General features: G+C 52.4%; 4 protein-coding genes and 1 non-coding gene across 11 annotated transcripts; 2 read left to right on the top strand and 3 right to left on the bottom strand.

Annotated features, from left to right (window-relative positions):
* Window positions 1-2,904: 2,904 nt before the first annotated feature.
* MAP1S (microtubule associated protein 1S) lies at window positions 2,905-18,852 on the bottom strand. Its single transcript, XM_032867625.1, has 7 exons — window positions 18,713-18,852; window positions 17,248-17,349; window positions 15,681-15,763; window positions 14,752-14,892; window positions 11,820-14,181; window positions 3,892-4,127; window positions 2,905-3,145 (listed from the first exon to the last, which is right to left on the bottom strand). Exons 1-7 carry the CDS (start codon window positions 18,831-18,833, stop codon window positions 2,990-2,992), a joined length of 3,201 nt encoding a protein of 1,066 aa, XP_032723516.1. The 5' UTR covers window positions 18,834-18,852; the 3' UTR covers window positions 2,905-2,989.
* Window positions 18,853-31,932: 13,080 nt separating this feature from the next.
* On the top strand, window positions 31,933-91,703 carry UNC13A (unc-13 homolog A). Of its 5 annotated transcripts, none has more exons than XM_032867621.1 (45): window positions 31,933-32,101; window positions 41,259-41,288; window positions 41,918-42,017; window positions 43,914-44,031; window positions 45,277-45,400; window positions 46,015-46,088; window positions 46,990-47,044; window positions 48,931-48,966; window positions 51,844-52,051; window positions 55,327-55,869; window positions 56,129-56,237; window positions 57,851-57,897; window positions 60,973-61,051; window positions 61,216-61,221; window positions 61,675-61,746; window positions 62,003-62,222; window positions 62,777-63,004; window positions 63,930-64,071; window positions 64,198-64,367; window positions 64,936-65,051; window positions 66,074-66,237; window positions 66,633-66,783; window positions 67,084-67,152; window positions 67,457-67,546; window positions 67,760-67,894; window positions 69,494-69,627; window positions 70,883-70,968; window positions 71,146-71,272; window positions 72,030-72,126; window positions 72,500-72,643; window positions 73,412-73,492; window positions 74,038-74,115; window positions 74,337-74,425; window positions 74,890-75,042; window positions 76,220-76,343; window positions 77,248-77,253; window positions 78,837-78,875; window positions 80,008-80,037; window positions 81,421-81,477; window positions 81,845-81,925; window positions 82,818-82,965; window positions 83,945-84,001; window positions 86,767-86,859; window positions 87,773-87,932; window positions 89,456-91,703. In XM_032867621.1, the coding sequence occupies exons 1-45, from the start codon at window positions 32,080-32,082 to the stop codon at window positions 89,754-89,756; spliced, it is 5,193 nt and encodes a 1,730-aa protein (XP_032723512.1). In that variant the 5' UTR covers window positions 31,933-32,079; the 3' UTR covers window positions 89,757-91,703. The 5 variants fall into 5 exon arrangements, with proteins under 5 accessions (XP_032723512.1, XP_032723513.1, XP_032723515.1 ...); XM_032867620.1 differs by having other exon boundaries at window positions 32,080-32,101; window positions 73,412-73,495; XM_032867622.1 differs by lacking the exon at window positions 48,931-48,966 and having other exon boundaries at window positions 73,412-73,495.
* Window positions 91,704-99,551: 7,848 nt separating this feature from the next.
* LOC116874127 lies at window positions 99,552-99,656 on the top strand. Its single transcript, XR_004383932.1, has one exon. It is a non-coding gene; the product is annotated as a U6 spliceosomal RNA (small nuclear RNA).
* A 2,915-nt stretch (window positions 99,657-102,571) lies between these two features.
* On the bottom strand, window positions 102,572-121,812 carry COLGALT1 (collagen beta(1-O)galactosyltransferase 1). Its single transcript, XM_032867619.1, has 12 exons — window positions 121,415-121,812; window positions 120,047-120,157; window positions 119,449-119,566; window positions 114,808-114,942; window positions 113,443-113,647; window positions 111,431-111,550; window positions 106,944-107,020; window positions 106,749-106,855; window positions 106,460-106,592; window positions 105,156-105,283; window positions 103,961-104,167; window positions 102,572-103,758 (listed from the first exon to the last, which is right to left on the bottom strand). The coding sequence occupies exons 1-12, from the start codon at window positions 121,675-121,677 to the stop codon at window positions 103,491-103,493; spliced, it is 1,872 nt and encodes a 623-aa protein (XP_032723510.1). The 5' UTR covers window positions 121,678-121,812; the 3' UTR covers window positions 102,572-103,490.
* A 2,076-nt stretch (window positions 121,813-123,888) lies between these two features.
* On the bottom strand, window positions 123,889-139,314 carry NIBAN3 (niban apoptosis regulator 3). Of its 3 annotated transcripts, XM_032867615.1 has the most exons (15): window positions 139,072-139,314; window positions 137,168-137,298; window positions 134,279-134,404; window positions 133,616-133,730; window positions 132,415-132,582; window positions 131,748-131,863; window positions 131,571-131,675; window positions 131,178-131,340; window positions 130,378-130,568; window positions 129,324-129,482; window positions 128,168-128,284; window positions 127,975-128,082; window positions 127,037-127,148; window positions 125,711-125,794; window positions 123,891-124,321 (listed from the first exon to the last, which is right to left on the bottom strand). In XM_032867615.1, exons 1-15 carry the CDS (start codon window positions 139,124-139,126, stop codon window positions 124,215-124,217), a joined length of 1,857 nt encoding a protein of 618 aa, XP_032723506.1. In that variant the 5' UTR covers window positions 139,127-139,314; the 3' UTR covers window positions 123,891-124,214. The 3 variants fall into 3 exon arrangements, with proteins under 3 accessions (XP_032723508.1, XP_032723506.1, XP_032723507.1); XM_032867617.1 differs by lacking the exon at window positions 137,168-137,298 and having other exon boundaries at window positions 123,889-124,321; window positions 139,072-139,146; XM_032867616.1 differs by lacking the exons at window positions 123,891-124,321; window positions 125,711-125,794 and adding an exon at window positions 126,259-126,637 and having other exon boundaries at window positions 139,072-139,313.
* Window positions 139,315-139,574: the final 260 nt, after the last annotated feature.

Here is a 139,574-nt window from a genome sequence, read left to right as displayed (position 1 = left end):
GGGCCCTGGGATCATGACCTGAGCCGAAGGCAGAGGCTTTAACCCACTGAGCCACCGAGGTGCCCCTTTTTAAAAGACCTTATTTGTCAGAGAGAGAGAGAGTGCACGCACAAGCAGGGGGAGCAGCAGGCAGGAGGAGAAACAGGCTCCCCACTGAGCAAGAAGCCCGATGCAGGGCTCCATCCCAGGACCTTGGAATCATGACCTGAGCTGCAGGCAGATGCTTAACCAATTAAGCCACCCAGTTGTTCCTAAAAAGTATGTTTAAAAAACAGAATTATGATATATAAATGAGAAGAAGATACACATGTAAGAAAACAGTCAAAGCAGCCAATTACAGATAAACACATTTTAGAAAACCTGGTAATAAAACAAACGAAATGAGAAGGGGAGGCAGCACCTGTCACTCAACATTTGGCCGCAGTGAAACCTCCGGCCACGTGGCCTCACATATGCACAGTGACCCACCCTATGACCCGGGGCTGAGAAGTGTCCCCCTTATCTAGCAACAGGAAAAAGCTGACAAGGGGCCACAGCCTGCGTGCCTGGCAGCAGAAGTAGCAGGTCTGACTGTCCCCACACCACACACCGGCTGGGCACGACACCCGTACCCCCTTCCCTGTGAGTGGGTGAGAGGCAGGTACAGCAACAACCAAGTGGATGCAGGGTCCCAGATCCAGGTCCCAGGTGCTGAGCAGCTCCTCCCAGACCGCTGCTCCCCCTTTCCCGGGTATGTAGCACTCTGAGCTGGGCCCTGACATCACCCACGGCACCCTGGTGAGTCCTGACCCCTCTCTGGGCTCTGGGGTGGGCTCTCCTGATGCCCTCTGCATTTCCCGACGGCCTGGCCCTGTCAAGCCCCAATATCCCACACGAGGACAGCCTGACATCAGTTCAGCGGCTCCCACAAGGACAGTCAGGTCCCCCACACCAACCCGCCTGCTGCCACGCTGCCCGCTCTGGAATGAACCGTGTGCCCTCTGGGGCGTCTGGAATAAACCTATTTGCCGGCCACACGGGTAGATAAAGAGCCAGGCAGGCCTCCCTGTACTGAGGCTCTCTTGTTTTTACAGATCTTGGTTTTCCTTTTTTTCTTTAAGATATTTATTTATTTATTTATCTATTATTTATCTATTTATTTATCTATCTATCTATCTATCTATCTATTTATTTATTTGACAGAAAGAAGCAGGCTCCCAGCTGAGCAAGCAGCCCAACACAGGGCTCGATCCCAGGACCCCGAGGTCATGACCTGAGCTGAAGCAGATGATTAACCCACTGAGCCACCCAGGCGTCCCTTGGTTTTAAGAACTGGCCTTTGGGACCACTTGTTTTTTTTCCCTTCTGGCGCTTTAAATTCCCACTCCCGTGGTTTATGGTTAGCACTAAGCAACGAGCCCTGGGAATCCCAGGCTCCCATCCTGGACCCCAACAGAAGCAGAGCCCAACCAGTGACCACATGGCCCCGTGTCTGTTCCCCGCCCCCTCACTGTGTGGCACGGGGGGTGCGGGGGGTGTTACCCTGCGGTCTCCAGGTCCTGTCAGTAAGAAACCTTTATTTTTTTCAGTTTTCTGATGGTTGTTGCTGAAGGGGGAGCAACCACAAGGGCCAGGCCAACCAGACACTGGACACTGGCCGGCTGAGATCTAACCAGTTCAAGCCCCCTCCCCCCAATTCCAATGTTTAAGCCCGACTCCCCATCCTGATGGTGTCTGCGAACACAGGGGTTCCGGGGGAACATCAGGTAGTGGAAGGGGGGGCTCGCAATGGGATTCGTGCTCTCCTAAGAAAGGGGTGTGAGAGAACGCGCCCCCACGCCCCCTCCCTCTCCATGTGAGCACAGGGCCAGGAGGCAGCCAGGAGTCCTAGCCAGGACGCCTCCTCACCAGAGCCCGACCGAGCCGGCACCCCGACTCCCGGCCTCCAGGGGTGTGAGAAACAAGCGAGTCCTCGGTGGAAGACCCACCACAGCCACAAGTGGTGACTCAGCCACCGCAGCCAGGGAAGGGAGCCCCGTGCTGACCGCCTCCTCCAGGGCCGCCATCACAAAGCACAACAGCAGTTCCTTCTCATGCACTTCTGGAGGCTGAACTCTGAAATCAATGTTCCTTTAGAAAATTCTAGTCGGGGGGACCACCCCTCATCACTCCCAGCTTCTGGAGGCTCCAGTGAGGGCCACAGGCTCTGCCTCCATCTCCATGCAGCCTTCCTCTCTCAGTGTCACCTCTTTTGTCTCTTACAAGGACAACTGTCATTGGATTTAGGGCCCATCCACATAATCCCAAAATCCTTCACTTAATACCATCTCTCTACTCAGTCCCACTCACAGACATCGGGTGACAGGAGAGATGCATGCTTTCTGGGTTGCTAAGCCAGTGCACGTGGCACCTTCTCTAACATTAAGTTCTAGGTCTCCCCACATGGGCAGGGGGTGGGCAAGGAAGGGGGATCTTTCAGGAATTGATGTCTTGTAACCTTTGGGTTTCCGATTCTTAAGACCGCTCTGTCACATGGGACTCTCTTGCCATGACATCGATCATCTCTAGAAACGGAGAGGAACCTGTTTTCCCAGCTTTGGAGCTTAGAGCCTTGGGTTCAAATCTCACCCGGTCACAGACCCACGCGTGTGATGGAGGTCCCCCAGCTACCCAGGGGAACCAGCTTCCCCACTGGGAAAATCAGCCCCTCACGGTCAGCAGCACACAGCAGCCGCTGGTGGTCCCTGCCCAAGAGGCCCACCCACCCTTGGGCCTGGGTCCTTCCATCCACAACATGGAGGCCGGAGCGTGCCTCACCTGGGAGCTCCTGCGGCTGCCCCTGAACTGGGAGGCCAGCAGAGTGGCGATGACACCCCCAGATGCCGCCAAGTCTCCGTCAGCAGAAGGAACGAAGGCTACAGACGAGTGGGGTACCTGGTTTATTTCTGATGCGGGGGACTCTCGGGCAGTGGTCGACTCCGGGCTGAGGGGCTGGGTGGCGGGCACGGGGCTAGAACTCCACCTTGCAGGCGGGGAAGGCCTCGTCCTGCATGGACACGGTGCTGTTGCTGCCCAGCACGGTGATGCCCAGAGCCTGGTGCCGTGCGTGCGTCTCCTCGTACCACTCGTGCATCGCCACCGAGTCAAAGGTGGGGATCAGGGTCACCTGCGGGTGGGACAGACGGCCTGGTGGTGAGGGGAAGCACCCTTGGCCCTCCTGGCCTGGGCCCCAGCTCCACTCCCGGCACTTCAGGCCCTCCTCCTCTGAGCACGTTTGCTCGGCTTCCCTTCTCCCCCACCCAGATGTCTGTAGCTGGGGGCCTCCTCTGCAGCACCCAGGGGAAGGGAGCCTCTCACAACACAAGACGCCAGGCCTCCCTCCAGCTCCTCCCCTGCACCAGCCAGGTTTGCTCCACCGCCCTGCCCTGCGCCTGGGACCCTCCTTCCAGGCTCCCTCCTCCCTGCGGGGCTCCCACGAGGCTGGGTGCCAGCCCGCTCACAGGCAGCATGAGGGCCAGGAAGCTTCTGCTTCCACCCAAACTTGTCTCCTGCTCCAAGACTCTGCCTCAAGGCTTCCTCTGAGGACAACCGCAGCCCAAAGGCTCCACATTCCAATTTGTCAGCCCCAGGGACACCCCGCCTATTCCTCCCCACCCAGCACCCGCCCCCAGGCTGCTGCTGACAGACCAGGTGGACGCAACAGGAACAGAGTCCTGGGAGCAAGTGGGACCTCTGCGCCTGCTTTCACTTCCGTGGCCCTGGTGGCACAGCTTAGTCTCTCTGAGCCCCACTCCCTCTGCAGATGGCTGAGGGTCGCACAGACCTCATAAGATGACGTTCAACGGGAAGGTTAAGGAGGCGTGGATCCTACCTTCTGCCAAGACTGCCTGAGGCCCTGGAGTAGTCACGCACCTGGAGGTCACGGTCCCACTGCTGCTTGCCGGCCAGGAGGGCGTCCAGGACAGCTCGCATGCCCTCTTCCTTACGCTGGTCCTGGCCACTGATGACGTAGCAGAGCGCACGCACCCGCCGGAAGAATTCCTCATCCAGCAGCCGGGCGCTGCTCCCGCTGGGCAGGTAGGCCAGGTCAAGGTAGACGGGGGAGCCAGGAGGGGCTGCTGATCCACCTGGTCGGCTGCCAGCTGACCCTGCAGGTGAGAAGGACGACGTCAGTCCTGAGCTCCTGGAACCAGGAAGGAGCCGAGCCCCAGCTCCCCCTACACCTCTCCAAGTGGTTCCCTCCTCAGAAGAAGGCCCGTTCTCACTATCTTAGAGTTGATAAGCTCTCCCTGGTGTGGACAGTTACTAAGTGAGCTCTGCAGATACTCCTGGTCATATCCTCAGGGGCTAGTCCCTGGGTGCAGATACCCAGGGCCAAAGGTAAGGAGGGTAGGACGGGGCAACCAGGGATGGCTTCCTGGAAGAGGAGGTATTAGAGCTTTGGCTCCCAAAGCAACGGGTACCTAGAACAATGTGTTGCTTCTGCAGCATCCACCTGTTCAACTACTCAAGTGGCCTTTATCGAGCCTTCCTGGCCAATACTCACTGGGGACACAGCAGTAAGCAAGAGAGACGAAAATCCCTGCCAAGAAGGGCATGGGAAGACAGAGTGGGTATGGGAGGGACAGAACTATAAGAGAAAGAGCCAGAACGTGGCATGGCTCTCAGAGCCTCATCCATGGCCTTGAATCCAGAGTCTCAGTGAAGGGGGATGAGGCCCCCAGTCCTCAGTGTGTCTCATAAGCAACTGACTGAGGACACACCTGGATGTGAGGCCCAGGAAAGCGGCCAGATGCTTGGCACCCTATGATCACACACACCGCCCAACTCAGCGTATGGGTCCAGAGGGCTGCCAAGGCATTTGCAGAATGAATGACTCCCCCAGCTCTGGGCACGCAGCACCCCTCACTCACTGCTGGGAACAGCAGTGGTGAGGATCTTAAGACTCAGGAAGAGAAGCCCCTATGGCAATGGGAGGCTCACGGGAGAGAGGAGCCATGGAGGCAGAAGAGCGAAGAGGAAGCCGCAGGGGAGAGGGACAGGGGCAGAGCGGGGCCCTCTGCACCGCCTGCTGTCACCTATGCAGTTCTACCAGACGCCCGTCCGGTTACGTCCTCGGCTGTTCTTCTGCCACGGCACAGAGTTCAGTTGTTGGGACAGAGGCCATCTGGCCTGCAGAGCTGAAAACGTTCATATTCTGGCTCCTTTGAGGCGCAGTTCACGGACACTAGCACAGAGGGTCCGTCTGTCCAAGGTGGTAGGAGAAGGAGACCCCAGGTGGCCAAATGGCCCGGCCGACCGGGCCCTGGAGGACTTCCAGCCTCCAGGTGCTAGCCCAGCCCCACAGGCCCAGGGAGCCACCTGCCACCGTGCTGGGGACCCTTGACCTTCCAAATCTCACAAGGGCTCCTCAGGTACCTCCCTTGGAACGTGCCCAACAAGGGTAAGAAGTGGCAGCTCAGGTGGGCACTGAGGCTAGGAGCCAACGAAAGGCCACGGGTCGAGAGAAGCCAGAGCCATGGTCAGGGACACCCAGGCACCTGGAATAGGTGAGCAAGCACTCAGGGACATGAGCTTGAGCTATCATCACTGCCAACCATCATCACTGCTCTCCCATGAGCCCCTGGGTCCTTCTAGGCCTCCACCGCCCTCTGCAATGTCACCAACCACTGCAACGTGGCAGGTATGCGCTGAGACGAGCAGGAGCTGCAAAACACATGTGAGCACCCAGGGCTTTTTTTTTTTAAAGACTTATTTATTTTGGAGAGAGAAAGAGAGAGAGCACAAGCATGAGTAGAGGGAGTGGCAGGCAGAGGTAGAGGGAGTGGCAGGCGAAGCAGGTTCCCCGCTGAGCAAGGAGCCCGATATGGGACTCGATCCCAGGACCCCAAGATCATGACCTGAGCGGAAGACAGACACTTAACTGAGCCACCCAGGTGCCCCCAGGCATCCAGGACCTGGTGTGGCAACGGGAAGCAGAACTAGCTAGTAATTTTTCATATCAATGACACGCTGGAATATTCTGATAGAGCGGTAGGTAGGACGGAGTGAACTCAGCAGGATTCGGGGATGACGGTGCAGCAGGAAACGGCGGGAATCTGCCTTTTGACCCAGAGGACAGGACAGTCGCGCCGGCAGCCCCTCCCCAACTTACGTTGCCCGACTTACATGAGACTGAGAGACTGGGAACATTTTCTCTCCTTTTCTCCCTCCCACCTCCCTTCCTTTTTCACTTTTTTCTTTCCCCCTTTTGGGAGCCAGACATGCAAGGACTAAGTCATTCAAAAGCCACTGCACTGAATCACTGTTATCATACACCTGAAACTGATGTAACACCGAATGTTAACTAGGTTGGCATTAAAATAAAAAACTTAATAAAAAAAAAAAGCCACTTTGTATACAGGGGATTTAGTGTAGTCCTCACACACACAGGAGAAAGGTACTGGCTCAGAGAGGACTTGAGAAGACTCTCCACTCCCCTGCAGACTGACCTCCAGCACGGAAGCAGCACCCAGCATTAACCAGAGAAGCCACATAAACCTCCCCCTGGGGAAGGGGGAGATCTGGATCTCTGGAGTTAACGCACTATTAAATCTGAATGTCCAGTTTCCAGCAACAGCAACAACCACAAGGCATAAAAAGAAACTTCTAGGAGAAGTACAGCCTATTCAAAGGGAAAAAAAAGGAAAAAAAAATCAACGGAAACCAGAAAGGCCCGATGGCGGGCTTACTGGACAAGAACTTGAAAGCAACGGTCTTAAAGATGCTCTCAGAAAGAAAGGAAGACATGCAAGACAACATTGCACAAACAAAACAAATGTCACCGAGGACACAGAAAACACAGAAATAAACCCAAAAGAAATTCTGTCGCTGAAAAGTACAATAACTGAAATGAAAATTCACCAGAGGAATTTAATTCATAATTCCAACAGTGATTTTTGATGATAGGATGAGAGCAATTATCAGGTCCGAGGAACGCAGAGAGATGACGGAAGAAAGTGAGCAGCAGCTTCAGGGACTTGCAGGACGCCATTAAAAGGGCCAACACGCACATGGAGTCCCAGGACAGAAAAGGGAAGAATGACTATTTGAAGAAATAATGGCCCCAAACTTTCCACAGTTGATCAAAGGTGTTAATATGAATGTCCAAAAAGCTCAACAAATTCCAAGTGGGATGACCTCAAAGAGATCCGCAGTGAGACCCACTATAATCTGACTGCTGAAAGACAAAGAGGGAATCCCTTTGAGAGAAAGCAGAGATAAACGAAAAGTTTATACCTAAAAATGTTTATATTAAAAAAGAAGATCTTTTGGGGCGCCTGGGTGGCTCAGTGGGTTGAGCCTCTGTCTTTAGCTCAGGTCATGACTCTCAGGGTCCTGGGATCAATCCCCGCACCGAGCTCTCCGCTCGGCGGGGAGCCTGCTTCCCCTACTCTCTGCCTGCCTCTCTGCCCACTTGTGATCTCTCTCTGTCAAATAAATAAAATCTTTAAAAAAAAAAAAAGATCTCAACGTGACAACCTTTCACCCCAAGGAACTAGAAAAAGAACAAAAGGAAAGCTAGCCAAAAAAAACAAAATGATAAAGAGAAGAGCAGAGATTTTAAAAATTGAGACTAGAAAAACACAAAAGATAATCAACAAAAGCAAAAGTTGGTTCTTGACAGCCCTTTAGCTAGACTAAGAAAAAAGAGCAAAGACTCAGAAGTAAAAATGGGCACACTACTACCGACTCTACAGACATAAAAAGCATTATGAGAGTATTGTGAACAGCTGTACAACCAACAAACTGGATGACCTAGAGAAAATTATACAGATTCCTAGAAACAAGAAACCTACCAAGACCAAATCACAAAGAAACAGAAAAGCTGAACAGATTCATTGTTAGTAAGGAGACCGAATCAGTAATTAAAACCCTTCTTGGCTTCACTAAGTTTCCACCAAACATTTAAAGGAGAACTAACATCGATCCTTCTCAAACTTTACCAAAACCACTAAAGAACAGGGAACACGTCTAATTCATCCACGAGGCCAGTGATACCAAGGTCAAAGACATTAGGAAGAAAACTACAGACCAATATCTCTTATTAATCTTGATGCAAAAATCTTCGACAAATATTAGCAAGCCAAATTCAGCAGCATATTAAAAGGATCAGACACTGTGATCACGCAGGATTTATCCCTGGGATGCATGGTTCAACACATCAAAAAGGAAAAAAAAAAAAAGAAGAAGAAGAAAGAAAAGAAAAGAAAAAGAAAAATCAATGCAGGCCCATGAAAATAAAATCCTTTTTTGTTTGTTTTTAAGAATTTATTTATTTTTTTGAGAGAGGGAGAGTGAAAAAGCACAGCAGGGGTGGGGGAGCAGCAGAGGAAGTGGGAAGCAGGCTCCTGCTGAGGACGGAGCCTGATGCAGGGCTCAATCCCAGGACCCTGGGATGATGACCTGAGTCAAAGACAGGTGCTTAACTGACTGAGCCACCCAGGTGCCCCTTAAAAACAAAATCTTAAAATAAGAAAAAAATCAACACAGTACATCAGATTAACAGAATGAACCATAAAAAAAAAATACACAATAATTTCAATTGTTACAGAAAAGGCATTAGACAAAACTCAACACCCTTTCATGATAAAAACCCTCAGCAAATTAGGAGTAGCAAGAAACTGTCTCAACGTAATACAAGCTATACATGAGAAACCCACAGCTCATGTCACACTTGGTGAAAGACTATAAGCTTTTTTCCTAAGAGCAACGACATGGCAAGAAATGTTGGCTTTTGCCACTTCTAGTCAACACAGTGCTGGATACCTTAAAGTTATCTCTGTTCACAGAGGATATGCTCTTATGTGTAGAAAACTCAACTGATGCGTGAGCGCACGCATGCGCACGCACACACACACACACACACACACCCTCTACTAGAATAAACAAATCCAGCAAAGTAGCTGGATAACAAAATCAACACACAAATCAGTTATGCTCCTATATGCTAATAGTGAACAACCTAAAAAGGAAATTAACAATTCCATTTATAATAGTATCAAGAAAGAATAAAATACTTAGAAATTAACTTAACCAAGAAAATAAAATATACGAAAACTACAAAACACTTCCGAAAGAAATGAAAAAAGTCATAGAAATTCACAGAAAGACATACTGTATTTGTAGACTGGGAGACTTACTATCCACTGAGCTGCTGGCACTACCTAAAATGACCTATGGATTCAATGCTGTCACAGGCCAAGTGCCAGTGATGGCCTTTTAGAGAAACAGAAAAATTTAGCCTAAAACTCCTATGGAATCTTAAGGGATTCCAGAAGGCAAGACAATACTGAAGAATGAAGTTTGGAGGACTCACACTTCCTGATTTGTAAATTCACGGAAAAGGGATACCAATCAAGACAGTGTGGTACTGACGAAAGACAGGTAAGTAACAGGCCAAGGGATCGGAGAGCCCAGAAATAGAGCCTCATATATATGCTGAAATGATGTTTGACGAGAATGCCAAGACTGGTGCTAGCAAAACTGGATGTCCAGATGGAAGAGAATGAAGTTGAACCCTTATTTAGCACTACAGGCAAAAAATTAACTCAAATTATCAAGGAGCAAAATATAAGAACGAAAAGCATAGAACTCTTAGAACAAAGCAAAAGCTTCACGAGACTGAATGTGGCAATGATTTTTTTGGATAGGACACCAAAAGCACAGAGGGGAAAAAAGAAAAGGCAAACCAGACTTCATGAAAATTATAAACTTCCGTGCAAAGAGCACTGTCAACAAAATAAAAAAGCAACACACAGAATGGAAGAAAATATCTGCAAATCATATATCTGATAAAGGATTACCGAACAGAACATATGCACAACTCCCATAACCCAACAACAACAAGACAACCAGATTCAAAAAGGGGCAAAAGACCTGAACAGGGGTGCCTGGGTGGCTCAGTGTGTTAAAGCCTATGCCTCCGGCTCGGGTCATGGTCTCAGGGTCCTGGGATTGAGCCCCACATCGGGCTCTGCTCGGCAGGGAGCCTGCTTCCTCTCTCTCTCTGCCTGTGTCTCTGCCTACTTGTGATCTCTGTCTGTCAAATAAATAAATAAAATCTTAAAAAAAAAAAAAAAAGACCTGAACAGAACAGACATTTCTCCAAAAAAGATATATAAGTGGCATAGCTGACAGTACAGGAAAAAAGTGCTCACTAATTAGGGAAATGCAAATCAAAACCACCGTGAGATACCACCTCATACCCATCACGCCGCCACGATCAGAAAAATACAGAAAGCAGTGTTGGCAAGGATGTGGAGAAACTGGAACTTTTCTGCACCGTTGGTGGGAGTCTAACATGGTGCAGCTGCTGTGGAAAACAGTATGGCAGTTCCTCGGAAAAAAAAAAAAATAAAATAAATAAATCAAAAATAAAACTGCCGTATGATCCAGCAATCCTTCTTCTGGGAATATACCCAAAAGAGTTGCAAGCAAGATCTCCAAAAGATATCCGTCCAACCGTGTTCACAGCAACGTGATTCCACAGTAGCCAAAAAGCGGAAACAACTCAGGTATCCATCAGCAGGTAAATGAATAAACAAAATATGGTACATCCACGTAGCAGAATAATATTCAACCTTAAAAAGAAAGGAAATTCTTAACCAAAAAAAAAAAAAAAAGAGGGAAGAAAGTTATAACCCAGGCTACAGCACAGATGAACCACGGAGACACTCTACTAAGTGAAGCAAGATAAATACTGTATGATTTTCCTTACGCGAGATCCCTAGTGTCGTTGGAGCCATAGAAACAGAAAGTAGAACGAATGAGTGGTGGGTGCCGGGGACTGGGAGAGGAGGAACGGGAGTTAGTATTTAATAGGGACAAAGTTTCAGTTTTGCAAGATAAAAGGAGGCCTGGACAGGGACCCTGGTGATGGTTGCACAACAACGTGAATGTGCTTGACCCTGAACTGTGCACTTTGGCACGGCTAAGGTGAGGTCACGTCGCGTGCATTTCACAACTAAGGAAAACTGGGAGAAAAGTTACCATGGCGTACACAAGACTGCCGGCCTCAGAGGTGACTTACAGGGTGGCCCCTGGCTGGAGTCTGGGGAAAATAGATCTCAGAAAGGTCCCCACTGCCTGTGCGACAAGAGTGGCCCGCTGAGCCCACGGGTCTTGCAGCACTGCAGCTCCTGAACCCCTGCTTCCCCCTCCCTGAGGAGCCCGGAATTTGGGTGTGTGTCAGGCAGAGGGGGCCAACGTGACCAGCCCCCGTCAGACACCCTGGGCACTCCGTCTCTAATGAGCCTCCCGGGGAGACGCCAACTCCCGAGGATCACCGAGGCTCGATGCTCTGGCATTAAGGTACCTGCTGTGACTACTATGCCAGGAGGCAGCTCTAGAAGCCTATGCCTGGTTTCGCCCCAGGGAACCCCACGCCCTTACCCTCGCTGATTCTGTTCCATACGCTTTTGCATTAATACAGTTCGGCCACAAGGAAGTCTGTATATTGAGTCCTCCCAGCCCAGCATTCAATCTGGTGGTTCGACGGATTTGGAAATCTCCGTACAAAGGGGTTAAATGTGCTCTTAAAATTAATTTCAGCTGTTTCTTCTTACTCACCGTCGCCCCAGCAAGTTCATGAGGACAGATCCGCTCACTTCTGTTTGCACCAACGGCACTGCTTAAATGCCTCGGAAGTAGACATGCCTCAACAGCGAGCCAGAACTTCCGTGTTATATGAGAATCAGAGGCCCAGAGAGGGGGTAGGTGTGGCTAAGGCCACACAGCAGGGAGGGAACAAAGACTTGGGCTACTAACCCGCTGTAGGACCCTGGGTCTTGGGTACTTACCAGATGGGCCCCGAGTGGCCGCCTTGGGGACTGAGGACTTTCTGGACAGGGGTGCCCGACCTCCCTTGTCACTGGGCTCGCTCCGGGCGCTGAGCGGCCGACTGGCTCGGTCTCCACCAGCCGGTCCCTTGGTCTTGGCAGTGGCAGCTGGAGTGGCTTTGGAGGCGGCCGTGCTGGGGTTAGTGCGAGCCAGGGACTTCCGGGTACGGCTGAGGCCCTCTGCCGGCCGGGCCTGTTCGGGGGGAAGCATCTCGGGGTCCACCATGCAGATGCTGGGTGGGGTGGGCAGTGGCGGGGGAAACTTGAGGGGCTCGGGCAGCGGGTCACGGCGAGGGACCCCAAAGCCTTCCATGTCCTCGTCTGAGTCTGCGGTCCCAGGGGCGGCAGGCAGGGGGTCCGAGTCGGACAGGGTGGGCAGGGACTCGCTGACGGATGTGGGGGGCGTCTCCTCTGCCCCTGGTGCTCCAGCCCGCTCCTGGGACCGAGCACTGCTATCAGAGCTGCCGGGGGAGGCAGGTGCCGGCGCCACGGGCACAGCCTTCCGGTGCTCAAACTCGCAGGGTGACACCAGGCACAGGTCCACGTCGTGCGGGGAGGCTGATCGCCGGACCCGGGGGCCTCGGAGTGGGAGGCTCAGCCCAGCCTCGCCTGCACTGGCAGGCGGCGGCGGAGGCAGCACCTGCTCGAAGGACACGGACAGGGACTCGTCTACCTCCGTGGAGTGTGGAGAGCCCACCTCGGCGGGCAGCGAGGGCGTGGTCACGGTGGGTGAGGCGTCCGGCCCCGCCTCCCCACCACGCAGCGGGCTCAGCGACAGCCGCCCGCTGCTCTCAGCTGGGCCCTGCTGCGCTGCAGTAGGTGAGGGTGTACGTGGCCGGGGGGTGCTGGCATCCAGCAGAAGCTCCAGCGTCTTCTCCTCCAAGGCGCTGCCGTCCTCCCCAGCCGGGCTCAACCCCAGCTCCAGCTCCAGGCTGCTCTCCTGGCTGGGTGTAGCCACCAGCTGGGGCCCTGGGGAACTGCAGGGCTCTGTTGGGGGGCTGGCCTCTCCACACCGGAAGCTGGGGGGGCTGCGGGGCCCATTCACCGCCGGTGGGACACCTGGGCGAGGGACATTGGGTGCTCGGCGGGGTCGGGGAGCTGCTGGGGCCCCTGCCTTCTTCACGCTGACTGAAGCAGAGGCCACCCGGCGGACCTCCCGGGGCTGGGTCCGAGGGGCACTTGGCTTGGGGTCCTTCTTCACCTCTCGGGGGACCCTGGCTTCTTTCTCTGCCCTGCGGGGGGCCTCAACCCGAGGCGGGTCCTTCCGGGCCACCCCAGGGCGCTCCTGGGCTGGCCTGCTGGGTGCTGTTGTCCGGCCTTCTCTTCTCGAGCTGTCCCGGGAGCCCACGCTTTCCTTGCTCTCGGCTCGTCGAGGTCCCAGCAAGTCCTGGGGGGTCACCACAGGTTCCCGCAGGAACCCCAAGTGCTGCAGGCGGACCAGGCCGTCCAGAAGGCGGGTGGGCGGGGTGCAGCCAGGGAAGAGCACACGCACCACCTTCTCCGTGGGGCCGGCAGGGTGCCACACTAGCAGGGCGCACACGGAGGCCAGCGTGCGCTCGGCACCAGCCGCGGGCGGGTGCAGCACATACATGTCCAGCCGTCCCACGCCCATCTTCTGAAAGAGCACAGTGGGCTCGGCCGGGAGCGGACCGCGGTTCAGAGTCAGGGGTGTGATGCCCAGCCGGGCCAAGAGGCTGAGGGCCAGCTCCGCCTCGTCCTCGCCACTCACCAGCCGCGAGGCGGCAACACGGGCATTGAGGAACACGACCCCTAGGTTGGGGGAGATGAGCCTGCGAAGCCGGTCGTCCCCCGAGCCCCCATCGGCCGCCGCCTCCTCGCGCTCCGCCAGCTTGCGCCGCAGCAGACTGTTGAGGCCTGGGAGGCTGTCAGCGCCCGCGTGGGTCACCAGCACCGCGTCCACCCGGTCCAGGTGCCTCACCAGCTTCCAAAAACTTGACTTGGGGTTGGAGCCCCCATTGACCAGCACGGTGAAGCCGTTGACGGCGAAGAAGGCGGCGTCACCGAGGCCGCCGGGGAAGATATAGCAGCAGGGCCGGGCGAGCCTGAGGAAGCCCACGGACGCGGGCGGCTCGAGTAGGTCAAAGGGAGACGGCGGCTCCAGGGACTCAGCCACATACTCCAGGAACTCGCGCAGGCCCTCAGATGCCGGCAGCTGCACAGGTGGGTTCCATCGCAGCTGGAGTGCGCTGTGGAGGCCGAGCACTTCAGGTGCCAGCTGGGCCCAGTCGCCAAAGGTCGGGCAGGTGATGGTGAGCTTGGGCAGGTCTGCAGGTGGGGGTGTAGATGCCAGGAGATCCCGGATCTGCGAAAGCGGGTAACAGTTAGAAGCAGCCCCTGGGAAAACTAAGCCAGGACACTCCCATCCTGCATCCTGGGCCTGGGAGAATCCCTTGCCCAACCCAGTCACCCTTGGGACAAAACCCAGCCCTTCCCATGGTCGAAAGAAATGTATGGTCTTGCCTTACCACCTGCTTCCCTCTCCCACCCTTTCTCTTACTCTCCCTACCCCAGGGCCTTTGTACTTGTTGTTCTTTTCCTACAGCACAGCTTCCTCCAGCAAGACCTTCTGTGCCCTCTACCTCCATATCTGCTTCTTATCTCAACCATTGTTACATCACTCTCATAATGTGAAAAGGTGGTTTACCAGATAGTTTTGCTCATTTGTCCCATCCAGACTTAAGGACTCTAGAAAGGACCCTACCCTCCTGGGACCTAGCACCTCCGGTGCCACTTGAAGTCTCTGGGAGGTCTGCTGATCTACAGGCCTAGCCTCAAATCACTCACAGTAGTGGGTGGTGGGAACAGATCACTAGAGCCACAGAGCCCAATGGGGACGAGGCAGGGGAAGCAGGATGAGGAGGAGGTGGCTTACCTCTTTGTCCCCTAGGACCTGGAGGAAGTGGCGGAGTGAAAATCCCCCCGTTTGGAGCAGCAGTTCCCCTGTCTCTTCCAAGCAGGGCCCAGCCAGCACCAGCAGTTTGTGCGGGGCAGGGTCAAGCAGAAGATTCCGGAGCTGAGGAAGGGGAGACGGTTAAAGCCCCTACTCTGTGCAGTGACAAAGCCTGCACACCCCCTCCCCCCCCCCCCCGGCAACCGAATGGCCTCCAACCCCAAATCTGCATCTAACCACCCCACCCCGTCCCTGCCCTGGTACTCAACGGGAAGCTGGAGCCCTGCACCCTACCCCAAACTCCTGTCGCTCACCCTAAAGCCAGGCTCCAGTGCCTCCTCTTCCAAGAAGCCCACCTTTCTGGACTCCCTCCAGCCCACTTCTCTCTCTGGCCCAGCCCCAGTGCCAAGGGAAGGAGGATTTCTGTGTCTGACTCTATGTCCTTCAGAACTCCTCGAGGGAACAAAATGGAGCGTTTTTGATCAGAAGAATGAACCTGTACAAGATCTCTAGAGGAGTGTCCTGGGGCTCTATCTTGTTCATCTTTCCCATGGATAACGGGGAGAAAGACACAGACGTCCATAAGCTGGAGGTATTGAGAAGTGAATTCAGACAACTCTGGGGGCCTAGCCAGGAGGGAGACACGAGACGCAAGCACCAGTCAAGTCCTACCTTCCTGCCCCCAGACGTTCCCTGCTCATTCCTTCCTCCCAAACTCCAGTCCTTCCTGACTTCACCCACTCCCACCAACACCCCTGAGGAAGGAATAAGCCACAGCCGAAGCCTTCCAGGGAGGCTTCCTAGAGGAGGGGGCTATGCTAGTGGGTGTCAAGAGGATTTCAAACAGCACAAAGCCAGGGCCGCAGGAAGGCAGGGCGCCAGTCCCAGCAGATTCCCAGACTGTTCCCTACCTCGTCACACAGAGACTTGTCTGATGGGTTCAGGAGGACCAGCGTCTCCAGGGTGTCTCCCCGGTGGTGCAGGCTCCGCTGGCCTGTGGGAGAATTGGGCGCAATGAGTTTGGGGCTGGGCAGTGTGTGCGGGGCCAGGCTGTCCTGGGGTCGAACCCTGCCTCCCTGTGTGACTCCAGGCAGCCACAAGCCCCTCCAGGACTCTGCTTCCCAGGAACCCTAGCCAGCGGGTCATCTGAGGATCAACAGGCACATGGTCGAGCTGAAGGTAAGGATGAGGTAAGAACAGGAAACCTGCCTTGGCAGGCCTCACACTGGAAACAACAGTGACAACAGGCCTCCACTGCTCGCCGGCCCCAATCACAGCAGTCAGCCCTATGGGGGATAGGGCTGTCACCCCCATTTTATAGGCAAGAAGCCTGAGCCAGCGAGGGCCAAGGAGGTACACCAGGAAGAGGGCAGACATGGGCAAGGGCTCTGAGGCAGGACTGTCTGAAGATCAGGAAGTGGCAGGTGAGGCCAGAGTGAGGGGAGCATAGGGGAGCATAGAGGACTGTGGGGGAGCATGGGGGCAGGGAGGCCTCCTGGGCCATGAAGAGGGGAGTGGAGGTGATTCTGGAATCTGAACCCTGGTCTGCCCCCCAGATCCCAGACGTTTCAAAAATGGAGCACCAGGCCTGAGGCTGGGGACCTTGTGGCACTGGTCAACCTTTATCAGTTTATCACAGGCTTATCGTCATGTACGGATATTGCTCCATTCCAGTGGGGAAACCAAGGCATAGAGAGAGGAAGTAGCTGCCGCAGTCACACAGAACAGATGGGATTTCCAGCCCCCGCCCCCCTCAGTCCTGCAAGGGGTCAGGAAGCCACCAGGAACGGCCAGGACAATGAGGCGAAGGACACTTCCTTCCCCTCCTGCAGCAGCCTGGGGCTGACTCAATGGGTTGGCTGAGGCAAGAGGGGCCGCGGGTGACACCTGGAACCCGGCCATCAGCTGCTCCGTGCGATGGGTCACCCGGGCTCTGTGGGGCTAGCCCGGGCATCTGACCCTTTCCTTGATCTTGCTCCTTTCACAGCTTCCCATCTATTGCGCACCTACTGTGCACTCAGCCCTGTATGGGGGACACGGCCGTGAGCCAGGCACAGTCCCTGCCACAGCGGGGCCCACACTCCACCTTCCAAGCCCATTTTGCAGGCCCTCGCTTCCCAAGTATCTTCTCACTTTGCCTGGGCCCTTCCCTCCCCTTGACACATCAGTCCCAGATGCCTCTGATCCAAAGAACCCACCCTTGGAGGTTGCCCTGTCCCCCACCCCTCAACTGCCTCATCTGCAAAATGGGAACAAAAATACAAGCTCCTGCCTGGTGTACAGCTGGAATAAGCTGGCTGGAGCTGGGTCAGGGCCTGCCCCGCTCTGCATGCTATGGATCGCAGCTGTATTATTACTGCTGTTTATAGCCGTACCTGACCACCCCCCTGCCTGGCACATAGCTGGCACTCAGAGAACACGTGACTAGCTCATGCGTGGAAGGGGAGCAACTCAGGCATGCAGGGTCTCCAGTCTCACCTTTCACAATGCTGGAGAAGGTGGCGGAGTGCCGGGACACAAAAACCTTGAGCTGCTCATCAAGGCTGCAAATGCCAGGGTCAATGTCCCAGGACCGGATGCCTGTTGCGGAGGAGGGCGGGTAGGAGAAGTGAGGTAGGACTCAGCTGGGCTCCCAGGCTCTGAGAACAGTTTAATAACCAGTATCTGGGAAGTGGGAGCAATCCCAGCACCCCCCTCCACTTGCCCCCCAATGCAAGAGCCTGGAGACTCAGAACCACTCAAAGTGCCCTTGGATTTTCTGCATCGTTTCAAGGAACCCAAAACATAACTCAGCATTTCAAAGAGAAGAATCAACATCAACAAGAATGCTCCCACCTCCTAAACAGTCACGGGTCCCCTCCATCATCGCCCTCACCCCCACCACTGGTCTCACAGCTTCTACAACCGTCCAGACACACTCCCCAGACACACTCCCACTGCTTGGCCTTTGCACCAGTTGCTCCCACTCTCAGGAGGCCTTTCCCTCTGCTTCTACCCTTCAGGTCCTCAGCCGTTTGCACCGTTCTGAACACTCCTGACAGCAGGTGAGCTTAAAACTTGTTCCATCTCCTCGCCCACATTGGGTCCATCCCGCTACCAGACTGTTGGCCCTGTGAGAGCAGAGCTGAACCTGCCTGTGGTCCCCACACTATCCCAGCACATGGGTCGGGGGGAGAGGGGGCAGGAGGACCCAGGCATAGACGACGACATTCCCAAGCATGAGAACCGAAGTGTGTGCTGCCCTCCCATTTTACAGGAGCCAGACCGCAAGCCCTGTCCATCTGATTGGGTGGGGGGGAATGAATGCCCTCCAAACACGGTGTGGGGTGCACCACGCCCGCCGGTTCCACCGTGCCAAGTGGCTACAGGTGAACTTTGCAGGTGCACCTATGACTCACCTCCCCAGATGCCAAATCCCCTGGGCAGGCCGCGCCCGCCCACACCCCAATTAGCAAGCTCCTTGTGGAGCAACGGAAAGTGGGCCCCGGGGCTCCTGGCCCAGCCTCCGCACCCCTGTTCCTCCTTCCAGAACGTCCAGGATACTAAGAACGGGGACTTCGAGGTGACCCCACCCTCCCTTCGGCCTGCCAGTCTGGCGGGAAGCAGAGCCGTCGTCCGTTGTTGCCCAATCACGCAAGTCCCAAAGCCCCGGCCCCGCGTCCAGTCCCTGGGCTGCACCCCGGTCAGGGCGGGGCAGCCCAGCCCAACCCAGGCCCGGGCACCGCCTTCTACGTGGGCACCGAAGGCCTTAACCCGCGCCATGCGCCTAACGGTGAGGAGGACCGAGCCTCCCGGCCCCAGGATCCCGCCGCCCCCCAATCCTATCCCCTCCCCGCCCCCAACCCGGCCGCCCCACCCCCCGGCCGCCCCACCCCCCGGCCCTCGGGCCGAGACGAGCGACCGCGCCCGCCTCCCGCACCCCGCGCCCCCAGGCCGGCCCGACCTCGTTCGAGCTCCTCCAGCACATAGGCAAGCAGCCCCGAGCACCCGCACTCGCCGCCCACCACGAGCAGCAGCGAGCTCGGCGCTTGAGCCGCCCCGGGACCCACCACCGCCGCCGCCATCTTCGCGCCGCACTGACGCTCCGAGCGCCCACCCCGCTGGCCCCGCCCCTTAAAGGGGCCAAACCGGAAGAACTGAAGACCCCGCCCGGAAGGCTCCTCGCCCCTCATCTGCTACGGTCGACCCCTTCAGGTTTCCGGAGCTGGGGACCGAGCCCTGAAGTGGTTGGCTGACTCTTGGATCGCCACCATGGCCACCCCTTCCCAAGTGATCATTCCTACGTCCATCTGTCCATCCATCCATCCATTCATTCAACAAGCTTTGACTGCATGCCTACCACGTGCTCTATGAGAACTTACCACATCACAGTGGGCCCAGTCAGAACCAGGTCCCATACATGCTTATAGGTCCCTGGGTCAGGGCTTGAACAGAGAAAAGAAAGTGATTTTATAGCTAGGGCTTTAAGGGATGTGTAGGAGTTTGCCAGGTATGAGTGGTGGGGCAAGAGCATATGAAGCAGAAATTAGAGCATGTGTAGAATTTTAGAGGTAGGAAAGTACGTTTGTGTTTGCAACACATTCCGAAGCCCACTGGGTCCTGAAGCAGGGTGACATGCTTGCACCTATGTGCCAGACATTTTACTCCATTAGCTCATCGAATAAATCTATGAGGTAGGTAATGTTATCATGGTCACTTCAGAGAGAAAACTGAGGCTTGGAGAAATGAGGTTATCAGCCCCTTAAGTGATAGAACAGAACTGAACCCAAGTGAGTCTGATTCTAGGTCCAGCCTGTGGCAGGCACTGACTGCCAGTCTCACATGGGTACCCCTCCTTCCCCAAACAATCTCATTCAACCCTTTTCTTTTTTAAACGATTTTATTTATTTATTTGAGAAAGAGAAAGAGTGTGTGCACAGGCAGGGGGAGGGGCAGAGGGAGAGGGAGAAGCAGACTCACCACTGAGCAGGGACCCCCCCCTCCCCCAAGCAGGGCTTGATCCCAGAACCTGGGATCATGACCTGAGCCGAAGGCACATGCTTAACTGACTGAGCCACCCAGGCATCATCCCTCATTCAACCCTTTAAACTATGGTGGCCGCTACTTTAAAAATTACATTGCATCAAACTTTTTGACAGTTGCCTGTGCCCAGGAAGGGCTGGGTTGTCTCTCTTGGGGGTGAGGTCTCTATCTCTGGAGGCATACAAGACAGAAATGAAAAGGCCTGGGAAACAGGATTGGCCTCCTGCTATCCTTCATTATCTAGGGTTGTTCAGCCCAACTTCCTCCCTGGTCAGTTGCTGGCCATGTGCTAACGTCCTAGTACTTCACTTCCTCTCTCCCTTTTTAGCCCTGGCATTCTTCCTCTATCCCGGTGCCTCCTTTTTAGCTCTCTCCCCTGTGTCCTGGCTGCATGTGATTTCTTGCATTATTGCTATGAGCAATAATAGGAATGGGAGTGTCAGTGTCAGGCTCTATCTCACCTATCAGGCTGGGAGCTCAGTTGGAGGCAGGGCCAGGCAGAGGCTTCTCTGGAGCCCTGACCTTTTGTAACACATGGCTGAGTATCCTGGAAATGCATGATAAAGGCTTGTGAAATGAGGGTGAAAAGCCCGTTTGTCCACCATTCATTTATTCATTGATTCTTTCATGTGTATTTATTGGTTGAGTTAGGACTTGAATCCAGGACCTTCTGACCAAAATCTGTGCTCTTCCTTCCTGCCCAAGGGTGTGAGTTATGATTGTGGCTATTAATTCTAGTTTGTCTTAAAGGGCCCTGAAGTGTGAGCATGTTCTCCACCAGGCTGTCTGATTTGGGAGGAAAGGTCATCCCCAAGGACTCTGGGGGCTGATGTTCTCAGCGTTCTGGAGTCCTGAGGTTTTTCTGTCCCAGAGTGTCACCCAGGTGGATGACCCCCAAATGGGAAATGTGAGGAGTGTCTCCCCAGCTATGAAGCATCTGGGGCATCATTTCTGAGATCCCAGGCACCAGACTTAGGTCACTGTCCTTCTGCCTTTGTCTACACCCAGCTCCATGCCTCTTTCAAGTTCATCCATCCCTAGAGGGATCAGATGACAGCATTTGTGGGGGGAAATGGAAACCTTAGCCCTCAAGACTGCTGGACACCCTTGTTTTCCTACCCTGGCAATTCTTTTCTTTTCTTTTCTTTTCTTTTCTTTTTTTAACGTTTTTCTTGAGGTTTAACATAAGGCATGGGCAAGTTCACAAATGTCTAACATGGAAATTGACAAGGACGATGACCCTTTGGTCAGGATCTAGGACATGCCCAGCTCCTGGCAGTCGCTTGGACTTCCCAGCTGACGCTCCCCTCCCTCAAGCCAACCACTGCCCCGACCTCTATCATTATAGGTGAGTTTTACCTGGTTCTGAACTTCGTATAAATGGGATCACAGAGGGTGTCCACCCTTGGATCCTGCCTCTCTTATGGCGAGGAGCAGGTGTTACTCCTTTTCATGGTGAGGTAGTAGTCTCTGGTTCCATTTTTTTAATGTTGCAGTAAAATACATATAACACATAGCTTATTTTAACCACTTTAAAGTACGTCATTCAGTGACACATAGTACCTCCAGTTCACAATGTCTCGGCACCTTCACTGACACTAGCTCTGGAACTCTTGCATTCCCATTAGCCATCACTCCCCGTTCCTCTCCCCCAAGCCCCTGGCAACCAGTATTCTACTTTCTGTCGCTATAAATCCATCCTGGACATTTCATACACTATCTGGCCATTTCTATCAGGCTTCCATCATTCAGCATATTGTTTTCAAGGTGCATGCATATTGTATCCACGTACGACTCCTTTATTCCTGACATTCCTGGTTTATCCATTCCACCATTGGTGGACTTTTGGGTGATTTGTACCTTTTTGCTATTGTGACTAGTGCTGCTGGGAACATTCGTGCACAAGTTTTTGCTGAATACCAGCTCTCCATTCCCTTGCGTGTATGCCTAGGAGTGGAATCTCTGAGTCACGTGGTAATTCTATGTTTAGTTTTTTGAAGAGCTGCCAGACCCGTTTTCCACGGCGGCTGCACCATTTCACATTCCCGTCAGCAATGTATGAGGATTCCAATGCCTTCACGTCCTTGAAAAGACCTGGATTTTATCATCATCGTCGTTACTATTCTTGTTATTAAAAGCTCTGGGTACCAGCTTTATACCGTTTGTCTCTTTCACCTGTCAGTGGACATTTGGGCTATAGTGGATGAAGCTGTTTTGAGCCTTTTTTGTACATGTCTTTTGGTGACTATACCTCATTCTCCCCCTCTCCCCATAAATGCCTAGGGGCGGGATGGCCAGGACATGGGGTAAGAGATGGCTGGACTGCTTTCCCAAGTGGTCTGTGAGGTCCATCCATCCTCAGCAACACTTTGATTTTAGCCTTTTCAATATTTGCTTTTTTTCCTGTCCATCCTCTACCCCTCTCACCAATGCAGTACATCTGTCAACATCCATTAAGCATGTGTGTTGAGAACACTAGTTCTCAGTGCTGGGGAGGGAAACAAAACTGTTGGTCCTGGGTGTGCATCACTCCCAATCTGGGAATGAAGGAGCCTGAGGTCCCCGAGGCCGTATGCTTTATATATTAGTTAATTTTACCCTTGCAATGATTTAGGACAAAATCTCTGAGTAAACACATTTAATAAGTGGGCAAGAGAGATTAGGAGAAGTCAAGGGGCAGATTCGGTGTTCAGCACCCTGGCCAGGATGTGAACCCAGGACATCTGACTCCAGGCCCTGCAATACTCATTCATCATTCGTCTGTTCATTCATCCCCTCCGGAAACACTTCCTGATAACTCTTCTGTGCCCCTAAGAGGTCTCAGTCCTGGTTCCCAAGGAGACCTCAGTATGCAGGAGGAAGAGCTGTCCATGGATGTCCCCTAGCCCTGGGGAGTCAGGGTTGAGCTGGAGGGTGGGTTCAGGAGCTGGAAGAATTGCGAGTAGAGGAGTAAGGGCTTTGACTGGGGAGAGAGAGAAGGTATCCTCAAAAAAGGGACATTGGAGCTAGGGTTTTGAAGAGTGCACAGGAGTTCATCAGACAGATGATGTATTCATTAATTCAACAAACACCTCCAGCCAAATCCTCTTCTGCCAAACTCACCCTAGCCTGTTCCCAAGGAGTCCCCAGGCTGGGGGAGTCAGAACCACACAGATTCCCCAAAAAGTCATGGATGAGGGGCAAGGAGAGGTGGAGCATAAGTATGCCCTGGAGGAGAGGAATATGGGGCCAGCAGCGGTCTCCTGGGAGGAGCCTGTGGCTCCAATTCCCTCCTCCAGAGCAGAAGCAACAGGTGCTGAATGGTTTTTGCTTTGGAATGTATTCCTTGGGTTAAATGAGGCCACGATGGCATGATTCTGCCTCAAAGAGATGCTTGGGCCTGGTCCAAGCCACTTCCCAGCAATGCAGTTTCCCCAGGTGATATATTTGGAAGGAAAAACAACTAACCCCTCCCTATGGGCCTGGTGGTGTAGTGGTGATGGAGGAGCATTGAATTGTTGCTTGTGGATGGAGGTCCATGCAATTGAGACATTTGAGACCTGTGAATGGAGCAGGGAGGTCCCAACCAGATCTGGAGAGATCTAGGAGGACTTCCTGGGGGAAGCAGCACTTGAGGCAGGACTTGAGGGAGGAGAAGGAGTTGAGTACAAGTATGGGACAGGGAAAGGAGCACCTGGAGGAGGAAGAGCACTTCCTGTGGGGGAGAACAGCATGCGCAAAGGCTCTGAGGCCAGAACAGACTGGGGGTGTTGGAAGAGTACAAGCCCACAGAATGGCTGGGTGGGGTGACTGGGAAATGCAAGAGGGTATAGCTGGGGAGGCTAGTGGGGGTTGGGCCACACAGGCCTCTGGGTCACAGGAAGATTTGTGGATTTTAGACTGAGGGCCATGGTGGGGACCCATGGAGAGTGTGGGAGCAGAGGGGACATGGAACACAAACTATAAAAAACGACCATGAGCTGGTTCCAAGCATTTTATAAGATTAACGCCAAGTCACTACCCCATTCCATTGTACAGGTAAGGAAACAGGAATTGACAGGGTAAGTGACATGCCCTGGATCACACAGCACGTGGCAGACATAAGATTTGAATCCAGATGCCCTCAGTTTTAGGGGCTGGGCTCGTGAGCACTTAGCCAAGAGCAGCCCGTTCCAGGTGGTGGCCAGCTTGCCATCAGTTCCGTCTGCAAAATCGTCAAGATGTGGCACGGGGAGGAGGGGAGTTGTGAGTGGGGGAGGCTGCATTTTGTTTGTTTATAATCCAGTCCTCTGCGAGGACTGCTGCTCCTCCAGCAACCCCACCCAATTAACGCAAAGACGCCAGAAATGGCGATTTCCTCCCCTCTACTCCCTCCTGCACTGGATCCGCCTAAACCCCACCTCCAAGACGGATTGGACGGGACAGCGTTACCGACACCCAATGGTAGCTCAGGATACAAGTTCCCGCCCCTTCCTCTCCCTCAGGCCACTCCCCAACTCCGCCTCAGGGCAGTCCGTAGAGTGACAGCGGGTGGAAGGGAGGTGGCTGATTGTACCGGTTTAGGTCCCTGGGTTTTGCAGAGGACCCTGAAGTGGTGCTTCGAGCCAATATTGAGTACCCCATCTTCTGAAATGACGCGCGTCCCTTCCTTCCTCCCACACATGTGTGTGGAGTGCATACTGTGTGCCAGACCCTGTCCCAGGCCAGCAGTGGTCCTGCCTTCAGGAGCTCCTAGCTCTGTGTTCTCAAGAGGGCCAAGGGCTCCCTAAGTTTTAATACCGGATTCATTCATTCATTATTCCGCTTGATATATGTACTTGAGCAAGAGGTGACCTGCTTGGATGGCTTGCAGTCTTGGAAGCTGGTTAGAGGGGACAAAGATGGGTCCTGAGCCAGCTTCCCAACCCCAGGCAGCGCCATCAAACAGTCACCATTGTACTCGCATCTCCTATCCCACTAATGACCGGGTCGGGAAATGCAAAGTCGAGGATGACACAAGAGTCAAGGGCGCGGAACCCAAGTCTGGTGGTGTTAAATCCCAACTACGTCCCTTCCGAGTTGTGTGACTGACCTGTGCCTCAGTTTCCCCAATGCTTGAACCCTTATCATAACAGCCTCCGCCCGGTAGGGTCTCTGTGATATTAAATGATTTACAGCATGAAGCAAAATCCAGCTCCGCCCGTGCTAAACTCGCACCTGGTTATCTATTCTTGTAATTTATCGTCTTACTTTGGAAATCGACTGGCCACAGGTAGCTCACTTGAGTAGACAGCTGGCAGTGACCCAGCTGGGGTCTTCCCATGGAGCCCACATCCAACCCCACAGACCTGTTTTCTGTTGCATTGATTTTAACCCCAGTAAAGCTGACATCCTGTTCCTGAACATAATTAAACATTGATTCATTTGGGCTTTGCTGTTCTCCTTTTGCATTCTAAATCAATGTGTGTATATCTGAGTCGCAACATTTTCATAGGACTCTGGAGTACTTGGGAGCTCTGAGCATGAGGGCTTGACACAGCCCTGCCTGACAGTGCCTCAGTGGTAGTCCTAGAAGCATGAGAGGCCGAAGCCCTGAGTTCAAGTCCAACTGTGCCATACACTGCCTGTATACCTTGGGCAAATACTGGGGCATCTCTGATCTGCAGTTTCCCCACTTGTCAAAGTGACAGTGTGACGGTCCCCTGTCAAATGTTCTTAGCCACCCATTACCACCACCCCACCCCGCCACGTCTGGGTTCAAGTCCACCAGTCTCCAGTCGATCTGTAGCGGGGAAGCAAGATTCAAAGGGGTGGTATGAATGAGGGTGCAGCCCTGGACTGGCGCACAGCGAGGGACTTGTTTGGGGGCAGTGGGGGCAGCAGGGAACTGGAAGCTAGAGAGGGCAGAGGCGTTAGGTTCCTACTGATCCCTCCCCTGAGCTGGACCCAGGGCAAACAGCGGATGAGCCTCATGTACTCTTGGCATTCTCACATTGGACATAGAACTACCTTGGGTCCCAGAGTCATTTCTTTGTGCTTCCGTTTTCCTCATCTGTAAAATGGACCTGATTGTACCTACCTGGGGGGATGGCATCTAAGGTACACAGGAAGAGCCCAATAATTGTTGAGAAGGAGTTCTTGTTTTGTATTAAACTATCATTGTAGGGGATTTGGGAGTACAGGGATTAAGGACCCCAGCGGGCTGCTGGGATTTGAATCCCAACTCTGCCATTCACCTGCTTGACCTTGGGCACGTGGCTCACATTTTGGCTCTGTTTCCCTCTCTGTAAAGTCGGTTAAGAGGATTAAATGAGTGAGCATTTGTAAAATTCTGCGCAGTGCCAGGCTCCGATGGAAAAGGTTTCTGCCTGCCTACAGGTGGCCCTCAGTCTAGGGATTGACCTTTGGCCCAGTGCTGCCACCTGCTGGTTACTCTGGAGACTTTGGACTGAGCTCCGCCTCCGAGCCTGGAGCCCCGCCCCTACTCCCTCTGGACCTATCTCATCTCTCCTTACTTCTTCCGGGTAGTCCCTCACTAGAGCCCCCAGGTCAGGGCTGGGAACGTGCAAAGGGTCAGCACTGCCCGCGTCCCATTAGCTCTCTAGGAAGTAATTATATTTTTAATCCCTATTTTATGAGCGATAAACCAAGATTGTCCTCATTGACTTCTCTTTGTGATCACTGGCTTGAGGGCCGCAAGTAGGTCTGGCAATAGGTACAGCCTCACAGCATTGGCGCTCACCTTGTCCTCTACCAGGAATGCCCTGGAAGAAGCTCTGCCCATTCCCCATTAAAAAGCTGAGTTCAGTAGGTGCTGTGGAGGGGGAGCTTTCTCATCAAGCCCCTGGCATAGGAGATGGGCAAGTTTGGGCCCCTGGGAATTGCCAGGAGCTCAATGGCTAGGACGTGTGTGTGTGTGTGTGTGTGTGTGTGTGCGCGCGTGCGCGCGGGTACGCGCGCACATGCTCATGTTTGGTGTGTGGGGGTCTCTACTCGTGAGTGTGCATGGCAGGGGAGGACTTGTACTTCTCACCAGTCTGTGTACTATCTCCCATTATTTGTCTTTCAATGACTTCTTTGTGGATTACATAGGATGGTAAAGAGAGTGAAACATCAAAAGCCAAGAAAAGAGAGATGGAAAGACAGAGGGTGAGGATGAGTTTGCAGAAGACTTGAGGGTAGATGCATAGGAAGAGGAGCCAGGGAAAGAGGGAGCTGAAGAGAAGAGAGTGTAAAAGAAAGATAGAAGCAGCATGGCATAATTAAATGGAGGGCTGGGGTAGCTCAAATAAATTAGCAGAATTAGCAGAGCTGTTGGTGGGAGCAAAATAGGACAGTGGGGCTTAAAAATTAATTGGATCTGAGTGATCAGTTTATCAGAGGCTTTGGCAGATAGAGGGAGATGACCTGTGGGTAAAGGGAACAAGAGAGACCAATGCACATCAAATATTGAGAGACTGTAATTCATATTAACAGATTAAACAAGAAAACTTATAAACTTATATAGACATTCCAATTGATTCATGGAACGTAATTACTAAAATTTATCATCCATATGTGACACAAGCAAAAAATTCTAGCAAACTGGAAATAGAAGTGGACCTCTTTGACTTGATTTTCTGTTAAAAATGTCCAGCAGGGGGCGCCTGGGTGGCTCAGTAGGTTAGGCGTCTGACTCTCGCTTTCGGCTCTGTTGCTATCTCCCAGTCGTGGAAATCAGAGCCCCCAGCAGAGGGGCTCTGTGCTTGGTGCTAAGTCGGCTTCAGATTCTCTCTCCTTCTCCCTCTCACCCACGCTCTCACGCGCTCTCAAATAAATACATAAATAAATAAAATCTTAAAAAAACACAACCAAAAATCTCCAGCATATATATTTAGTGGTGAATATTGCAATGTTCCCTTTAAGATGGGCAGACAAGGCCAGGATGTCAATTACCGTGGTGTCTGAGATGGTACTGAAGGTACTGGCCTGCACCATAAGGCAGGAAAAGTAAATGAAAGGTCTAAGAATTGTTAAGGAGGAAATAAAAGTGTCTTATTTTCTTTACTGTGAAGGGAAAGATAGATTAAGTTGAAGAATTTTAAATTAAATCCATAGACCCAGAAAGAAGATTGGTGGTTTCCAGGGGTTGGGAGAGAGGAGATGGAGAGTGACTGCCAAGGGGGACAGGTTTCCTTTTGGGGTGATGGAAGAGTTTTATTACTAGATAGAACTAGTGGTTGTGGGGCGCCTGGGTAGCTCAGTGTATTAAAGCCTCTGCCTTCAGCTCGGGTCATGATCTCAGGTTCGTGGGATCAAGCCCCGCATCGGGCTCTCTGGTTAGCAGGGAGCCTGCTTCCCTTCCTCTCTCTCTGCCTGCCTCTCTGCCCACTTGTGATCTCTGTCTGTCAAGTAAATAAATGAATAAATCTTGAAAAAAAAAAAAGAACTAGTGGTTGCCCAACATTGTGAATGTAAAAAATGCCACTGAATTTTATATTTTAAAATGGTGAAAATGGTAAATTTTGGTATGTGTATTTTGCAGCAATAAAAAAAGGATTTTAAAACTAAGAGTTTCCTAGATACTCCTGCTCCAGGAGGTGGAGCATAATTCCCTTGTCTTGAGGGTGGGCTGGGCTTAGTGATTTGTTTATAAAGAGCAGAGTAGGGAAGGAGAAAAAGAATAACTTGACAGTGGATAAACTTGGCAGACAGCATGTTACCCAGATGATCAAAGTTAAAATCTCCTGTGATGTCACGTGGGTATCAGGGACCTCTGATGAAAATAAGGAAACCCCATCTCTGTGATCTTCCCCCCAAAGCCCATAACCCCAGTCTAATAATGAGAAAACATCAGATAACCCAAATCAAGGGACTTTCTGCAAAATACGTTATGAATACTCTTTAAATGTGTCGAGGTCATGAATAATAAGGAAAGACTAAGAAACTCACGTTTATCAGTTTATCACAGTGTACTATCACATTGGTCTCACATTTAGGTGGAGATCAAGGAGATAAAATGACTAAATGCAGTGTAGGTCCTGGAGTGGATCATCGACTAGCAAGAGAACATTAGTGGAAAAACTAGTGGAATATAAAGTTTGCAATTTAGTTAATAATAAGTGCCAATGTAAATATTTTTCTTTTGAAATGTATATCCTGGAAGTAAGTACATGTTAGATGTTAAGATTATGGCAAGCTAGGTGAAGAGTATATAAAAACACTCTGTACCTTTTTACAGCTCAGTGCCTCTACAACTTTCTGTATATCTAAAATTTTTTCAAAATAAAAAGTTTAGGGGCATCTGGGTAGCTCAGTGGGTTAAAGCCTCTGCCTTCGGCTCAGGTCATGATCCCAGGGTCCTGGGATCAAGCCCCGCATAGGGCTCTCTCCTCAGCGGGGAGCTTGCTTCCTCCTCTCTCTCTCTGCCTACTTCTCTGCCTACTTGTGATCTCTGTCTGTCAAATAAATAAATTTAAAAAATCTTTTAAAAAAACAAAATAAAAAGTTTATTTAAAAAATTAAGAGGTTCTGTTCAGAAAATGATTCCTAAATAGAATGAAAACAAGCTACAAAATTGGAGATTTTTTAAAACAACACACATTAAACCAACAAAGGATTCATATTTAATATGGTTAAAGAGCCACACCAGTAGGAAATGACAGTCACATTTTATTTATTTATTTATTTTTAAAAGATTATCTATTTTAGAGAGAGAGAATTCATATAAGGGGGGAGGGGTAAAGGGAGAGGGAGAGAGAGAATCTCAATTAGACTCCCTGCTGAACGCAGAGCCCAGCAATGCAGGGCTTGATCTCACGACCCTGAGATCAGGACCTGAGCCAAAATCAAGAATCAGACTCTTAACCAACTGAGCCACCCACATGCCCTTTTTTATTCTTTTTTTTTAAGTTTTTTTTTTAATTTATGTGACAGACAGAGATCATAAGTAGGCAGAGAGACAGACAGAGAGAGAGAAAGGGAAATAGGCTCCCTGCTGAGCAGGGAGCCCAATGCAGGGTTTGATCCCAGGACCTTGGGATCATAACCTGAGCCGAAGGCAGAGGCTTTAACCCACTGAGCTACCCAGGCGCCCCACCTTTTTTATTCATTTTTTTAAAAAATGTAACTATTGGGGCATCTGGGTGGCTCAGTTGATTGGGTGTCCTACTTGTGATTTCAGCTCAGGTCATGATCTTAGGGTTGTGAGATCGAGCCCTACATCACTGGGCTCCCTGCTCACTGGGGAATCTACTTGAGATTCTCTTTCTCCCTCTGCCCTTCTCCTCCTCACATGTGTGTGCTCTCTCTCTAAAATAAATAAATAAAATCTTTTAAAAAGTGGATAAAAAACTTGAAGCATTTCATCCTAAGAAGAAACCAATAATCACATGAAATTTCCCCCTCATGAGCAGTAAGAAAGCAAATCAAACCAAAATGAGGCACCAGTTCTCCCCCTTCAGTTTGGCATGATTCAAAAACTGGGAGTTGTCCAAGTGTTGATCAGGGTGTGGAGCAACTGAATGCTTATATGGTGTGAGTGTGATAAAAATAGTTGGAGGCATGTCAAAAAACAATCTGATGTTATCTCGTGCAGCTGAGCATGTGGGTGTCCTACAATCCAGCCATCTTACCATGTGCACCAGCCTACATTTCTGAGAATGACTATAAAAGTTAGTGGGTTTTTTTTTTTTTTGGAATAAACTCAAAGTGGAAGCAATCTTAAGGTCCACCAACTGGAAAGTAGATAAATAATCAAAGGTATAGTAAACCAAGAGGATACTGTAGAGCTGTGAAAAATGCATCTATTTGAGCACACGCAGAAATGTAGGTGAATATCAGAATCATGTTGACCAAACAAGTTAGTAAAATATGTGATCACTTTATTCTAGTTATGTAAAGTCCCCAACCACACAAAACAAAACCGTGTATTGTTTGTTGATAAATATGTGGTAAAACTGGAAAGAAAAGTAGGAGGATGAAAAAGAAAATTTAGGTAGTTCTTCTTTCTGAGGGGAGGGACGATGAGGTAGGGGAAAGGCCCCTGGGGTCTTCCACTGTGGTGGTAATGGTCTTTACTCAAGCCTATCATTGCTGCCTTTTATTCCTTACCTAGGGCTGAACAGTATGTAATAAAAATTGGAAAAGCAATGAGAGTTACAATAATATACATTACTATTCCAAGTTCTTTCAGTTGTTAGCTTACATACCATCTGCAATTCTGTGAGGCAAGACCTGTTATTGTTCCCATTCTACAGATTGGTAAAATGAGGCATAGAGTGGTTACATGACTTGCCCAAGATCATGCTTGAGATCAGAGTCAGAGTTGGGTTTTAAGCACAGACCTCACTTGCAACTAACTCCATGTACATTCTTTGTTTATGAAATTCCTTCATGTGTGCTGGGGGCAGGGGATTCTGTGGAGCTCAGCTTCTAGTGTTGTTCTAGACACTGGACGTACAAAGTGAACAGGTTTGTAGGAACTTGACCCACAGGGAACTGCCCAGCTAGGTAAGTGGGGAGCCCTGGAGAGCAGAGATGTGTTGGAGTGAGGGCTGAGTCAGGGGAAGAGTTGGTGGCTGAGGAGGTTCAGAGGGTAGGGTCCTTGTGGGGAAGTCAGGGAAGTCTTCCTGGAAGAAGGGATGTTCAAACGGGGTATTGATGGATGAATAGGAGTTTGCCAGTTACACAAGGGAGTGAAGGATGGGATCCAGTCTGAACGTGTGCAAAAATCCACAGGCTGAGTGGCTTAAAGAGTGAAACAGATACTCAGAAGGAGACCTAGACAGGGAGTGGCAAAGACACAGACTGGACAGAGAGGGGCTCAGAGGGAGACACATGACCAAAAGACAAGGAGACAAAAAGAGGAACAGAGAGACACAGGGAAAGAAAGAGATAGAGAAACAGGCAATGAGAGACACATAGAGACAGAAGAATAGAGGGAAAGCAGAGAGACAGCAAAGAACTCAAGAGAGAGCCAGAGAACCCACAGAGCGATTCCAGGAGAGATAAAAACACGCAGAACCAGTAGGGAACCTGAGTGGGACTGCTCTCTGTCCCTCTGGTAGGGAAGCCCTGGGGGCGGGGAACCCTCACCCGGCTCCGGCCCTTTAAAGCTCCCCCAAGCCTGCAGCGCCCCCGCCCCATCAGGCGTCCCTGGGCTCCGCCCGCCAGCCCCACATCAGCACCACGTCAGGAGCTGTCCGCACCCCCGGTGCTGAACCAAGATGGCCGGCGGCACAGGCCGGGCCCCGGCGTGAGCTGAGCGCGGGCTGCAGCCCCGGCCATGCCCTAGCCCAGTGGCCGCTAAGCTCTACCTAACAGAGTCGGCCCTCCGGCGACCTCGGAGACATGTCTCTACTTTGCGTTGGAGGTAGGAGGCAAGACTGCGGGGCTGGGGACCCGTGTGGACCCGGACGGGGCTCGGGGTCCGTGTGGATGCGGCTGGATTTCTGAGGGGGTGACTCGAGTACACGCGGCTGGACTTTTGAGAGGGGAGCCAGCCCTTGTAGACACATCAGGGCGCCTGAGGGGGTGATCCGTGCAGATGTAGCTGCGTTCTCAGGAGGTCCTGGTGGCCACTGCTGGGGGTCGTACGGATGTGGCTGAACGCGGAGGCCCTTGTGGACGCCAGCAGGGACCTGGGGCTCTATCTGACTCCCTAATCTGGACTGGGAAGTCTGTGTAGACCAGGTCATTAGGTGTGGAAGGGGCTGGGCTGGGTAGTTCGAATGAATCGTGTAAGGTACTTGGAAGGAGTCCTGTGCAGTGAACTGGCTGTGCGTTCTCAGGAACGTGAACTAGCCTCGGAATTCGAAAAGGAGTGCAGAGGGAGGGGTCTCCAAGACCTGAGCATGTAAGATTTGGGTAAGGGAGTTTAACTATCAAGACAATGGTGAGCTCTAGGAATCTCCCAGCCTTGGGTGTAAAGAGTCCTGGGAAGGGGCTGGAGAAGACCCTTCCCTACATCCTAGGAGGGTTGTGACTAGGGTCTGGGGGCGCTTTTCGCGTTAACTCTTTGGACTCCCGAGTTGGGGCTGGGGGAATCGCCTGAGGGCCTCCCCACTCCCCACCCCCTCCAGCACTCCGAAACGCAAAACCTGTAACCGGCCTTCCCCATAGGGAGCCGACCCCTCGAGGGTGCAGTGCAGGTCTGCACCCCTCCCAGCATCCTCACCTCACCCACTTTGCGCCGAAGCGAGGTAGGGAGAGGTGGGGTGGAGCTATTTTGGGCCCCGAACGCCATCTGCACCGAGGCCCACGCCCAGGCCCACGCTCTGCGTTGGGGTTGGGGAGGGGGAGAAACACAGGAGGGACATGATCGTTGCCCCCGACTTCTGGGGTGGGGGCAGACCCAGCCCGACAGGACTCGTGTGTCCTGAGCATTCCTGCTAAGAACTCAGGCTCTGGGAGACCTTGGGCGGCAGTGGTTATGACGAATAGGGGCTCAAGTCTTATAGAGGTCTCAACCTTGGGTTTCAAGGACTGGGGTCCACCCCCCTCACTCACACCTACTCCCTCCAAGAAGGCTGAGGTCAGGGAAGTGTGTTGGTCAGGCCTGAGATGTCAGGCTTCGAGAGACCTTAGGCAGCAGGGATTGTGCGGTGTATGTGAGAGAGAAAGAGACAGACAGCTGAACACCAGCTTCCGCCTGGACCCCAGTGAACAGGCCCAGATCTGGGAACCGCCCCCGCCGCCCCTCCCCCCTCCTCCCCTCCCCCTCTGTCGCTCCATTCACAAACCCTGCCCCTCCCGCTCCCTGCCGCGCGGCGACTTCCAGAGTGCTGTCGCGCGGGGCTGGGCAGGCGTGGACGCGGGTGTTCTTAAAGGGGCAGGGACCTGCTTTCTCTGAGCTCTTCCCCAACTGTACCTGATGGTGACAGAAAGGCCCATAGATCAAGAGCCAACTACTCCCTGACCTAAGGAATTAAGGGAGTGGGAAGGTGCAGAGGATCCCCTGGAACCGCCAGGGGCTAGGCCTAAAGGAAGTTGAAGGTGAATGTCCAAACCCCCTACTGGCCTCTTCCCCTCCTCTAAGTAGTCTAAAATTGGGGGCCAGGAGGTGGGGGGCGGCATCTGGCACTGGAGGAGGGGGTCAATGTGAGTGTTCCTGGCTGATTCTCTTCTCTGCTCCTCCCACCCCCACCCTATCCTGCCTCACATCCTCCAAGTTGTGTTCCGCGAGAAGGTTTGCCTAGTTGTGTGTGTGTGGTGGTGGTGGGGGAAATCTCACCATTAACTCTGACGCAAACTGGAGGCTGGACTGCGGAGGTGGTGTGAAGGGGGGGGCAATAAGAAGGGTGAGGCTTCCAGAAACAGAGGCCTGGGGGAAGAATTATGTTGGATGATTCTGTGGAACTTACAGGAAGGGAATCACCAGCAGAGTGGAGGGGTGTTGGTGGGAGGGGCAGGGCTATGGGTGGGGTGGGAAGTAAAGCCCTGAGATGTATGGTGGGTGGAATAACACTGAGAGAGAAAGGGAGAGGCAGAGGGGGAGACCAGGATAAATGGAGACAGGGTAAAATACTGGGGGGAGTGATGCCCAGAGTGGGGAGGCCAGGGGGATGAGGGGTTGAATGGGAGGGGAGAGGGGGGAAGGGGCAGTGGAGCTAGGCTGGGAGGGCTTTCCGTGGGTCTGAGCTCATCCTTGGAGATGAGGAAATTCCTATACCTTCAACCAGAGGTCCACTCATGTTTGCCCACATCTGTACACACATGCACTGAAACACTCATACACAGACAGTCTGTTGTCAACAGTAATGCCCAGGATCCATCAAAGCTCCATGAAGACCACATGCCTGTGAATGTACATTTATGGACACATGTGCACATTCATATGTGTGTGTGTGAACACACACATGTGTATGGGACACAGCCACTCTGCCACGTAGACATGGCCCCTGAAATATAGGCAAGTGTGTCCACATGCATGTACACAGACATGTGTGTATCCAAACATGCTTGATGCACGGTCACAATATCCATGTCACATAAAGATCCACTCATGCCCTGACATACAGGCACATACCTAGGTATACCTGTTAGGACCCCAATCTCAAGAAACACACATGTGTACACATGAGCACATGCCAAGGCTACATGCATACACGCATGGAGACACTGCCTGGACATTCAAAGCAGCCCCTTCTAGCAGGTGAATGCTGGTGAGTACACACAAGTAAACAAATACACATTCCATATTTTATATTCCATATACAACTGTATAACACACACATCCATACACACACAACATATGTTTCTAATTGACATTATCACCTGTAAGTCTTCATATACTTAAACTCACACATACTAGCATGTCCCACATACAGTCACACTGTACTCCCTGACACATATGTACAGATCATCACCTGCATTCAGATGGAACAAGTAAGCACATGTCCTTCCATACATATATACACACCTGCCTGCCCTGGTAACACTAACAGATACACATGCAAATACACACACATGCCAACTCTTGCATACATACCTGAAAGCAGGACATAGGACACCACCTAATACAAGTCTTGCCTCTGCCCCCTCTCATTTTTTTATCTTTGTGGAGTCCCAATGCCCCTCTTCACCCCCACAATCCACTTGCTAGGGCTTGGTAGAGTCCTGAGGCTGCAAATGCCAAGTACTACCTGGTTCCTGCATGAATTCATTCATTTATTTAATCAGCAAGCATTAGCTGAGCACTTACTCTATTCCAGGCACTGTTCCTGGAGACCCAGCGCTATTCTGGCCTCATGCTGGTGGAGTCAGAGTGGGAGGAACAGGGAAGGGCTGAGGGAGCCACGGAAGGTGGTATCCCGGGCTCTCTTCCTTTGGGAAGCCTGTCTTTACCCTCAGCCTCCCCCCCACCCCACATCCATTTGCCTGTCTCCGGGTCTCCGAAGATGAGGGGGAGCCAAGCAGAAGGGAAATGGTGCTCTAGGTGGAGGGAACAGCACATTCAAAATCATGGTCGTGAGTATTCAGGTCTAGAGCTTCTTATGTACCTTACAACATTTTGCCAGGCCACTCAATGTTTTTAAAGGCTCCATAAATATTTCATGAATGAATATTGCATACAAATTAGCAAATTCATAAACTAATAATATCAACAACAAGCCCCATTTATCCGGCATTCTACAAGTATGGTGTTGAGGACTTTTTGCCCACTGCTTTCTGTAATCCTCACAGAAACCCACTTTACAGATGAAGCAAACTAAGCTTCAGGAAGGTTCAACAACTTGCTTAGTGCCACAGAGCCAGAAATGTAGCTGTCTGACTCCACAGCCTACTGGGATTTGGGGGCGAAAGTTGAGCCTCTTCTTGGAGGAAGGGAAGCCAAGTCCCTTTCATGGGATGAGAATCTTCCTGGGATCACCTTCTTCCTTCAACCACTCAATAAAGAGATGTGTCATTTCTTCCTGATTCATTGTGGCTTTTCCTCTGCTCCTCTCCCAGGAAGCCTCCATAAACCCCTCTGCTCCTGGCTACCTTGTTTCTGATACCATGTAGCCAGGGGAGTTTGTATCTGGGTCTTTGCTCTCACTGTACTCATAAGATGCTCTCCGGGGTTGGCTCTGATTCATCTTCAGGAGTGAAATCTTAGCCCCTTCCCTAACTTGTACCTCACTTTCTTCCCACATACAATGGGGTTCCTCTGTGAGGTGCCAACCAGGACATCCCTAGTCCACCAGGCCTGGGTTCGAATCCCTAAAACCATCACTTCCTGGCAAGCCCTTTATCCTTTTCATTCCTCAGTGTGCCCATCTGTAGAATGGACACATTAATAGTACCCACTGCCTAGGTTTGCTAGAACTCCAGTGATATGAGGCACACAGAGCCTTTGGCACAATGCCTCATCTGTGGAAAGGGTCTGTAAGTGTGAGCCGATGACAGGAAAAATCGATGATGGTGTTTTTATTAATGGGGACTAAAAGCTTTCCGTGGGTGTAGGACATTTCCTGAGAGCTCACTGCGTTCTCAGGCCTGAGGAGGTCTCAGTAGTATACAGGATGTAAAAAGACGTCCAAGTTCATTGGAGGTAATAGGGCAGAGACAGGGGTTCAGCACCGTGGACAGAGCAGGAATAGCACCCTTCACACCATGGACAGCGCCCGCCTGTGCCGAAGGAGCTGATCCTAGGACAGGGCTGCTGGAGGAGGAAATTCTGTCATTACTTCATTGAACACAATTTAATGAGCACCTACTATATGTCAGGCTTAGTTCTAAGTGGCAGCCCCTAGCAAAAATACAGACAGAAGTCCCTGTTAAGGTTCTTGGTGTGTTTATGTTTTACACCGAAGTCTGTTGGTGTTCTGTTGGGCTCTTCTGTTGGGCTCCGGCTTATTTCTGTCAATGGAGGGTGAAAGCCCTCTCTCCCAGTTGAAAGCCAGTGGGGCCAGTGTCCTTACCACAAGGCTCATGTAGGCCACCAACATCACATATAAAACCACCAAACATCTTAAAATCGATTTCTGAATTCTTTGTTTCCCTTCCCTCTTTCTCCATCTTGGAGTGTCTTCTGACACCCAGTAAGCATGTCCCGAAGAGGGGCTTTCAGGCACTTCCCTTGATGGTTGGCATCTACTCTTCACCTGCCCCCACTCCAGGCCTGGAAGGTCATGGAGGAGGTGCCCAAAGACTGCAATTTGTCTCAATTAGAATCCAGGTTCATCTAGACCCGCACACTTAGAACCCCTCCAAATAATACAAATAGTAATGATATTGGTAATGGTAATTATAAAAATATTGGTCATGACAGTATAATAACGCCAATTCTAATAATGGTGAAAAAGAAAGGGGAGCAGGAAGAGAAGGGAATATGGGAGGAAGAGGAAGGGGAGAAGGCCCTACTTCACTCCATTTTCCAGATGCAGAAACAGAGGTCCAGAGCCTGGCAGAGCCTATAGGAGTCCCCAGCCTGAGCCCCAGCTCCCACCACCACTGATTCTGCCCTGGCCAGCATCTGCCTATGTAACCACATTAATCAGTCAGGGCTGATGGGGCCCCCAAGGGCCATGCAGGCTGCTGACAGTTGTGAGGCAGTGTCTCCCGCTGGCCTGTCAGAGGGGAGGGCAGTGGGCACCTCCTCCACCCGCCACTCCCAGCTGTCGCATCGCCCACACCCTCTGTGCCCACTTTATAAATAGCCTTTGTGTGTGACCAGGAGCCGGCAGGAGAGGGGTGGTGCTTCCGCCCCGGTGACCCCGATACTGCAGCTTGGCTCCAGCTCTAGTTCCAGCAGCGCCAGCAAGCAGGGGGAAAGTGGCAGGGCAGAGATGTGATGACTGTGGTGGTGAAGGCGACAGTGACTCGGATCATTTACTGCCTGGAAAGACGGAAGGAGATGGACTTAGTCCCTTTTCAGAGCCCCACCAGCCCCTGCCTGAGTCCTCTCTTCCTCTGAGCCCCACCTCTGATGACATCTGCTCCTCTGCCTTCCTGAGTCCCCTCCCCCACCAAGACCTTCCTCCAGCTCTGGAGCTTTCTTCCTTAGTCCTCTCTCCTCCGCCCCCTGCCCCATACCCCATTTCCCCTCTGAGTGCTCCTCTCCACTCTGAGCCCCTTTCTTGATTCCTAATTTCTTTCTGAGTTTCCCCCTCCTCCCTCTGAGTTCCCAGTGATGAACACATATTGAGGTCTTCATTCTGGACTCACTGAAGGAGACTGGGAGCCGGGGCCTGGCCTCAGGTAGAGCACCCCCCAATATCACTCCACTGCCAGTGGGCCCCATCTGAGCTCACTACCCTCTGGCCCACTGAGGCTTAAGGAGGAGGAAAGTGGGTAATCTGAGGGAGTGGGGGATGAAAGAGACAGAGACAGATGGAGAAGGGAAGGAAGACAAACAGAACCAAGAGGAGGGAAACAGAGACATTCCATTCCCCACCAGGAAGAGAAGATGGAGGACAGACCTTAGATGATTAGCCTCCTCTCTGAGCCCTGCCCCTGGTCTGTAAAAAAGGATACAGAGCAGGAGCTGCAGGCCAGGGCCCAGGCCAGGCCTGGCTAGACAACAATCAGCCCCTCATCTCTCCCTCCAACCCTTCCCTTCCAACTCTGCCTCTTCTTTTTGCTGGCCCTCCCTGGTGGACGTCTGTGTCTCTCTTTTTCTGTGTCTCTGAGTCTCTGTCTCTGACTCTCATGACTTGTTGTCTAACCCCTCCTCTCTGCTTCTCTTTCTTTCCCCATGTTGATCCCTCCATGTGTGCGTGCCTTTCTCAGCCTGCTTGTGTTTCTTTCACCATTCTTCTTCCCTGCCCTGCCCCTGCCTCTGCATCATCCCCACTCCCAGCTTCACAGTCGCCAGGTGTGCAAGCAGGAGCTCCCCTAGGAAGGAGGTCTGTAGCTCCTGCTAGGCATATTCCTAAGTGTCCCGGAGCTTCACTCAGTCCCAGGGGTGAGAGGCAGGAAGTTGAGCTCCCTATGGGCTGAGTGAGGCTGAGGGTATGAGAGGGGGCCAGTGGGACAGAAGCTGAGCATGTCTTCAGGAGAGGGGCCTTTACATGTGAAGTTATGTGCCTTGAATGAGGAGGTGAGAAAGATAGCACACGGTGACTAATTTAGGGGTGTGGGAGAAAGGGAGACAGAGACACAAAGACAAAAAAACAGAGAGAAGGCCAGATCTAGAAAAACAGAAAGAGAGACGGAGAGAGAGATGGAGGTCCAGAGAGGGGGATTCACTTGCCCAGGTTCACACAGCACTGTAAGCTGAACCTGGATCCACCTGACTCTGTGCTGAAATGGTGCTCATTGCTCCCAATGCCCAGCCAAGGGCTTTGTCTGTACTCTAACCTCCCAAACCCAAACCCAGGTGTGATAAGTACAATGCACAACCCATTTGCATTTAAAGTTTCGGTTTTCTTGGAGGGTTGGCATTGGCATAGGAAGATAACCATTCTCTCTCTTGCTCTGAACTCTAGGGAGCTCACTTAGTACTTCTGAGCTACAATTCCCCCCCCCCCCCCCCCGCCCCCCAGACATGTACACCGTCTGTCTACAACAGGAACAAACAGTATTTATGGCAAGTGTTTAGAACTACTCCACGTCCCTCACCCTTGATGGGAATTCTCTCTTCTCTGGTTTCATTCGGGTGCTTTTGCGAGACAGAAACTCAAGTGATGAGGACAGAGATATGAACCCAAGATGGGAGGCCATGGCATTTTCCCAGAAAAGGGCTGAACTTGATTCTCAAAAGAAAAGAAAAGATAGAAACACAAGTTTGTTTCTAGGAATTTATCCTTCAACTTACTGCACATACTCTTCAAGATGCACTGAGAAACAGAAAGTTTCTATAGAGGGTGTAGAAAGCTGCCATTTGGGTAGAAAATAAAATAATGTACACATGCACACAATCGCCGAATCAGAAACCGTCTATCTCTAGCACTACAAGAAACTAGTAACATGGATTGCACCAGATGGGATCGTGAGGACTGGGGTAGAAAAGAGCCTTATTCTCATTGTATGCCATGGATTTTGTAAAATGTGCCTGTACTGCCTACACAAACAAAAATGTTCATTGAAAAGGAGAAAGGCAGAACTGTAGAAAGCAGGGGAAAGAGCTCAGTTTGGGAGCTGGTTTTGGGTGGAGACAGAGTGAATGGTAGAGAAGGATGGTGGGGGCAACTGCAGGGTACGAGAGATGTTGAAAGTAAGTTTAATATCCTGTGAGAAAAGCCAGTAGAGAGTGGAATTGCTTCAAGTCACTGTGAGTTGATGCGAAACATAAAGAGACTGGACCACATGGGACCCTGATGTATATTTGGGTTTCACCTTTCATAAACAAGTTGGGCTGGACAAGCTATGTGGGCACTCTGGAGCCAACTCTCTGGACTGTTCTGCTCCATCTTGCCCAGTCCCCTTTGAATATTAGACCTCAAACCCCTGGAGCATTTGGTAGGACAGACTGAGCTGGATAATTGGGGTAGAAGTCTCACTAGCCTGACAGATGGAGGGAGTCATTGGAGATTGTCTTTCTCCTCTCTCTGTCCCTCTCTCCTTCCCCCACTGTTCTCTCTCTGCTGCAATCCTGGAGGACTTCCTGTGGGAGGCTCCTCCTATCCCCTGCTCAGCTCCTTCTTTTGAATCCTGTTCAATTGTGGGTAAAGGCACAGCTGGAGGTGGGGGAGCTTTGCATGAGTTTGATGGGGAGGGATGAGGGACAGAAATTATGCCCAGGATCCAAATTTCCTTCAACCCCTAGGTCTGCTTGTACTCATCTGTCTGATGGCTTCTTTCTCTCCCTCTCATCCCTGCCTCCCTCCTCTCCTTCCTGTTTCTCTTTGTCTCCTTGTCTCTTTGTCTCTGTCTCTGATCTCATCGCTTGTTCTTGCTTTTGTTTCTGTTTTCTATTTGGTCTCTTGATCTGTCTCTTTTGCTCTCTATCTTTGCCCTTCCTCTTTGGCTCACTCTTTTTGTGTCTCTCTCCTCTCTGTCTCTCTTGTTACATTTCTATTTTGGTGTGTCTCTCTGTGTCTCTGTCTCTCCCTTCTCCCTACTCTCTACCCATCTCCCTTCCCTTTCTTTGTCTCTCTCCACAGTCAAAAAAGCCAAGTTTGATGGTGCTCAAGGTAAGTGGCCTCTATTCCTGTCCTGTCCTGTGTTGTCTGTCTGAGTCTTGGAGAGATAGCGGAGGGGGTCTGAGCCAGTGATAGGGCACTTGGGCTGCATGTCTGCTGAGCGTCACAGAGTGTCAGACTTGGCCTGCAATCCCAAAGTCTCCCCAGCCATCTCCTGGAGAATCCAATGGAGGTGGTGTTCACCTTGAATCAGGGGCCCTTCCCAGGACCCTAAGGGACAGGGTAGGGATACTTAGATCTGTCTACAGGTGGGAAAAGTGAGGCTCAGAGAAGTGAAGAGAGTTTCCTACTGCCAATTTTGTTCCACTATCTGGGGCCTCAGTCTTCCCAGCTAAAAACCCAAAGCTATTGTACCCAGTAATTTCTAAGCTGCAAGATTAGGCATCCCAAAATCCCACATCTCCTTTTACCAAGACCCTGCCCTTGGGCTCTGCGGGACTGGCGGGGAGGGACTCTGGGGTTTAAGCACAGAAACAGCTCAGTTTATTTGATCTCGTTATTGGGCTGAGGCCCCAAATACACGGAGACCCTGGGGGATCACAGCAGGGTCATCTAGAGCTTGAGAATGGGCACAGGGGGTCCCCGAACCCTTATGTTGACCTCCACTCTCGCCACCACAGAGAAATTCAACACGTACGTGACCCTGAAGGTGCAGAATGTCAAGAGCACGACCATCGCTGTGCGGGGCAGCCAACCCAGCTGGGAGCAGGATTTCATGTTGTGAGTCTGCAGTGACTGGGCTAGCATGGCCTGGCACCTCGCTGGTCCCACAGAGCAGAGCCGGACGCTTGCATGTCGTCTGGGCCTCCACTCCCTCCTCCCTCGGCCCCATGTCCGGCCATTAGCATTGCCTCCAAAGCCCTTCCTAAATCCAGTTGCTTCCCTTTATCTCCATGGCCTCCAGCCAAGTCCCTGCTGCCCGCCAGCCTCCGCCCCTGGCCTCCTGCTGCTGCCCGCCTCCTGCCTCCCAGCAATCTGTTCTCCTCCAGGCAGCCAGGGGGATATTTTTAAAACTGCAAATCACATCCTGTCACTCTCTAAACTTGCCCGTGGCTCATGGCTTGTGAACCTCAGAACAAAACCCACACTCCTCTCCACAACACCCTCTTTCCAGGCCTGGCCCCTGTGACCTGCCAGTATCTCCCTCCATCACTCCTGGCTCACCTGCCCCAGCCACCTCCACCTCTGGACCATTCCCCCAACATGTCCAGCTTTTTCCCATCCAGGACCTTTTCGCTTGCTCTTCTCTCCTCCCCGCTCCCTCCAGCAGGGTCCTTCTCTGTCCTTCGAATCTCCACTGAGTCACCTCCTTAGGCAAGCCCTCCTTGACCACCATCCCCAAGCTGCCATTGGAGAGTAATTTTAGGCCTAGCCACCAAATATCACTTTAGTCATTTGTGTGATTTCTCGACACATTTCTGGTTCCTGGTTCCGGACTGTGAGCTCTAGGAGGGTGGGTCCCAGTTGGTCTCTGTCTCCACTGTGAGTCCCACCCCCATGCCAAGGACAAGGCCTGGCACACAGCAGGTGGCTCAATAAGTATTTGCCTAACAACTGAAAGAATTCAAGACCTGGACCCTCCCCTCAACCTGGAGCCACTCAGGGCCTCATATTACTTCCCATCTTCTCTGATGATGACCAACAACATGTTTTATGCCCTCTTCTAAGACTTTGTTTAAATCCGTTTTCCCCACAGCCCTGAGAGGGAGAGTGCTAATCTACTCCTCATTTTACAGAAGAAGAAACAGAGGACCAGAAAGGCCAAACCACTTGCTCAGTGTCACACAGCCTACACTTCGCAGAGCTGAGATTTGAACACACACAGCCCTCAAATTCCTGAGCAGTGCTTGGCTGCAGACTAGCAGTGATGGAGGCCATGAGAGAACTCAGAGTCAGGATCTTGAAACAGAGGAGTTTGGGGAAAGAGGGGAGGAGCTGGCCCTACAATTCTAGGGAAGATGTGAAGGGAAGAGACAGGGTAGTCCCCAACTCCCTGAAAGCCTATTACTGAATGACCAGGTCACAGCTATATGCCAGGAGAACATTCATTAAGATAAATCTTTGGTAAATTGGTAAATTCAGTGAGCTGGACATTCACCAAGGATTTCCCCCAAATCTGCATATTTCAGGGTGAGTCCTGCAAGGAAAGTGCCTAGAGATGGTATTATTCATGTTCTCATGCGTGTCCCCATATGATTGAATAGAGATGACCCTGGGAAGGATGGAGACATCCTGAATACCCTCATCGTGGGGTAATAGGGAGCCACAGAGGGTCTCTGAGCCTCTTCCTCACTTAGCAAGTACTCTCGGGGTCTGAGGGCTCAAGGAAGGGCCAAGGGAGTTGGCAATACAAGAGATGTGTGATGTATTTCCCCACTCCTTCCTTCCCAACTTGTAATCCTGGTTCTGCTATGATACCCTGAGCATGTAACTTAACCCTTTGGCCTCAGTTTCCCTTCTGTAAAACAAGAACCACTGTGTTACCTTCCTGGTAGGACTCACCCAGGCCTGGGTTTGAATTTCAGTTGGTTGTGTGTCCTAAGGCAGGTGAACTGAACTTTCTAAGACTTTACTCCCTCATTCTTACCCCATCATGCCCCTCCCCTCTCTCCACAGCGAGATTAACCGCCTGGATTTGGGGCTGACAGTGGAGGTGTGGAACAAGGGTCTCATCTGGGACACCATGGTGGGCACCGTGTGGATTCCCCTGCGGACCATCCGCCAGTCCAACGAAGTGAGTGGAGGGCCGAGGGCTGGGGAGGAGTGCCTTGGAGGGGCCCAGAGGCCAGTGGCCTTCACAAGATGAACGTGTATCTCTCTCCCCCAACAACGTTTGTGATGGTGGTTCCAAAGTCACCAGGGTCTGAACTCCTTCCATCTTGTTGCTCTGCCTTTCTCCCTGTGCAGCCCAGGATGGCTGCTGGAGGATCCCCATTACATCTGCATTGCCATCAAGGGAAGAAAACGTGGCAAGGGAGGGGGCTCACCCTCTCAGTTAAGGGCCTAACCTGGAAACTGCTCACAGCACTTCACTCACATCCTATTGGCTAGAACTTAGTCACGTGGACACTTAGCTGCCTGGGAAATGTAGTCTTAAGCTGCACAGCCCTGGGCCCTGCTGCAAATGTATTTCTATGGAAGAAAGGAAAAGGGTTATTATGGGTAATTAGCACTTTGTGCTGGGAGAAGGCTACACCAGTCCTGAAGGTACTAGATAATAACCGCGGCCTCCTCCCTCGCCTCCTGGCCTTATATCTCACCCCTTCATTCAGACCCTTCATGCTGAGCCCACCGGGATCTTAACCACCCTAGGACCGTTCCTTGCCATCCCTGCTCATCTCCTTTGGGATGCCTTCCTGATGGCACTCACTTACATTGCCAGCCTCATCTCCCCTGCCCCCCTCCAACTTCCACCCCTTGTAGGCCCCAAAGATGGTGTCTGAACCTTCACATGTGCTGTTCCCTGGGCTTCAAGTATCCCTTCCATCACCCTCTAAGCTCAGCCCCCATGGCCTCTCCTCCAGGAAACTTCCCTAACTTCCCTCTGAATACCCCAGCCCCACCCCACCCCACCCCTGGCTCTGTCCTGACCTCTCCAGGCTGGAGGTTAGCGTGTCATGCTCTGTCTCCTGTGACCGCAGCACTGGTTTGTTCACTTTCGGTGGGGAGTTCTCTCATCTGCCCATGACAGATGAGGCATAGCTGTGCAAACTTGGGACCACCCCTGCCTGGCCCCACAGGGCCTTCTCTCTGGGTCCCTGCCTCTGGGTTTCTTGGACCCACCATGTTGCCTTGGACCAGAACCTTCTCTCTGTTTCCTTGTCTGTAACGTGTGGGCATGACCCTTGCTCTTGGGGTGAGGGTGAGATGAGGGGAAGGGCATCTTCTGTGAGTGTCGGGGGACTGCTGGTCAGCATGTAGCAGATCCCTGCTCCACCCTGCATCACTTTGGACACTGTCACCCCGCCCCAATCCCCAGGAGGGCCCCGGAGAGTGGCTGACACTGGACTCTCAGGTCATCATGGCGGACAGTGAGATCTGTGGCACCAAGGACCCCACGTTCCACCGCATCCTCCTTGACACCCGCTTTGAGCTGCCTTTAGGTGAGTGTGGGGTGGTGGGACAAAGGACCCTCACCAGACCCAGGGGAATGGCCAGGGCTGGGTGGGTTCAGACTGCCCTTCCTTCTGAGGATGAAGTTTCCTGTCCCTGGAAGACAGAGTGTCCCAGTTGCAGCGAGTCAGAAGGGCAGGCACCTGCCATGTGCAGAGCACACCACAGCACCCCCAGCAAATGCTCCTTGATCCATAGGACTTGGGTCTGAACTGACCGGGGCTGGTCCTTGGTGAAGTCTTAGACCGCAGGGTGAGCTGGAGATAGGAGGAGAAACAAACAGAGACAAAGAGACATGTAGAGGAAAAACAGCAGAGACACAGAGAGGCCTCTCTTCTTCTCTTGGAAGCAGCTGAGTTCTCTCCACAGCATTTTTCCAAGAACCCATGGCTTCCCCACCCTTCAAATGCTAGGAGGCATCTCCTCTCTCATCTTCCATTCATTCCCAAGGCAGCTCTGGGGCGGGGGAATGGGACACCACATTGTCTTCCCTTCCTCTTCCTCCACCCCCCGTGAGACCAGCCCACAGACCAGCAGGCTGCCCTGGCTGGAGGCGGAGGGGCAGAGAGGGGTTCCAGACTCACAGCCAGGGCTCTGCTTCCAGACATCCCAGAGGAGGAGGCGCGCTACTGGGCCAAGAAGCTGGAGCAGCTGAATGCCATGCGGGACCAGGATGAGGTGAGCATTGGAGGGGGGACTCTGTTCTTCTTGTGCCTGTCCCTCCCTCTGTCTCCCCACGTCCTCTGCTTTCTGTCTCTGTTTTGCTCTCCACTTATCTGCCTCTGTGTCTCTAACTGGACAAAATCAGAGCCTCATTTGGTGCCTTCTCAAAGCACAGAGGACATCAAAGAACACACAGTCCACCAATGATGAAACGCTTTCAATCCGCTGGAGTCCTGCCCTTGCCAGATACCCCCAAGGAGACACGGGGCCCCGCAGCAGCCCTCACCTCCATTCTCTGCCCCACACCCCTCAACTGCTTGGTTCATACTTTTGGACTTTTCAAAGTTCTCCCCCACCAGTTTGGTCTCTATGCCCCTGTTCTTCCATGGCAACCCCCTTCTTCTTGGCTTTGTATCATCATAGTGCAAAGACCCAGCGGGGGTCAGAAGGGAGCCTTTGAAGGCGAAGGCTGAGAAGAAAAAGCAGGTGAGACCAAAGCTCTCTTTAGTGAGAGGTGGAATGCCAAAAGGCAACCCTCACATTATAATAGATTTTGTCCAACCTCATCCCTCCTGATCTTTCTTCTGCTCCTTGCCTCAGTTCCCCCCACTGCTCTCTCTTTCTTCCACTTATATTTGTTTCTTTCCCTTATCTGTGTTTCTTTCTTTTTCTGTTCCTGTTTCTCTCTGTTTCTGTGTCAGTGTGTGTGTGTGTGTGTGTGTGTGTGTGTGCGCGCGCGCGCGCACGCGCGTGAACACGCGTCTGTCTTTTTTTGTGGACATCTGTATCCTTCTCCTGCAGACAGAGTGATTTGGGAGGCAGGGGTAGTCAGGATGGAACAGAGCAGAGGACCACCTTGGTCATCTGGCTTCTGGTCCCTCCTGAGAGGAACTCTCTCTCCTTCCCTCCTTCTCAGTATTCATTCCAAGATGAACAAGACAAGCCTCTCCCTGTCCCCAGCAACCAGTGTTGTAAGTACCTCTCAATTCCTCCCTGGACATCAAATGAAACCTCTTCCTTCCCCTACCCATGGCTGTCCTGTTCTTAGATCCTAAGAACACACAGTATTTGCTCGTGGTTCAGTGGAAAGAAAAGATCCGGGGCTTGGATGTGAGTCTTGCCTTGCTGTGCGGTCACAGGCATGCCGGTGTCCCTTTCTGATCTGCAGAGTCCCTCTCTTTGAAAGAGGGCATTTGACAGTGCCCTCACTCTGAGGGCTGTTGGAAAGGCACAAGAGAGTCCTACTAGAGATTTGGAAAACACTTTGCAGACCCTTTAATTCCATTCATCAGATCCTGAATGAGGACCTATAGCTCATTTGACAAACTTTCCTGGGGCCCCCACAGACCACATCCCCCCAAAGCAGCCCACAGTCTGGTGGTGTAAACAATCTTGTTAACACAGATACAACAGGCACACATACAATGGATGAAGGCTGTTTCCTCTGCCCATTTTCTTAGATAGAGAAACTGAGGCCCAAGAGGAGAAGTGACTTGCCCAAGGTCACACACCCAGCAGGAGACAGAGCTAGGATTTGAACTCAAGGTCTGAGGGGCTCCAGCTTTGCTTTTCTTTCCACTGCTCTGCGTCTATGGACAATGTTGGTTACGTTCCTCTGACTACCGCCTCTCCACTAAGGCTGAATTTCTCGGGAGTGTTTATCCTCCTTGGCCCTGTGGATACTCAGAAACACCCAGGCCAGTTCTGCATGGGCCAAGGAGATGTCTGTACCCTAAAAGCGCCCTCTGAGTCCCCTGGAGTGGGGAGGAAGTGACAAATCATATAGTCTCAGGGCAGAGCCCCACCTGACAATTTGACCCCACCTTTCGACCTCTTTCTCCTTTTCCATCTGCTTCCCCCTCCCCCTTTCACCCCTTCTCACAGTCTCCCCTATATCCATTGTCGAACCCCATATGCCCAGGATGGTAATGATGGAGCCCGGTGGGTAGAAGGGCTGGGGGACTGCAGTTGGGAGCCCCATTTCCACACTAATTTGGGGGTGCTATTGAGAAAGTCCTCTGACTTCCCTACTTGGGGAGGGGTCATCGCTGCCCTAAGAAACTACTAACCCCCACACTGGTGAATGGGGTCACTGAAGGACTGGGGGGGGACAGTGTCAGACAAGTGGAGGCAGGAGCAGATGACGAAGAACAAACACGTGGGCAGGTGGACTGACCTGAGGATTGGGTTCAATTTGGGAATGGAGACCTACTGCCAGCACTTACCTCCAAGTTCTCTTGAAAATGTTTCGTCACCGCCATTTCTTGGAGGAGGCAGCCAAGTGTCAGAAGAGATAGGATTCCGGTCCAAGGCACTTTTCCAATATGCCATGTGCTGAGGATGAGGGGATGAGGGAAGATGTGGTTCTCTCCCTGGTCCTCAGAGGCTGTGTGACTTTAGGCTGCTCACTCTACCTCTCTGAGCCCTGTTTCTTCACCTGTAAAATGAGCAGGATGATTAAAACCCACCCATCAGTGGTGTTTCAAAGTTTAGGTTTCCAGTTCAGTGTTTCTTTCCTTGTATTCCAGAAGGGGGAGGGAAAGAGTGGGGAGTGCTTACTCCAGAGTTCAGAGTCAGAAAACCCTGGGCCAAAATGCCCCCTTTATTACTTCCTGGCTGAACTTATGGCTTCTGTGAAAAATGGGGATATCCCACCTTCCTCCCAAGGTGATGATCAAAGGTGTCATAAATGTCAGTGGTTAAAGTGATATTCTGAGAAGATACTCAGGGCAGGAGGGGATCGGGGTCCTGGGGTGGGAGGAGGAGATGGGGAAAATGAGGAGGATGGGGGGGTCCCCCTCCCCATGTCCCCCCTCTGCCTGCTCCCTTTTATTATCTCTGCCCCTTCTCTTTGTAGGCAACTGGAATTATTTTGGCTGGGGTGAGCAGCAGAGTAAGTACTCAGCTTGATGTTCTGGGAGGCCATGGGGAGGTGGGTGCCTTGGCCACCCTGAGGCCCCCGCCTCACCACCAAGGACGCAGGGAGCCTATGACGGACACACTGGGGCCTGAGGACTCACAAGGCCCTTCCTGTGCCCTCCTGTCCCTTGACGTTAACGTCTGTCTTGAGGGTCCTGCTCTGTTTGGTGGGGAGTGGGCACCATTATTGGGGTGGACAGACTCAGCTGGGAGGAGTGGGCCCTTAGACCAGAGATCTGCCTGTCTCCAGCTGGGCACTGTGACCCCTTCCCCCTGTTCCCCATGTATAATGTCATCTCCTCTCCTGTGACTCCTTCCTCTTTTTGTCTCCCCATCTTCCTCCTCCACCTGGAAATGGGCCCCAATGTCACTTGGCAGCGGTAGGTATGGGGTGAGAGGTTCTCAGAAGAAGCAGCTGGGCAGGGGCCCCCAGGCACTTATCACTCCAGAGACCTCAGCTTCCAGAGTTCCCCACCATCTTCCTCCAATCTAACCCCCGGTTGAAGGAAATAAGTAACCCTCACCTCCCCCTCCACCCCGCAACTCGATGTTCATTTACTCCCTGAGCAATAAACTCATTTTCCCCATGTCCTGCCCCTTCCAGGGAAATCTAGTCTTCTAGCCTGAGCGTGAAGCTACCTCCTTCCCTCTGCCCCGCCCACTGGGTGCTCAGATCCTAATGGACAACTTCCACTATGCCCTTCCTTCAGGACCAGGGAAACTGCTTACAGATACTTTGATCCAAAACAACTTGTCAAAAGCCAATTTGGCCCAAATAGGCATTTGGCAAACAAAAATTCTTGGTTAACAAACAGTTTGCCACAAACAAACAATGCAGTCAAAAACAAGCACATTTTTGGCTGAAACCGACTTGGCAAAAGCTGAAAATTACGACAGTTGGGTCATTTCGTTAAAACCAGAGTGGCTGGAAATGCTTATTGGGAATCGGGCAATTTGGTCAAGAACTATTTGGTAAAAAGCAGAGTCTGGGTGAAAGCAGAAAGAATCCAGTAGGAAGCAATTTGCCCCAAAACAATATAGTTTGTCAGAAAAAAAATTAATAATTTGGCAAACATGCCCACAGCCCCTTGCAGTTTGGTTGGAAACACCTTGGCTCAGTCAAGGACAGTTTGGTAGAAAGAATGCCCATTTGGCTTAAGACTATCTACCCAGGTAATTGGGTAGAAAACGAGTTGGTCAAAGGAGCAATTTGGTGACACTGACAAATTGTCTGGAGTTCCCTTGGGGGACTGTCTGGGTTTCCCGCTTTCATGGCCTCACAGTTACACCCTGATACCTGCAGATCTGAGCCGTAGAAATTCACATCTGCTTCTGCCTAAAATGGCAGCACCGGTGGTGCACAACACATCAATCGGATGGCGGCCACAGATGATGGGGACAGAATAAAAAGCCTGTAGGTCACAGTGGCCCAAGTTAGCTGAGAAACCAGGAAGTCAGAATTACCTTGGGGAGGCCGGCTTTGCTAGCTGAAAATGAAGTTAAGGTTTCTCAAAAGGCAAAATAGGTTTGAGAATGAATCCAACTAGCTTTCTATGTGAAGGGTGAAATTAATTTTTTCAACAGTTTACCACATTTTAAAAAATGGATCTGTTTGTCAAATATATAGAAACGGACACGATTAGCTGGAAAAAAATTAGAAGGTTAAAATAATACGGCAAGAAAAACATACAAACATCTGGGAAATAAGCAAAAAAACCTTACAAGGATAAAAAGGGGCAGACCACCCCTTTGGCAACTAATGTGACCAGTAAGTTGATGCCACAGACAAGAGCCATAGGCCACCCAGTCAGGGTTTTGATTGATTGATTGATTGATTGATTGATTTTTGCAGCCCATTTGTTTTCGAGTGTTGCTTTCTATTTTATTTTATTTTATTTTATTGAGAGAAGGAGAGAGAGCATGCGCAGGTGTGCCCGCATGCAGGCGAGGATGAGGAGGGGCAGAAGGAAAGAATTTTACGCAGACTCCCCATTGAGCGTGGAGCCAGACTGGGCTCCATCTCATGACCCCAAGTTCATGACCTGATCCAAAATCAAGGGTGAGACACTTAAGTGACTGAGCCCACCCAGGTGACCCTCATGTTGCTTTCTAAATATTGAGTCTCTCCCATCCCACCACAATCTAACATCCTTCCATACTGTCCCCTTTTTATCAAGGAAAACAAACCGAATGAAAACGTCCTTCAATTCTTATAAAACACCTGAAGTTCAGCAATTCCACTCTGTTGCATTTTAGCGATAGATTCTGAGTGTGTGATGATCTTGCCTACCTAAGAATCTAATCCTTTTTGAGGGCTACAGTATCTGTCAGAGCCGCTTCTTTGTTCCGACACACGTGAGTTCAGATCTAGGATCTGCATCCTCGGACATCATGAAATCTCTGAGTGTTAAAGGAAATTTATACTCCACCTTGTCCTCCTGATCGCCCTCTAAACGTCCCCCGGAGTGTTTGTGTGACTCACTGCCTGATGGAAAAACTCATCTTGTTTTCAGAAAGCCTGGACTTTAGCAAAGTCCATTTTCACATTTGAGCTGAAGGACACCCTCCAATTTGTCCTTGTCCTCCTCATATTGTAGGACCTACTCTGGACCCCCGACTATGAACCCAGTCTGACCGACAAAGCAAGGTTTTTGCCTCCCTTATCATAATGCCTCTGCTTCTATTAACATGGCCCAAGATCCTTCATTCATTCTGGCAAAGATTCCTCTTTTTGGGTTAGCAGCCAGTGAAGACTCCCTAGTCTGAGAAGTCTGAGAGATTGCGTTGGCCTCCATGGTGTGCTTTCTCTCCCTCCCCTCCTTACTCTTCCCTCCCCTCCTCTCTCTTCTAGATGATGACCCTGACAGTGCAGTGGACGACCGTGACAGTGACTATCGCAGCGAGACAAGCAACAGCATCCCACCACCTTATTACACTACATCCCAGCCCAATGCTTCAGTCCACCAGTATTCTGTCCGTCCACCACCCCTGGGTTCCCGGGAATCCTACAGTGACTCCATGCACAGTTATGAGGAGTTCTCCGAGCCACGGGCCCTCAGGTGTGTGACCCTGGAGAAAGGGATCCGTGTCTGTGCATGTGCGTGTATGTGGCTGTGAGTCCCAGAGTGGAGAGAGGAGTAGGGGACTTGGGCGAGCTGGAGGGGGAGGTCAGTGGGTCTAGGAAAGCAGCATCTGTACTTTCTTTTAGGTAATAGAGTCCTTTATTTATCCTTGATCTTATAAGAAAATCTCCCAAGCTTGGTAAAAGGGGATCTGCTTTGGCTGAAGGAAGAGGGATAAATCAGGAGGATCCTGAGAGGTGCCCCCAAAATATGGGGGTGCGTTGGCGCTCCCTTTAAGGGCCCTGGTTTCTGTGTACTCTCTAACTGGTCAGGGGAAGTGTGGGTAGGGGAAGAGACGGGCATTCATGAGGGTGGTGAGGCATAGTGACATTGAAAGGAGCCCAGTAAGCAGCTGGTTCATGGTCCTGCCATGGTGCTGCCTGGTCCTCCCTAATGGCCCCACTCTGTGTTTCTGACTGGTGGCCATGGGCACGGTGACACAGGAGCTATACCTTGAAAGTAGGCTGTCCCATATCTGTCCCCTAGGTGGGTCCCCTGGTCCTCACAAGCCATGCCACTGCCCTGTACAGGGTGCTGGTCCTCAAGCCTCAGAGGCTGACCCTCGTGCCTGCCGTCCTTCCTCGCTATCCTGATGACCCCAGCCCTGGTTTCCAAAGAGAACGATGGCAAACATGATATTGAGTAGACTGAATATTTGTAAAGCACTTAGAGTGGTATCTGTAAGTGCTACACTGGGACTGTTAGATACAAGGCACAAATAATAGCATTTGGAGCTAACCATGCACCCGGCGCTGGACCGGCACCTTCCCTTCATCATCTCATTTTATTCTCTGGGTGAGAATACTATTGGTCCCATTTGGTAGACAGGGAATCAAAGCACAGAGAGGTTAAGTCACTTGTTTGAGGTCACACAGCTGGTAAGTCATAAGGACTAGTGTTTATGGGAACCTACTGGATACCAAGCAGTGGCCTGGTGTGATTTTTGGTTTTCCCTAAATATTTGTTCCCGGAAGAATACATCTCCTTCATGAAACACTTGCCTTCATTTGCATACTCGAGGTAGCTTTGTGGGATTATGGGAACAAAGTTTCAACGTGTTGGAAACAGCTGAGAGTAAAAGATATCAAATATTAATAAACTATTAACTCTTTTAGAAGAAGGAAAAGTCCTCTCTTGGAGAAAATGAGCTGGGGAGTGACCATAGCATCAGACCCAGAGAAAATGCCAGGAAGGGTTTGGTTGGAGGAGTCTGTCTACTGTGAGCATTCCTGGAACAGATGGGGGGCGTTGGAGAAAGAGGAGTCTCCTCCCCTCGTGCTGTGGTCAGGCCACACAGGGGTGAGGGGAGAGCTTTCAGAAGGAGGAGAGGATGCAGAAGCAGAAATGGCCTGCATTCCCCTGAGAGTGACTCAAGCCACACTCCCCGGGCATGCTGTGATGGCTATGGTTACGGCTATGGCTATGCTGCCTAGTGCTGGGTGATCCGAAAGGCTAGGGATACAGAGCCAGACACAGACATTCCATTCCACAGGTTGGGGCTTGGCTGTAAGGAGGGATTGGACTGGATACTCTAGGAGTGGGGAAGGGTAGGGAGGGATTCCTGGAGAAAGGTGTCTGGGAGATGGCCCTTGAAGGATAAATGAGTCCAAGGCAGAGGGAATGGCTCGGCCACGGATTGGGGAGGCGCAAGGTGCCAGATGGTGCAGGCCCTCGGCTGGCTAACTCGGGGGCATGGGAGCCAGGGGAAGCATCTGAATGGGGTAAGAATTGTGTTGGGACTCAGTATGTCAGAGCCAGGATGGGAGGATGACCCCAAAGCCAAGTCTGGGACAATGTATGTGGTGCCTGAGTTTGCAGGTGGACACTTCCAGAGCCATGTTGGGATCCCCGTCCCAGGCTGCCCTCTTACCAGGGGCCCCAGAATGTGCTGGGCTGGACTTCAGGGGTATTCATCAGCAGTGGGACTTTGGAGTCCTTTCCACCCAAGTAATACCTGCTGATCCCCCACCTGTCTCCTGCCATCTACAGGGATGGGCACCAAAAAGCAATCAACTAAAGTCATAAACCAGCAAATGTTGGCTAGAGGGAGAAACCTCCATTTTGGTTGCTACAGCATCCCTGGAGCTGTCTGGGGAAAGGGGTTGCAGTCACTGAGAGTGGAGGAAGTATTTAAGGCAAGGAATGATGTTTGTTGAGTGACTGAGTGAATGATTATAAGGGGTGGCCCATGTGTCATGCTGCCCGCCCCCAGGCAGAGATAGAGATTTCTTCCTAGTCATGCCCAGCACGATCCAGGGGGGCATATTAGGAGCATATAAAGACCTAACTTGGCCAGAGGGTGGGGGAAACTCACTCAAAGAAGGAACATTTCATTGGGCACCAAAGGATTTTGCCCAGAGGTGGGCAAGAGTATAGGATTTTGGAGGAACAGTGAGAAAGCTAATATGGCTGGAGCACAGGGAGAGAAGGGAGCTTGTAGGGAGATGAGGTGGGGAGGCTGGAGGGTTTGGGCCACACTGGGTGTAGTCTGGGTGTGCCACACGGCACAGACTTTATTCCAAGGGCTCTAAAAAGCTATAGTAGGGTTTGGAACAGGGAGGTATGTGATCGCATTTATGACTTGAAGGAGTCCCTCTATAGCTTCCGTGGGAAGCAAGTAGTGTTGGGGATAGGACGGTGGGGCTGCACCTGGTAGAGGCAGCAGAGCCTGGATGAGGGTGGAGCCCAGGGTGCAAGGAAATGGATGCATTTTGCACAAGTTTTCAAGGCGGAGCTGGGGAGACCCCCGGCAGGGTTGGCTGTGAATGGAGGTTGAAGCAAGGAGTGGAGGCAGAGAGGCGTGGGACCCCCGGGTCATCAAGAGCTAGGCGTGGCCATGTTCAAGTTTCAGGAGCACTAAGTCTCCAAAGGCTGGGTATAAGGGCACTAACTGGGGTTAGTCACATGAAAGGAGCATTTGCAGCCTCCACGGTGCATGGACAGGAGTGACGCACAGTAGGTCATCAGTGATCACTAATGGCATCCATCGAGTTTCCTGCCTGTGTCTCCAGACCGGAAATGGCCCGGAAAGGCGAGATTTTTGTTTCTTCCGTTCATGACTGTGTTTCCCGGGTCCGTAGGGCAGAACGTGATGCCCGGTAGGGACTTAACCAATACTGAGTGAATGACTGGGTGTTGGAAACTGTGTGACTGGGGCTGGGTCCGGCAGTGGCTCTGTGCCTCCGCCGCTGAGCCCCAGCTGGTTCCCACAGCCCCACCGGCAGTAGCCGCTATGCCTCTTCGGGGGAACTGAGCCAGGGCAGCTCGCAGCTGAGCGAGGACTTCGACCCGGACGAGCAGAGTCTACAGGGCTCCGAGATGGAGGACGAGCGGGACCGGGACTCCTACCACTCCTGCCACAGCTCGGTCAGCTACCACAAGGACTCCCCACGCTGGGACCAGGATGAGGAGGAGCTGGACGAAGAACTAGATGAGGAGCTGGATGAGGACCTGGAGGACTTCCTGGAGGAGGAGGAGGAGGAGCTACCTGAGGAGGAGGAGGAGCTGGAGGAGGAGGAGGAAGTGCCTGATGACATTGGCAGCTACACCCAGCGGGAAGAGGTGGCAGTGGCTGAGCCCAAAGACTTTAAGCGTGTCAGCCTCCCACCGGCCGCGTTGGAGAAGGAGGAGAAGGCTCCGGCTGTACCTGCTGAAGCCCACGACATGGCCAAGGCAGCCCCTGAGCCAGCCGCCCCGGAGGAGGTGCCCACAGCTGAGCGGGCACCTGAGCCGGAACCCCCCAAGTCTGAGGAGAGGTAAGGGGAAGTGACCAAGGGGCTGTCACGGGGTCAGTGGTGCCGTGATGGGGTCAGCACGGACCTGGGGAATGGAGGGGAGTTTGTCACAGGGTCGTGGCTGGGGAAGCAGAAGGGACACTGATGCCATCAGAGGGCGTACAGATAGGTCGTTGTGTCTCTGAAGGGCCAGAGAGTCCACGGAGGGCCTGACGTCACTCCAAGGGCTGGGGGTCAAGGGAGGGCCGGCCCTGGAGCCTCATGACATCCCTTGACTCAGTTTCAGGCGACGAGAGGATGAGGAAGGCCAGGAGGGTCAGGACTCCATGTCCCGGGCCAAGGCAAACTGGCTTCGAGCCTTCAACAAAGTGCGGCTACAGCTGCAGGAGGTGAGTGAAAGCCGCCACCCGCCTGGTCAGGCCCATGTCCGGCCCACACCCGTGCGGGGACCAGACTGCGTACCTCCCCGCCACTCCCGTTCCCCTCCCACCCGGGGCCAGTTCCCAGGCCCCGCCCACACGAGCCACGACACGCCCATGGACAGCTTGGCCACGCCCACTCCAGCGCCCACTCCACCTTCTCTGCACCTTCGTCTATCCTGGTTTTTTCATGGCTCCACCCACACCAACCTGGCCCCACCCACACTCTTCTCTGTCCTCCCCCGCGGTTCCCCGCCCAGCCCCTGTCCAAAAGGACCCCTCTCTGGCCCTAGCTACACCTTGGCTTCATCTGTCTCTGGAAGGGCCGTTCTCTGTTCTCACCCGTGTCTGCCTGTCCTCTTCCCCAACCAGCTGGCCCCACCAAGGCCCAGCCCAGTCTCCCCCATGGCAGCCCGGAATTTTGAGGGGGGTAAGAAGGAGAGGTGAGCCCGAACCTGGAGCTAGGTCATGGGTATAACCATGTCGGGGGTCAAGTTCATGGGTAGGGGTAGAGGTTGGGGATGGGGATAGGGCTAGAGGTCAGAGTTAGGGCAGCAGTCAGAGATCAGAGGTCAGGGTTAAAATTGGTGTTAGGGGAAGGAATCATGCCTGGGATAGCATTGGGTAACAGTGTCAGGGCTGGGGAAAGTTCTGAGGTCTGGTCAGAGAAGAAATTAAGTGAAAGATAGGTTGGCATTAGGGTCAGGATGGCTGTTCAGATGGGCAGCAGGATTGAGGCCATTCATTTACCTCTTCAATTGCTCAAGCCACCCTAGGCTGGGGACAGAGCAGTGCCCTTATGCAAGTGGTCCTTCCAAACTGGGGTGAGGCTGGCAATAGGTGATCCTAAACAAATTCCCAAAGTCCTAGACTGTCACACATCAGAGCCGCAGAAACTTCAAATCAAATTTCTTATGTTTTAAAACGGAATTCTATTTTATTTTTAACGAAGTACTCCACTCACATGGTTCTAAAGGTAAAGGGTAGAAAAGAATATGCAGCGTAATGTCTATTGAATAACTTTCACTAAATCAGCAAATTAGATGAAAAAAAAAACAGCAGCTACTCTTATAATGGAACCAGCCATAGAACAAAAAGTAAATAAATAAATATGGGCAGACTCTCTAGGTTTCATAGGAGCATAAAACTAATCCAAGACCATCAGGAAGACTCCCTGGAGGAGAGACACTTAAGGAGAAGTGATATGCAAAATACATCAATAATACTTCTGAAGAGAGGGCTGGACCCTCTCCAATTTGTGCCCACCATGCCACCCTTTAATTGCATCGGAGATGGGGGTGTCAACCCCGGGTCTGCCCTGAGATCCAAATGACGAATAGAGGCTGGTTGGGTGCAATAGGTGGGAGGGCACACAACGAGCTAGCACAGCTCAGGCAAAGGCCCTGGGGTACAAGATCAGATGAGCAGGTGAGGCTGGGTGAAGGACAGAACCTTACAAGGATTTGAACCAGCCTGTGAGAATCCCAGGACTATAGAGCATGAGCACAAAAGAGGTGGGGAGCCTACCCTACCCTGGGGAGAGGCTCTCTCACAGTGACCGTATCTTTCTGTCTGTCCCACAGGCCCGAGGAGAGGGAGAGATGTCTAAATCCCTATGGTTCAAAGGCGGGTGAGTAACAGAATTGTAGGGGTAGGAGGAATTTTTGAACCTAGAGCTTGAGGCTGCTTTACATCATAGCCTCAGCCCTGTGAGGGAAGCAAGGGGTTCCATTTATTTATATATTTAAGATTTTATTTGTTTATTTGTCAGAGAGAGAGAGAGCGCACAAACAGTGGGAACGGCCGGCAGAGGGAGAAGTGGGCTGCTCCCTGAGCAAGGAGGCCTATGTGGGACTCAATCCCAGGACCCTGGGATCATGACTTGAGCCGGAGGCAGACACTTAACTGACTGAGCCACCCAGGTGCCCCCATGGGATTCCATTTAGATGGGGGAGATAGCGAGTGACAGATCGGGTGAAATCATGTAACCCCAGACAGAAACCAAAGGTAGTAACACATGGAATCCTTACAACAAACCCAGGAGGCCTGCTAGCCCTATTTTACAGGTGGGGAATTGAGTCCAAAGAGGTACATGCCTTGTCCCAGCTGCTTGCTTTATTCAAGACCACTCCCCTCCCCCCGCACCCTCCCTCCCCGACTAGAAATAAATGCAGGATAAAGGAAAAGTCTATTTCCTGCAGTACACTTCTATAATCCTGGAGTGAATTTTTTTTTGCTTTGATTCTGTTTTCATTTTATTTATTAATTAATTAATTTATTTATTTTTAAAGATTTTATTTATTTGAGAGTGACATAACGAGTGAGAGAGAGCACAAGTGGAGGGAAGAGGAAGGAAACAAGCTCCCCGCCAAGCAGGGAGCCCAATATGGGGCTCAGTCCCAGGATCCTGGGATCATGACCTGAGCTGAAGGCAGATGCTTAACCGAATGAGCCACCCAGGTGCACCTTGATTCTGTTTTTAAATATCTCAGATTATTTCTGTGGCTGCTGGCTCTCTAATGATAATTATTTGGTCTTACATGGAGCAAGTTGCCGTATCTAATTTTTTGAGTTTCTAATTTTCGGGGCTTTCTTTTCCTTCAGCGTCTGAGTGGTGAGGTTAGAAGATGTAAAAGATATTTTTAAAATTCCACTAATATTTTAAAAATACCAGCAGGAAGGTGACTGCCTTCCCTTACACGTCCCTTGCACACAGAGGCATGAAGACAGAAGCTGTCACTCCCAGATGAGCAGGTGTCCTGGGTGGGGAGCCCAGGACGCAGGGACTGACACGGGGATGTACGCGTGCTTTATGCAGGAAGTACCCTTAAGAGAAATCTGTGAGGTGGGCAGGGCCAGGCCGGGGAAGCAGCCAGGCACAGGTGTAGTTCAGGAATCAGCACACCTCTGCCTGCTGGAGCGTATGAATAGCATCCCAGGGCTTGTCAGGAGTCATTGGCTGCCAGGCATCTCTCTCATTGGACAATGAGAAGCTTCTGGGGAGGAGCCACACCTGAACCCTCTTTGAGATGAGAGCAGCTCTCAGTAAAGTGAATTCGTACAGGGCACAGAACTCGTTCAGATCCACCAGCCATGCCAACACTGCCAAGAGGCCATAGCCTAGATTTCCAGTTCCTCTCTTCCCATCAGCTTTTTTTTTTTTAAGATTTTATTTATTTATTTGACAGACAGAGATTACAAATAGGCAGAGAGGCAGGCAGAGAGAGAGGAAGGGAAGCAGTCTCCCCGCTGAGCAGAGAGCCCGATGTGGGACTCGATCCCAGGATCCTGGGATCACGAAGGCAGATACTTAATGACTGAGGCACCCAGGTGCCCCAAGACTTTATTTACTTATCCGAGAGAGAGAGAGAGAGAGAGAGAGAGCATGAGCAGGGAAGAGGGACAAACAGACTCCCTGCCAAGCAGGTACCCCAACATGGGGCTCGATTCTGGGACTCTAGGATCATGACCTGAGCTGAAGGCAGACACCTAACTGACTGAGCCACCCAGGTGCCCCATTCCAGAATAGATTTTATTTTTTTTTAAGATTTTATTTATTTGAGAGCGAGAGAGTGCACTAGTGGAGGGGATAGGCAGAGCGAGAAGCAGGCTCCCGGCTGAGCAAGCTAGATTCCAGAGTCCAGGGATCATGACTGAGTCAAAAGCAGATGCTTAGCCAACTGAGCTATCTAGGCGTCCCCAGAATAGATTTTAAATATACATATCTATTTCCAATTTTGAACAAAAGGAAAGGTTTCATGAATATCTTAGTATATTATTTAGTTTTGCTTAATTCAAATTTTCATTAAACGTAGGCAACAGCGTCATCTCCCCATTTCCCAGATGAGGAAGCTGACATCTAGTATCTTCATTCCCCAGGGCCACTATAACAAACTACCACAAACGGGTAGCTTAAAACAACAGAAATAGATTCTTCTACAGTTCCGGAGGTCAGAAGTCCAAAATCAAGTTGCTGGCTGGCCCCTACTCCCTCCGATACCTGTAGGGGAGATCCTGTCCTTGCCTTGCTAGCTGCTGGTACTTGCTGGCAATCCTCAGGATTCCTTGGTTTGTGTCACTCTAAACTCTGCCTCTTGTCACATTGCTGTCTCTCTTTTATAAAGGGGCCCACCTAATCTAGTGTGACCTCATCTTAACTAATTATATCTGTGATGACCATATTTCTTTCTTTTGTTCTTTTTTAAAAGATTTTATTTACCGGGGTGCCTGGGTGGCTCAGTGGGTCAAGCCTCTGCCTTTGGCTCAGGTCATGATCTCAGGGTCCTGGGATTGAGCCCCGCATCGGGCTCTCTGCTCAGCAGGGAGCCTGCTTCCCCCTCTCTCTGCCTGTCTCTGTGCCTACTTGTGATCTCTCTCTCTCTCTCTGTCAAATAAATAAAATCTTTAAAAAAAAAAGATTTTATTTATCTACTCATCAGAGAGAGATCCCAGGACCCTGAGATCATGACCTGAGCCGAAGGCAGAGGCTTGACCCACTGAGCCACCCAGGCACCCCAATGACACTATTTCTAAATAAGGGTGCATTCTGAGGTTCAAGGGGGCTAGGACTTAAATGTTTCTTTTTGGGAAACACAATTCAACCTTTAATACCCAGGGAGATCAAGTGATGTCCGGGCCTCAAGTGATGCCTGTTGGAGGAAGTGGGGAAGCCTGGGACCTTGACATCCCTGTGTATGTCTTGCAGCCCTGGAGGTGGCCTCATCATCATTGACAGCATGCCAGACATCCGCAAGAGGAAGCCCATTCCACTCGTGAGCGACCTGGTGAGCGCCTGTGCCCTCTCCTCCCCGCCACAGAGCAGGTCTGCCATAAGCAGTGCTCAATCTGCACAACTGCCCATGGCAGACCTGGGACTGGGAGCTGGCAAGGTGTTCTCTGGGACTAATGTAATCTGATTTCTACCCTGCCTGCTGCATGGACACTTCAGGCCATGGTGAGTGATGGTGACCTCAGCTTCTAGTCTCTGTCTCTTCTCCAGGAACCACCCCCCCCCAACAACTAGGATCTTTCAACTGGCCCCAACCCATGGGTTCTGGGGGGAATGACCCTGCCATGTCCTGCAGTTTATGGATGGGGGAGAGAGCAGGTGACTCCTGACCTTGGTTTCTGGAGTGGCTGGAGATCATGCCAAGTGCGGCTCCTGAGTCTGGTGGGGAGGGGGGTGAGTACGGGGTGTGAGGCTGTACACCTTCCAGGGTCCCTTCTAACCCAGAGTCTCTGTCACTTTCCAATTCTTTGCTGGCTCTGCTCCTGCTGCTGTGACCTGTTTCCTATTCGTGGCTGTGGCTTCAATCCGTGGCTGGTGGCTGTGGATTCTGCTTGTGGTGACAACCCCATGGGTGTGAATCGACCCCCTGTGACTCCCTGGGTGATTTCCCTGCCCCAGTCCCTGGTCCAGTCCAGAAAAGCAGGCATCACCTCGGCCTTGGCCTCCAGCACTTTGAACAACGAGGAGTTGGTGCGTGGGGCCCTCCCCTTCCACCGGTTGAGGGCTGGGCTGGGCTGGGGCTTCCTGGAAGAGGAGGAGGAAGGGAGAGTGTGGCAGAGACAGGCATTCCTAGCTCCCCATAATCTGGTTTCCAGAACTGGGTTGTGCAACATCCTGCCGACATGATCTGTGCCCAGGAACCGTGGTCCCACGGTGTATTATACTCAGCAAGGGGGTGAGGGCGGGACAGGACAGCGCCCCATGCCTTCCCCCTCCTTCCCCTCAGAAAAACCACGTTTACAAGAAGACCCTGCAAGCCTTAATCTATCCCATCTCCTGCACGACGCCGCACAACTTCGAGGTGTGGACGGCCACCACGCCCACCTACTGCTACGAGTGCGAGGGGCTGCTGTGGGGCATCGCAAGGCAGGGCATGCGCTGCACCGAGTGCGGTGTCAAGTGCCACGAGAAGTGCCAGGACCTGCTCAATGCAGACTGCCTGCAGCGTGAGCGCCGGGCTGGAGGGGCGGGGCTCCGGGTAGGGGCGGGGCTCCGCGGAGGTGGGGGGCTGGGCGGAGCAAGAACCAAGGCGGGACTCCTTGGCGGAGGGTTGGGGCGAGAGGAGGGGAAAGGAGATGTGAGAGGGTCTAGAAGGGGTGGCGCGGGACTCAGGGACTAGCTGAACTGTGCAAGGGATGGGCTTACTGAGGGTCAGCGGTTCCCCTCGAGAAAAATAGGTTAGGACTAGGGTTAGCTCGGGAAGGAGGGGGCTCAGCGTGGGGGGAGGAGTCAGAACGGGTGAGGTCTTGGCAGAAGATGGGGATTCAGAGCGGGAGGAGACTCACATAGACTGTTGGGGACTGATGGGTGAATGGGTAGGAGGATTCAGAGAGCAGGTAGAAAGTTTTTAGCAGCTCTAGCTTTGGGGGGGTGAGTCACCTGAGCCCCCACGGCTTCAAGTACCCTTGGCCACAGCCGAGGAAGCTCTGGAATGGGAGTTGGGTTTCTCCCTGCGGTGAGGGAGCGCGCTCTGGACAGTGACTGCTGTCTGCGTCCACAGGGGCCGCGGAGAAGAGCTCCAAGCACGGGGCAGAGGACCGGACGCAGAACATCATCATGGTGCTCAAGGACCGCATGAAGATCCGGGAGCGCAACAAACCCGAGATCTTCGAGCTCATCCAGGAGATCTTTGCCGTGACCAAGACCGCGCATACGCAGCAGATGAAGGCGGTCAAGCAGAGCGTGCTGGACGGCACATCCAAGTGGTCGGCCAAGATCAGCATCACTGGTGAGGCTGCAGGGGTTGGGGGTGGCCACAGGGCCCCTTCTTCTCAGCCCCCTGTGTTTCCTTCTATGGCTCTTCCTTTTGCTGTGTGTACTTGAGTGTGTCCGTGTTTTTTCCATGTCCATGTGTGTATTGGTGCTCCCCGAGTGGCATGTATGCCTCCAAATGTGAGTGCATGACACTCTGTCTTGGTTGGTGCCTCCCGCCCCCAGAATCAGACTCCAAGAAGAGGAGTTGAGGGCACATTGTTTATTTGTGGGGTGATGCTACCCAGTTGAGAGTAGAGAAGTGGGAGTTGGGAAGTGAGACTGGGAGGGAAGGAGCCCTACACAGGGTGCCATTGATCCTGCAATGCTGTGGACAACTGGGGCTCAGACCCATGTGCCCCACCCACACCCCCTGGGACCACTGGGGTACAGTATTGAGCTCACACAGCAGAGTGGTCCTACCCAGGGGTGGGGGCCTTAGTGTGTTTATCCATGCCCAAACTCATTCAAGTTTCCCTGAAAGCAGACCCCAGGATGAGGATTTCAAGGCAATGGGTATCCAGGAGGTGGCCCCAGGAAGCCCCAGTGCAGGTGGAGACATGAGTCTGGGAGCGGGTAGGGAAGGAGCCCTGCAGGTGACTCCCTGAGCAATCATAAGCTCAGTCCTGCTGGAGATTTCACAACGATGTATAGAATGTCCCTACCCAGGGGTGGCCCTGGGGCACCTTCCCATTCTGAATCAGCTGAGGGCTCCCTGGGTGTTAACTCTCTAGCAAGCCCTTCATGTCTTGTGGGTGTCCCCAGGGGCTCCTGTGGTCAGCACAAAGCCCTCAGACCATGTCACAGGTGTCTCCAGCGAGCAACCTGGAGCGCGTGGCAGTAACTCTTCTCAGCCACCGCACTCCTTGAGCCATTATTTGTCTTTGTCTTTGTCTTTATAGTGGTCTGTGCCCAGGGCTTGCAGGCAAAGGACAAGACGGGATCCAGTGACCCCTATGTCACTGTCCAGGTTGGGAAGACCAAGAAACGGACAAAAACCATCTATGGGAACCTGAACCCTGTGTGGGAGGAAAATTTCCACTTGTAAGTGCCTGGCTGAACCCCTGGGCCCCCCAGGGGGAGCTTTCTGCTGGGGCAGCTGAAGGGGCTCCAAGACCAGCCTGTGGCTGCCACCTGACTCCAGCCTCCGCCCCCCCCCCCGCCCTGCAGTGAATGTCACAATTCCTCAGACCGAATCAAAGTGCGTGTCTGGGATGAGGATGATGACATCAAATCCCGTGTGAAGCAGCGGTTTAAGAGGGAATCTGATGACTTCCTGGGACAGACGATCATCGAGGTGCGGACACTCAGCGGCGAGATGGACGTCTGGTACAACCTGGGTGAGCATGGGTGGTGTTCTGCAAGGGACAGGGAGGGCATCCCAGGGAGCCAAATTGGGGAATGAGTGTCAGGAGGAATTGGTCTAGGAGCCCAATCTGATGGGAAAGGCAGGCGACGTAAAGTTGTATCTGATGGGGGAGGCGGGGGCTGTAAGGCCCAATCTGATGGGGCAGGAAGCAAGACTTGGGGATCCTAGTTTGAGCAGAAAGGCACAGACCCAGGAACCCTGTCTAAGATGAATAGATTCTGGAGCTCTTGATCTGATGGGGGAAGCGGGGCCTGGGAGCCCAGTCTTGGGGAGTAACAGGGCCTAGGGCTCCTGGTTAAAGAGGAAGATGCAGACTTGGGAATTTAACTGGAAGCAAGGTCTGGAGTTCTAGTTGAAGGAAGAGATATGACCTAGCAAGTTCTAGGCTAATGGGAATGGCACAAGCTTAAAGAACCAATCTGAGAAGATACCCAGGTCTTAATCTCAGGGAGTCCAGGAGGGCTACAGTCATGCATACATAAAAATACCCCAGGCTGTGTTGGAAAGTTCTGATGCAGCCATCCATTTCTGTTTTCCAGACAAGCGGACTGACAAATCTGCTGTATCAGGTGCCATCCGGCTACACATCAGTGTGGAGATCAAAGGCGAGGAAAAGGTGGCCCCGTACCATGTCCAGTACACTTGTCTGCATGAGGTGAGGCCCACTGCTCTTCCCTGCCTTCAGAGCTCACTGTGATCTCCCAAATTGCCTCCACTTACCATTCCTGCCTGCCCTAGTTCTACCTTCCTCTTTCCGGACACACCATCCACACTCCCTGGGTCTCTAAGACTGTCCCCCATGTCATTTGTTCTGCCTGGAAAACTCCTCCTTATCCAGCCAGTTTCAGGGTCCCCTCCTTCGGGAAGCCCTCCCTGACTTCCAGGCAGACTCTCACTACACAGCTCCAGGTCTCCCATCTGTTCTAGACCTGAACAGGGGGTTCCTGGAGACAATTCAGTTCATTGAATGAGTAAATGATTGAATGGACAAATAGACAATGAGTGGATAAAAGGGTGAGTGGACAGACAGATACGTGGTTCAACTGTTGGAAGTAGAGACGAGTGGATGAGTAAATTGGGGGGTAGATGGATAGGTGGATGGGTAGAAAGATGGATGATGGATGAATGGATGGATAAATTGATGGGTAGATAAATAGATAGGTGATGGATGGTTGGATGGGTGGAGAGATGAATTGCTGTATGGACAGATTAAGTTGTGGGTAGTTATAGGGGATGGATGGATGGATGTGTGGTTGGATTATTAGAAGGGAGGACTAGTGCATGGATGAAATTTTGGGTAGATGAATGGGTGCGTGTGTGGATGAATGAATGAATGAGCAGACAGATGGAAGGTTAGATAGATGGGTGGATGGATGGATGTAAGAAAGGATAGAGGAGTGGATAGGTGGATTTTGGGGTGACTGGATCTATGAGTGAATGAATAGGTGGATAGGTAAATGGATGGGTGGCCAGATGGGTGAAGTGTCACAAGGATGGGTGATTTGCTAGGTGGAATTTTTGGTAGTTGAATGAATTAGTAGGTGGTGGATGGATGAAAGAACAGACAAATAAATGAATGAATGAATGGATGGATGATGTAAGCTTCCCCAGACCTGGGATCTCTGACCCCTTGTGTCTTGATGCACTTTTCATGATGCCTTCTCCATCTTGGGACAGAACCTGTTCCACTTCGTGACAGACGTGCAGAACAATGGGGTTGTGAAGATCCCTGATGCCAAGGGTGATGACGCCTGGAAGGTTTACTATGACGAGACAGCCCAGGAGATTGTGGATGAATTTGCCATGCGCTATGGTGTGGAGTCCATCTACCAAGCCATGACGTGAGGCTGCAGGCTGGGGTGGACATGAGGGCAAGGTGCAGGAAACTGGCGTGAGAGGGCCACCAAGTGGACACTGGCAGACCTAGTAATGGAAGGGTTCTTGGGAGAAGGAGCCAAAGAGGATGTGGGTTTGATGGGCATTCTGTAATCCCCTGGAGGTTGGAAAAGTGCCATTTCTAGGAGCTGAAGTGATGGGGTGAGAGTCAGAGGTAGAGCAGAGATAGGGCAACCCAGAGAGGAGACAAAGAGAAACTTGGAAGGCACAATCAGCCAGAGGGAATGGTTTGAGGGTCAGAGGGATCCACTCACAGATGCTGTCTTAGAGGCGTTCTGGGGGGAACACTGCCTGTCCTGGCTGGATGCCAGGCCCAATTTCTCCCATTCCCTCCTACCAGCCACTTTGCCTGCCTCTCCTCCAAGTACATGTGTCCTGGGGTGCCCGCCGTCATGAGCACCCTGCTCGCCAACATCAATGCCTACTATGCGCACACCACCGCCTCCACCAACGTATCCGCCTCTGACCGCTTTGCTGCCTCCAACTTCGGGGTTAGTCCCAGGGACTGGGGCTGGGGGAGGAAGGAGAGCCCAACCCTGTGCTGGTCAGACCCCGTGTGACTCCCTGGTCTCCAACCTGGACCTGACTTAGTGTGTTACTTTGTACCAGTCACTTGCCCTCTCTAAGCCTCAGTTTGCCCCTCTGTAGAATGGAAACAGATATTACGAGGGTTCAGATAGGGGTGCACTTAGTGTATAGTAAGCACTTACCCAATATGGCAGCCAGCTTTAGCTGCTACACTTGAACCCCATGTCTCTGCTTCCATTCATCCCCCTCTCTTCCCTCTTCAGAAAGAGCGTTTTGTCAAACTCCTGGACCAGCTACACAACTCCCTGCGGATCGACCTCTCCATGTATCGGGTGAGAAGTACATGCATGATGACTTGCCTGCTCCTACACATGTGTGCCCGTAGCGGGGAGCTCCCAGCCCATGTGCATATGGGAGGACCCATCTTAACATGTGGAATGTGTGCCTTTGACATGAGTACACATATGTGGGCTGCACCTGCCCAATATGCATCCAACTAGAACCCCCTGGTTGCTTCAAGGTGTTCTCATGGGCCCTGACATACTTCCTAAAACTTGGGGGGCTCTTGCCTTTCCCCTAAAACAGTCTCTCCCCACCCAACCCTCTTCTATAACCCTCTCTTCGCCCTTCCAACAGAATAACTTCCCAGCCAGCAGTCCAGAGAGACTCCAGGACCTCAAATCCACTGTGGACCTTCTCACCAGCATCACCTTCTTTCGGATGAAGGTAAGAAGGAGACCCAGTCCCATTAGTCTCTAACAGGCATTTTCTAACACTCTTAGATCCTAATCAAGTAACGTTTCTCCTAGATAGTGCCCTTTCTCAATGACCCTCTGCTTTCATACTGCTACATTTCCTTAAACCTGTAACCACTTGTAGCCACTTCCTGGTACCTCCTGTTCCAGCTGTGCGGACTTGTGCCTCTCTCCTTCCCTCTAGGTGCAAGAACTCCAGAGCCCACCCCGAGCCAGCCAGGTGGTGAAAGACTGTGTGAAAGCCTGCCTCAACTCTACTTATGAGTACATCTTCAACAATTGTCATGAACTCTATAGTCGGGAGTACCAGACAGACCCGGTGAGGACCCCAGATAAAGCAGAATAGAATAGGGGATACCAACCTGACCTTGGCCTAAGTCCCAGGTCTGCCACTTATCAAGTGATTTAACTGAGTCTCAGTATTTCCCTCTGTAAAATGGGGTTATAAAACCTTATCTCAGAATTGAGGGGAAAATTTAATGAGATGCTATCTTTAGATAAAATGTAAGTAAGTGTTTAGCACCTGATATACAATAGATATTCAGTAAGTTCAGTTTTAGTTAAACTTAGTTGAGTTTGGCATGCAGTTTGCCTGGGATACAATCACTATTCAATAAATGTTGAGTTGAATTTAATTTCTTGAGTAGAATTGAGTTTGGGCCATTTCAATTCAATTTATTTGCGATCTTTCAACATGTGTTTGTTTATCTACACACATAATGCCAGATTGTCAGTAAGGTTTCAAGGAGTTCATACCATTTTAGAAGGGAAAGATATATACACTGAAATTCATAACCTAGGGTGATTAGCTCTGGGATGGAGGAATTGCAGGAGACTGTGGGAGCTAAGGTGGCCCCTACTTCACCTTGGGCTTCTGATAGATGATAACACATAAGTTCACTTTAGTGATATTTTATTTCATTCTGTTTATTTACATTCAGTTGACTTCAAGTTGAAGTCAACCTGAGTTGAAATCAAGTCACTTTTAATTGAACTGGATTGAGGTGCTCTAGATTAAATTGGGTTGGGTTTAGTTCAACTATAAACAATTTAGTTCCATTTATTTCTGTACAGGTGACTTAAAATTGCTCTTGGCTAGTTGATGAGCAGAACTGAGTTGGATTAAACTGGGTTTCACTTAATAAAAATCCATTTATTTATATTCAGTTGATTGAAGTTATTCTTCACTGGGTTGATTTAGCTTGAGTGAGGATGAGCTGGGTTGTTGGGTTAGATATAGTTGAGTTCACTTGAGTTGGATTGAGTTGGGTTCATTTCCGTTGAATTTAGCTACATTTGTTTTCGCTGATTGGCTACAGTTGGATTGAACTGGCCTGAGTATGTTAGGTTTAGTTGAGTAGGTAGAGTTGGACTGGACTGACGACTCAGTTGAGTCGAATTAGATTAAGTTAGTTGGGTTGAGTTCAAGTCAATTTATTTCCATTATTTTGACTTAGGATAATGTTGATTTTGGATGAGTTGATTAGGTTCAATCCAATTGAATTCATTTGAGTTTAATTCAATCCAGTTAAGTTTCATTCTACTACATTCAGTATAATTGGCCCAAGTTTAGTTTCATTGAATTAATTCTGAGAATCTCCATCTGTTAAGCTAAATGGGCCTGATTGGCATTCATTTCAGTTCCATTTGGTTTAGTGGGCTTCAGTTTTTTTCAACTAAATTCAGTTCTATTCACTTTTATGAGTTGAGTCTGATTAAGATTTGTTGAGCTGCATGGACATGAATTGTTTGGGCCAGTTTAATGAATTCAGTTCCTTTTCATATAGCTCTCTTACCTGAACCACCCATGTGTTAATGGGACCCTTTCCTCACTAACCTCCTGTCCCCCCAATAATGAACTAACTGAGGTGCCCACCCATGGACACCATTGCCCAACGTTTCCACTTCCCCACTCTAGGCCAAGAAGGGAGAAGTTCCCCCAGAGGAACAGGGACCCAGCATCAAGAACCTTGACTTCTGGTCCAAGCTGATTACTCTCATAGTGTCCATCATTGAGGAAGACAAGAATTCCTACACTCCCTGCCTCAACCAGTGAGTTGTATATCTGTGCAGTTAACTATCTGGAGGTGATTGTGTGTGTGTATGTGTACACACTTTTGTGTTTTATGTGTAAAGGTGATCATGTCTAATTACACATAAAATGATGTGTGTGTGGAGGCAACTATAGGTGTGGTTGTGCTAGAATGAAATAGGGCATAATTTGTAAACATAAACATAAAATTGTGTGTATGTATAAAATCACTGGTATAATCAAATATGTATTTTGTATGTGTTGATTTGTGTGAATAACAATGTGTACATATGTATATAATTTTGTTTATGTGTGTGGGTTCATATATAACAATGGACACTGTTGCTCAAGTATTCACTATGTGCTAGATACTCTACTAAATGTTTTACATTTAAATCGCATTATATATTTTGTGGGGGTATAATTCTGTGTATAGTTGTGCCTTTGGGTTTAATTGTATATTGTATATGCATACAATTGTGGAATGCACTTCAATATACAATATTGTTTATTGTGTAATTGTGTGTGGGTATGTACACAGTTTTGGTTTGTAGGTTTATACGTCTGTAGAATTTTCATCTTTGTTAACTGAATGAACTGTTGTGTCTTATTTTTCCCCGAGTGCTAGAAGGGCTTCTAACTTGGGTGTGCCGTATCTCTTGGTTAGTTAGATATTCAGTTAAGATCGGGGATTTGGGATGGATGGACTGAAGAGTGGATGGAAGTATAGGCAGATGGATGGAGATATGATTGAATGGGGAGATGAACAGATGGATGGGTAGATGGTTGGATGAATAAGTGGATGGATGGGTAGATTGGTGGAAGGATGAATGAGTAGTAAAGGAATGGACAGATGGCTGACTGGATGGAGAGATGGATGGATGGATGGATGGGGAGATGGGTGAGTGGATGAGTAGGTGGATGAACAGATAGATTGGTGGAAGGATGAATGGGTAAATAAAGGAATGGATGGATAGTTGGTTGGATGGAGAAATGGTTGGATGGATAGATGGATAGACAGATGGGTGACTGAATGGATGGGTAGGAAGGTGAATGACTGGGTGAATGAATGGATGAAGGGATGGAGAGATAGACAGATGGAGGCTCAAGGAGAAGCAAGGCTTCAGTTGAGTCACTCAGAAAGTCAGTGGCTTTGGGGGAGCTTGAATCCAGAACTGTCTGTCCCGTACTACCCTCTGGGCTAGGAAGGCCAAAGCAGCCTTTGTCATCCTGCTTCCTTCTGCCAAGGTTTCATACTTCCATGACTTTCATTAGGTTTCCCCAGGAGTTGAATGTGGGTAAAATCAGTGCCGAAGTGATGTGGAACCTGTTTGCCCAGGACATGAAGTATGCCATGGAGGGTGAGTACCCCATCCCCATGTTTGCTATCCTGGCTACAGCAGGTAGCTGTGCCTCAGTAGTATCCCCTGCAAGGCTGTGAGCATCCTGGAACCTCAAGCTTGAGGTTGGACACCTGTGATGGTGAGAGCTGGTGCTGCCAAGACAGAGGGTGGAGACTTTCATTCTCTCCCTACCAGAGCATGACAAGCATCGCCTGTGCAAGAGTGCTGACTACATGAACCTACACTTCAAGGTCAAGTGGCTGTACAATGAGTATGTGGCAGAGCTTCCTGCCTTCAAGGACCGCGTGCCCGAGTACCCTGCGTAAGTCCCTTGCCCAAAGCCAGAACCATAGCACTGACAGCTAGACTGAGGCCCAGAGATGAGGGCTGACCTACTCAGAGTTCTCTGGGCACCAAGGGCATAGTGGGGTATAATCCTGGCATTCTCTATTTTCAGCCATTGGACTATGGGCTCCCATAGCCCAGACAATTAATATGTCTAAATATCAGGAATTGCACTGAGCAGTGCTTTTTCTCATTTATCCTTTGACAATTCTATAAGATGGGGGCATTATAATTTCCATTTTGTGGATGAGAAAATGGAGAGTTTAATGCTGAAGAGCTTGCCCAAGGTAACATTTAATAAGTGATGGGGCCAGGATTTGAACTCTGGTTGTCTGACTCATGAGCTGCGTTGGAGAGCAGGATGGTGGTCACCATTGACCAAGGACCTACTATGTATTGTGTCAATCACTGCTCACAGCAGCACTGTGAGATAGATTCTCCTCTGTTGTACAGGTAAATGGGATCCCAGAGAGGAAATCCAGTTGTCCATGGGTATTGTATCTGAACCATGAATCCTGCGAGTATGAGGCTTGCCGTGACAGTGTCACGAGGTCTATTTCATGGCTGAAGTAACTGAGAGCTGGTGGGGTAGGAAAGAAGGGGGTACCCACCCAAAGGACACAGTGTGAGTTCAAGGGAGAGAAGGACCTGCCTAAGTACCATTCAGAGCTAGGCAAAGCAGATGGTTAGGGGACAAGAGGTGGCAAGACCCCCACCCATGCTCTCTATTCCAGGTGGTTTGAGCCCTTTGTCATACAGTGGTTGGACGAGAATGAGGAGGTGTCCCGGGACTTCCTGCACGGGGCCCTGGAACGAGACAAGAAGGATGGGGTGAGGAGACTGGCCCATGATCAAGCCCCTAAACTGCTCACAGTGGTCTCACTCCCTCTGGGGTCCATTGGGATCCAATATGGGGTCAAAAATTCCCCTTGAGATGAAGCCAGTCTCTGAAAGGTGGCCACCATCTTCGTCTTGTTCATAGTGTTGAAAGTGTTTTGCTCATTCAACAAATGAATGCAAGTTCAAGCTGGGAGCCCCTCCTTCCTCGTCGCCTCTGTGTCTACCTCTTAGTGACCTTTGCACACTATTCGCCTCACCCAGGGCAGTTGGTCTCTGGTTCTCCCCATGGAAAGCAGGAGGGTTAGATGTTGGGGACTGTCTGGTCTGATCCCTCTCTTCCTTCCTGGCTTCTTTCTCACTGCAGTTCCAGCAGACCTCAGAGCATGCCCTATTCTCCTGCTCTGTGGTGGACGTCTTCTCCCAGCTCAACCAGAGCTTTGAGATCATCAAGAAACTCGAGTGCCCTGACCCCCAGATCGTGGGGCACTATATGAGGCGCTTTGCCAAGGTGCGGGAGTGCAGGTGGGGTTAGGGATGGAGTCCAGGTGAGGGATTAGGATAGGGTCAAGGCTGGGGCTGCAGTTGAAACTGGGATTAGGGTCAAGGTACAGGATTGGGGTTAAATTTGGGATTGAGGTCAAAGTTGGGGTTGGTGATATCAGTGGGATTGGGGTTGGGGTTGAGAACAGTGTTGGATTGTGATTGGGGATAGCATTTGGGTTGAGGTTGGGGTTGAGGTCAGGGTTGTGGTTAAAGTTGGAGATGAATTTGGAGCTGGAATCAAGGCTGAAGGTAGGGTTGAGATTGGGGTTGGGTTTAGGGTTACTATTAGTATGAGATTCAGTTTGGCATGGAGGTCTGAGTGAGTGTTGGGATTTATATAGAATTTGGGTGGGCTTTGGGGTGAGTTTGGAAGTTGGGACCATCTTACTGGGGTTGAGGGTTCCAGCTAATTGGCTTGAGGCTGGGTTGCAGTTAAGGACTGCAAGTAGGAATTGGGATTCCATCTGGGGTTCAGTCATGCTTGTGTTTGGAGCTGGGCTCATGTGAATGGTTGGTTGCTCTGTGAAAGAGCTAGGTCTACATAAAATAATCATCTTTACCTGGTGGTATCTCCTGTTGGTTGTGAGGGTCATCCTGGGTGAGTTCACTCATTCAAGGGGTCTATCTTGAGTGCTCGTAGGGATTCAGGTTCATTCCTGATCTCACTAGTGGCTCTTGATGGACCCGCCCAGCCCTAGCCCCTGTTCTTACTCCCTATATTTGTCCTCCCCAGACCATCAGTAATGTGCTCCTCCAGTATGCGGACATCATCTCCAAGGACTTCGCCTCCTACTGCTCCAAGGAGAAGGAGAAAGTGGTGACCTGTGGGGGACCCTATCCTGTCCCCTCCCAGCCCTACTCTGCACCCCCAAGTCTCCATCCTTCCCTGGGCCCTGATACTTATATCTGTCTGTGTCTAACTGTGTGTATTCATGTACCTGACTATGTATATCGGGGGTGATCTGGAGGTGAGGGCATATGCCTTCAGTGTGTCATTGTCTGATTGTTGTGAATGAAGCCTTCAGGGTGTATGGATGTAAGTGCGCAAAGCTTTGAGCCCATGTAGGAGAATGTGGGTATGTGACAGGAACTCCCCTCTTCCTGCTATTCCCAGAAACCCAGCCCACCCTGGAGAAGTTACTTGAGCCCTATTTCCCTCTGCTAATCTCCAAAACCAGCCCTCCACCCCAACATTTCCTGGAATTGGGTCCCAAATGCAGTCTTCCATTTCCCAATGACCCTATGGGGCCCTCCTCTGGACCCAGACCCTGAAAACATCCTGGGGTCTCTGGCAGTGGATGGGGGAGGCTTTGAGGAGGGGTCCTGAGCCCTGACTCCCTGCTATGTTTGCATCCCTAGCCCTGCATCCTCATGAACAATACTCAGCAGCTCCGTGTGCAGCTAGAGAAGATGTTCGAAGCCATGGGAGGGAAGGAGGTGAGGCGAGCCCCATGCAGGGTTGCCACTTTCCCTCCATCCCTGCAGTCCCCTGATGAATTCCATCTCAACACTCCCTCTAATCCAAGCAAGCAGCTCTACCTTCTGTGCCTGTTTCCTCCCTAGTCCCTTGGGATCTCTTTCCCTATGTTGGGTGGGAAAATGCCCCATTTATGTGGATGCTCTGTAAATCTAACCTGATGTCCTTTTTCCCTCCTCAGCTTGATGCTGAGGCCAGTGACATCTTGAAGGAGCTCCAGGTGAAACTCAACAATGTCTTGGATGAGCTCAGCCGGGTCTTTGCTACCAGGTGGGGACACCTCCAGGGCTGGGAGCAGACAGGAGGGGGCAGCCCTGAGACCTGTGAGCTTGGGGCATCCAGAGACTCAGCAGATGCAGTGGTGAGGACTTCAGGCTTGGAGTTAGACAGAGCTGAGTTCAATCCTGGCTTCACCACTTGCTAGCTATGTAGCCTTGGGTGAGTTATTTAACTTCTCTGAGCCTTAGTTTACTCATCCGCGAAGTGGGGATGATGATAATAATAGCATCTGGGTAGGATTGTGCAGTGAAATAAACAGCACAGGTGAATGTCTCAGCTCTGTGCCCAATTCAGCTATTATACACCACTCCCTCCCCTGCTCAGTTATATGTCATGGCTCCTTGATGCTCAGGATAAAACACCAAGGTCCACGGTCAGCTTCTGAAGCCTCCTTTGGCCCTTTCTCTGGGAGGCCTGGAAAGTGTGGTCTGAGTTCCTCCCCTCTGTGCCCCCAGCTTCCAGCCACACATTGAGGAGTGTGTCAAGCAGATGGGCGACATCCTCAGCCAGGTGAAGGGCACGGGCAATGTGCCAGCCAGTGCCTGCAGCAGCGTGGCCCAGGATGCTGACAATGTGCTACAACCCATCATGGACCTGCTGGACAGCAAGTAAGCCAGCCTGGGTAGACTAGGACACCCAGAAGAGGTTAGGGATGGGGCTCTTAGAGACTGGCCTGGAGATGACACTCAGGGCATGTTTACTGGTTAGATGGTTTGGATGGGTGTGTGGGTGGAGGTATGAAGGGATGGAAAGATGGGTGGGTGAATGGTTGGATGGACTGGTGAGTCCTTTTGTATGAGTTAATGGATGGTGGTTGGATGGATAGATGACATGAGAAATAGGTGGGAAGACTGATGGGTAGATTAAAAGATAAATGCTTAGAAGGCTAGATGGAGGATAGATTGATAAAAGGAGGGATGGGTGGACAGATGGATGGGTAGATGAAGTTAGGTAAGTATTTGAATGGATGAATAACTGGATGGATGGATGGATGGATGGATGGATGGATGGATGGATCAACTGAAATACAGATAAGTGGATGGAAATGTAAATGAGAGGATAGATGCATGGGTGAAAGAAAAGAAGGGAGAGAGGGAGGATGGAGGATGGATGGATTGATGGGTAGAAGGATGGTTGGGAAGGAGGAAGCAGGGCAGGGGAAGCGAAAAGATGGAGGGGTCATTAAAGAAAGTTGGGGGAGGGATAGTTTGGTGGATGGGTGGATCATTTGCTGGATGGATCACGGTGGATCCATCAGAGACAGAGACTCTGTCTCTGTCAACCCCCATGCATCCAATCATGAATTCTTTGTTGTTTACCCTCTCAAGTTTGCCCTCTTCCCACCATTCCCTTCCTTTTTGCCTCAACATGGCCTCAGTCCCCTCACAGTCCCTAGTCTCTAGCCTTCCTATTCCAGTTTACCCCTCACTCTGTTCTTTCGAACAGGAAAGTCTGCCTCTGTCTCTCTTGAGCACTCCATGGCTCCCCACTGTCCTCACGCTAAGGCCCAGGCCTTCCTCCCAGGTGCTGAGTCCCCTTCCAGCCTGGCCGCTGCTGACCTGTCCAGCCATCATTTACTTTTAATGTGTGTCACAGATCATAGCCCCAATAAACCATTCTGATCAATGGGGTCTCCTCAGACCCCATTTAGAGGTCCCTGTACAGGCTCTGTACCCTCTTGTGTGTCCATGAAGCATTTTCCTGCCTTGCCCATTTGTTGAGGGAAAGGGAATCTTCAGGTTAGGGCCAGCTGGGCTATCTCTCAGACCTGCCTCTTGCCTCCAGCCTGACTCTCTTTGCCAAAATCTGTGAGAAGACGGTGCTGAAAAGGGTGCTAAAGGAGTTATGGAAACTGGTCATGAACACCATGGAGAAGACCATCGTCCTGCCACCCCTCACTGACCAGACGGTGAGGCCCACAGGGGGCCATAGGGGATTCCTGGGCCACCTCCCCTGTGGGAGCCCAGAGAACTTGATGCCAAAGTCATTGGGGCTCAGAGATCAGTGGGGCCATTCAAAGATCAGAGAGGTCGCATATGGGCCAAAAGTCATCAAAGAATCAAAGAATTCCTTCATGGTTCAGATATGTAAATGTCAAAGAAGTCAAGTAGAGTTAAGAGGTGTCTAAGGGGCATAGAGGTCACATGTGGGTCAAGAGGTCATAGGAAGGTTAGAGATCACCCAGAAAATAAAGAGGTCAGCTTGGGGATCACAGAGGTCATAAGGGTCAGTGGTTTCATCAGAGGGCTCTTAGGGTCTATCAAGAGAAAAGGAGGGGAGATACCATGGTCTTTGAAGATCAGAGACCAATAGAACAGAGGGCTCCTAGAGGTCAGCCAGAGGTCACAGCATCCAAAGTCAGAGAGGTCAAGCAGAGGTCAGCATTCATCCAGGGATCAGGACCATGCCTCTGGAACCCTTTTGGGAAAAGCTCAGAGATCCTGTTCCCCAGGGATCAGCCTTCCAGGTGGGATTGGGTGAACATCTGTGGAGGGGTGTGGCTGCACTTGGGTTCCTCCAGGGAGGTGTGGGGGCCTGAGGACCACAATGGCATACAGGCTGATGGCACGGCAGAGTGAGAAGACATTCCTGGGGATGGAGTGGGGGAGGCTTGGGGAGGGTGGGCACGTGCCAAGAGGCAACCATGGTGGGGGAGGCCTTGGACCTCCGTCACCTGCCGGTCTCCTCTGGGCTGGGCAGGGGCACGGGGTCCCCCCTTCGGTGCCGTCTCCGCCCCCTCCCTGGCCTTCCTGGGAGACTCATGGTGACTTATTCCCCCCTCCCCACCACCCCGCCCCCATCGCGGCTGACAGATGATCGTAAGTAGAGGCCCTTCTGTCCGTCTGTCTGTCCGTCCGCTCTGTGTCTGGACTCGGCCCACCGTGTGGCTGCATCCACCCCCACCCAGTTGCCCCCTCCTCACCCACCGGCCCCCCACCCACTGTCCCACTTCCCGCCTAGATGTGCCTGTGTTTGTCTGGGGCGGGGCATGGGGAGGGGGCGGGGCCTGGTGGGAGGGAGGCCACGCCCACCCACCCCGCCCCATTGTAAGTGCAGAAGAGGTGCTTTCCTGCTCCCAAACCCCAAACCCTGAGCCCAGCACCTTCACATCTGACCTCGTTCTTTAGTTGGAATTCACCTTTACTCCCATGCTCAGACTCCATCAGGATATTGGTCTCTCCCCAAAGCTAGAAGGTTAAAAGTCAACGGAGTTCCTCTGCCTCCCCTCTGGGCTCTGAACTGTTAGCAACCACCCAAAATACAGGCTCTTACCACCCGGGTCCCCCTACTCAGCTTCAGCGCAGACCCCCCACCACCACCCCTGCCTTCCCACTCCCATCACAGGACCACATGAATCCCAGACACACACCCAGGCACCCAGGTGGGAAACAGTATTCGTGACTTTGGTGACAGGCAGACTTGGCGTCAAATCCCAGCCCAGCCACACTCTCTGTGACCTTGGGAAGTCACTTCACCTCCCAATCTCTATTTCCTTGTCTGGAAAAAGGGGTTAACTGCAGTAACTCTCTGAGGGTTGTTGTGAGAACCAAATGGGATGATGCATTAAAGTGCTCATCTTTATGACTACCTGTGGCAGTGTTCACTAAATTAGAGCTAATATTGTTGTTGGTGGTGGAAATATGTAAACACATAGTAGGCAGAGATCAATAAAACCACTTCAGAGTCCCCCTTTGTGGACAAGACAGGCTATTATAAGATTTCACCTGTCAAAGTTCGTAAGTGCTCATCTCTCCTTGGTAGCCGCAGTCTGCATCTTTGGCTGTAACCACTTGGTGGCAGCATACCCAACAACAGACATTGTGTTTGTGGGCAAGAAGCTAAAGGGATTCCACATTTATTGGTGATGCTTTGTATGCTAGATCTCATAGTTGCTCTTATAGCCCACCTTCAAGACAACCCTTTAAGTGAAGTGGATATTATTATTATTATTCCCATTTTGCAGATGAGGAAAACTGATGCTCAGAGAGGAGGAGTCACTTGCTCAAGGCCACATAGTAAACACATGACAGAGTCAGGTTTCAAATTCAGGTTTGTCTGAATTTGGAGCCTGTTTGATCTCCTGTTGACCCAAGAAACAAGATCCTCGTATATACAGTAAATGTAAATGGGTTATATTTTGGCAATGACTTCTCTTCTTTCTCTCTGGCTATGTATTTCTATTTCTCCTCTCTCTTTTTTCTATCTCTCTGACTCTCTTATAGCTTTTTAGGAGATGGTCATTAAGGTATGCACACATTCTCCCATGCAACCCAGCAATCAACCCCCCTGTGCAGTATAGATGCCCCTTACCTCCTGTCCCCATGAGTACATGTGTGATCACCCTGGGTTCCCACCCCACATGGCTTGCCAGGTTGATCACCCTGTGACATTGTCTCTGCAGGGCACCCTCTTGAGAAAACATGGCAAGGGATTAGAAAAGGTAATGAGGGCCTCATCTGTGTTGAGGTCCTGAGCTCTGGTGTCTGGTGCATGTGTGTGTTCATGTGCATGGGTAGGAAGGTCAGCTGGGGATCATAGGTAAAGGCAGGTGTCCTAACAAGTCCTACAAAGCCAGAAGTCAGAATGAGTTGATTCTCCAGGGACAGGGCTTGGAGTGTGTGTGCACGTGTGAGCAAACGTGTGCAAACAGTTCCCACCCTCTCATAACAAAACCCAAAGCACTTATCTCAGCCCTGGGCTCAGCTGAATTCTGTGGCTTTGAGAAGGGCCCAGACACTGGACCACTGCCCTGGACTGAGATATGTGTTGTTTTTCATGTAGATTTTGGTGTTGTTTTTATTGTTCTAATGGGTGTTTGTTGTAAGGAGATGGAAGCTGTGGCAATACATGAACAGTTGCCCTTGCTGTGCATTCATGCAGGAACTATCATATCTGTGAGCACACAAGTGGAGTCTCTGCTTCATGAACATGGGTTGTAGGGCTTCCCTACTCACTCATCCAGCCCTTTGGGGGTGGGGGGACATTCACTGTTCCAGGCACCATATACATGTAAGTGCATCCATGTGGGGGTGAGTGTGTGAGTTTATGTGTGTGATTGTGCACACATGTGCAAATGTTTGGGAGTGCATATGTATATTTTAGTGTGTGAGTTCTTCTGTGTGTACGTGTGCTGATCCAGGTGTGTATAAACTTTCTGCACTTGTGTGGATATACTTGGGTGTGTGTCTCTACATTGAGGGAACTTGTGACACCTATAAGTACATTTCTTTTAGAGTCAGGCCTGCTGGGGAAAAGTCTTGGGGGTTGGGAGAGGAGAGAAACCCAAGCTTTTTCTCTTTTCTCCCCCTCCCCAAGGCACCCCATTCCTAAACAGGCTGTCCCCAGGTGATGGGCTGGTTGTAGCCTCCTGGCAGTCTGGTGTCTGGCCAGAGCCCCAGTGGGAGACAAGGGAAGATGCCTAGCTGGGGAGGGGGCCCAGTGTTAGACTCAGGACCTGGGGGGCAGCTTGTGGGCTGGGGAGCGGGACTGTGCTTTGAGGGGGCAGGGAAGCCCCAGTGAGCATCCTCCCAACAGCCACCCAAACTCTGACCTCCACCTGATTCTCTCCACAGGGCAGGGTGAAATTGCCAAGCCACTCAGATGTAAGACCAGCCTCTCACTGTCTGTCTGGCTCCCACCCCCAACCCCCTTCCCACCCCATGCCTCCTTCCACCTCTGTGGTCTGTGCCGTCCGGGGGCGCACTGTGAACCCGTCTGTGGTCTCTTCTTCCTTTGTTTGTCTGGTTTGCTTGTGAGGGTTGGTGGGTGGGAGGGAGGCAGGAGGGGAGGAGGGGTGGCAGGGGAAACCAAGGACCAGACAGCTGGGCTCTTAGGTAGCTATGCCTCAGGACAGCCTCAGGGAATCACAGACATGGAATCAAAAGAGTAGCAACAGCCAGGATGATGGTAAGGATATTAGTAGCAGCAGGATAACAAGCTCCCACTGGCCAGCTGGTAGACTGTCAATGTGATTCCAAGCATCCCAGCTGTGAATGGCCCTCCTCCCTGCCTAGTCCCCAGACCACCCCAGGGCCCAGTAAATGCAGGACCTCACTGATACTTAGGCCTACCCTAGCCCCTAAGCTAATATAGGTGCCCCTGTTAACTAGGGAAGGAAACAGACCCAGAAAAGTCCAAGGACATGCCTCAGGTCACCTAGCAAAGTGATTGAGGGGGGCAGGACTCATGGCTTCCAGGCCAACCATTGCTCCCAGCACAGCTCATGACCTTGAAACCAGATGATAATAACAGTGAACATTGAACAAATACACATTTAGCTCCAGCTAAACCATGAAGTGGATATGATTTTCCCCAACTAGATAGGAAAGCTGAGGTTCAAAGAGTTAAGTGACTTGCCCAGGGCCACACAGCAGAGCTGGGATTTGAACCCAGGCCCACTTGGCTCATTGGAGCCATAACTAGGATGCCATCTTGCTGGTGTCTGTTTTGGGTAGGGTGGGGGATGGGTACTGAGGTGTGTGTTGGTGGGGAGGATTCTTCCTTTTACAGGGTCAGACTAACAGCCACCCAGATGACTGGGGAAATTCTCCCACAGTGGCATTGGGCCCCAGGAGTTTTGGTGGTGGGGTCAACAGAGACCATCCCATAGTTTTCTTAAAACCCCCTGACTTTGGGTTGGCAAACCTGTCCCAAACTGACAAACGTCATCCAGACCTCCCCACACCCATGGCTCCTCACTGCCCACTCTTTTTCTTCTCTGTCCCATAAACCTGGGGTCCTGGTGGAGGTGAGAGGGTGGGTAGTGTGCCCACACTGGGATTTGCAGGGACAAAGTCATCACCTCCTCCTCAGCACTTCCTGAAGGGGAGCTCCAGACCTCTGTCCCTGGGACACAACCATTGCCTTGCCCAGAGCCTCTGGACAAGAACCAAGATGGTGTCCAAGGCTAAGGTGTCAGTAGGGCTGTGGGGATTGGTCTGGAGGACCCCCACCCTCACTTTGGCTGTGACTGTTGTTACCTGCAGGGAACCCAGATGATCTTCAACGCAGCCAAAGAGCTGGGTCAGCTGTCTAAACTCAAGGTGAGGCCAAGGGTGGAAGATTGGGGTGGGGAATATTCCTAGGGGAAAGGTCGCAGAATGGTGACATGTTCAAGGGACAGAAACCCTATTCAGACCAATTTAAGCCCGATTTATTTGCTCCAGTGTGTTGGAAAGATCTGCAAAGCTCAGCCTCAGATACAGTTTGATCAAGGGTACAAATAATTTATTCAACAAATATTGAGCCCCTGCCACATGCCTGTCATGTGTTAGGTACCAGGGACACAATGATGAAAAGACAGACCCACTACCGAACGTGTCAGAGTTTTACAGGGATGAGGCCCATAGCCAGGCAGATCCCTAAGGTGGGGCCTGTCTTCCTACCTGGGCCCTCTCTCCATCCATCCAGGACCACATGGTACGAGAAGAAGCCAAGAGCTTGACCCCGAAGCAGTGTGCAGTAGTTGAACTGGCCCTGGACACCATCAAGGTGAGAGGTCCCACCCTTGTCCCATCCCAGGTGGAGCAGGCAAAAGGTTTGACTGGTGTAGGCATGGACCTAGGCTTGAACCCACCTTACTTCAGCCAATTTAGAAATACTCCCTGATGACTCCCTGATGCTTCTGTCAGTTCCAGGCTGGCTGATGGCAGGGCCCTGAGGAGCCCTGGGTTCAGGGGGCCAGCCAGACACAGACAGCCCCAGCTCTGTGGGGCCAGGGTAAGGTAGAAGGAAGGATGGGAGCTGGGAGAGCCCAGGGAGGGAGAAGAGATGGCTTTCAGAAAGAAGGCATGTGGGAGGTGGGTCTTGAGGAATGCATAGGAGTTTGCAAGGCAAAGCAAACAAAGCATTCTAGGCAGAGGACCAGCCCATGCAAGAACTCAGTGAAAGGCACCATGGTGTCCATGAAATGAGAACTACTCTGAAGGGAATTTTTGCTGAAATAATTATAGTGAAACAGGAGGGTGGTCAAGGAAAGTTCCTTGAGATCTTAACCAAGGGAGGAAAAGGAACCAGCTATGGCAAAATAAGGTGCTTGAAGTTGTTTAGGGGGTGGGGGCATCCCACCAGGGAGCATAGTAGTGCAAAGACCCTGAGGCAGGTACGTTATAGGGAATACCTTTAGAGAAAAGGCTGGGAGGTTGCAGGGTTGGGGCCACAAAGGGCTTGAGGAGAGGCGAGAAGCATGGGTATTATTTTGAACGGGCTGGAAGCCCACCATCGCCTTTGGGGCAGGGTTGGAGGTGGAGGAGTAGCAGAGAATGGCTGGGGTGTTCTGAAGGACACCTCTCCCAGCCCATCACCACTGAAGGGCAGCGGGGTTGGGGAGGGGTTATTGGGGCTGCCTAACTAGTGTCACCTCTCCCCACCTTGTCCTCCACAGCAATATTTCCACGCGGGTGGTGTGGGCCTCAAGAAGACCTTCCTGGAGAAGAGCCCAGACCTGCAGTCCCTGCGCTACGCCCTGTCCCTTTACACCCAGGCCACGGACCTGCTCATCAAGACCTTCGTGCAGACACAAGCGGCCCAGGGTAAGCGTCGGCCTGCCAGCCTGCGGCAACCCAGCCCCTGGCCAGCGAGGCTGCCACTGATTCACCTCCTCTGTGACATGGGCCGGGGCAATTGACAGCTCCCGGGAGCGCCTGAGCTGCGTGATGGCACGCGGCCAATGAGCGAAAGACCACTCGTGGGGGCGGGACCTATGACATCATTGGGCCAGTAGGTGATTGGCATCTCCTGGGAGAAATCTGTGACACCGTGGGGTCGGGAGGTGACTGAAAGCTGTGGGGCGGGACTTCTTTGAAGCAGGACCAGGGAGTGATTGACAGCTCCTAGGGACGGGACTTTGAAGTACTGGATTCAGGGAGTGGTTGACATCTTGGGGGCGGGGTATATGACGTCATGCAGCAAAGGAATGATTGACAGCCCCGGGAATGGGAGGGATCCCGACCTGGAGGCGTGGACCGAAAGGGAGTTTCCATTTCTCAAATTCTGTCTTTCTGTGTCTCTTCTCTTGCCTCTGTCTCCTGTCCCTCTCTGAGTTTCCACACAGCAGCTGGGGCTGGGGAGAGCAGGACTCCAGGGTCCTCGTTCCCCTCCGTGAGGACCCCATACAAAACTGGTCCTAAGACAAGGGAAAGAAGTTTGGCCTTGACCCAGCAGTGGGGTGGGAGGGAGAGCTGCCATCAAACAGAAGCTGGGGGCAGGGGAGCGACCTCCTCCCCCCACAGACAGACCAGGGCCTAGGGCCCTCCCTGAGCGTTGGGCCTCCAGTCCAAGCTGCTGCTTTTAGTGTCCCCGGTGTCCCCCCGGAGCGGGAGGCTGTCTGTCCGTCCGTCTGCAGCTGACGTTTCTCTCTCTCTTGTTTCTCCTCCCTCTCACTCGCTGCCCCCTCTCCGCGCCTCCCCTGCTCCCCGCCACGCACACTCACCCTCCATCCTCGCCTCTCGCTCGCTCGTCTCTCCCCCCACCCCTCCCTTCCCTCCTTTCTCCACCTTCCCCTGTGATTAGTCCATGGTGGAAAAGGGACTAGGTTTACCCTTAGTGAAGACATTTATCCTGAGAAGGGTACGTGCCTCCGCTGCCCGCCCGCCCGCCCGCGCCCGGTGCCCGGTGCCTGCGCCCCTCCCGGCCCCGGCTAGTAAAAGGCCCGTCCTTCCGCCTCCCCGGCCTGCGGGCCCAGGCCAGACAGGCTGTGGGGGCCTAGGTGGATGAGGGGGAAGGACAGCTTGCTGGTTCCACGTGGGGAAGGAGAAGCGATCCGAGTCGGAACCCGCTTCTTCCTGGGTGCATCTTAAGCCAGATCCCGGGTCCCCTGGACAGCACCTGCACGGTTAAGAGTGGACCCAGATCCCAGTTGGCTCCGATCCCAGCTCCGCCACTCTGGTGGCTGGGCGTCTGCAGATTATCTCACCTCCCTGAGTCTCAGCTTTCCCATCTGTAAAACTGGAACAGTCAAGGGCCTTAATTCATAAGATTATTTTTAGGATTAGATGAATTAAATTTGGAGCAGTTCTTGACCTGTAATACATGTAGTAGCTCCCAGGAAGTGTATTGTTGTTGTTGTTGTTGTTAACTATTATTATTACTGATGTCATTCTTCCAAGCATAGAAAACTATCAATTTTCAGGCTCTAACTCTGAGCCAGCATTTGTGCCAAGAAGCATTTCTCAGGGATTTTTGAAAAGATTTCTCCCAATTGCCCCACAGGGCGGTGCATTGTTCCACAGATGAGGAAGCTGAGTCTCAAAGGAGATTAAGCCACTTGCCCAAGGAACCTTCCCCTACAGGGGGGCCAGAGACTCGGGGAGGGGTGGGATTGGGGTAAGTACAGAGAGGCCCAGGAAAGACCCTTCCCCTTGGAGCCAGCAAACCACGGGATGGGGGCGCCCAGCATTGCCCTCCTCCCCCTTCTTACTAGCTTTGGCCATGGTCTGACCCCTCACCCCACCCACCACTGTCCAACTCCCCCCCTGGCACCCTCAGTCTGGCCCGGATTGAGCTTGCTGAAGCATCAGCCTTGGGGTGGGGGGAGGTGAGGCTGAGCATGTGACTGGTTGGGGGGAGGGGAGATCCAGAGCCTGAGATGACAAGGAAGGTGGCCTGGGGTGGGCAGCGAGGTTGGGGGGAGGTGCACGCCCCACTAGTGGGGTGATGGGGGTCTCCAGACCTCTCTGTCCACTGAGCCTCAGTCACTTCCCACCCAGTGCCAGGTAACCCGGATTAACCTTGAACACCCACCCCTGACTCCCCCTCTTCCTCCCTTCCATGCATGGGGTGCTCAAGGTATGGGAGCTTCCTGAGGGGCAGGGAAGAAACCCGGGGGTGCTGGCGGTCACAGGTCCCCAGGCCCCACAGGATGCCCTTTCCAGAGCCACAGAGAGAGAGACAGGGACAAAGCTTTTAAGCTGCCCCATTCAGTGACCCCATCAGAACCCATCAATCAGGGCATTGTGGTGGCCACAAACAGAAGCACACCTTACCCAGACCCAAGCAGACAAGGGAATTTGTGTAACTGAAAGATTAAGGGCTGTGTTGACATCAATAATAGCTGGATCCAGAGTTTCTGACAATGTCATTGGTTACTGGTCTCTGTTGAGACATCTGTGATGTAGGCTTTTCCCTCATTGGGCAGACAGCCTTGCCAGCTTAGCACCAGACTCTTTCCTCAGAGTTACAGCTAAAGTCCCAGGGCTAACTCTGATTTGCCTGGCGTGGGTCACATGACCATTCCTGAGCCAATCTCTGCAATTAAGGGCAGGGAATGCTCTGATTGGGCAGCCATGGTTCATTTCGTGCAAGATGGAGCCACGAGATCTGAGGTGGGCTTGGAGGCCATTTCTCAATGGAAACTTGAGATTCTCTGTTGAAACAGGAATAGCATTGGGGCAGGGAAAATAAAGATAACCCTACAAGCTGTCACTTCAGAAGAAGTGAGGACTCTGGATGAGGTTATCACCAGCGTTTTGGAGAAACAGTGAGGAAGCCTGTGTGGCTTCCTCAGAGCAGAGTGAGGGTGAGAGTGGACAGAGGTGAGGCAGGAGAAGTAATAGTGAAGACACTTCAAGAAGGACATTGCAAAAGGACTTTGATTATTTCAGAGGGAGATGGAAACCATGGAAGTGTTTGGAGTAGCGGAGGGAAGTGTGCTCACCTAATAGGATTACTCTAGCTGGTGTATGAAGAGAAGCTGAGAGGAGGATTCAGGAGACAGGGTGGGGGCTACTGCACTAGTCCAGGCATGTGATGATGGGGGATGGAACATGATGGAACCAAGGAGGCGGGCCAGATTCTGAATGTATTTTGAAGATAGAATCAGTAGGATTTTCTAGTGTGTGAGTACTTCGAGAGGGAATGAAGACAAAGAAGGGAGTCCCAACAGTTTGACCATTGAAAGAGAAGGAGGCAGTGACAAAAGAGTGAGAAGCAGCAGCTAGTCCATAGGAAGAGAACCTAAAGAGTGTGGCATTGGTGCAACCAAAAGGAGAAAATGAGACCCAGGAAGCCAGGGTGTGTACAGTGGTGTGTAAGATGAAGACTAAGTTTTGACAACGTGGCAGTCAGTGGAATGAGAAAAATCAAGGGCAGATGCATTAAGCTCAGAGAAGTTAAGAGATCTACCTGAGATCATGCAGCAAGGTAGTGAAAGGCCTGAACCCAGCATTCTTGGCTTCCTAAGGTCACTCGCCATCACAGCCCCACCCTCAGTGCCACCCTGTCATGGCTGATGACCTGGTGCCGCCAGCACATGGTAGATGGGAAGTGGTCCAGGTCCCTTAGAGTGGGTGGGAAGAATGGAGCTCATGCCAAGCATCCTCCCCTACCCCGCCCAGGCTCGGGTGTGGAAGACCCTGTGGGTGAAGTTTCAGTCCACGTTGAGCTCTTCACTCATCCAGGAACTGGGGAACACAAGGTCACTGTGAAAGGTGAGTAGTCTGAGTTGGGAGAGGGAGTGCCTTTGCCAGGACTCACTAGGTCCTATGACAGAAACCAAACTCAAACTAGCTTAAGCAAGAAAAACATTTTTCATTTAAAAAGTCTCATAAAACTAAACATTCCAGAAATAATTCACCCTCAGGCATCGTTGGATCCAGGGACTCAGTGTTATGGGACTTAATTCCACCTTCTCCATCTCTCAGCTCTGCCTTCCTTTTGTTGGCTTTTTTTTTTTTTTAATTACAACACAGATTGAACTGTTTTAACCAAGGCCTAAAATGACAGTGGCTTAAACAAGATAGAATGAAATTTTCTCTGAGGTAACCAAGGACAATCAGCCCAGAGCTGACATTGGAGGCTTCACAGATTTGGGCACCCCTGCCATCTTTTGTTGCACTTTCTTTCTTTCCTTTTTTTTTTTTTAATATTTTATTTATTTATTTGAGAGAGAGAGAGATCACAAGTAGGCAAAGAGGCAGGCAGAATGAGAGGGAGGAAGCAGGCTCCCAGCCGAGCAGAAAGCCTGATGCAGGGCTCAATCCCAGGACCCTGAGATCATGAGCTGAGCCAAAGGCAGAGGCATAACCCACTGAGCCACCCAGGCACCCCTTTTGTTGCACTTTCATCCCTAATAGGGTACCTTTCCTCCTCTATAGGGTACCAAAGAATTCAGTACCCAGCAGCATCCCAGCCTGCAGCTAAAAGAAGGAGAAAGTTTAAGCCACAACCTGAAATTTGTCCACATCACTTCCTTTCACTAAAGTTTCATTGGCTGGAACTTAGTCATAAAGCGACACTTCACTATAGAAATGTTCTAGGAAATGTATTCTTTCAGACAGGCTTTGAAAACCACAGCTGTGTAGTAGGGGACCTGACAGCCTTATTCTCTATTTCCCATAACAGTCGTGGCTGCCAATGACCTCAAGTGGCAGACTTCTGGCATTTTCCGGCCATTCATTGAGGTCAACATCATCGGGCCCCAGCTCAGCGACAAGAAACGCAAGTTTGCAACCAAATCCAAGAACAACAGCTGGGCCCCCAAGTACAACGAGAGCTTCCAGTTGTGAGTCTAAGAATGGTTTGGGGAACATGGGCAGGGGACATCTGCTAGGTGAACCTAAAGGTCTACTAGAAGAGGGATGTCTGGTGGGCCGGTGATTCCTTGGCACAGGGATGAGAGGGGTCACATCCTAGGAGAGGGAACTGGAAGGAAGGCACCTTAGTGCATGAGTGACATTGGTGAGGGGATGGGTGTAACCACTCTGGGAGACAAGCAGTTCCCAGGGGAGGCCATGAATGTAATATAACATGTTGATGAAGGCTTGTGAAGAAAAGGGGAAATCTGGGAAGAGGGGACATGTTGGGCAGGGCCATTTCCGGGGCTGTAGACTCAGGTCTAGTAAGGGCCATGAGGGGCCATGATGGGGCAAGGAATGTGTGGGTGAGGGTCTCAGGGGCAGGGGGCAGGTCTCCTGGAGTGAGCAGTGTGCCTTGTGAAGGCTGTCATGGCAGGGCTGGAGGAGTCACAAGTAGGGACAGGAGCCGAGTGTGGTCCAGGGATGCGTGTCAAGTGAATGAGGGTGGGGTTCTATCCAGATGGGGCATCAGGGGTCCAGAGGGGCAGATGATCTGGGGAGCTCAAATAAGTCTGATCAGGGTATTGCTTGTGGTGGGCACATATTTAGGTTAGGTGCAAATCTCATGTTAGGGGGTGTTCTTGAGGGACAGAAGTGCAGAGGGGTAAGGGGGGAGGACAAGAATAGGGCACTTGGTCAAAGGACTTTGGAGTGGTAGGATACCTGAAGAAATAAATGCTTGGGAGCAGGGGCTTGGTCTAGTGGGGGCAGAGGTTTCCTGCGGCAGGCGGTAGTGCTTGAGGGCTGGGAAATACAGTGGAGGAGTGTGTTTCTGGGAAGTACAGTGAAGGAGGGTATTTCTGGGGAGCATTGTAGGCATGGCCCATCAAGGGCAGGTCCCCTGGGGGCAGAATCCCAGCCTTAGGGGCCTAGCTTGGGGGTTGGGGAGGCAAGCTGGAGTGTGTTGGGGGGTCACTCATGGTGAGGCATGAGAGCAGGTCGTGTGGAGAGAGGCTTAGGGGTAAGAAGGAATAGCTAGGGAATATGGGGGAAGGGACACTCAAGGAGAGAACTTGGATTCAGGTGAGAGCCCGGTAAAGGGACTTCTGGGTGTGATATCTGGGACAAGATGGTGGGAACAGCAGCTCAGCTGGCCAAAGGTGTGGACGCAGATATCACGGGGTGGAAGCATGGTCTAACCAGGGAGTCTCGGGGAACCATCACCTGGGTGGGGATGTGGTTTGGCCCGGGGCTGGGAGTGGGATGGTTGGGGGCGTTGTCGGTTAGAGGTGGGGTGGGGGGAGAAGGGAGGAAGGAGAGACAGGACAGCGATTACTGAGGAACAGGGGTGTGGGTAAGGAAATGTGGGCGTGTCCCCGTTCTGGTGGCCTGGGGGCGTGGCCCGGCGCGGAGGCGGGGTCAGCCGTAGGGGCGTGGGAGTCCGGCAGGTGGGGCTGTCCTTACGCCCAGCCCCCTCTCCCCCACCCCTTCACCCCTCTCCGCCCCCCAGCACGCTGAGCGCGGACGTGGGCCCGGAGTGCTACGAGCTGCAGGTGTGCGTCAAGGACTACTGCTTCGCGCGCGAGGACCGCACGGTGGGGCTGGCCGTACTGCAGCTGCGAGAGCTGGCCCAGCGCGGGAGTGCCGCCTGCTGGTTGCCACTGGGCCGCCGCATCCATATGGACGACACGGGCCTCACGGTGCTGCGCATCCTGTCACAGCGCAGCAATGACGAAGTCGCCAAGGAGTTCGTCAAGCTCAAGTCGGACACGCGCTCCGCCGAGGAGGGCGGTGCCGCGCCTGCGCCCTAGTGCGGGGCACGCGGGCGGGCAGCACTGCGCCTGCGCACGGGGCGGGGCGGCGTCTGCGCGCTGGGACCTCCCGGAGGGCGAGTCTTCGGGCTCTGTGCAGAGGGCTGGCTGCGCCTGCGCCTTTGACTTAGCGCGCCCCTCTAGGGAATTATGAACGGATGACGCCCCGCCCCCTCAAGAGGCCACGCCCTAGGGCGCTATGAAGGAAGAAGCCACATCCCCTACTAGAAGCCAAGTCCCCAGCGCCTAGGGGACCTTTGGAGCTGGGATGGGAGGAAGTCCCGCCCCCTATGGAGGAGGCCAGATCCTGGGGCTCTGGTACGGGGAGGCCCTGCCTCCTGTACCCTGGAAAAGCCATAAGATGGGTCCCCAAGCCGTGGGGCCCAAGACCAATTGCCAAGTATGGAACTCTCAGCTCCCTCAAGGGGCGGGCCCTGGGCGAGGGGCAGGGCTTCCTGGAGCGCCCCCTGGGGTGGCCTAGGGGTTGGAGGCACTAGGATGCTCGTTGGAGGGCCCAGGTTGGACCAGAGTGTCTTTTCGTTTTGTGCAAAAAATACACGGGGAAGGAGGGGAGAATGGGATTTCAAAAGCACATGCGCCCTCGGGCGCCCAAACCCTGGGGGCCGAGTGGACGGCTCTGAAGCACCCGCGCTGCCCCCACTTCCCTGTGGGGGTTTGCCTCTCCTTTTCCCCCAACATACCCCATTCTCATATCATAGAGTTCAACCCACCCATTTAAGAGATGGCAAAACTGAGGCCTAGAGAGCTGCTTGAGACTTTGCTGAAGATCCCAGTGCCATGAGACTTTGCTGAAGATCCCAGTGCCACACCCTCTCCCTACTACTCCCTTTGGCCTGTGTGCCCCATCTAAGGGTGGGCTGACATCGGATGACCCGACACAGCTCCCCATTGCTGCTAACCCCCTTCAGGGGACCTCCCCCAATCCTTACAAGGGATGGGGGTTCTGGGCCAAGCCCCCCACTGCCCCCCTCCCATGTCTGGCTGCCCAGCAAAACCCCTGCCCTTGACCCTTTCCACTGGGACCCTATGGGGAGATTCTGTGAGAACTCTAGATCTCCCACCAAAAAAAGAGAGGATTTCGGATTCCCTGGACCCAGGCATCCCCTGAACCCCTTTTTCCTCTCCCAGAATTCTCCAGGCAGGCAAGAAAGAGACCAGGAACTCTAGGGGTGTGTGTGTGTGAGTGTGTGTGTGTGTGTGTGTGTGTGTGTAAATATATAAACTACTTGGAGCTTAGTCTCCAAAATCTTATTCATTCATTCAAACATCGTGCCGCAGGATACCTCCAGGTGGGACCTCTACCCGCCTAAAGCTTTTCCTCCAGGAGACAATAGTGGGGCAATCTGGCCAGAGTCAAGTTTCCCCATTGTAGTTCATAAAGGCAGAACGTTTTGGGAAAGTTTGTCCTGGCCTGTCTTTGCCCGCAATCTGCTTTTCCATGTTGGATGGGTGCTTGTGTGCCATTTGTTTTTTTTTTTTCTGCCAGACTGACAAGTACAAGATTCTCTTGTACTAGGAAAAAATTAAAACAGGGGCAAGGTGAGGAGTAGCTGGTCTCCTGGAGTGATGGGGCCTGTGTCAGACAGCAAAGTGAGGGAGGGCTTTCTGAGGAGGTGAAAAAAGAGAAGGAACCACCCACTAGAGAGACAAAGCTCCAGGTGGAGGGAACAGTAGGTGCAAAGGCTGAGGTGGGCAGGCTTGAAGCACAGCGAGGTCAATGTGGCTGATGAGGGGGACAACAAAGAGGAGGTGTTGATGTCCAGGAACCCTGTGGAGATGTCAGACCAGGCAGGGCCTTGTGTGCTGCCCTGGGGAGGTTTTTTTTATTTTATGCTAAGAGACTTGGGGAGCCCCAGGAGATTTAAAAGCTCAGGAGAGTCTGGAAGTCAGATTTCAAAAGCTCCCTCTGGCCCCCCCATGGAGAATGGAGCAGTTTGGGGAAGAGGCAAAGTGCTTTGGGAACACTGAAACTAATACCTGAGAAGGTTTCTGAAGGATACATTAAAAAGAAAAACCAAACTCACCCCTTAGATGAACCCCAGTCCACTAGGTACAGTTGTCCACATTGTGCACTGCCCAAGGGTTTGGCATTTCTAAGGAGGCCATGTGCAAACCTTAGGCATTGAGAGTTGTATGTTTATATTGACGATTTCCTGGTATGTGAATAAGTCTGGAAGAAATGGCACTACTTTCTCAGAGAAGTTACCTGGAGGTGTTCTATGTCCCCTGATTTTAGTCAGAGTCAGGTGCCAGAAGGTTCTGAATCAGAGGTTAAGATGCCAGTTTTCCCACAGGATGGTGGGGGAGGGGGCTGGGGCCAGGGGCAGGTGGGGGTTGGCAAGGAGGGAGCTTAGAATATACTGCATGGACTGAGAGGCAGATTTTAAATTCAGACCACCTTCAGGGGTAGGTGGGAGTGAGGTGGATAGATGATTCAGGTTGAGAACACCAGCAACACCCCTAAGGGGTGGTAATATGACCTGGGGTGAACCCAGAAATATTTATGGATGACCAGCAGGAAAAGGGGGAGCTGAGCTTCTGCCTGAGAGAGCCAACTTATTTCCAAGAGTCCTTGGGAGTCTTTGGTCAAGGCCTGCCCATGTGTGTGAATGACTGAGTGAGTGTGTGTGTGTGTCTGTAAACTTCCCCAGCACCGCCCAGACACATGGAGGGAGCTTTAGGTAGTATTTGTTGAACGACTTTTTCTGACTCCCAGGCTAGAACTGTTTTGGAAATTTACTCCCTCTTCTTTCCCCCAGAGAACTCCTATTTATCCCTCAAAACCCATCACAAATATCCTCTCCTATAGAAAACCCTCCCTGCTCCTCCTCAGAACTTCCCCCAGCTGCTGTCCCTGATGCCAGGGGGTGGGAGTTGTCTGTGACATGCTCTATTTACCCCAACTAGGGTCTGAGGCCTCTGGATAGGTCCAAATTCGCCAAGTACAGACTGGGCACAGGGGGATGACAGGGAGGGTATGACTAGCAGAATTATGTCTTGGGGTGGGGGGTTCACATGCATGTCTATCCATGTCTGTCCATACCTACCTTCCCCTCCCATGTAGACCTGGACACACACAACGTGCTCCAGCAACACTGCTGCTGAGTCACACGACACAGAGTGGAGAGAGGGCGAGAGCAGACAAGGAGGAGACAGGAAAGGAGTCTCAGGGCCTGGAAGCCTTTGGAACTAGAAAGTTCCTGTATTGGAACAAGCATCAGAGAGAAGCAGGGTTTCCCCAAGGCCATTCACCACCTCACCTGGGGTGCCCGAAGTTCTGAGCCCTGGTGGGGCCTCAGGGTTGTATCGGACCTCATTTCATGCCAGGAACATGCCCTAGACTTTCACGGGTCTGGGAAAGGATAAAGTAGGGTTGGCCCTTTGTCGGGGAGGGGGGCTGTGACATTGAGGGGCATTTTGGACAGAGCTGATCACTTCTTCCTGTGCCTCCACCCCCCCAAAAGGGACAGTGTCCCAGAGTAAGGACACAATGAGGGAAGAGGGAAGGATAGAGAGAAAGAGAAGGGGAGAAATCAAGAGGGCGAGATCATGCCCAAGAAGATCTTGAGGGTCTCTGGGCGGTGTGTGTGGGGGGGGACACAGAGCAATCTTGAGATGGGGAGAAAAGTAGGGGATCTAGAAGGAAGAGGAACCCACTGTTCTCTTTGGCTCTCACTAGCCCATCCTGGAAGGATTTATGTGAAACGAGCAGGTGCCTGGCTTTGACCCGCAATCCTTCTCAGGCCCCAGAGCCTGAAACCTCACCGTGCCCCCATCAGAGATGCAAAAAACTTAACACCCAACTAGAAATCTTTGGGACCTCAGAGACCTTGCTGTCCCCCACACCCTGTGCTGTTCATTTTGTAGATGGGGACACCGAGGGACGGGGCAGAGCAGGGACAGCCCAGAGTCGCCCCTAAAACTCTGCTGCCCCAGTGGAGCGGGAGGGGAGCTCACTGGGGGGTCGTTTGGATCACGACACCATCTGCCCCCTGAACATCCTTTCCTAAGAACTGTCAAGGACCAAAGTCGTCTTCGCTGACACGTGTTGCTTTTCTCTTTGCCTTTTATTTTCTTAAAGAGAGAAATCAAGTTGACGGTGTCGAGTAAGACCTCCCCCATTCTCCAACCCCCGCCTAACCATAGTGGCTCTCTTGAGGCACCGGTCACTGGCGGAGTGGGCACCCCCACCCCCACCCCCATGCATCCCAGGCCATCCAGCCAGGGGGACTTACTTTGCACCCCTGGCCCCGGTCCCCTGAAACCCCCCAAACCTGGCCACGCAGTCAAGGGGGTTCTTCCTCCACACACCTTCTCTTAGCATGTGATTGCAAATGTGAACTCAAAATGCTGTTTGTTTGTTTGTTTGTTTGTTTTAATTCCATCCCGTTGGTCCGGTGTCTGCACAGATGCCACCCACGCCCCCCATCTCTCTGTAAATATGTGACTTGGAACAAATGTTTAAAACCAACGAGAAGTGGTCATGAATGCATGATGTTGAGATGTTTTGCACTATTCCGACTTTTTGGTCTCTGTAAAAATATTTTATTAACAGCAGACATTAAAAAAAGCAAAAGCACACAGCCTCAGACATGTGGCGGCTTTCTTACATTCCAATATTGGCAACAAACTCATGGACCCCTTAGTACTCACAGACGCTGTTGAACACACTTCCCGCCCACCAACGCAACTGGTCCACAGGTAGCTTTGGAGAAGGGCAAGTGAGGCCCAGAGTGGGGGGATATTGCAGAGCGGGGAGAGCCGGGATCTGATACGACTTTGGGCAGCTCCTGCTCTTAGCTCAAGCGACTTAGGACATGCTCATACTCACCCTACAGCCCCATGTGTGGCTGTTGTGTTGTGTTGTGTTGTGTTGTGTTGTGTTTTTCCCAGCTTAAGTAATAAAAATGTATTGAGAATTCCTGGGATGGTGGTGATCACCTCCCAGCCTGGAAGGAGGAACCAACACTGCAAGAAATCGTTCAGAAATAACACGGTCCTGGGGCATCTGGGTGGCTCGGTCAGTTAAACATCTGCGTTTGGCTCAAGTCGTGATCCCAGAGTCCTGGGATTGAGCCCATGGTCTGAGTTGGGGTCAGGCTCCCCACTCCGCAGGGAGTCTGCTTCTCCCTCTGCCCTTCATCTTGCTCGTGCTCTCTCTCTCTCTAAAAAGATTTTATTTATTTGTCAAAGAGAGAGAGAGTAAGGGGAGCAGCAGGCAGAGGGAGAAGCAGGCTCCCCACTGAGCAGGGAGCCAATGCAGGACTCGATCCCAGCACTCTGGGATCATGACCCGAGCTGAAGGCAAACACTTAACCAACGGAGCCACCCAGGTGCCCCTCTCTCAGACAAATCTTTTTTTTTTTAATATAAAGATTTTCTTTATTTATTTGACATAGAGAGATCATAAGTAGGCAGAACGGCAGGCAGAGGGAGAAGCAGGTTCTCCACAGAGCAGGGAGCCCGACACAGGTCTCCATCCCTGGTCCCTGGGATCATGACCTGAGCCGAATGTAGCCGCTTAACGAACTGAGCCACCCAGGCGCTCCTCAAATAAAATCTTTAAAAAAAAAAAAATACAAGAGGAAGGAAAAAAGGAAGGAAGGAATCAATCACACTGTCCCCCAACACCTCTGGCCAACATAGGAAGGCACAAAATCTTTCCCAAAAATTAGTCGCGCTTTGTTCATCCAAGAAGTGTAGGGAGGACAGATGCAGGAGGGACCGTCCCACGATACTGGGAGTGGGATGGGGGTGTGCTGGGACCCCAAGCTGGCTCCTCATAAACTAGGGAAGAAACCAATCTGCTTCTTCTCTGGGGGTGGAGTTCCTGGTCACCAGGCTCATTTCTTACCCTTGACAAGGCTGTCACTGCCCTGGGTAACACTTTCATCCTGTAGGTTCAGGTCAACATCGTCAGCAAGTTTGTTGGCAGTGAGACAGACATGGTTCTGTGATGTGAATATTGTCCTGGAGGTGTTCTGGCTTGCCGGGTCTTATGCAGTTTGATAAATCAGGGTTCCTGCCTAGGCCTCCTCCAAGGGGAGCGGGTTGGGACTAAGGATCTCACCCCCTCGCCTCATCCTCACCTCCAACCTTTCTCTGGGCCATCAGTCCAAGGCTGTGCTCAGATAGCTCCTGCCCAGTTCCACTTTGGTCCCTACCTGTTTTGTTTTGTTTTTTAATGTAGCAGGTGAGAATCTCATTTCATAAACACACAAAGAACAAAACCTTATTTTTCTGCAGTTGAATTTAATTTTTTTTAAGATTTGTTTATTTATTAAAGAGAGAGAGTGCACAAGTGGGAGGGGCAGAGGGAAAAGAAGAGAGACTCTCAAGCAGATTCTGCACAGAGCCGGACATGGGGCTCGAACCCACACCCCCTGAGAATACAGCCCCAGCCAAAACTAAGATTCAGACGCTTAACTGACTTAGCCGCTCAGGGCGCCCCTACAGCTGAATTTAATTTCTGTTTTGCGCCCCCATCCCACCAGGGAGCAGAAATGGAATCTCTCTCAGCTCAGGGTTTCCTCTCTTTCCTCTGAGACCAAGCAGTTTCCAGAGCTAGATGTGTGGGCTACACAGCGTGACTTCTCCATCACGGCTCACTCCCTGACCCAGGGGACAGGCTTGTTTGTTGCTTGCAACCCCAGGGGCTCAGCCCTTGGTCCCGTGTCCCTCAGCCTGTGGTCTCCGTCATGTCACCCGCGAGGCTTAGGGACAGAGGCTCACTCCTGCTGCTTGGTGTGCTCCGAGAACCAAACAGGCTGGCTTTGGAACCACTGAAGCTCATGGCCAACGCCACACCTGTGGGCACGGGACCTTCTCTCTGGAGTGAGGGCAGCTCTTCTCTGACAAAGGATGTGAATGAATGTTAGACGTGTGATGTTGACAGGGAAAAAAATCAGTCTTACACATCTTCACAAGTATGACCATGGCAAACAAGCCCAGCAACTAGTTACATATATTTACAAACACAGATCTAGTTTCAAGATATGTACGTGTGATTAATTTAAAAAAAAAAAGCACAACATTAAGGATTTTTTTAAAAAGGAGGATTCTACCTCATATCATCAAGGGGGCTACTACCAAAAACCCCAGAAGGCAGCAAGTGTTGAGGATGTGGGGAAATCAGAACCCTCGTGTCCTGTCAGTGAGCATGTAAAACGGAGCAGCCCCGGTGGAAAACAGGAGAGAGAGTCCCAAAGAGATTAAAAGTAGGGGCGCCTGGGTGGATCAGCGGGTTAAAGCCTCTGTCTTCAGTTCAGGTCATGGTCCCAGGATTCTGGGATAGAGCCCCGAATCAGGCTCTCTGCTCAGCAGGGAGCCTGCTTCCTCCTTTCTATCTGCTTGCCTCTCTGCCTACTTGTGATCTCTGTCTGTCAAATAAATAAATAAAATCTTAAAAAAAAAAAAAAGAGGGAGAGAGAGAGAGAGATGATTAAAAATAGAATTACCATGTGACCCAGCAATTCCACTTCTGGGAATATCCTCTAAAGAATTGAAAGCCGGGTCTGGAAGAGATATTTGGACACCCATGTTCAGAGCAGCATGGTTTACAAGAGCCGAAACATGGAAGCAAGCCAGTGTCCATCAGTGGAGGAATGGACCAGCGCGAGGTGGGTTATCCACAGCCTGGAAGACTCCTCAGCCTTGAACAGGAAGGAGGTTTTGACCCAGGTCTCAACACGGGTGAATCTCAAGGACCCCTTGCTGAGCGAAAGAAGCTGGTCACCAAAGGACGAAGGGTTTTGATCCCCCTTGAGTAGCCAGATCCGCGGAGACAGAATGTAGGACAGTGGGTGACAGGGGCTGGGCGGAGAGGGGAGCAGGAGTTTGTGTTTAATGGGGACAGAGTCCCAGTCTGGGAGGATGGGAATTTCTGATGACTGCACAACACTGTGAATGTACTAAATGCTGTGCAATCGTCCACTTGCATACAGCTAAGTTTATAGTATCTGAGTTTCATCCCCATTTTAAAGATTAAAAAGAAAAACAGTTGGCTGGATGGTCTTGGGCCCCTGGGCCAGAGGGTGCCAACTTCTGACCTAATCCATTATTCAGCTCCCCCCTCTTGCCTCTTTCTCCGCACCTCCCCTAGCCTGTGGCTAAACTCCAACACCACTCCCATGCTCACCCCACCCTCCACTGTCCCTGAACCCCCAGCCTCAACCTCACCCTGTCCTCCTGCTCTCGCCCCCACCCCTTAATCTACTCTAATCCCACTCCCGTCTCCCCACATCTCCTCATGCCACCGGCCAACACGGCACAATCACCCAGGGAGCAAGAAACAGTTTCCTGGAGGGCGTTACACATTTCTGTGATTCATGATCTATGTGTGATTACATTTCATTACATAATTTATTATATAGCATGATAATTACTGTGTTCCTAATGCTGCAATTACATATAATAGGTTCCGTGATTATGCATCCTACAATTACACAGTCATTCTTTCCATCACCGTAAAGTACAATAATAAACGAGGAGGAAGTGGTGGGTTGACTTCAGAACCCGCCCTGATCCAACCCCTTTCCAGGCAGAGGCTACAAAGCTGCAGCCAGGCTCATAGTTTCCCACAGCTGGGCACATGTTCAGGTCCGGCTATGGAGAAGCCTGGGGGCGTCTGGAAGGCATAAGAGCCAGAGCCGTCTTGGTTTTTCCTTCCCCTTCTCTCGGCCAGCAGCCAGCCACGGAAACACCTGTTGTTCTGGAATCTGCATTCCCTTCTCCAGTGACAAACTTGGTGGGGGTTGAAAAGCCATCACGGCAGACACAAAGGTGGCATTCTGTTTCGAGATTGCAGATACAGGGTGTGTGCCCAAAGTCGGAGGTGTCGAGGACCTCCTGCACCCGGCCTTGATTTGAGGGAGCCTCGGTTCCCCCCCGGTGAGCAGGTTCTGCAGAGTCATTCCTGTAGGATCAGTCCTGGTCCTGCTCCCCTGCACCAGGAGTGGTAAACTCTGCGCCCTGGACCTCATCCAGCCCACTACCTGTTATTATAAATAAAGTTTTACTGGCACAAGGCCATGCTTCATTCATTCAGCTCCATCTCCGCTGCTCTCATGCTACAACAGCAGAGTTGAGTCTTTGTGAATTTCCTATATGAAACCCTTTGTGTCAAAAGACCTCAAGGGGTTTTTTGGGGTGCCTGGCTGGCTTAGTCAGTAGAGCATGAGAATCTTGATCTCCAGATCATGAGTTCAAGCCCTGCATTGGGCATACAGTTCACTTAAAAAAAACAAAAACGCGGGGCGCCTGGGTGGCTCAGTGGGTTAAGCCTCTGCCTTCAGCTCAGGTCATGATCCCAGGGTCCTGGGATCGAGCCCCGCATCAGGCTCTCTGCTCAGTGGGGAGCCTGCTTCCTCCTCTCTCTGCCTGCCTCTCTGCCTACTTGTGATCTCTGTCAAATAAATAAATAAAATCTTAAAAAAAAAAAAAAAACGCTTCAAGTGGTTTCTGTTACCCACCCTTAATTCTGACTGCTATGCTACATTATGATACATAAGAAATTATGACACATCCATAGACCCAGCCACAATTACAGCCTGCTAAAAGTATGAATACGGTAGACTAAATAAAGCCTCCATCAAAGATACCCACATTCCATTGCCCAGAATTTGTGAATGTTACTTTTTTTTTAAAATAGGTTCCACGACAGGGAGCTTGAACTCACAACCCTGAGATCAAGACCTGAGCGAGCACAAGAGTCCGATGCTTAACTGACTGAGTCACTAGGCGCCCCTGTGACTATTACTTCAAATGACAAAAGGAGCGCTGGCTTTGGCAGCACATATGCTAAAAATCGGAAGGATATAGAGAAGCTTAGCATGGCCCCTGTGGAAGGACACGTGGGAATGGCAAAAGGAACATTGTAAAAGTGATTGAGGATCTTGAGATGATGGGAACATTATCCTGGATTATCCAAGTGGGCCCTAAGTGTAATCCAAGGGTCTTTGTAAGAGGGATGGAAGGTCAGATGAAGAAGTAGAAGATGCGATGACAGAAGCAAGGGATTGGGGAGATACAGGAAGGGGCTGTGAGTCGAGGCATGCCAGCAATCTCCAGAAGCTGGAAAAAAACGAGAACATAGAATCTCTCCTAGATCCTTCAGGAAGAACCAACCCTGCTGACATCTTGACTATACCCAAGTGAAACTGATTTCAGACTTCTGAATATAACTTGTGAGATTATATATATATATATATACACACACACACACACGTATATATATACATACACACACACATATATATATATATATATCTCAGTGGAAACATGGAAACATACATATATCAGATGATATATATATATATAGATAGATAAATAGATAGATGATATAGATATCTATCTGTCTATGTATATATTCCAGAAGGAAGGATATGACTTCTGGAGATTTTATTTAGAATAAAATTGGTGGGGGGGCGGGTGGCTCAGTCATTAAGCATCCGCCTTCTGCTCTGGGCTCGATCCCAGGACCCTGGGATCAGGCTCCCTGCTCGGCAGAAGGCCTGCTTCTCCCTTTCCCTCTCCTCTTGCTTGTGTTCTCTCTCTCGCTGTGGCTCTCTCTGTCAAATAAATAGATAAAATATTTTTTAAAAAGTAGAATAAAATTGGGATTCCCAGTCATCACCTCTAAGCTTTTAACCCCTTCAGTCTGGAAGCAGAGCCTGAGAATCTGTTTTAGAGAGATTTTGTAGCAAAGGAAGCTTCACTTCATGTCACAGACTCAGGTCCCCAAGAGGCTGAATGGGACTGGCACAAGATTCTCAACGAGAGCCCTGTGGACTCTGAGGCCAAACCAGTCTTTGTCAGGGGATTGCCCTGTGCCCTTGAGGACATGCGGGGGCATCCCTGCCCCCCCCTTCTAATAGCACCACCCCCAGTCACCACAACCACAAACGTCTCCAAACGTCACCCGATGTTTCGAGGAACAAAAACACCCCAGGTGACATTCACTGGGTTAAAATAAGATTTAGAAACGTCCCACATAACTGGAACACATGAGAAATGACTCCAACGTTCTATGGGAGGTTAATAAATTGGCATCATCCACCTCCATAAACACACGAACAGACAAGATCGAGCAAAGAGGGTCAATACGGTAAGAAGGGTAAATACGGTAGCCGCATGAAATGAGCCGTGCACACACGTGAATCCAGCATTTTCACCTGCATCTACTCACCCAACAGAAATAACTCCAGCAGGAAGAATGGGACGTGTAACACGGCTCTCGGTCGGGCGGTGACTGTCTGGGGTCAGAACGGCCACATGAAGGGCAGTCTGTCACCATCGCTGAACATTGTATGTGACAATCCATGAGGAATTCATAGGAGTCTGCCCCGATTAGAACGTCCACAATATGTTGTTAAATTTAAAAAAGAAAATTGCTGAAAAACCGAGTGCCAATGGATCCCATGTTTATGGAATAAAAATGTGTAGAGTCGGACGGGAGGTCGGGTGGGGAATCGAATCCGTATATGGAACACGATCCTCTTTTTGAATACGCGTGTATATTTGCACCCTGCACATGGGTGAGACTGGAAGGTTTTTTCACCAAAATGTTCATTGTTGTCTTCTCTGAGGATATAGGATTTAACTGGGCCTTTTCAGTTTGCTTAGCTGTATGTTCTAATTCTTCCACAAGGATCACACGCCATCTGTGTTATTTTGTAAAAGGCTTGGGTGTGCACCCACACGCTCCAAGGGCTGAAGGATCTTGAGAACCTTCCAGTATTTGACGAGGAGCTGGGTGTGGCTAAATGCCCCGCCTCCATTGCCCCTGGGGCGGGACCCCTCAGAGGCGCATGCTCCCTGCTCTCTCCCGCGGTCCCCAGCGGCCCAGACTCAATTGCTCATGGGGGCCTCCTTCAGGGCTCCTTCTCTCCTCGTCTCACGTCCCCACCCATATCGTGGCTTCCTGGGGTCACGTCTGGGACAACTCAAATCCTCATCTTGGGAGTCTGTTTTCTGGAGGCCCCAGAATATGACAGCGTCTCTCCTCCTGTCATCGGAGACGATCCTGCAGTTGGCGCGGGGTGGGTCAGCTGTCCCTGGGCTATTTCAGGGAGGTTTTATGGGGCGGGGTAGGCCGGAAACGGGGCTCACACCAGCCTCACCCCACACTCCCTCCACCAGTGGGCTTCCCTCCAGCGCCTGGCTGGCCCTCACCTTCTCCCATGTCTTGCCCAGCAGTTGGGGGTGTGGGAAGTGTGAGCAGGTGTTGGTGGTGAGCAATGCAGTGGACCAAGAAAAGGACACACTGATGTGAAAACCAACCAGCAACGTTTAATAAAAAAAATAAGCAAGTTATCCAGGACCCGACCCAGTGAGCAGGTGTCCGTAAGAGAGCAAAGCACTGCTGGCCGGCTAGGACATTCATTCCCGGCTGGAGGCACAGCAAGTCCCCCAGCCCAAGCCCGGGAGCACCGGCCCAGGCCCCGGGCAGTACCCTGGTGCAGCCGAGCCCCCGCAGAGCCCCAAACACACAAGCCCACCAAAGGCTTGAATGCAGGAACCCCATGGAGCGAGCAGAGCCCACGCCTGAGACGCAGGGCAGGGAGGTCAAGCAGATGGGATGACAAGTCAACACGGGAGCAGGGGTGAGCACAGGAGACCCAGCCCCTGTCTTTATCCCTTGCCCCCGCCAGGGGGGCTGGGTCCAGGGAAGCCTGCTCGTGGCTGTGTGGTCGCTAGGAACTGCGGTTGTCCCTGGTGAGGGGAGAGCCACCCTCCCTCCTGGGTGGTGGTGGGGATTTTGTCTGCACACAGCTTGGGTGACCAGGGTTGGGGGGAAGGGGGGGGAGAGCACGGCAGGCAGGGATCAAACTCTCAGCCAACAATTCTCCAGTCTCACGGGGAGTCCACGAGGTCTGGTACACAGTAGGCGCTCCATCAACGCCTGCTGCAAGGAAAAATAAGATTCATCTTGTTCATTTGGGTGGCCCAGCCCTTAGAACGCGGCCCTGCACGCAGGAGGGTCGTCTGATGTCCTGACCCAGCACAGGATATGCTGTTTGGTTTCACTAATGCCGGCCCCCAGCGGGTGCCCTCTACACGTGTGCGGAAGAAGCCAACTGAAGAGTGAAAAGCACCTTGTTGATTTTCACCCCGGCACCAAGCTCAGTTCCCAGCACACAGTAGGCACTCAATAAATGCTCTGAGTTAATAAGAACTTGTCTTTGTGTCCCAAGTACCAGGCACATGGTGGGTACTTCGTAGGTATTCGGAGAAATGAATGAAAGTATCTTGTTTATCCCAGTATTCCCAGAGCCCACAATGTTTGGTGCCCGACATACAGCAGGCATTCAATAAATACTTCAATGCATTAAAACGATGACTGTGTATCACTAGTGCTGATTCTTGGGGTGGGGGGGGAATCAACAAAAGCTTGATGGACCAATCGGTCACTAGCTGAAGGAATAATTATGCCCCATCCACTGCCAAACGCGGAAGCCTGGTACCCAGTGAGGACTTCCAAGTGTTCGGCACCTGAAGACAGGAACGAGGTCTGGTTCCCTTCTGATGCCCTAGTGCCAAGCCCCATTCCCGGCATACAGTAGGCACTCCATTAAAGCTGCCTGCGTGCACGTGATTGCTGAGCCAGAGCCGAGCCAAGCCGGCTGCATACTGCCTGGAGGGGAGAGCCCTCCGCAGCCTACAGAGGTCGGGCTGCGCCAGTGAGGCCGGCTTTGGCGGTTCGGCCTCCAGCGCTCAGAGTTCGTCGCGGGCCGCACTGTCCAGCGGCGACTGCAGCACGTCGGAGTTCTTGGCCTCACGGCTCAGGGCCTGCTGCTCCCGCATCTTCTGGGACTTGGCGCGGTCCCAGTCGGTCTTCACGTGTTCGTTGTTCCACACCACCGAGGTCTCCGTGTCACTCACATAGCCATCGTCCCCCGTGTAGTGCGTGGGGTAGACGAGCAGGGGCTCCACCGAGAAGGCACGCAGGTTGCGGGGCGAGAAGTGGGCCTTGTACTCGGACCTGGGGGTGTGGGGGAGCAAGGGGGGCCGCCATGGGTTGGGAGTCCTGACCAAGGGGGACGTGGGAGGGGACAGACTGAGACAGAAGTGGGCGGGGCAGGAGGGGGGACAGGCACCGAGGAAGGAGTGGGAGGGAAAGCCACAGGACCGGGGGTCCACCCCTCCCACCGACCCAGGCCAGACCCTCGGCCTGCCCCTCTCACACTGGGTGCTTGTCAAACATGACCGGCAGGAACTCGTCGACAGGTAGCATCTTGGAGAGCGGCTGGGCGGCCAGCAGCTTGCGGGCGCCCTGCAGGGAGATCACGTAGGCCAGCGTCCAGTAGGAGTAATCTGCCTCCACCAGGTTCCTCACGCGGGGAACGGCCTTCTCCGGGTGCTCCACCTGCATCCGCTTCCGGCCCACGTAGCTGCGGGTGCAGAGTCAGGGTCCTGTCACCCTCTAAGCCCCCACGGAGGATGCTAACTGAGCGAGTATGAGATCGAGTGAGCCTCTGCCAGGCCCTGGGGTGGGAGCAGGCTGGGCGCGTGTGGGAGAGCAGCCAGGAGGCAGGGGTGGCTGCCGGACCACGGAGGACCTCAGGGAGGAGACCGTGTTTTTCCCAAGGGTACTAGGGAGCCATGGGAGGATCTGAAGCTCAGAAGGGGAGGACGTCCTGGACACTCTGAGGTTGAACCACAGAAGGACTGGGGCTAGGAGGGAAGCTGTTCTGAGTTCAGAGAGCTGTGGCAGCTGGGCAACGTGCACAAATGTGGTGAGTGGCTGGGGAGGAAGGGGTATTGCTCCCAGTACTATGACTAGCACAGTCCAGAGTCTGGGGCCCAGCACCTGCATCAGGGCCCTGTACACCGTGGGCCCAGGGGACGAACCAACTCACCTAGGGGACATTCCAAAGGACTGTCCAGAAATATGCTGGCCACATCCTACCTACTGCTGGTCTAAGACCCAGGCTTCCTGGCCACGCCCCCAGCTTCTGGGCACAGCCCCAGATCCTCAGCCCTGAGCACAGGCTTCCACCTCAAATCTCAGGCAAACCCCATCCCCTCCAGGACTCCTCAAGCCTCCAAGCCCTCTCGAGCCCCCTCCCCACAGGCCAGGTCCCTAGATTTCCAGGTCATCTTCACAGGCCACAGGCCCTACCCCCCAGGCCTTAGGCTAAACCCTGAGTGCTCTCTGGATCCAGGGACCACAGGCTACACCCGAGTCCCCTCCCGCCACACCTGTGAGTTGGTGCGGCCTATTAGCCTGCAAAGGCCCTCAGACCTCCAGGCTCTAGGCCTCACTTCCCAGGTCCAGACTGCAGCTCCACCCACTCCAAACCGAGCCCCGGAGCCCCGGCCCCACCCCAGTGCCACCCAGGGGTCCAGGCAGCACCACCAGCCCTGGCCCACGCTCACATGAGGTCCCAGTCCAGACCCTCCCGCTCCACGTCCCGCATGAGGTTGAGCAGGCGTCTCTTGAAGAAGATCTCAAAGCGCAGGTCGTCCTCGAAGACAAGTGACTTCCGCAGCCTGCGGTCCACAACCTGAGGGAGGATGCCCTGCCCACATCAGATGAGGACCAAGGCCAGACCTGACCCAAAAGTCAGCTCTGCTTCAAGGCCCTGGGGCTGCAGGAGAGAAGCAAACACAAGCCTTCCCCACCAACATCGGGATCGACCTCTTGGCCATCAGCTCCTTGCACACTTGGCGATAGGTGCCCTGGCCTTGCCCTTGGCCTGACTGCTCCTTCCCACCCCAGGGCCTGTGCCTGTGCCAACGCTGACGCAGAGTGCCCACCCCCCGCCGCAGCACAGTGGCAGGCTGGCCCCCAGCCTTGAGGCCTGGGCTCAGAGGTCACCTAGGAGGCCCTCCCTGACCACTGGCCACAGCTGTCAGCTGAGGACAATTCATCCCTGTGTGGGTGCGTCACACTTAGGTTACTGTGGTTTGCCATCAGAGTCCCCATCTCCCAGGGCTGTGAGCCCCCTGCCAGGACCCACATCTGTCTTGGTGGCTGTCCCGCTCCCAGCACCAGGCCGGATGCACAACAGGTACATGGGTGTCCCCAAAGGCACTTGAGAAGCCTCAAGACTGAGGAGGTTGACTGTCATCTTCAAGAACAGGGCGCCCTCCTCGCTCACAGAGCTCACCCCTCTGTGAGGCAGGGCTTGGCTTGAACCCAGGTCAGGCCGCCTGGATACAGGAACCCCGGCCCCACGCCCTCCACGATAAACCTCACTCAGGAAGAGAGGACCCGTCACCTCAAACGCCCAGACACCCCGTCTGGCCCGCTGCCTGGTGGCTCCATGTTTGAATCTCGGCCTCTGAGAGTGGCCGACGAGACCCCGGTGTGGGGTTAGCGTTGCTGACTATCCCCGTGGCTGTCACTTCTACTGGTAAGTGTTGAGCACGGAGTCCAGGCTCCAAAGACCCGTGAAAGCAGCAGTGTGGGAAGGGGCCTCACTTGGAGGTCCTGGGTCTGAGACCCCACTTTCTATGGGAGCTGGGCACATCCCTGCCTCCCTCGTCTGCTTCCCCATCTGCACAACGGAAGGACAGCAGCTGCCCATCCAGGCTGCTGTGACATCCCGGTGAAGGGTTCTCTGAACCGAGGCCCTGTGTCCTGCTGAAATCCCAGAAGCCTGCAGGGGGCGCCAGCGAGTCCCTCCCTGGGTGGCCGGAAGCCTGAGGTCAGCCCTGCCCTTCCTCGCCCGACCTACCTCCTTCCAGATGTTGTAGTGGCTGAGGAAGCAGCCCAGCTCGCCCTTGGTGAGGGGCCGTCCGTGGTAGGGGTCCCGGTAGCCGGGCAGCATCTGGATGCCCAATGCCTCCACCTGGCTGGTGTTCATGGCTCTGGAGGCGGGGACGGGAGGGAGGGGGTCAGAGTAAGACGTATGCGACAGTGCCTGCCTGGGAGCCGTCTACACCCAGGTGCCCTGCCCACCCGCTCCAACAGCCACAAGCCCGCCCCCCACCCCCCGCCACCCCCGGGAGGGACTCAGGACGCACTTGCCGTCCACAGCCTCCACCAGCCGGCACTCGATCTCCTGCGCCTGCAGGGCCCGCAGCATGCGCTCCCGCCGATCCTGCCGCCGCTTCAGATTGATCATGAAGACCTGCGGGCCCAGAGCTCCCGTCGTCGGACCCTCCAGGCGGGCCCCTGCCTCCGCCCCGCCCCCACCCACTGGGGTAAGCCTGGCTCACCTCGTCGAAGCCCATCTTGTCAGGCATCTTGGGGGGCACGGAGATGAACCTGGAGGGCTCCGCCGGTGGGTGTTTCACTGTGAGGCAGACAGAAGCCAGGGTGTCAGTGGGGTCATGGGGGTAGGAGCTCCAGCCTCCAGTGTCCCTTCCTTTCCCCATCCCCTCTGGGACCCCCATCCCCCTAAGCTCCTTAGCCTGGAATCATTGACGATGTTGCACCTACTCACTCTGGCTGTTGGCACTGCCCCCAAATGCACCCCCTCCTACCTCAGGACGTTTGCACATGCTGGACTTCTGCATGAAACACCTTCCTTCCTCCCCTCCTTCTCCTGAGTTCTCAGCTAAGATGCCCTCTTGAGCTGGAGCAGGATACCTCCTCCTGGCTCCCACAGCATCTGGCCTTCCATCATCAAACCCCAATCCTGTGAGCCCACCTCCCTGGCTTTCTATCTGTCTGCCACAAGCACTGCAGGACAGACACCACGTCTGTCCACTCGCACTGAGTCCCCAGTGCCCAAAGCTTGGTATACAGCAGGCACTCAATAGTTACTCAGAGAATGAACAAAAAAATGATGGCAAACTGTGTGACCTTAACCTACTGGGGCCTTGGCTTTCTTCATCTATCAAGAGACTCCAATTTTATTTTATTGAAGATTTATTTACTTGAGAGAGAGAAAGTGTGCTTGAGTGGGGGTGGTGGTAGTGAGGGACAGAGGGAGAGAGAGAATCTCAGGCATGAGATTCTCAGAGAATCTACAGAGCATGGATTCCCAACACGGGGCTCAATTTCAGGACCCTGAGATCATGACCTGAACTGAAACCAAAGTCTGATGCTCAACTGACTGAGCCACCCAAGTGCCCCAGGACTCCAATTTTAAAAACCTCCTCTTCGGGACGCCTGCGTGGCTTAGTCAGTTGAGAGTCTGCCTTTGGCTCAGGTCACGATGCCAGTGTCCTGGGATCGAGTCCCACATCGGGCTTCTTGCTCGACGGGGATCCTGCTTCTCTCTCTGCCTGCTCTCCCTGTTCTGCCCGTAGCTCTCCGTGCTTCTGCTCTCTGACGAATAAATAAAAATCTTAAAATAAAATCAAATCTTAAAAAAAAACAAAAAACTCCTCCTCCTCCCAGAGGTTTCAGGAGATGCCATGAAATGATGCACATTATGGGCTGAATCGTGTCCTCCCCAACAGGATGGAATCTTAACCCCCAGTACCTCAGAACGTGATCTTATTTGGAAATAAGGTCTTTACAGAGACAACCAAGTGAAAAGAGTGACTGGGGTCCTTATCAAAATGCGCAACTTGGATCCAGCCACGCACGCAGAGGGGAGACCACAGAGATACACCTGCAGAAGGTGACCGTGGGACTGGAGTGGCATGTCTATAAGCCAAAGTATGGCAAGAATTTCAGAGTGGCCACGAGCCCCCCACAACGCGCCAGCTGCTGTCAGCAGGGCTCAGACCACATCTCCAGGGCCCTGTTTTGGCACGACCCTGGCAGCTTCCTTCAGAAGGATCAGCTCCACGGGTGGAGAGGAGGCTGGGGAGGCTGACCCAGAGGAGCCCAGCCTGAAGGTGAGTGTGCCATCTGCCCCATGGAGAATAAAGGCCCCGTGTGAGCCCGAGGGAGAGACACAGGCCCCTCTGTCTGCGACAGGCTGGGGCACGGCCCAAAGCCAACCTGGGCCCCCCAGGAACACCGCATCCTGGGGTTTCCTCCTGTCCCGGGCTCTTCACGGCTCTGGCCACCCCCCGCCCCCATCCTCTTGGGGGAGCTGGAGACCGAGAGCAAGATGCTGGGATCTGAGCACCCAGGTTCAAACTCCGGATGCCTTTTCCCTTCTCCTTCTGAGCTTCTGCCCCTCCATTGCGGGGTGCGGAGGGCAACAAGGCCGCCTGTTGGGTGGGGAGGAGCTCCCCACTGTCATCAGTTCTGGGGAAGACGGAGCACAGCAGGCATCCAGAAGGAGCAAAGCAATGCGGCCTTTCCAGAAAAGTCACAGCACAGTGATTATAAAAACCAAACACCTCCAGACCCATTGTGGGGGTGAATAATCAAACCCGCCCAAAAAGACATCCGGCCTTTGTCCTCAGAGCCTGAGAGGTGGAAGCCCTCTGAACATTCTGCCTGACAGGACTATCTTTGTTTGCTTGGGCTCTCGGGCCACACTGGGTGGTCTATGCCAACAGTGTGATTTAGGGGAGGGGACTTGGGCCATGTGGGATCAGCTCGCCCCCTGCAGGGGCTAGAGAGGCAGTCAGCCACGCCCATGTGAGTTAGCCCCAGTAAAAAGCCTGGACCCTGAGGCTTAGGGAGCATCCCTGGATGGCAGTACACCATGTGCGTGGCCATACAGGGCGCTGGGAGAACTGAAAGCTGTCCACACGACTCCACAGACGGGGGGCACCCGGAAGTTCATGCACAGAACTCTCTGGGTCGCCACCCCAGACACCCCTTCCCTTTGCCAGTTGTAACCTGCATCCTTTTGCTTGTAATAAACCCCGAGTGTAAGAGCAAGGGTTACCAGGAGATGAGGAAAGATGTTCCATTGTCCACGAGCGGGGTGGGGAGGAAGGAAGCAGGCGGCAGGATCCCCCAGCCCTGGGGACGTCACTGAGCCTTCCTGCAAGCCTGAAATTGCATCACTGGACAGACTTTTGAACGCATGAAAAATCACATGCACAGCCGGGGTCCAGGTACCCACACAGGGATGGAGAGAAAAATACAGTCTTCACTCAGACCGGAAGGAAGGATTTACACGAATATCTGAAACCCCCAGACCCTCCTTCTGTCTGTTCTGTAGGCTTTGCTCTGGCCCTCGAGACATAGGAAAATATTCACTCCTCTGGTGACGTCAGGTTCTAATACTTCCTAACTGAGCCTGGGTGGCTCAGTTGGTGGAGCACCTGACGCCTGATTTTGGCTCAGGTCATGTCCTCATGAGAGCCCTGCATTGGGCTCTGCTAGCTGTGGAGACAGTATAAGAGTCTCTCTCTCCCTCTCCCTCCATACCGCCCCTGCTCTCATGCGTGCTTTCTCGCTCACTCTCAAAAAATAGAAAATAATAAAAATAAAATTTATTAATACATAAATAAAAATAACATTTAAAAAAATAATAAAATCAAGTAGGAAAACTCTGGCAGCCTGTGAGACATTTCTCAGGGGCCAGTCACCGGCTGGAACTGGTGAAGACAGAAAGCCCCCTCTGTGAGTGTGGCCTGGTGGGGCTGCTGGACCAGGCCTGGGCATCTGTGTGTGACAAACACTCAGGTACTACAGGGGTCTTCACCCTGGTGACCATGCAACCTGCAGGGGTCACCTCAAAGTACCTAAATGTCCCCCCCAAAACAGAGGGCAGGGTGCCATTCCATCTTCAGCCACCAGGGGGTGTCTTAGAACTTTCCAGAGAGAGGTTTAACCGTGGGAAAGGTTAAAGGAGCAGGGCTCCTCCCTGTCTGTGCAGTGGGAGGAAAGGCCACGCTGCCTCAGAGGCCTTCTGGGGGATGTGCGTGGCCAGCACTGGGCGAGGCCCTCACAGGAGACACTGTGTGGTGTCTCTGGAGAGCCCCAGCAGGAACAGGAGCCCCCTCCTCAAACAACCTTGGTGGCAGCCCAGCCCTTTGTGCTTGTCCTATCTCAGGGGCCCACTAGAGTACCTAGTTTCCGGGGCACCTGGGTGGCTCAGTCATTAAGAGTACACCTTCAGCTCGGGTCATGATCCCAGAGTCCTGGGATCGAGCCCCAGGTCAGGCTCCTTGCTCAGCAGGAAGCCTGCTTCTCTCTCTCCCTCTGCGTCTCCCCCTGCTGTGTTCCCTCTCTCACTGTCTGTCAAATAAATAAATAAAATCTTTTAAAAAAATTCCTAGTTTCCTTTTTTAAATGTATTCAAGTGGGGGAAAACAGTGTCTGCTTAAGATAAGTATTAAATAATGCTGGGTCTGGGTTTGGCAGAGGCATGGATGAGGACACAGCTTGAAATGGTGGAGTCCCAGACACTGCCATGCACAATGAAGGTCCACCAGTGAAAACCTGCTGCCCCTTCTGTTCTCACACCCTCTATAGCTCCCAGCTGCCTTTGGGCAAAAGCTCTGTTCCTCAGCTTGGTGTCAAAGGCCCCTGTGCTGGCCCTGCCTGTCAGCTCTGCCCAGCTCGCCACCTTTATTTCTGTCCCATCAATCTTGGCCGTTCTCTGAGCTCACGTCCCCTCCAGCCTCCTGACCTTTGCCCGTGCTGCTCCCGCCCCCTGTAATTCTCTTCCCGGCTAACTCCTACCCACCGTGCATCTTCATTCCTCCTCTTCCCGGGAGCCCATCCTGACTGCTCTCAGGATGCTGCGCACAGCTGTTTCCAAGAGCAGGGACAACCATCCACCTTGTTCGTGCCGAGTCCCCCGCTCCCAGCCAAGGGACTGGCACACAGCAGATGGGACAGAGGCAAGGTGGTAGAGAAAGGGAGGTGACTCAGCCCTCCATGTTTGGGGACTCACCCATGACCTCCAGCTGCACGTGCATGAAGCTCTCTGCCTCATCCTGGAGGGTGCTGTGTGACCGCAGCGGCACAGGCAGGAAGCCGTACACCTCCTTGTTGCAGACGTACATTTGGACCTCTGCGGCCAAGGGAACAACAATGCAAAGTGAAAAATGGTACGAGGCAACAGCGGCTCCCAGAAACCAGACGCACCACTGAGGGTGAGCCTAGAACCTCACCAGGTCCCCCCTGTTCCCGGCACCTGTCGGGGACTCCTCAGCTCCCCAGCTGCCAGGCTGGCCTGGGGAAACTCCAGAGCTGTTAATGAGCGCCTCGCACGGCCACTGCCATGATCCCCCGCGGGGTTCCGAGACACGGCCAACCGCACAACCCCAGGGAGGGCAGCGCAGAGGTCCAGTGAGGCAGGAAAAGGAGATGCGGCTGACCCAGACAGAAGCAACAGCACCTCCATCTGCATTTGCCCTTTTTGGATGGTTTAAGATTTTATGCATATCTTTTCTTTTTTAAGTGAAAAACCCAATGAAGAATGATTTCCACTTGAACTGGTTAACTTTTTCTGTCAAGGGCCAGATGGTCAATATTTACACTTATGAGCCAGACGGTTTATCTCAATGACTCAGTTGCAGCTGGAACGCAGCAGCAGCCAGAAATGAGGCTCCAGTGAATGGGCGTGGCTGCGTGCTGATGAAACTTTCTTTATAGGCACTGAGATTCGAATCTTATACAATCTTCAGATGTCACAAAGTATTAGCCTTCTTTTCATTTTTTTTTCCTGTTCAGATGACCAAATACAGACTTGGCGTATATATTTGGTCTTCATCCACAGGTCCGGGCTCAGTTCCCAAAATCCTTGGAATTTCCTAAATGTTGAGAGCTTAGAGGTGTCTCTCACATTAGTAAGTGACTTCTGGAAAGCACTTAAAGAGGAACCTCCCTCCCCCAACAGACACTGGTTGCCAAGGGGAATCAGCCATGAACAGAGGGCTAGAACTTTCAGTCCTACCCCTCCTGTCTCTGGGGAGGGGAGAGGAGCTAGAGGTTGGATTGCTGAGAGCCAATGATCCAATCAATCATGTCTACGTAAAGAAGCCTCCATAAAAACCCAAAAGGATGGAATTTCCAGCAGTTCCGAGTTGGTGAACATGTGGGGTGTGGGGAGAGTAATGTACTAGAGCCTGGAGGGGGAAAGGAAGCTCTACGCCCCTTCCCCTGGACCTCACACAGCCCACATACCGCATCTCTTCCCCAGGGCTGCTCCTGAGTTAGAGCCTTTTAGACTAAACCGAGGCATCTGGCGAGTAAATGGGGTTCTTGAATTCTGTGAGCTGCTTTTACAAAGTAACAGACCCCAAGGAGAGTGTCTTGGGAGCCTTAGGTTTATGGCCAGTTCCTCAGAAGCATGTGGGTTTGTGGCCAGCATCTGAAGTTGGGGTGGCAGACAGTGTTGTCCGACTGAGCACCCCCCCAACCTGTGCGATCTGACACTATCCCTGGAAAGACTGTCAGAAGTGAGTTGAATTGGAAGATACCCTGCTTGTCTTACAGAGACAATGGCTTGTTGGTGTGGGGAAGTCGCCCCCACCAACGCACACACTCAAGATAGAATTAGGTCCAGGAACCCAAGACATACTTGGCTTATGGCTACAGGAAAACAGATGGTGGGCCAGATTTGGGCCATGGGCCATTGTTCGCCGAACCACGGTTTTAAAAAAAATGAGAGGCCAGCTATGGCTGTGTTCTTTCTTTTTAAAAATGTTTCCTCCCTAACTGTATACTTAGCGAATAATTATGCTCAACTACAGAAAACTGGGAGAACACAGGAGACTATCAAGGTGAAAATAACCTCCAATAAAGAGGTCTTAAAGATAAGAGGATCGAAGTGACCCGTCGAAGTGGGGGCTGGAAGAAATGGACTACTGGGGACATCACCTGAACACCTGGATACAGCTACACCTGAAACCATCCCTGCACCCTGCAGTTCTGGTTTCTGGGAACCTTCTGTGGGCTCACCTGCTTGCTTGCAGGAGAAGGCAAAAACGATGATGTCGTCAAAGGACCAGGTGTAGTCAGGGTGAGGAGGGTAGAACGCCAAGTTCCTGGACGCTGCCTTCCGCAGGTCAATGAGGAAGGTGGAGTGCACCATGGGAACAGCAAAGCAGCCCCGGCGGTCCCGCTTGCGAATGGGGATGTAGGCGGGGGTACGTTTGTAGTAGCCCTGTGGGGGGGAGGGTGCAGCTCTATGGGGGGGATCCTAGAGGTAAGGCTGGAGGCCTGGGACAAGGGGAGGCATGGAACACTTAGAGAGCAGGACCCAGATGCCAACCTCTGGCTGTGGTGGGCTCTCCCTGAGTCCAGAACTCTGGGGGTGGTCAGGGCTTGTCCCCCACATCCAGAGCCACAGGCAGTAGGGTGGGGGCCGAGGAAGGAAGGGCCACAGCTGTGTGCCCACCTGCAGACCTAGCTCAACACTTCAGATCAGAAAGGCAGCTCTTGGAGGAAATGAGCAAGCTGCGAAAGGGACCAGATATTTGCGATTCCTTGATTTACACAGGACTGAACATCAGAAGTAGGACTTCAAGAAACACGGGGCGAAATCTTTTTAAAAAGAAGTTTTAACCATCTTAAGTTGTTCTCTCTCTTCATCATACCTTTACAAACTGGAATTGTTAGAGTGTAATATTTAGATTTCCGTGACATATTTTTTTTAAAATAGAAACTACTGAAGTGTTCACTTTAAGAGGGTGAGTTTCCTATTATGTAAATCACACATCAATTAAAAAGACAGGAGGAGACAGGAGGGGGTCCTGGCTCTGGCATGACCCCCACTCCAGCGCCTACCCTTGCACTCCTCCTGGTGTTGCCTGCAATCCCAGCCTCAACGCTGGGGTGGGACTACCGGCCCAGAATCAGTCAATCAGAACCTGGCATTTTCCTGGCTTCGGGAATTGGCTCCGGTGTAGGAGGAGACTGGACAAGGCCCAAAGTGGACTTTGGCTGGATGGTGCTAGGATTGTACTCCCAGAGTCTGACAATGAAGCCACCCAAAAGATGGAGGAAGATGGGAAAGTTGTTTGAACACCTGGATCAAGCTGTGCCTGAAGTCCTACCTGGCACCATGGCTTTCTAGCTGTGTGAACTCCGGCAAGTCAAGTTCTCTCTCCCTGCGTTTCTGTCTCTCCCTCAGTGACTGGGAAGGGAATGGGGAGGAGAGGGCACAATCATAGACCTTCCATCAAGGAGCTAGTTAAGGATTACCAGGATGGTGTTGTAAAGGGCCTACCATGAGGTGGTATGGGAAGTTGGGCTCCAGCCACAGTCCCCATTCGCTTGCCCCCACCATTCCCGGCCCCCACCCTCCCCCAGCAGCCCCCTGACCTGGGAGGTCATCCCGCACCAGAAGTTGGAGTATGCAGCCCGCGAATCCAGCATGGGGGCCACCACCGTCTTATTCTCAGCAATGAGGAGGCTTAGTGTGTTCGGGTTGAGGATCAGGTTGTCTGCGTCCACAAACTGCAAAACACCCAGCAGAGAATCAGCAGGGCCCATGGGACTGACCCAGGCTGGCCCACGGCTCTGAACAGCTATGGCAGCTGCCAGCATCCTGGAGGGGAGGGGGCGGCAGTCTGGGGATCCTAGAGTAAGCAGATGGGGCCCTGGAAGCCAGCCGGTTCCTCCACCACCGGCTCTGCCCCTGGTGACAAGCCCAGTAATGCTCATACAACGAAATCCACTCTGTAGCAAGAGAAGGGACAGACCACAACGCACAAAGCAACACAAATGGGGTCCAGACATGGCGCTGGGGGCGGGAGGCGGGGGGGAACACATCAAACACGACAGCAAGTACTCGTGGCACCATTTATGGGAACTTCTCAAAAAGGCAGCCCCTGTCCATGAGTAGGACGGTAGGAGCAGAGGCCAACTCCGCGGGGAGGGGCAGGGAGGAGCCCACTCATGTCTAATGTGAATTACGGGCTGACAGAGTGTATACAAATCCGGTCTTTACGGAAGCCCTTTGTTTTCCTGTAACACCTTACATGTCGGGATAAAAAGATGGTAACTTAGGGGTGCCTGGGTGGCTCAGTGGGTTAAAGCCTCTGCCTTTAGTTCAGGTCATGGTCTCAGGGTCCTGGGATTGAGCCCCGCATCAGGCTCTCTGAGCAGTAGGGAGCCTGCTTCCCTTCCTCTCTCTCTGCCTGACTCTGCCTACTTGTGATCTCTGTCAAATAAATTTTTAAAATCTTAAAAAGAAAAAAAAAAGATGGTAACTTGCTTGGTGCAGCATGGGATGAAATCCACCAACCCAGGAAAAGGGTCACCATCGGGGGGGAGGTGCCTGCTGTTCCCCCCAAAACCATGTGTCAGCAACACTCCCCAGAGAGGCCACACCCGGAGGCTCACTGCAGTGCTGCTGACCACACTAACTGGGGAACGACAGAGTCTAGCCATGGCGAACCGGCTAGAAAAGTTCCGGCTCCTCACTGCAGAGTGAGCCCAGACAGCTAGGATTTGCACCATGGAGTAGGATCAGGCGAGGGTGTCCGTGTCCACTGGGACGTGAAGACACCAGGCCACCACGCATCACAGAACTCTTAGGAATGATTGATTTGTTTTTAAATGCCTCTGGTCCACAGATAGGCTTTCTGTCCCCAACACAGGATTTTTTTTTTTTTTTTTTAAGAGAGACCGATGTGGGACTCGACCATAGGATCATGACCTGAGCCGAAGGCAGAGGCTTAACCCACTGAGCCACCCAGGCACCCACCCACACAGGATTTTTAAAACCTATAAATCACTTGCCACACGCAACAGCAAGAACTAGAGTCCCAGCCTTCCCTGGCAATTCCAGAGTGGCACTCCCACAAGCCAACCCCCAGCTGGAGACGGAAGGCGGCTGCCCCTTGGGACAAGCCGCGGGGACTGTTCCCTGCCTGGCCCCTGCCAACATTTGTATGTGTGACCTTTGACTATATACACAATAAAAACAGCCAGAAGGGTCTGGTGGTTCCTCCAAGAGTTACACAGAGAACTACCTAATGACTCAGCGAGTCCACTCCTAGGTATGCACCGAGACAACTAGAAACAGGCACCTGCACACCCACATTCACAGCAGCACCGGCCACGAGAGCCACACAGTGGAAATGACCCACGTGTCCATCAACAGGAGAATGGATGAACAAAACGTAGTCCGTCCAAACAATGGAACATCACTCAGCCCTAACGAGGAACACAGCACGGACACACGCTACAACAGATGAACGTTGAGAACATTGTGCTGAGTGAGAGAAGCCCGACACAGAAGACCACAGAGCGTATGGCCTTATCTTATTTATAAGAAACGTCCAGAACAGGCACATCTACAGACACGGAGAGCACACTGGTGGCTGCCAGAGCCTGGGGGAGGGGCCGGGGAGAGGCAGCGAGTGCTCCTGGGGACAGGGCATCCTTCTGGCATGACGGAAACGTTCTGGAACTAGAGAGAGGTTGTGGTTGCACGACATAATGAATGTACTAAATGCCGCTGAGTTGTTCCCTTTGAAACAGTTAATTTTATGTTATGTGAATTGCACCTCAATTAGAAAACACGGAAACCAGCCAGAAAGGGAGTCTCTCTGGGAGGTAAGATTACAAGGTTTGCTTGTTTTTTTCTTCCCTAGGTTTCTTATTTTTTCTTGTATATTTTCTTACAAGTAACACCTGGAGCGTTTACAAAAAGAGAAAAAAAGTGGTCCTTTTTTAAATTTTTTTTTTGCTTTTTCTTTTTAAAAAGAGGTCTTTAAAAAAAGAAAAAAGAGGTCCTTTTCATAACAATTTTAAAACACCGGACAAATGATTTCACACCCCAATATGGATTTCCAAAATCCCTAGTTACCAAAAGATACTGGTGTGTCAAAAGCTGCTTTGAGTTTTGAACCGACATGTAGAGTTCCACCCAAGTTTGCAGAGGGAAAAAAGTGAAAACCAACCAGCCTCAAACCCTGAAAGCAAAACCCAGGGAAGCAAATAAGGTGGCCTTGTGCTAGACAGTTCCAGGAGGTTCCAGTCCCACCACTGCACCTCACTGGTTCTGAGACTCTACCAACAAGCACGTTGTCCCCTCCATCTCTAAGCCTCCATTTTCCCATCTATAAAATGGTCTGATAAGGCATCAACCCATAGGGCTCCAAGGAAGAGCTTGTTCCATTCTTCCTCCTCTCTGCAGAGCTCAGGCCAGGCACACGGGGTCCTCCCGGCCCCCTCACATCCAGTCCCTGAGCAGGGTCTGTCCCCTTGGCCCATGAAGGCAACCTCAATCTACTTGCCCTTCTTCACAGCACTGCTCCACACTGGCCTCCTGCTGTTCCCCCTCTAGCCCCAACAGGCCCTGCTCCCCACAGCAGCCACGAAGCTTCTGAAAATCATAAATCAGAACACAACTCTCCCCTGCTCATATACCCTCCACGGCTCCCCATTACCCTCAAAGTAAAAACCAAATCTCTGCCTTGGTCTGCATAGTCTGGCCCCCTCCCACCACTACAGGACCACCTCCATCACCCCCACAGGGGCCTCACCAGTCCCTGAAGGCCTCAAGCTTGCACGCTACTCTGCTCCCTCTGCCTCAGACACTGTCCCCCAGTTTCCCGAGGCTGACTTCTTTGTTCCTTCAGGTCACAGCTAGGGTTCCCTCCTAAGAGAGGCACCCCCAACCCTGCTCACTCGTCACTACACCCTGACTGTGCCATCTGTTGTAGACTGAACGGTGGCCCCCAAAAAGGTTGAAGTCCTGACCCCCAGGACCCTGCGACTGTTTTCTTATTTGGAAATAGGTCTTTGCAGATGTAACTAGGATGTAGGTTAAGATGGGGTCACACAGGAGTCGAGCGGGCCCTAAAGTCAATGACTGATGACCTGGTAAGAGGAGGAGGGACAGAGAGCTAGGCCCAAGGGACCACAGAGGCAGACAACAGAGGGACACAGCCACAGGCCACAAGCCCAGGAGCACATGGAGCCCCAGGAGCTGGAAAAAGTGAGGAAGGATCCTCCCCTAGAGCCAGCGGAGGGGGGCAGGGCCTGGCTGACACCTTAACTTCAGACTTCTGGCCTCCAGAACTGGGAGACAATGAACTTCCGCTGTTTGCAGTCCACCACCACCAACCACACCCCCCCCCCCCCCCCCCCCCGCCAGGGCGAGGAGTCCTTTGTCACAGCAGCCCCAGACACTGATCCACCAGCAGCCGCCTTTCCACAATCACGGCACCGCTGCTCTCAGCACCGGCTGCTCTCAGTTCTTCCTCACTCGGTTTTGGTTTCTGGTCATGGCCCCCCCTCCTGGGACACTAGGAAGGCAGGGCTCAGCCCGGGCTCATCCTCACTGCATCCCCAGGCTCTGGCAGGTGGAAGAAGGTAGAGACCACAGCTCGGGGTCTGGCACCGAAATGAAAACCGACCACAGGCTCTGTTGGGCTGGCATCAGGGGAGCCAGGCCCAGCAGCCCCGGTGCCATCTAGCCCCATCCACACCAGGGGAAGGGATCACGTCCTGATCAAGGGGATGGACTCAAGGAGCTCGCACAGGCCTGTGGGCAGGTACCTTCACATTACTGTGTCCCAGCCTGAACCGTCCCTTCCTCCAGAGGCAATGGCTGGCCCAGGAGAAGGAAGTGAAAGTCAGGCCTCAGCAGCCTAGACTCTCCACCAGCCCCCAGACCCCCACCCCATCTTCCTGCTTCTCAGCTGTCACCCAGAGGATGTCACTGTGGGGTGCGAAGAGGTGGCGATAAAGTGGAGATAACCCCAGGGTGCAACCCCAGGGACAGTCGGGGACACCACCTGATGTTAAGAACCCCAGCGCCCAGGGATCGAATCCCAGCTCCTCCGCTAACCAACTATATCACATCGGACAACTCATTCCCCCCTCTCAGAGCCTGTTTCCTTCTGTAAACGGGCTTAAGGATGATCTCCACAGCCCACTGATCCCCCTTCCCTTAACGGCCACCCAGATGTCCCGCATGATCTCAGAGTAGCTGGCTGAGAGACTCACCAGGATGTAATCAGCCCACATGTCCCGGGCAGATTTCAAGGCTGCCTGGCGCAACTTCATGACGTGCTCGTACCTCGAATCAGACCAGTGTTTGGGGCCCTCCTCGTCCGGGTAGGACCTGCAGAGAGAGACGGCTGTGATGTGCGAAGGATGGAGCGCTATGGCAACCCAGAGGGCAGTGGTCAGAGAGGGCTTCCTGGAGGAGGGAATGTGTAGGCAGACAGGTAAAGAAATAAACCCGGAAAGGCTGAATGGAACAAGTGGTCTGCACTGCCCAGGGGCTCATGGGGAAGCTAAGCATAGAGTGAGACTGGGAACAAAGCAGTAGGCGTCCACGAGGAGGACAGGGAGTGAGGGAACTCTAGGTGGAGAGACCTGTGGGGACAAAGGTCCAGCTGAAGGATTATGGCCCACTGAAGTTGAGGGCAGGTCAGAGTAGCCAAGGCCAGCCCGTACAGCTGCAGAGTTGGGCTAGAGAGGCAGAGGCAGAAGCGCTGGGGTTCTGTCACAGGACAATGGGGAGTCATGGAAGGTGTGTGAATAAGGGCACAGCCCAGTTGACTTGGGGAGGGGGGTCAGGGCAGAACCTGGAGCTCACCTGGGTTCCTCCGCCGGTCGCCACTCCACAGAGTGGTACAGACTCTTCACGGCCACCAGCCATTCCCGCAGCACAGCCGATGTGTTGTCTGAGTTGTGGTCTGTGGCCACCCTGCAAAGCAGAGCAGGGCAGTCAGCGTGAGGCTGGGGAGACTGAGGCAGCCCCAGGTAGCAGTGAAGCAACATGGGCTCCACACCCCAAAGCTTGCCTTCCAGCAGCTTATACAGCCCTGGGCAAGATGCTTCCCTCCTCCATGCCTGTTTCCTATTCTAAAACAGAGACGAGGACAGGACCGGCTGCACTGGGCTGCAGATGGGATTAAACAAGCTAATTTTGGGAAAAATACAGCAGACACTGAGCACCCAGGATCTCATAACCATGTTAAGGACTAAATATGTTGATTTAATTTAAAAATGCATGTATCATCTACCCCCACCCCACCATCCTCGATTGTCTCCTATCTACAACAGCACCTTAGAAAGGCCTGTGCTTACTGGTTAATTCAACATTTCTTAAGCACCAACTGTGTGCCTGCATTATCCAGGCTGGGGAATCTGGGATGGAGGGGTGTGGGGCATTTAGGAGTCCACATCAAGAGGAGAGCTCTCCCCTCAAATAAGTTGTTATTAACTTGCCAACATGAGCAGCCATGACTAGTAAGGACAACATAACCATAACCACAGTTCTGGTCAGGGAGCACCAAGCTAGAGATCCCAGGCTCAAGGCCTTGAGTGCATTAACTGGTTAATTTTCCGAGAAGAAGGCAACCAGAGTTATATTAATGCCCCCATTTTCCAGATGAGGAAACCGAAGCAGGAGGCAGGAAATCACGAGTTGCGATATAGCTCTGCCCACTCCCCCACCCTTGGCCACCTGGTCCCATAACTCACGCACCCACCCACCCACCCACGCTGGTTAGAGGGCAGGGGATCGACTCAGGGTGGATTCAGGATTCAATGCAGCAGAAGCTGAAAAGACTTCCTGTTAGTGGAAATGCAGTGTGGGCCGTGGGGGCTCCAGGCTCCCCTAATTGGAGCCGTGAGTGCCCCGAAGGCGGTTTGAGGGTTCGTCCCCGGCAGAGCAGCCCAGCCCTGGGCTGGGCACGAGTGGTCCGGAATCTGCCCCAACCGCGGGACCAGAAGCCAGAGCGCGATCCGTCAGTCCCACAGCGGCGGAGCAGAGACCGGGAGGGAGGGACAGCAAGCGGAGGGCCAGCGGGTCTGGCCGGCCCGAAGAGGGAAGCAAGCAGGGGCCACGCGTGGGTCCCGCCCGCCTCGCCCGGTGCCAGGGCAGCAGTCAGCGCGCGGGGTGGAGCCGGCTGTATAGGGGAGGCAGGCCGGGCGCGGGGAAGGCGGGTGCCGCGCTCACCACAGCGCCGTGCGCTCCCGCGGGTGCCGCAGCCGCTCGAGCGCGCCCAGCGTGGCGGGCAGCGCGTGGGCCGCGTTGCGCGCCACCAGCGCGATGAGGACTCGGGGCGCCTGCAGCGGCGACTCGGGGCTCCAGCGTTCCTCCGGGAAGTAGGCGGCGGCGCCCGGCGGGCCGCCCGGGGGCGGCAGCGCGAGCAGTAGCAGCAGCAGCAGCACGGGGCGCAGCCGCCAGCGCCGCCTGCACGCGCGTGGGGCAGCCGCCATCGCGCCACGCGTCGCCTTTAAGCCGCTTTTCTGCCGGCGGACGCGGACCGCGCCTTGAGCCAGCCACCGGGCCCCGCCCTGCCGCGCGCCTTAAAGGGGAGGAGAGTGTCTGGAGTGAATCAGCCGTCTGGGCCCGCTTCCCGGACCCCTCCTCCCGAGGGCCTTAAAGGCTCACAGTGCTGCGTACGCGACTCCCACCGGGAGTCACGTCAGTCCCGCCCCGGCGCCCCGCCCCCTGCTCCCGCCTTAAAGGCACAGAGTGCTCCTAGCGTTCCCTTTTTCACGTGACTCAGTGCCGTAAAGGTGTCAGAGCTCACAACGCCCGGTGCCTCCCGACACCCGCCCCCGCCTGAACCTTCGCCTGATACGCCGTGCCACTTCCATTCGTGTAGGACCCAGTCTCTGCCACCAGGTCGACCTGGCTAGTTAGGACCTGGTTTCAAAGGGCTGTTGGGTATTAAGCTTACGGTTTCTGGCGTCCCCAGACCTGGCTTCAAATTCAGCCCCCACTTTGGGCTACCAGTGAGAGCCTCAATTTGTCCATCTGTAAAATAGGGTCTTACCGACACCGCAGGGTTGGCGTCAGATGGAGCCAGATGATACTTGTAAGCTCTGAGCACGTGCTCCGGAGGTGGGGTGGGAATTTCCATAGAAATGCTACCAAGGGATTGTTTCCCAATGCTCCAATGTACTTTCTAATGGATTGTTTTTGGGTCGTTCTTAAAAACTAAGTTTTAAGAAGGATGCTCAGGTATACATTTGTTAATATGGTGGCAAGGGGGAGAGATTCAGTACTGTTAAGTAAAATTCAGGGTCCTGCGACCTTGTGCGCAAAGGGACAGTAGGGCCTGAACTGAAGTAAGAAAGACAGGGAGGTGGGCTTGACCTAAATGCCTCAAATCTCCCAGCATGGCTAGTGGAGTCAAGTGATACTTGCCCTTCCTTCTCCCCATGTCCTTCTCCTTGTCCATTCCTCTCTTCGAATTTCATCTCTCCTTTGTTTCTGTTTTCCAGGTTTTTTTTCTACAACGGTCATTTGTTCAAGTTCAGTTTTTAGCTGAATATTTTGGAAACGCACCCTAAAATGTACTGGTTACATGATTGACTAAGGGGGTGAGGGATGGGAGTAGAGGAAAGGGATCTGGCCACACTTGGTCACTGCTGAATCCGAGTGGGGGCACACAGGGGTGTGCTTTTGGGATGTATTTGAAACTTGCTGTAACAAAATGGCAAAAAACAATTTTACACTCTATAGGCCTGACAAGGAAAGATCAGTCATATTAAATGAGAAAAACAGTGACAAGACACGTCCCATACCCTGATCAACTGAGAAAAGACTGAAAGTTTTTGGAACCAAAAGCAAATAGTGATTTTTTTGTTTGTTTGGTTGGTTAAAGATTTTATTTATTTGACAGAGATCACAAGTAGGCAGAGAGGCAGGCAGGGGTGGGGAAAGCAGGCTCCCTGCTGAGCAGAGAGCCTGATGCGGGGCTGATCCCAGGACCCTTACTTAGATCGTGACCTGAGCTGAAGGCAGAGGCTTAACCCACTGAGCCACCCAGGTGCCCCACAAATAGTGATCTTCTCAAAGAGGGCAGGATGACAAGTTCTTGTTGTTCCAATTTTGTAGAATTAGCATCACATTCTGGGTTAAAAATTAAAACCAAAAAAACTCACCCAGCTGTACAAGGGTGGTGAAACACAAATGTATCTCAGAAGTTTGAGTTGGAGGGTAAAGTCAGGAAAAGTGAAGAAAATCTTTCTCTTTGAGGAGGCTAAAAACTCCAGGGAGGAACTGGAGGAAACCATCTCCATGCAGCATGCATATCCCCCTCTGAAAGCTGAACCAGAGAAGCACCCTGGGGAAATCCCTCCGGAATCTGCTCCGGAAGCAGCTGGAAGGATTGTGATAGGGAGAAGCTGCCAAACCCCAAGGAGACAGATGACTCTTCCGGCAAGCAGAGGGAAGTCAGCAAATGCTTTGCTCTCAGCGGGGACACTTGATACCAAGTTAAAATTTGGAACAAATAAACAAATCCAAAAGGCCCCCAGCAGGTTGAGAATAAAAGTACCTGTAACCTGTTTAACAAAGCATTCATAGCTTTAATATACAAAGAGTTATTAGAGATCAATAAGAAAAAGATAAAACCTGAAGAGAAAAGTAGGGAAAAGTCATGAACAGGCAATTCACTTAAAAAAAAAAAACACCAAAAAAAGCACAAACATAAAAATGGCCAATAAACATATTTTTAGGTTCAGTTCCACCATGAATGAAATTCAAACTAAACAATGAAATGCATGCGTGTGTCTCAAATTGACTTTTTTCTTTTATGAAACTGTCTAGTGTTTGGAAAGGATATGGAGAATATGCAAAAATGCTGTTGATGGGAGTGTAAGAAAGAGGCCAGCTTTTCTGGAGAGGAATGAAGTGGAGGTATGAGGGTTATAAAAGCCTTGAAATGGTGCATAGGCTTGACTCCAAAATTGTGCTAGTAGACATTTACCCAATGGAAACAAGGACCGAGGTGACCAAAGATTCAACTGCAGAATGTTCTGGGAGGAGGCAGTGGGCAGAGTGGCTGGACCTCGGTGCCAGAGCCTGGCTGCCCAGGGCGAGTTCCTCTCTGAGCCTCAGCTTCCTCATCTGTAAAATAGAAAGTATCATCAGGAGGCAAAAACATATCAAATGCCAGACACAAAGTAAATGCTCTGGGCATGGAAGCCCTAGTAAAAGAAACTGAGCAGAAAATGACAAGCACCCAGGAGATGTGTGGGCCAATGAGAGGAACAAAGTTTCACAGAAAAGAAGCTAAAATAGTTCTTAAACACACAAAAAGATGCTTAATCTCATCTCCAACAAGACATGCTTGTAAAAATGATGCCAAGACACCATTATTCACTCAGAAGATCTGAGAAATCCTGAGTCAGCTGGTAGCCTGTGCTGCTGGGGAAATGGGCCACCTGCACATAGGTGAGGGGCACCAGGTGGGACCAGCCAGGTGGAGAGTGCTCTGGAAACTGCTGTTAAAATGCCAAATACAAAGGCTCGAAACTGAGATTTCACACTGGGGGATTTACCCACAGAGACCTGCACATTCCTGGAAAGTATGTACAAGGTCATTCCCTGTAGCACTAACAGTTAGTTGGGAGACTAGAAGTAAAATGGCCATCACTGGGTACATTCTGGTCAAATGGATTAAAGGGCCTGTTTGCAATCCTTCATTCTTGCTCATGAATCCCCAAATATTCTGACCCCAGAAGTCTTTCTAAAACAGTTTAATCTCCATTTATCCCCACACTTGTGTATACTCATCAGTTTGTCTACAGTGATCGACTATGATCACTATGACTAGGCCAGATCAACAATGTATGAGAGTATCAGTTAGCTAGTGCTGTGTAACAAATGACCCCAAAAGTTAGCCGCTAAAAACAACACACATTATCTCAGAATTTCTGTGGGTGAAAAGTATGGGGGCACTCAGCTGGGTGGGTTCAACAGCAACACTCAAGGGGACTGAGCTGTGAGCTGTTCCAGAATCCTGCACCCGCCCTAGGTTCTGAACATCCAGGTTACAGCTGTCCTGCCCACTGGTCTGCTTCTACGTGGACCAGCTGTTTTCTGCCCCATCTCAGGGAAGTCCCCATGATGCATTTCCATCTCACGACTGGAGCTGAGGATCCCTGCCCTGCCAGCAGCATCAGCCACAGCCCTACATGCATTTACTGCTCCAACAAAGAGTTTGTTGTAGGATCCTGCAGCAGGAGGCCAGGCTGCCCTGGCCCTGAGCCTGGCTCCCTATACCCATCTCCTAGTACAGCCCTTGCTTGCAGTGGCCCCAAGGCTCCCATCACCACAGTCTCCCTTGCAGTGTTGAGAACTCCATGAGCTTGACCAACCGGCTGGGTCAGGAGATAAGGTATATGTTGTTCCACCCAGGAATCCACACTTACAACCATCCCTCCCGCCCCATGCCAAGCCCCCCTACTCCCCAAAAATTCACTGGCATGACCCAAGAGCTTGTGATGTCCTCACCTACTCCTTTCTGGTCCCATGGGGCCTCCGAGCAGCCATCCGGAGTGCAGGACATGTCACTGGCACCAAGGGCCTTTTTCAATTCTAAAGCGAGAGATAAACCCTTGCACCCACCTGGGGATTTCATGCATTCCCTCAGAGAGGTCACAAGAGGACAAAGGATGGGAGGAAACATCTCAACCAGGAATCCAAAACAAGTGGTTCAAATAAGCCTCTCTCCATACCTGTGCTCACAGCAGACAAGGCTAGCTGATCCCCACCCCTTCACTGAGCCCCCTACCAGTCCCACCTGCCAACACAGCATCCCAAGCAGACATTACAAGTCAATTAAGGATAGAATACCGCTACCTGTAAAATCTCTAGGACAGAAACTCTCTGAGGTTACCTGTTTCTGGATTTCCACCCCCCCCCCCCATTAGAGAATAGCTTTTCCTCCATTGAAAATGCCCCTTTCCAAAAAGAAAAGAAAGAAAGAAAGAAAGAACAGAAAAAGAAAGCCCCTTTTCTAAGGGAACTTAGGGGTCTTTTTTGTTTGGATGCCCAAGGACCAAAGACATCCTCCCCTTAACCTCCTGGTTCCCAGAAGAACCCTACTGTCTTTGGCTTTCTCCCAAGAAAGGGGAGAGCTACCTGAATCTGTCCTTTGCCTCCAGGACTGTGCCCTCAGCCTCCTCCTTGTCTTCCGGTCTGGTCACTGTTGCCCTCTGCTCACACACCCTCCATGGCTCCCCATTGCCTGCTCAATAAAGCCTAACCTCCTGTGCCTGTTATTTCAAGCCCTGCACACCTGCCCCAGCAGCCTCCTCTCCTTGCGTTCTCCTTCATGCCCTCTGCAGCAGCCACGTGGATGCCATGCCATTCCCTCAGCCTCACATGGCTCATCCCAGCGCACGTTTCTGCAGTCTCAGGCACTGGCTCACGTGCAAACTGACGAAGCAAGAAGGAGAAGAGAGGGTTCTGGAGCTGCTGCCCAGCCCAGAAGATCCAAGAACTCTGGAGGCTTCAGTGTCAGCCCGGAAAGAACAGGGAGTTGCTGAATGAATAAATATAAACGTCTACCCCCAGTTTCTGCATTTTGCCTCCTCCCCCCATCCTAAGAACTCCTACATACTCCTCAGAGCCTTGTTCCAATGCCCCCTCCTTTAGGGAACTGCCATCACTGCCCCTCGAAGACTTGCTCAGCCCATCCCCATCTGTCCCAGTCCTACCCTCCATCAACGGGCTAGCATTGACAGGAAGTAAGAGGTGATAGGGAATGTGGTACAGGCTGCGACACACAGCCAGGGGTCACCAGGCTTCCTTGAGGCATAAAGGAATGGGGCTTACCTCCATCGATCCTCTGCAGCAGGACCCCCTGGACCATGTCTTTATAGATGCCCTTGACGGTCAGGGCTGGGCTACCCACAGCAAGGACGTCTCCTTCGAACTCAAGCAGCTCCTGGAACAGAGGCGGCTGAGGGGCTAGTCTGGAGGGGAGGGCGGCAACTTTGACCCTGTTTAGCTGGGGGGGGGCCTTGGGATTAAATTTCCTCATCTCTAAAACGGACTCCTTGATCCATATGCCCTCCGGTTGTTGTGGGGAGCGATGAAACAGCACATCACATCTTACTGAGCATAGGGCAGGCATCTCCACTAGCCCTCCCACCCATATTCCCTGGCAAGAGGATCTTGTCAGCCACCGAGGCAGACCCCTCCCTGATGCCCCTGTGTGACCAGGCCCCTGTGACCTTCTCTCTCACCCCCTTCCCATGCCCTCACCCACCAAGCTCCAGCCATTCGCGCCTCCTCACTATTCCTCCCACACACCAGACACTGGCTGACCTCAGGGTCTTTGCACCTGCTGTGCCTTGTGCCTGGACCATGCTTCCCCAGGACATGGCTCATGCCCTCAGGTCACTGCTTCTTGAGTGTCATTCTCAGCGAGAGCCTCTCTGACCATCCAGCACACCCCCCAACAGACACACATTCCCTCTTTGCCTCCCCACTTCCCTAAGGCCCATGTCACCCACTGATATGCGATGCCTGGATGCATGCACCCACCCCCCAGCCAGCTCTCAAATGACAAATGCTGAGCACTCTCATGGGAGAAGCAGAGGGCATTGTGGGAGCCCAAAGAGCCATACATCCCAACCACAGGGCTTAGGGAACAAGAGTCTCTTATTGTCACAGTGACTCCGAGGGAGAGAGCACTCTGCCCACTTTACAGAAAGACAGAGACCCTTGGCTGTCCTCTAGGATGTGCGCATGCATGCCCTCTTACTCACCACTGTGCAGCTCCCCTCCAGCTGGCGCAACACAAAGGGCAAGAAGATGGAGAGCAGCCACCCACGGGTAAAATTCCTCTGCACTGAGCCACTGTCTGACTGGAACTTCTGCCGGACACACACAGCAGCCGGTCCAGGGGCCATCGGAGTACCCAGGCCATGGGAGTAGCCATGCCCACCCAGTGGACCTCACCTTCAGCACACGCCCCCGGACTTTCTCCAGCTGCTGGGCAGCCTGGGCGCAGTCAAGGGCCATAGTCAGACACTGGTCTGCCAGTTGTAGGAAGGTGGTCACAGCGTCAGCCATAAGCTGTGGAAAGAGCATCTCATAAGCCCCCTGGGAACCCACGCTCTGGCCTCTTGGGTCCTGTGCCTACCCCGCTGATCCTTCTTGGCATCCAGACTAACCTGATCGGCCACTTTCCCCCGACTTCCTTTTTGTCTCAAGAAACAGCCTCTCCCTCCACTCAGGACCTGGGAGTCATGCAAACAGTGGGAACCTCTGTGTAATCTAGCAGAAAATGCCCTTCCCTCTGGAGGATGGTGCCAGGGTGCTCAGTCTGGGGAGCAGAAGGCTGGTCGGAGTTCCACCTCTTTAGCTGAGTGCTCTTGTGCAGTGTACAAAATGAACAACTATACCAGGCAGCGCTTGGTCTTCTCAATCCTTGTCTCCTTCACCCACCAAGTCAATTAGCAGGTCCCATTCCCTTGGCCTACAAATGCACCCCACTTCTCTCCATTAACGGCACCCATTCTGGTTCAGGCCTCCTTCTTGCCTCCTCTAATCCTGCCCCCAACAGCCCCTCTTCCCCACAGCAGGTAGGGCTTCCTAAATCTTGAATCTTGTCATGACCCTCCCCTGCTCACACACCTGCTGGGGCTCCCCACTGCCCTCAGGACAGAGCCAGACCCCTTAGACCCATATTCAAGTCCCTGACCCATCTGCCCACCCACCTTGCTGGCATATCTCCTACCTTTCTGCCCTCACTTGAAACGTACAACCCAATGTCTCCAAATGGCTTCATTTTCCCCAAATGCAGATAGACTCCCTCACCTCCCGGTGCTGATCCACACTATTCCCTCTACCCAGGACACAGCCCATCCCCATTTTCCCCCCTGCTGCCTCAGTTCAGAAGTCCTCTCCTCCTGAAGGCCCTCCCAACACTGGAGATGAATTGCACACCTCCCCAGGGCTCCCACAGCACCCCATGTGTTCCCACCACAACTCTGCCCACCATATGGGAGCCCAGGGAGGGAGGCCAGGTCTGTTGGTCATCATGATCTCCCCGGCACATTCTTGGCACCCACTCAGTGCCCCCACCTCCTTCAGCCTTCTCTCCCCCCCTCACCTGCTGGGCAAGATCCTGGGCCCCAAACATCAGGCTCCGTGTTCCAAAGAAGCCAAATGGCACCACCAGCTGCCTCAGGCGCCCCTGTCTTCTCTCAGCCTCACGGTAGCAGGTCTGCATCAGCTCTGGGTCCCATGGCATCTCCCCAAATGAGTAAACCTGGGCTCCACAGGCAAGTGAGAAAAATACCATCAGTCAATGGAAAAGAAAGGCCAAGGATCTTACAGCCAACTCATAGTAGGAGAAACGCGAATGAAAACACATCCCACCTCAGCCACCAAAAAAATGCATAATAAAAGTAACAAGTATGGTGTGATGGACATAAAATGGTAAAACCTGAAAAAATGGATAACACGCAGTGCTGGCATAACTGAGAGGAAATAGGCACAGCCCTTGTCACACCTATACCCACCGCCTGATGCCCTCTCTGTGCTGGGGAGCTCTGCAGCTGCAGAAATGGAGTAATCCAATATGGCCTTTTCCCTCAAGGAGCTCACAGAGAAGTTGGGGGAGATAAACTATAGACTAACAACTACAGGGGTGTGTAAACCCATCTGTGAGGAGGGCCACACAAATAGCTGTGGATGCAGAGAAGAGCAGGGAAAGTTCCTGGAGGGGATGATTATGAAATGGAAGCTTAATGAGTTCAAGTTTTCCTGGCACTTAGTCTGTCTTCATTTAATATCAGAAAAACTGAGGTGACCTGCATGGAGCAGAATTCACTGGCTTAGGGGATGGGGTGGCCTCTGACAACAAAGGAATGGGAAAAGGAGGAATCTGAAGGTAGGTGGCTCCAGACTTATGTTAGTAAAATGCTACTCTTGTCATTTTACTCCTCTCTCCAACCATGGTTTAAACTGTGGCCCCAATGACCATAGCGTGGTGTTCTACAATAAGTAAAAAGCAGCCTACAACAAAGTTAAGAAAAGGTTTTCAAAAGAGGTTTTCAAACAGAAAGGAAAGAGTTCACGCGACTCTTCTGTAAAGCCAATATACTGTCCAGTGGATGAAAACACACACACACACACACACACACACGCACACACAAGCTCACCTCCTTGCGCAGCTGCGTGCCAGAGGAGCTCCCACGAAGATGGCCAGACAGGCGGTCCATGCCCTGAGCTAGGAGGGTCCGCACTGCCGAGAGCACGGCTTCCATGGTGCTCAGCAGCTTCTGCGTGACCAGGGACAGCTGTGTGTCCACCTTTCCGTGCAGGCACGACTCCAGGGGGCGCTGGACCTCGACTGGGAGTGGAGGACACTAGCCTAGGTCTCCTCCACAAGGTGCTCCGCAAAGGGCGTGGAGGCGGCCCGGGCTCAGCACGAGGAGGAGGACAAGAGCTCAGACTCTGAGCACCCTCTTCTACCATTTTATACAGGAGAAAACTGAGGTTTGTAGTATGGCAGCAGTCAGCTCAAAGTTCCACCGCCCAGAGGCAAAGCCTGGATTCCAAGCCGGTTCTCTTGGTTACTGAGCGGAGTGGGAACCTCCGCCATCTGACCGGGGTATCCCGAGTCAGGTTGGCCACTGCCTGTGCCTCCACCAGTCTCCTGACTGGGTGTGCCTCGCTCCATCCCTAACCCAACGCCTTTACACGACCGGACCTCCCTCTTGACCCCACCCTTGTCTCGCATCTCGGAGCCTCGGCCACGCCCAGACTCCCACCAACACCTAGTCCCTTGTGCTCACCTTTTCTCCCACCCCTCCTCCCACCCCGCCCTGCCCTGCTGGGTCTGGGGTCCGAATTCTCGGCCCCACCCTTTACACCCACCCATACACCCACCGGGTTCCTCTTCCACCTCTCAGGCTCCCGGCCCCGCCCCTCCCTGCAAGTCCCCGCCCCCAGGCCTCACCCCGCAGCCTCCCAGCCAAGCGCTCCCGCTGCCGCAATATCTGGTCCACGTCGGGCCGGATGGTTTTCTCCAGGACCGCTAGCAGCTCGTCCTTTTCCGGCTGGAAGGCGCGGAGCCCCGCGGAGGCCTCGGCAAGGACCGCGGCGTGCACTGCGTCTAGGAGCTGCCCGGCCCGGCCGAGGGGACCCCACACGGGCCAGAGGCGCAGGAGGAGCGGTGATGGGGCGGGGGTGCGAGAACAGAGAGACCAAGACCGAGACGCAGAGAGACGCGGAAAGAGTTTAGGGGACAGACGAGAGGAGGGGGAAGATGGGCCCCCGGGTAGGGCCCCCATCCGCCTCCGCGCCCCCTCCCCCGCGTGTCCCGGCCCCACCTCCGCGACCCCGCGCCTACCTCCGTCCAGGCCCAGGCACGGTTGCGCCTGGCCCCCCGCAGGCCGGGCAGGGTCTGAGCTCGCAGCGCCGGCAGCAGCTCCCTCATCAGCACCCCGGTCAGCACCTGCGGGAGAGGGGACCGTGAGCGCCACGGCGGGCCTAGGGGTTCCCGGGGACGGCCTTGCTCGGCACTGACCTCAGCGTCCGAGCCCAGGGTCACGTCGTCGTCGCCAAAATGGCCTTGGTGCTGCCGATAGAGTCTTACGGCGTCCAGGAAGGCACGGGCGGCGGGGGCCTGACTTCGCTGCAGGACTGTGGGGGCAGCGCCTCAGGGCCAGCCCACTCCTCCTCTGCTCTCGCCTCCGCCTGGCTCCCCATCGCCCGGGAAGGAAGCCCTCCACCTCCTCACCGGGTCCCAGAACTCCCAAGCCTCATCGCCTCCAGACCTTTGCTTGAGCAGTGCCATTTGCAGGGAACACGGTGCCCCAGGACCATCACCAGCCCAGGCTGCACAGCCATCCCCCGCTACCCCTCCACAAAGGTACATTTGTGCACTCAATGACCTGCTCAACATATGTGTTGGTCCTGTTCCCTTCTTCAGCCGGCTGGCCCCTCATCCTCGTCAGACCCCAGCCTTGACATCCCTTCCTCCCCTCCTCCGTGTAGCCCTCCCTGATCTCCCAGGCTGAGCTACTGCAAGGCTGTGTCCCCATCGCAGCCCTGGTTGCTTGTAACTGCCTGTTGTCGCTTCTGTCTCCCCCCACAATCCATTTCATAAGGAAACTAGAAGCTTCGAGGTGACTCCATAGCCAGCAGGAGCAGAGCTCCTGACCCACTGCTGCCTGGCCTTTCCCAGGACCCACCTGTGCCACGAAGCCGGATGCCACCCTGGAGGGCTAGCCTCCAGCCTCGCTGTGCTTCTCCCGTGGCTGCAGAGAAACACAGATGCCGGCGGAAGGGGTGCTGGAGGAACAGGGGGTAGTTCACTGGCATTTCCAGGAGGGGGTCAGACTCTTCCTGTGTATGCTCTCCTGCAAGTGGGCAGAGGGGATTGTCTTCATTCATGCGCTCACTCTACAATCATTCATTCACTAGAAGAAAACACCCATGACGGGCTGAGAGGAGCCACACGGTTGCGCAGTTACTCGGTAAGGATGAGCCATGCCATCATTATTGCACTCTCCTTATTCTTGCTCAGTCCCAGGGGGAGGTAGGCCCACGATGGACATCAGCAATCCATCCCAGCATTGTTTCCCAGCCTCAGTATCCTCCTTAACCCAGAGGCCTGGGCAACCACCGCTAATCAAGCTGAGCTGGCATGTGATTTGAGCCCGGCTTGTCCCCAGGGTCTCAGCCAGGTCCAGATTCAAACTCAGCCAAATCATTTGCTTGCTCTATGTGTAGGGTGCAGTTTCTCTGTCTGAAACTCGGGTCTCTTGCCTGTAAAATGGGCTTCAAAGTGATACCAATGAGATATTGAGAGGACTGTTGGAAGGACTGTTGGGGGCACTGTTGTGGGGGCAAAATGAGTGAATTTTTTTTGGTTACTTAATTTGGGGTGTCCTAAATCTTCAGTGTTTGGTTCTGATTTCCAGGGTGATACATGGGACCACAGTAAGATGGAATAATCCAGAAGGTATAAATCCCTGGTTACCCCAGCCCTTCAACCTTAGCCCACCCACCAGTACCCATCTCCCCACATGCTCACTGACACCAGGTTTTACTATTTTACCTTTACTACTTGGATTCTTGTCCAATGTTCTAAGTCTCCTTCTCTCTCTGATGAGAGTGGATATTTTGCTTGCTAGAGCTGGGGTGTTCAGCCAAAGACAATGCTGCCCCAAGGGGACACCTGATAGTGTCTGGAGATATCTTTGATTGTCATACCTCTCATGGGGGGTGGGGGATGCTACTAGCATCAAGTGGGTGGAGTCCAGGGATGCTGTTCAACACGGTGCAATGCACAGGGTGCCCTTCCCCCCACCCCCGCAAAGAATGATTTGGCCCCAACTGTCAACAATTCTAAGGTAAAGAAATCTGCTCTTGAGGACCCAGGAAACTTACCTGAGGAGACTGGGCAGAGAGTGTCTAACAGGTGGAGATATTCACGCTGGGAAGTCAGGACGGTATACCCTGTCAAGGTCATGGAACCCAGGGGATGGCCCCCATTTTCATATTCCTATGAAAGGCATCCAGAGAACCAGCTTGGGACAGGTCTAAACTGTGCCTTCCATGTCCCAACTGTGGGATCAGGAGAAGGCTTAGGGTTCACTAGGGAAGTCCTCCACACCCCCTCCCTCCCTCCCTGTAGTCAAGCACCAGCACCCACTGTGTGCTAGGCTAGTCCCAAATATTGTATGAGGATTATCTCATTGACTCCTCACAGCCCCATGTGGCCTAGACCACCATCATCCCATTTCACAGAGATGGAAACTGAGTCCCAGGGGCACAAGAGACTTGAATTCCCCAGCAGATGTGATGCATAAAGGACTCTCACAGTTTCAACCTCAGCTCTGCTGATGACCATGAGTAAATCCCTATTCCTGGCCTGGACCTCAGTTTACCTCCCCAGCTCAGCAAGAGATGGCCACCCGTCCCAGGCCAATCTCATAGGGACCCTTAATTCATAGCAGGGGACTGAAGAAAAGAAAGAGGACCACGTTGGGAACTGCTGAGGGGAGTGGGATAGTGAGGCTAGAATGGAAGGGACAAGAGCCACTTGCTTACCTCCCTGTGGCTGAACCACTCCAGGCGGCCGTCCCCACGCAGGACACAGAAGATCGGCTGCCACCGAGGCGGATGGCCCCCAAGCTGGGTCAGAGGCCCTCGGTGCTCACGGACTCGGGGAAGCTTCTGCAGATGGAGGGACCAGTGGATGTCGGGGGCCCAGATCGGTGTCCCCATGTCCAGATCACCTAGAAAACACCCTCCACCCATCCCAGGTGCCACCAAGTACAGGACTCGGGCACTGATGTGATCGCACTGCTCTTCTTTCTCACATGCTAAGACCATGCACTTGTTTGGGACACTTCCAGATACAAACTGACTTCATTCCCTCCCACAGCCCTGGGAGGCAGACGCTTTGTCATCCCCTCATCACTCGGAAGCAGCCCATCCCCCACTTGAGCCACGGATGAGACCCCAGCCCCTGGCCAACATCTTTTTTTTTTTTTTTAATTTGACAGAGAGAGAGAGAGGGAGAGAGATCACAAGTAGGCAGGGAGGCAGGCGGGGGTGGGGGAAGCAGGCTCCCCACTGAGCAGAGAGCACTATGCGGGCCTTGATTCTAGGACCCTGAGATCATGACCTGAGCTGAAGGCAAAGGCTTGACCCACTGAGCCACCCAGGCGCCCCCCACCGGGCAACATCTTGATTGCAGCCCGTGAGAGGCCCTAAAAGAAAGAATTCAGGAGGCTATGTCTAGATTCCTGACCCACAGCAACTGTAAGATAATACACGTGGGTTGTTTCCAGCCGCTGACAGTGTGACATGTTGTTACGTGGCATTAGCTAACTAATACAAGAGGGATTGCTGGGTCACGGAGCAGGTGTAGTTTGCCTTCATGTGAAAGAGCAAGTCCTCTGTCCACAGACCCTTCCCTTGGGAAGGGTGGGACATCACTTTGTTTTATTATCTTTGTTGCTCTTCTCACTACCTGGCCACCTGAATTGTGTGTGTTTTGTTTCATCACTGGGTCCCAGAGCAAGGCCCAGTGCACAGATGGTGCTCAATAAATATTCAATGAATAAATTAACTGTATTTGTGGTATTTTCATTCTTTGATGGGGTGGTAGAAACTCAGGTGTTTGTTGAATGGTTCTCCAAACTTTCTCTGAGGTCTGAGATTTTTCATAATAATATCATTAAAACATTGTTATAGAGGGGTGCCTGGATGGCTCAGCCTGTTAGGCATCTGCTTTTGGCTCAGATCATGATCCCAGGCTTCTGGGATTGAGCCCCGCATCAGGCTCTCTGCTTGGCAGGGAGTCTGCTTCTTCCCACTTGTTCTCTCTCTCTCTCTCTCCCTCCCCCTCTCTCACCATCTCCACCTCTCTCTCTCAAATAAACAAAGAAAAATTTAAAAACTTAAAAAAAATAAAATCCTTAAAAAATTGTTATAGAAATGATGTATAAAATAAGTATATTATAAAATGTTCAAACTGAAGCAAGGGGAAATGCCCCTACACTGTTTGAACCCCAGTGTCAATGGTTCCCTGGGCCCAGTGGCCAGAACCTACAGGTTGCAAGAGGTACAGGTGGGGATAACATCCTGTGATGCCCCAAGCAGGACAGGGAGAGCCCCAGGTGAGAGAAGGCTCTGTGTCCACAGGGCTGGGGAGCCTCCAGTCCAGGGCGGGTGTGACTGGTAAAAGGCATCTGAGAAAGATGGGAAAACTCAGAGCCCTTGATTAGGGCAGGGACCCAATAACTAGCATGGACTCCAGGTTCAAATCACGCCTTGCCTCTTCCTGACAGGGTGACCTCAGGTAGGTCACCTCACCTCTCTGTGCCTCAGCCTCAGTTTCTTCTCTGGTCAAAGACATTTCACAGGCTGACAAGGACTGGGGGAGAGGTACAGGGCATATGGAGCCATTCGTTGGCTCAGGAGACATCTGGAGCTGGACTGGGCAGCTCCACAGTCTTTTTTTTTTTTAGATTTATTTTATTTGACAGAGAGATCAACACAAGTAGGCAGAGAGGCAGGCAGAGAGAGAGGCGGAAGCAGGCTCCCTGCTGAGCAGAGAGCCCAATGCGGAGCTCGATCCCAGGACCCTGAGATCATGACCTGAGCCGAAGGCAGAGGCTCAACCCACTGAGCCACCCAGACGCCCCTCCACAGTCTTAAGTTCCATCAGCAAACTCTTCTTGACCTCCTCCTATGCGCAGTCATCACGTGGGCACAAGGGATATGGCCCCCACCCTCACAGGGCAGACCCAAGGCTTCTCTGGAAAAGCAGCAGGATGGGGATCCCAGAGGATCTTCCTGGGTTGGGTGGTGATCAAGGAAGGCTTCTTGGAAGAAGCATGGTTGGAGCATGAGGAACACCAGGAAGAGTGCCCTGGGCTTGAGGGTCCAACGGGCGGGCTTCACGCCCCATAGACAAGGCAAGCCTTTTCCACCTTGAGAGCTTTTGCATGGACTTTGCCGCCTACCTCAAATTCCCTTCCCACTCTGGCTTCCAAATCAGGTTCCTTCTCATCCTTTACATCTCAGCTCAGAGAAGCCCTCCCTGCACCCCAACTCCCCGCCCCTCAACACTGCGTTTCATCTTGTCTTCAGAGCACCTATCAGAAGTCCTCCAGTATCATGACATGCTAACTTGTTTGCTCACTTCTCCCCAGATCAGACTGTGAGCCTGGGGGTGGAGGGGGCAGTGCAAAGCAGGATCCTTCCTCCACCAATGCTGTGCGCCACCCCCCATATATCTAGCCCAGGGCATGGTCTGCTATAGGTGCCCAGTGAATGTTTGTTCAAAGAATGAATTTTTAAGTCTCCCTAGGTCTTGGTGTCTCCTATAGGGTAAAGGTGGAAGGAAGGAGGGCCCTCAACTGAACCAAAGCCCCCCCCCAACTCCCATCTCCCTCCCTTAGCAACCCCTCCCTTTGCGGCACCCACTTTACTGCGCATCAGCTGACATCCGGCTGGCTCCCTGGGCCCCAGCTCGAGGGAGATCTGTCGCAGGACAGAGGCTGCCAGCTGCTCCCGGTAGCAGGGCAGGAAGTTCCTCAGCAGGGTGTCCACCTGGCCTGCAGCGACAAGAGGGCATAACAGGCAGAGAGGCCACTGGTGAGCTCCTGCCCTTTGCCCCAAAGCTGCCCAACAAGATGTGCTCCAGATTCCACTCACCATCCATAGACTGCTTGTAGCCACGTGGGGGTCAGGGGCGGGGGAAATGAGCGACTCAGGCTTAATTTATAACTGATGCACAATAAACTTTAATTACATAAAGTATACAATCTGATGAAATTTGACACCTTTACACACTCTAGAAACCATCACCACAATCCAGATAATGGACAGATCCATTCCATCCCAGTTTCCTCTGGCCCTTTCCCTGGGGAAAGTTTCTGAATATTTTAAAAGCCTCACCCCAGCACCAGGGAACTTTCTGTATCTTGATCTAGGAAGTGATCGAACAAGTGTTAAAGTCCTTCAAGCTCTTCCCCTAAGATGTGTGCACTTGGCTGTATGTAAAACAAATCCATATCTGCTGCCTGGAATGTGGACCTAATGCCTGGAGCTTCAGCAGTTATTATGTGCTATGAGATGGCCTTAGGCACAGAAGCCATGAGTGGTAGAACCATGATGTGGAAGGAGTTCAGGAGTCTAACTTATATGAGGCTGCCTGCCACTGTACTTTTCTATAGGTGAGAGAAGTAAATCTTTATCTTGTTTAAGCCACTATAGGAAAAAAAAACAAAAAACAAAAAAAACCCAACATAGCAAAGAGTAACTTACTGAATTCTTACAATGGTTCCATGAGATAGACATTGTTGCTATCCCTGCTTTACAAATAAGAGAATGAGACCTAGAGAGACGAAGTCATTCACCCAAGGTCACACAGTGAGTGAGGGCAGGGCTATGGTGTGAACTTACATGGTCTGAGTCCTTGCAAGACACACCACATGCCTGTGCACATGCTGTTCCCCCTACCTAGGATGCTCTTCCCACATATCGTACCAATGAACTCCATCACAACCCTCCAGCCCTGGCTTGACCCTCAGCTCCTCAGTGGGCAGTTACCTACCCCTTCATGCCCCCCGACTTGGAGAACCTATGGGTTTTCCCACAATGCTTATCAGTCAACTGCCATTCTTGTAATTGTAACTTGATCTTCTTTCCTGGTCTAGGTCATGAACCCAGGAGCGGGGAAACCATTCTTAACCCCACTGTGTCCTCACCACCCAGCACACTGTAGGTGCTCAAGCATGTAAGGGCACCAGCCACTCTTAGTCTTGAATTGGAATCTGAGCCTGTTTCCCCCTGCTGGTCCCTGTCCACCTAGTAAAACCATCCCAGGAGATCTGGCTGAGCCACCTCTCACCTGGTCCCTCATCCTCATCCTGAACCCATGCCCTGAAAAGGGTTACCAGATTTACCAAATAAAAATATAGGTCATTGGGGTGTCTGGGTGGCTCAGTGGGTTAAGCCTCTGCCTTCAGCTCAGGTCATGATCTCGGGGTCCTGGGATCGAGCCCCACATCGGGCTCCTTGCTCGACGTGGACCCTGCTTCCCCCAACCCTGCCTGCCTCTCTGCCTACTTGTGATCTCTGTCAAATAAATAAATAAAATCTTTAAAATATATAGGTCATCAATTAAATTTGAATTCTGGATAAATTAGGTATCATTCTTTAGCATAAGTATGCTCCCATGCAAAATGTGGGACATACTTATACAAAACAAAAATATTCATCCCATATCTGCAATTTACATTAGTAGGGGCATCCTACTCTGTGTCTGACAACCTTAGCCCTGACCCCCGCCCACCCCACTCCCACCCTACCCCATGCCGGCTCACCCCTCAAGTGCTGTTGCTGCCGCTTGTCCAGGGGGCTCGAGGGCCGCCCACCCATCCTGCTGCCGTTTCTAGGGTCTCCCTCGGGAACAAAGCAGACACTCCCTCCCCTCCCACAAGCCCCAGGTTTCTGGGTTCAGGGGTACCCCGGGAGCAGGGCAGCCAGTGAGGGGCTTGGATGCCGCTGAGACCAGCTCCCTGGGAAGCCAGAGCATGGCCACTGTGTGAAACGTGTCGGGGGTGGGAGGGAATACCCGCCCTACCCCTGCCCTGCCCCACCCTGCACCTGCGTCCTCCTGGTTCCCCTGGGGCCAAGGCCTTCAGAAATGCTGGTTTCTGCAGGGGCTCCTGGGGCAGCCCCAGGGGTGGGCTGGGGGTATGGAAGCCTAGAATCCTAGCTTTGGAGGAGGGATGCAGGGCCCACACCAGGAAGGACAAACAGCAGTTGTCAGGTGTGGGGGGCAGGGAAGGAGGGTGGGCAGGGACAGGGTGTCTAAATCCTGGTT

Source organism: Lontra canadensis, unplaced genomic scaffold (assembly GCF_010015895.1).
Source record: "Lontra canadensis isolate GAN:19392208 unplaced genomic scaffold, GSC_riverotter_1.0 scaffold35, whole genome shotgun sequence".
Lineage (NCBI taxonomy): Eukaryota > Metazoa > Chordata > Mammalia > Carnivora > Mustelidae > Lontra > Lontra canadensis.
This window is presented reverse-complemented; position numbering and strand designations above follow the sequence as displayed.

What these genes read in the sequence shown, in the direction of transcription:
- MAP1S (XM_032867625.1), bottom strand. Translation starts at nt 18,833, where the DNA reads ATGGCGGCGGCGGTGGTGGGTCCCGGGGCGGCTCAAGCGCCGAGCTCG. An exon ending in GCTGGAGGAGCTCGAACGAG is followed by an intron (nt 17,350 to 18,712) that starts GTCGGGCCGGCC and finishes CCTCCGCAACAG; the next exon opens with GCATCCGGTCCTGGGACATT. An exon ending in ACAAGTCTCTGTGTGACGAG is followed by an intron (nt 14,893 to 15,680) that starts GTAGGGAACAGT and finishes CCCCTTCCTCAG; the next exon opens with CTCCGGAATCTTCTGCTTGA.
- NIBAN3 (XM_032867615.1), bottom strand. Translation starts at nt 139,126, where the DNA reads ATGGGTGGGCGGCCCTCGAGCCCCCTGGACAAGCGGCAGCAACAGCAC. An exon ending in TCCGGGGGCGTGTGCTGAAG is followed by an intron (nt 128,083 to 128,167) that starts GTGAGGTCCACT and finishes TGTGTCCGGCAG; the next exon opens with AAGTTCCAGTCAGACAGTGG. An exon ending in GCTGCAGAGGATCGATGGAG is followed by an intron (nt 125,795 to 127,036) that starts GTAAGCCCCATT and finishes CTCTCGCTTTAG; the next exon opens with AATTGAAAAAGGCCCTTGGT.
- COLGALT1 (XM_032867619.1), bottom strand. Translation starts at nt 121,677, where the DNA reads ATGGCGGCTGCCCCACGCGCGTGCAGGCGGCGCTGGCGGCTGCGCCCC. An exon ending in CGGGAGCGCACGGCGCTGTG is followed by an intron (nt 120,158 to 121,414) that starts GTGAGCGCGGCA and finishes TCTGCTTTGCAG; the next exon opens with GGTGGCCACAGACCACAACT. An exon ending in CGACCGGCGGAGGAACCCAG is followed by an intron (nt 119,567 to 120,046) that starts GTGAGCTCCAGG and finishes CTCTCTCTGCAG; the next exon opens with GTCCTACCCGGACGAGGAGG.
- UNC13A (XM_032867620.1), top strand. Translation starts at nt 32,080, where the DNA reads ATGTCTCTACTTTGCGTTGGAG. An exon ending in CCCCCCAAGTCTGAGGAGAG is followed by an intron (nt 55,870 to 56,128) that starts GTAAGGGGAAGT and finishes CCCTTGACTCAG; the next exon opens with TTTCAGGCGACGAGAGGATG. An exon ending in TGGGAGGAAAATTTCCACTT is followed by an intron (nt 64,072 to 64,197) that starts GTAAGTGCCTGG and finishes CCCGCCCTGCAG; the next exon opens with TGAATGTCACAATTCCTCAG.